The sequence below is a fragment of the Capricornis sumatraensis genome, chromosome 3 (assembly GCF_032405125.1).
Source record: "Capricornis sumatraensis isolate serow.1 chromosome 3, serow.2, whole genome shotgun sequence".
Taxonomy (NCBI): domain Eukaryota; kingdom Metazoa; phylum Chordata; class Mammalia; order Artiodactyla; family Bovidae; genus Capricornis; species Capricornis sumatraensis.
In genome coordinates, this window is record NC_091071.1 from 179861741 (window position 1) to 179977139 (window position 115399).

At 58.9% G+C, this 115399-nt stretch overlaps 5 protein-coding genes across 12 annotated transcripts; 2 read left to right on the plus strand and 3 right to left on the minus strand.

The window, feature by feature from the left end:
- Positions 1–7781: 7781 nt before the first annotated feature.
- On the plus strand, positions 7782–28368 carry ATP13A2 (ATPase cation transporting 13A2). Of its 4 annotated transcripts, none has more exons than XM_068967445.1 (29): positions 7782–7868; positions 13218–13312; positions 13636–13818; positions 14128–14186; positions 14342–14456; positions 15007–15083; positions 16867–16944; positions 17124–17193; positions 17967–18101; positions 18183–18249; positions 18374–18502; positions 19025–19180; positions 19582–19692; positions 19771–19817; positions 19902–20090; positions 21767–21973; positions 22434–22529; positions 22609–22765; positions 22863–22983; positions 23087–23211; positions 24813–24973; positions 25094–25210; positions 25306–25385; positions 25835–25987; positions 26068–26164; positions 27032–27255; positions 27338–27489; positions 27712–27881; positions 27966–28168. In XM_068967445.1, the coding sequence occupies exons 1-29, from the start codon at positions 7859–7861 to the stop codon at positions 28098–28100; spliced, it is 3516 nt and encodes a 1171-aa protein (XP_068823546.1). In that variant the 5' UTR covers positions 7782–7858; the 3' UTR covers positions 28101–28168. The 4 variants fall into 4 exon arrangements, with proteins under 4 accessions (XP_068823546.1, XP_068823547.1, XP_068823548.1 ...); XM_068967446.1 differs by having other exon boundaries at positions 17994–18101; XM_068967447.1 differs by lacking the exon at positions 27032–27255 and having other exon boundaries at positions 27966–28368.
- A 3334-nt stretch (positions 28369–31702) lies between these two features.
- Positions 31703–33188, minus strand: LOC138076389 (uncharacterized). The gene is made up of 2 exons (XM_068968524.1): positions 33113–33188; positions 31703–32259 (listed from the first exon to the last, which is right to left on the minus strand). The coding sequence occupies exons 1-2, from the start codon at positions 33186–33188 to the stop codon at positions 31703–31705; spliced, it is 633 nt and encodes a 210-aa protein (XP_068824625.1).
- MFAP2 (microfibril associated protein 2) lies at positions 31764–37268 on the plus strand. Of its 4 annotated transcripts, none has more exons than XM_068968826.1 (9): positions 31764–31825; positions 33649–33805; positions 35124–35213; positions 35383–35409; positions 35503–35589; positions 35707–35751; positions 36430–36517; positions 36651–36724; positions 36911–37268. In XM_068968826.1, exons 2-9 carry the CDS (start codon positions 33769–33771, stop codon positions 37012–37014), a joined length of 552 nt encoding a protein of 183 aa, XP_068824927.1. In that variant the 5' UTR covers positions 31764–31825; positions 33649–33768; the 3' UTR covers positions 37015–37268. The 4 variants fall into 4 exon arrangements, with proteins under 4 accessions (XP_068824927.1, XP_068824924.1, XP_068824928.1 ...); XM_068968823.1 differs by having other exon boundaries at positions 36679–36724; XM_068968827.1 differs by having other exon boundaries at positions 35127–35213.
- A 1356-nt stretch (positions 37269–38624) lies between these two features.
- CROCC (ciliary rootlet coiled-coil, rootletin) lies at positions 38625–91244 on the minus strand. Its single transcript, XM_068968525.1, has 37 exons — positions 91239–91244; positions 85704–85818; positions 84964–85112; positions 80067–80252; positions 79899–79982; positions 79756–79817; positions 79514–79679; positions 78872–78978; positions 72328–72552; positions 71569–71665; positions 70827–70910; positions 70215–70445; positions 69367–69566; positions 67820–68002; positions 66237–66381; positions 65488–65634; positions 64909–65139; positions 64026–64219; positions 63710–63837; positions 62608–62777; positions 60598–60777; positions 59750–59884; positions 59197–59340; positions 58133–58371; positions 57467–57626; positions 55423–55590; positions 53843–54194; positions 46472–46641; positions 46230–46350; positions 45893–46056; positions 43696–43911; positions 42691–42915; positions 42176–42325; positions 41706–41906; positions 41175–41306; positions 39653–39817; positions 38625–39006 (listed from the first exon to the last, which is right to left on the minus strand). The coding sequence occupies exons 1-37, from the start codon at positions 91242–91244 to the stop codon at positions 38920–38922; spliced, it is 5919 nt and encodes a 1972-aa protein (XP_068824626.1). The 3' UTR covers positions 38625–38919.
- Positions 91245–99452: 8208 nt separating this feature from the next.
- Positions 99453–112051, minus strand: NECAP2 (NECAP endocytosis associated 2). 2 transcript variants are annotated; one of them, XM_068967597.1, is made up of 8 exons: positions 111954–112051; positions 109694–109794; positions 107174–107278; positions 107007–107088; positions 105950–106058; positions 103303–103480; positions 100445–100529; positions 99453–99638 (listed from the first exon to the last, which is right to left on the minus strand). In XM_068967597.1, exons 1-8 carry the CDS (start codon positions 112043–112045, stop codon positions 99590–99592), a joined length of 801 nt encoding a protein of 266 aa, XP_068823698.1. In that variant the 5' UTR covers positions 112046–112051; the 3' UTR covers positions 99453–99589. The 2 variants fall into 2 exon arrangements, with proteins under 2 accessions (XP_068823698.1, XP_068823699.1); XM_068967598.1 differs by having other exon boundaries at positions 112032–112045.
- Between the last annotated feature and the right edge of the window lie 3348 nt (positions 112052–115399).

Consider the following 115399-nt stretch of genomic DNA (forward strand, 5'->3'; position numbering starts at 1 on the left):
GTGGCAGCTTGTCGAGTGAAGAGTGGAAGCCCCTCCAGCCCCCCAGCTTTCACACCCCTGCTGCCCGTCCACGTCGTTCCTCCAGAGCTTTGTCCTCTCAGGTGTGTGGAGTTCTTCATTCCCTTCAAAAATGAGGTGCAGAACATTAGCACGTTTCCATTGTTTTTCCTCCTTGTGGTAACACGCACATAACAAACCGACCACCTCGGCCGTTTCTCAGCGGGCGGCTCAGTGGTATTAAGAGCATCCGCATTACTGCACAGCCTCTGTCTCCAGAACTACTTTCCCCTTGAAAAACTCAGACTCTGCCTGTTGAACACTTAAAAGTTCTCCGTCCATAGCGCCTAGCCACCGTCATTCGACTTTGTATTTCTGTGACTCCGACTACTCTACCTTACAGAAGTGGCATTAGACGGGGTTTGTCTTTTTTGTAACACCTTTCAGTTAGCAAACAGTTCTGCAGGCTGACTCCTGTGAACACTCCAGCGAGCGTCAGAATCCCTTCCTAAGACTGAAGAATCCCATTGTATGTACACAGCACATTTTGTTTAGCCAATCTGTTAATGTGCCTTTTAGCTACTGTGAGCAGCAGCTTTCTACTTTCACCCTTAGGATATATAAGGTCCATGGTGCTACTAAAGAGCTGGGTGTGTGTGTGTGTGTGTGTGAAATTTACCTTCAGCTTCAGCTTATTTACCTGCTGGTTCTCTGCTCTTTGGCAAGGATGTAACTTACTTACATTTCCACCATTTCCAACACACTTTGCGGTGGTTCACTGTGAGGAATACTCCAAGGCTGCTTTTCAAGTTGTAGCACTGAGATCCTGGAAACAAAGGCTTCTTGTATCAAGAGGCTAAGAAAAATGTCCGAGTCACTGAGAATGAACCTTAATGGGCATTTCTGGCTTTAATAGACAGTTTGGACTCCGCTGGTGGTCCGCTGGTTAATAGTCGGCCAGCCGTGGGACGTCCCTGGGGTCTAGTGGTTAAGACTCTGCACTTGCAATACAGGGGCACGGGTTTGATCCCTGGTGGGGAACTAAGACCCCACATGTCATGCAGGAAATAAAAAGACCGCCTGCAGGTGCAGGGAACACAATTTCAATCCCAGATCCAGGAAGATCCCACAGACCGAGGGGGAGTCACTCCCAGACACCACAGCTACTGAGCCTGTGCTCGAGAGCCCACTCCCCGAGAGCCTGCGCCCCCAACCAGGAACGTCACCGCAGGGAGGCCCCAGGCTCCTGCAGCCAGAGGAAGCCCGCTCCCTGGGAGCCTGCGCCCCCAATGGGGGATGTCACCGCAGGGAGACCTCAGGCTCCTGCAACTAGAGGAAACCCATGTGCAGCACGAAGGCCAAGCCCATAAATAAAGCGCAGGCCATAAATAAAAGGGACACTTCAAAGACACTCGTCTGGTACTGCAAGAGGTGAGGGGCAAGGCTTGTCCCCTCCTGCCTGGGAGCCAAGGTCACCAAGAGAAAAGGAGCAAACCCTAACTATCTAGAGATTCAGGAAGCGCCGTCTTCGCCCTCCACTTGCTGCTGTTACTCACTCGCTTGTGCCCGTATCTGCTCCCCTGGGGACAGCAGCACGCCGGAGAAGGTTGGGATCTTGCCGACCCAGGGGTCGAACCGCGGTCTGCTGCACTGCAGGCAGATTCTTTATCGTCTAAGCTACCAGGGAAGCCCCAACATCAGCATCTCAGAATTGCTGACCACCTCAGTGAGAACACGCAGTACAGAGTCTTCAGATGTTCAAGCTCCAGGTTTGGAAGTGAGAATTGGGAAAACCTTAGACAGCCCTCCGTATCCCGGGCTGGGCGGCAGTAAGGCAAAAACTGCCTTCCAGGTCTGTTGACACTTAACTGATTTCTGACAGCCTCCGGGGGGAGGTCACATTCCTGGATAATTTTATTTTGCTTCTAATCTCTAGACCTGTAGGGAAAGATGGGTTTTCTTGGGACTAATTTAATGGCTTTAAAGATGAGTTCTGCACCAGCCAGCTACTGACAAGAAGCAGGGGAGTTGCAACTTCAAATCGGCTTTGTCGGACGTCAAGTTTACAAGCATAGATCATTCTCTCACCCCATTTAAACTTGAGCTAAATTAGAATACGTTATCAACCGATTGTTTAATTTACTGCTTATCTAATCTTCAATTGGACTGCAGGCGAATGTTCTATTTTAAGTCACAAAGACTTTTCTAGTAAAGCTGCAGACGTGAACAGGGACAGTGTTTTGTCCTTCACGCTACTTCTGTGCCCTAGTTGTGTCCAGACGATGTGCTTTCATGCTCAGAAAGGCATCCTGTGGAATGCTTTGAGTTTCCCTAAGGGCTGAAGCCAGCCACCTCTTCTTACCCCATCTTTGGGCAAGTTGTTGAACCTCTGAGCCTCTATTTTCCTATCTGTAAAATGGGAATTAAGAGCATTCGCCTCTCAGAATTGTGGGTAAAGTCTCCATAAGAATAAATGGGGGGCTTCCCTAGTGGTCCAGTGGTTAAGAATCTGCCTTGCAATGCAAAGGAGGCTGGTTCAGTCCCTGGTCCAGGAAGAGCCCGCACGCCGCAGGTCCCCGGGCACCACGACCGCTGAGCCTGCGCTCTCAAGCCTGTGAGCTGCAGTCACTGAAGCCTCCTGCCCTGAGCCAGTGCTCCACGGCCAGAGACCCCACTGCAGGGGAGCCTGTGTGCCTTCGAGAGCGGCCGCTGCTCGCCACAGCAGAGAAATCCTGGCCCAGCAACAAGACCCAGTACAGCCAAAACCAGATAAATAAGCATCTTTTAAAAAAAGAATAAATATGAGTCCTTACCATCCCCCCAAAAACGTTTGTGAGGTATGAATGTGTTCATTGAATTGATGAGGGAAAAACCCCTTCACAATGTATATCAAATCATCACATCATACACTTTAAATATTTCACACTGTTTTCAGTTACACTTCAGTTACGCTGAAAAAAACTTCAAAAATAAATACCTAACACATATGAGTTTAAAAACTAATAATGTAAAAAAAGCTTCTAGCTTGCAGTTGAGCAAATGCTCTGTAAACTCAAGCAACTGGTTTGTCTCAAACACCTACTGTGTGGAAGACTGAATCACATTTGCAAGGTGATTAACTCCCAGGGAATTCAGTGGTTTGGACGCCACTTTCACTGCAGAGGGCCCAGGTTAGATCCCTGGATTCGGAAACTGAGATCCTGCAAGATTTGGGCACCAGCCCCTCAGGACTGCCACAGCTGGTGTATTTCCAACGTGGCCAGAGTGGGAGACCCCCTGTGCAGAGGGCGGGCTGTCTGTGCAAGGCTAACAACGCTCCCTTCTCATCGCCTACGTTGCCCTGACGGCTGGGTGCCAGGAGAGTGTGCCACTGACACCCGCCTCCTCCCTGCCCAGGAAACTACCAGACTGACTGCTGAAACTCCACCTGATCTGTCTAGACAGCCATCATCTTGTCACGGGGTTTGAGAAAATCCCTTTTATTGCAAAGATGTAGTGAAACCAGGGGAACTGAGAAGTTTGGCAATGCTCTAGAATAAACCAGTCCCGACAACTGGGTTTGCCTCTTGGGGATTGTCAGATCAAAACATCAGGATTAGGAAAGATTCATTCCTTGCAGAGAAAAGAGAACACCAGGGATCTATATCCCCCAAAGCAGCATCTCCCCAAACAGCAACACTAGGGAAGTTTTAAGCTAAGGGTTCACGCATATTCATGAAGGGGCTTGGACAGTCAACAGAGTCCAAGCTTTAGTTGACTGAACTCACAGGAGTTGGCAAGGGTCGACATCAGGTTCCAGTTGGTCTGGTGGTTGAGCATTTCGGGCTAATCGTCACCACTGACACAGAAGTTGACATTTACAACCGATGTATTATCTTTGCTAGTGGTACTTCTCTTGCCTGATAACAATCCTTTATTCTTTTGTTCCCTTAAGATCACTAGTTGCTGAGACCTGGTCTAGGGCAAGCATCGTGGGCAGGCTTAGATCACAGAACGGCTGGGGCCAAAATGGCTTCTCTTATGTCAAGAAAGCCATGCCTGACGTTCTTTCCCCAGGGCTCCCTTACCCTATCTGGTTACAGAACCAGGTATAGCATGTCCTTCCTGTGGGTCCCCGAGGAAGCAGCAGCCGCAGAAGGGAACCTCCTCCCTGGGTCCCAGCCCGCAGACCACCCGGTGACCACAGGGAGAGCCGCTTCCCCAAAGGTGACCCTGGGCAGATGCAGGGCCTCACAGATCCTCTGTGGTTTGGAAGGAAGCCTCCTTTGGCCTCCTCCCATAAAGGCCGTGGACCACCTGGTGGCTGTGGCTCCTTCCCAGAGGGCTCAGAGGTTGGAGTGTCTTAAATGCCAAGTGAAAATGAACGAGTTAGTGCCTCAGTCGTGTACGGCTCTTTGTGACTCCGTGGACTGTAGCTCGCCAGGCTCCTCTGTCATGGATTTCTCCAGACAAGAATACTGGAGGGGGTGGCCTTTCCTTTCTTCAAGGGCTCTTCCCGACCCAGGGATCACACCTGGGTCTCCTGCATTGCAGATGGATTCTTTACCATCTGAGCCACCAGGGACGCCCCAAAGAGCAATACAAAAAATAAGGGACAGATCTTGACACGCAGTCCCCAAGCCCCTGCTTTTCGGAAGCTTTTAGCCCAGCACCAGGACCTCACGAAAGCAGCTGGCTCCTGCCACCTCGTTTGCAGAGCGTTCATTTCACAGAGGAGGAGAGAGGCTCGGAGAGGGAGGGTGGCTTTTGAAAGCTCTCACAGTAGACGCAGCTGACGTGCACCAAACCCAGGCCTCCCCAGGGCCAGGCCCAGCCCCGGCCACGGCACCACTCAGCCTCCTGGCAGGGGCATCTGAAGAAGCCATTTGTGCAAGACTGTTGCAGGAAGGCGGACCCCTCCAGGGCTCGAAACTGGGCTCATGTCTAACACTCGGAGATGAATTGTCCGAGGAGACACATGTGCTGACCAAGCAAGAGATTTTATTGGAAAGGGCGCCCAGGTGGAGAGGAGGAGGGTGAGGGAACCCAGGAGAACTGCTCTGCTGCGTGGCTCACAGTCTCGGGTTTTATGGTGATGGGATTAGTTTCCGGGTGGTCTCTGGCCAATCATTCTAATTCAGAGTCTTTCCATCATTGCTCAGCCAAGATGGATGCTAGTGAGAGGGATTCAGGGAAGTGGACGGACACGCGGCATCTCCTTTCGACTTTTCCTGAACTCTTCTTGTTGGTGGTGGCTTATTAGTGTATTCCTTATCAGGATCTCCTGTCATAAAACAACTCATGCAAATGGTTACCATGGTGCCGGGCCAGGGTGGGCGGTTGGTTTCAATCAGTGTGCTTCCCCTAACAAAACCAGCCGTCCAGCCTGCCACCAAAATCAGGGTTCCATGGTTAAGTGGTCTGCACTGGCACCGAGCTAAGTTCTGCAGGAGGAAATGGGGACTCAGAGGAGTAGGCTGCCCTCCCTGGGGCGTCAGCAGAAGAAATGGGTCGCCCCATGTCCCGGTGTCAGCCTGCTCCCCCAGCCGCAGCTGAGCAAATGGCTCCCCTGCCCCCCACCTGCTCAGAGCAAAACTCGGAGAGGCACCTTTGATTCCATTCCTGCACCTGCACCTCCCATTCATCAGCAAGTGCTGCCAACACCCACCCCTTTGTCAAGCGTATGGATGGAGTCCCTGGTTTGTGTCAGACACTGCCACAGCCTCCCCTGCCCTCCCCTGCCCTCCGCTGGAGTCTCTCCCCTGCCCTCCCCTGCCCTCCGCTGGAGTCTCTCCCCTGCCCTCCGCTGGAGTCTCTCCCCTGCCCTCCCCTGCCCTCCCCTGCCCTCCGCTGGAGTCTCTCCCCTGCCCTCCCCTGCCCTCCCCTGCCCTCCCCTGCCCTCCCCTGGAGTCTCTCCCTGCACCAGTACTCCTCATCACGGCTCTGCCTCCTTGCAGCCCTCTCCACTTTAGGTTACTTTGGAGTTTTCCTCTGCTTGCCCGTGGCTGCTGCCTATGTCTGTTTTTTCACCCTTCTATTCCCAGCTCCGAGAGCAGCTCCCGGCTTTGCAGAAATGCGTAATGATGCCCTGGGCCCAGCTCTAGTCTCTATGTGATCCTTCCTGGTTTGCCCTGGAGCCCGGGGTCTCTAATCCTTTGGAGATCCTTAGTCCAGAAGCCACCAAGCCCCAGGTCAGGGGACACCATGTCTGTGCCTGTCACTATGGGACAACGTGCTAATGCCGCGTACAAGCCCAGGGTCCCGTGCCTTTCCGGGGCTCCCTGTTCCCACCTGTGCAGGCTTGCCTGCCATCGTGCTGTGAGGCTTCTGAGACCCAGGTTATGCCCCTGCTGTTTCTTTATCTTTAAATTCTTATTTATCTCTGGCTGTGCTGGGTCTCTGCTGCTGTGCCCAGGCTTTCTCTGGCCGCCTCTCTAATTGCGGGGCGCAGTCCTTTCACTGCGGCGGCTTCTATTGTTGCAGAGCACGGGATCTAGGCACATGGCTTTCAGTAGTTGTAACATGTAGGCTGAGTGGTTGTGTTACGTGGGTTTAGTTGCTCCAAGACATATAGGATCTTCCTGGACCAGGATCAACCAGTGTCCCCTGCACTGCAAGGCAGATTCTTAACCACTGGCCCGCCAGGGAAGCCCCATCTCTGCCATTTCTCTGGCATTTTAGAAGCATTCTGTACATCACTGCAGACCCTGCCCGTGGGCATACACACCTCTGTAGGGGTGTTTCTGAGACTGTGAGCCTCTGGGCAGGTGTGGCTTCTTCCTTTGCCATTTCTCCAGTGGTGCCAGATACTGTCCCGAGTGCTTTTCCTCTTGTGAGCCTCACAACAGCATCAAGCAGGTATTGCTCATGTCGTCATCCTCCTAAAGGTCAATACATGATGCCCAGGGGGACCTCCCTGGTGGTCCAGCGGTTAAGACTTCGCCTTTCAACTTGGAGGGGGAGCAGCTGCGGGTGTTCCACCCCTGGTCGGAAGCTAGGCAACACAAAACACAAGCAACATTGTAGCAAATTCAATAAAGACTTTAAAAATAGTCCTCATCAAAAATAAATAAATTAAAAAATTAAATGTAACTATGCTTTAAAAAGAAAAGAAACGAGACCCAGGCTCAGTGGCTTGCTCGAGGTCACAGAGCCTAGAAGAGGGGGCGCAGCTTGAACCAGCGTGCCTAGTACCTAATGCGGGGCGGGCCGGCCTGGTCTTACCTGTGTGTCTCCTAAGGGCCAGGCTCCCGGGTGTGAGTGCCTGGTGTCTCAGCATCACCTCTGTGTGTGACTCTGAGCTGTGTCTGGGTCCTGGGAGTCTCGCCTGTGTGTGCGAACCCACGTGTGTGTCTGAGGTGGTTGTGTAACACGGCCGTGCTGCTTTCCCGGGCGCCCTTGTGTAGCTGCGTCGCAATCCTGTGCGCGACTCCGGGCGGGAGGGCAGGGGGCGCACCCGCGCTCGCATCTGAGGACTAGACCTCGGAGCGCGCCTGTGCGCCTGCGTCTGCGGGTCGTCCTGCCGCGTCTCCGTCTCCCCCTCTCTGTGCGCCTCTGCCCCAGGGCTCTCGCTTCGGCCTCCGGCAGCCCAGGCCCGGCGTGGCGGGGCCGGCTCGGACTACAAGTCCCGGCGGCCCGCGGGGCGCGCGGACGCAGGGGGCGGGGCTTGGCGGGCGCGGGGCGGGGCTTGGCGGGCGCGGGGCGGGGCGCGGGGGGCGCAGACCCGACTGCGGCACCGTGGCCGCCGCCGCTCCCTCCTCCCGGTCCTGCAGGTGCTGCGGGCGGCCCGGCTCCGCCGCGCCCCGCGCCCCCGGCCTTCCGCCTCGGCCCCTGCCGCGGGGCCTCGCGACGCCCGTGCCGGCGATGAGCGCGAGGAGCCGCCATGAGCGCAGGTGAGCGCGCCGCCGGGGCAGACGGGACCCGGGCGCGGTCCACTTGCCTTTGGGAGACCCCACCGCGGGAGCGGCCCCCGGACACCGCCCCCCCCACCGAAAACCCCGCGCCGGGCACCCCCCCGACTCCAGATCCCAGAGAGGCCGGGAGCCCGGGGTGGCTCCTTCCTAAAGCCCTGGAGGCTCAGCGCCCGGCGCCGCCGTGCAGAGGGTTAACCGGGGCGCGGGCCTCCCGGTGCGGAGACCGGCGTCCAGGTGGGAGAGGCGTGGAGGTCGCTGCGTCCGGGCCTCTGAGCGGGTGTTCCTTTGGGCTGAATGAATGAATGGAGCTGGAGGAGCCAAGGGTTCCTGAATCTCTGGACTGGAGTGTCCTGGGGTACAAATGTCACTCCAGGCCTCCAGGGGAAGGCTCAGTGCCCTGGTCCAGGGACCACACCGTCCCTGTCACCTGTCCCAAGCCGTGTGTCTGGAGGCCACCTAATTTAAATCCCGTCTGCTGCGAAGGGCACCAGTAGACCTCCGGTGTTTAGAGAGGGCTCATCTCTCAGCCACGGGCCACCTCCCTCCTGTCTCCCACCTCACCACCACCACCCCCCCCCCCCAGCCCCGACTCTAGAGTGCAGGCCTGCTGAGGGGCTGTGGCTCTCGGACCCAGATCCTCAGATCAGGGAGCTCCTGGCAGCTTGTGCCTGACTCAGCCTGGCCCCGGAGAAGCACGGCAAGGGAGGAGGCTGCCCTAGGCCTCCGCGATCATCAGCAGGAAACCGGCGCTTCCGCAGGAAACAAGAGGTTCCCAAACGGCTTTGACTCCAGTCCCTCGGCTCTGCAGTGCTCGTGGCATTGCCCCGGGGCTGTGGAGTCAGACTAGTTTCAAGTCTAGTCTTGACCACTTGGAGCTATGTGACTTTGGACATGTTGATCAACCTCTCTGAGCCTCATGGAAATAGGGATCCTAATCCTTACTTTCTGAGAGGTGGTTGTGAGGGTGAATGGAAGGAATGTGTTCATTCAGACCCACTCATTTCCAGCTTCTCCCCTTTCAAGCTCTATGAGCCTGCGCAAGGGACCCTGAAGCTGTGTTCCTCAGCTTCCCCAACTGTAAAATGGGATGATAATAGTCCCTTCGTCAGAGGGCTACCTGTGAAGATCGGTTGCTGTTATCGAGAAGAGCAATGCCGTCATTTGTGAAAGTATTCTCATCTCAAGCAGCCAGCGGTCCTGAAAGAGATCAGACACTGCCCTGACCTTCCTGTGCCATCCCTGGGGAGCCTCAGATGCGAGTAGATATAAACAAAGCCTTCTGAGTATGTTGACAGGTGTTCTGCAAAAGCAGGCTCTGGGCTTGACCTTGCTGGAATCTAGAGTGTTCCACAGATGTGACTTCCTCCTTCAAGCTGCCTTCCTCCTTCCCCAGGTTGACTGGGAGAAGTGATGTGTGTGTGACAGACACAGGAAGAACTTCCAGAGGGAACACTGTTTAGATCCTGGGGGAAGCGAGATGCTGAGGGCAGCTCCAGGTGGGCTCTAGCGGGGCCCATCAAGAAGAGGCTGGTCGCTCTGCACCTGCCAGCTGGCCCAGGGCGGGAGAGGGACTCAGCGACCCTTGCCCCGCTGCCTCCGGGCCCTGTTACGTCAGTGAGGTGTGCAGCCCTCACTCACGTGTTGGTCCATTCAGTAGGTTCCAGACACTGCGAGCAGAAGCAGGTGATGCCTGTGCAGGCCTGACACGCTGCTCTCAGCGGAGGCGGGAAGTGGGCAGAGAGGACTTTGGAATAATGCCCTTTCCAGTTGTGAGACAAGTTGGTGGGCACCACGCTTCAGCCCGGTCCCCAGCACAGCCGCTGGCCTGGGGGCGTGGAGGCCAGGGAGCGGCTGCTGAGCGCACAGCTGTGGGTTTTCAGACGGGGCAGTGGGAGCGTGGAAGGGAGCCCGAGAAATGGGTCAGGGCGGAAGCCACACCTCCTTGGCAGAGGAGCCGGTGACGCCCTCCTGCACAGGCCACGCTTCAGGAACTTGCAGGCCACGCTTCAGGAACTTCAAACACCCCCTGGGCCAGCTGCCTCAGGGTTACAATCCTGGAGAGGCGTAAGCCAGAGAGGCTGAGGCCCTTGTGAAAGAACCAGGACCACAGTTACCGAGGGGGACGGCAGCGACGGCAGGCATGGAGCTGCGGTTAAGAGCGGGGACCCTACGATCACACCCCCTGGATCACATCCCACCACACACTGTCTGTGTGCCTTTGGGCGACTTACTCCACCTCTCCGGGCCTCAGTTTCTTAGTCTGTAAAATAGGAATAAAAGCAGTCCCCACTTGACAGTGGTGAGAAATGAGTGAATCAAAGTGTGTCAAGCCCTTGAGTGGTGCCTGGCCTGTGTCAGCCCCCTTTGTGGTGGTGGTTTGGGGTTTTTTTTTTGACCTTGCAGCTTGCAGGGGATCTTAGTTCCCCAACCAGGGATCAAACCAGTGCCCTCTGCTGAGGAAGCACAGAGTTCTAACCCCTGGACCTCCAGGGAATTCCCCTGCAAGGTGCTCTTCCCCTTACACCCGCGGTCAGCCCTAAAGGGGAGAGACCACCGACTCTGACCCCTCAGGAGGCAGGTCTGCAGAGCTGGTGGGGGCTCTGGTGGGAAGGCCAGCAGGGACCGTGGTCTTTGAAGCGGGAACAGGAAAAGGGCTGGGCCTGTCAGGGGCCCAGGCCGAATGGGTCCTGAACGCCTGGTGTCCTGCCCCAGGGCGGGCCGCCTGCTCCCACCTGCAGCCACAGACATACACAGACCCACAGCAGAGAGGAGGGCCGCACACATGCAGAGAGCAGGGGGCTCAGCCCTTTGTCATCTATGCGCTGCCATCAGGATGGGCAGGAAATGACACCCCGGCAAGCGTCCCTCAAAAGCGGGGCTGGGCTGGGGCCAGAACGCAAAGGGACCAACCACCCCCAGGGGTCTCTGTGGGCCCAGGGGGAAGGCTGACCAGGCGCAGGTGATTGAGAGCTGCAGGCTTCGTGTGTGTGTGTGTGTGTGTGTGTGTGGGTGTGGGTGTGGGTGTGGGTGTGGGTGTGGGTGGGTGTGATGATTGAGAGCCGCAGGCTTCATATCTCTGTGTATCTGTGTCTGTGTGTGTCTGTGTCTGTGTGTGTCTGTGTCTGTGTGTGTCTGTGTGTGTGTGTCTGTATCTGTGTGTGTCTGTGTCTGTCTGTCTGTGTGTGTCTGTCTGTCTGTCTGTCTCTTTCTCTCTCTGTGTGTGTCTGTGTCTATCTGTTTGTGTGTGTGTGTCTGTCTGTCTCTCTGTCTCTCTCTGTGTCTGTGTCTATCTGTCTGTATGTGTCTGTGTGTGTGTGTGTCTGTCTGTCTGTCTCTCTCTCTCTCTGTGTCTGTGTGTGTGTGTGTGTGTGTGTGTCTGTCTGTCTTTCTCTCTCTCTGTGTCTGTGTCTATCTGTCTGTGTCTGTCTGTCTGTCTCTCTCTGTCTGTGTCTGTCTGTCTGTCTGTCTCTGTGTGTGTGTGTCTGTCTGTCTAGCTGTCTCTCTCTCTCTCTCTCTGTGTCTGTCTGTCTCTCTGTGTCTGTGTCTATCTGTCTGTGTGTGTCTGTGTGTGTCTGTCTCTCTGTCTCTCTCTCTCTTTCTCTCTCTGTGTATTCCCCAGAGACTAGGCCCTTCCTGGAGCTGGTGGCGGCTCCATGGCTTTCTGAGCTGCCCAGTAGCCAGGTGGCTTGGCCGTGGTGGAGCCTGGCTCCGTGTAGGTTTGGGTCCTCTTGTTGAGAGAGGCTTCAGGCGGTGCGGGCGTGTGCCCTGCTCTGGGATGGTGCCCACTGGCCCCCAGAGCACAGGGTCTGGGCCGTGACCTCCTGGCTCCACCGTTCGCTTGGGGACCTTTGTGGCTCAGCCTCAGCTCCCCCGTTCGTACGAAGCAGCTCCTCCTCGTGTTGCTGGGGAATGAAAGCAGCCCCTTCCTGTGGCAGGTTCGAGCCACTCTTGCCACCCAGGAGATGCTTAATGGACGTCGGCAGTTCTGACTCTGATCATTACCATAGTAATTATTACCACCATCCTTAGGTGGAGGCGTGGGGGCTGGAGAGGAGAGAACAGACTGTCTGGTCTGGTCTGATGGGCTTTAAAATCCTACCTAACCTCTCTGAGCCTAACTTTCTTCTGTAAAAAGGGGGTAGTTACTGTGCTCACGTGGCAGGGTCACTGTGTTACCCACATAAGAAGGACCGGGAGTGGAGCCCGCTCGTTGTGGGTCCTTGGGAAACACTGACCCTCCTGGCTGCCTCGGGGGTTGGAGCAGCTGCAGGAACCCAAGTGTTTGGGGGCAGAGCCCCTGAGGGGCTGGGGTATTGTGACAGAATCAGCTGCCTGGGAAACCTTGGGTTTGTTGGGTAGGACCTTTAGCTCAGGCCTCTGCAGGGTTCTGTCTGGGGAGGCAGGGAAGGGAGCCCAGAAACTCAGCAGGCTGCTCCCCACCTGCCCGGCTTCCCACCCCCCGCAGCGAGCTCTTCCTGGGAAACTTGCGGCTGCCCAGCACCACCGCCTTCGTGCCTGCGGGTCTGGGAGGGCCTCAGGCATCGTCATGTCTTAACAGCTTCTCTGAGAGGTCTGGGGACCGCAGTGGGAGAAACCTTGGCAGAGGCTGGGAGCCCTGAGTCCTACCCCCTGCAGGGCCCCAGATCGCCCCCTGTCTGCCTGCTCTGCTAGGAATGTAGCTCTACAGTAGGGGAAGCAGGAGAAAAAGAATGATTTCTGCAGTAGAAATGCCCACCGCGTTTCTCTGAACCTCAGTTTACCCATCTTTAAAATGGGCCCCTTCCTCACAGAAGGAAGCTGCCCGCTGTTCCTCTGGGCCCTGGCACGTGGTAGCGTCTCTCCTCCAGCCCTGGGGGCTTGCTCAGCTCATGCCCCCCTCCAGCCCACCCCCAGTGACAGGGTTCTTCCTTCCTCCTCCCTCATTTCACCTCCACAGTGAGGCTGCCTTTACGTTTTATTGGTCCAGATTCTCAGCGTCTCCTTAGGGGCCAGGGCTGTGCTGGGCAGGAAGGTTAATGAAGGGTGAAGAGCCCTGTCCCTGCCCTTGGGGTGGAGACCAGGTGGAAAGTGGGGCACAGAGCTCCCAGGAAGGCAGCAGCTGGGTGTATGGGTGCTGGCGAAGCCGGGTGGGCCCCGGCCCCGACTCTGGGGCCACAGCCCGTCAGAATTCACCAGGGGCTCAAGGAAACAAGGCGCTGTGCGCGAGAGCCAGCAGGACGCGGGGAACAGGGCCAGAAAGGCCCGAGTTGCTGGGTGTGTCAGCTTCAGTCCTGTTTAAGGAAGGAGGCCAAGCCCCCCGACCAAGGATGTTTCCCCTTCTCCCCACAGACAGCAGCCCGCTCGTGGGCAGCACGCCCGCCAGCTATGGGACCCTGACGATCGAGACATCTACAGATCCCCTCAGCTCCTCAGTTTCATCCGAGGTATGTGGAGGCGGGGTGCGGGCGGGGGGAGGGTCCTGGGCCTCAGTGGTTAAGAACCCGCCTGCAGAGGTGGGAGACGCGGGAGGCGCGGGTTCGATCCCTGGGTTGGGAAGATCCCGGAAAGGAACCGGCAGCCCGCTCCAGTGTTCTTGCCTGGGAAGTCCCGCGGACAGAGGAGCCTGGCGGGCTGCAGCCGTGACCTGGGGGTCTCAGAGAGTCGGATGTGACTGAACACGCGTGCACGTGGACGAGGAGGGGCAGGCGAGCTCCGAGTGGGGGTGGACCCACCCGCCCAGCTGCCCTGGCCTTGTCCCGCGGTGCAGAGGCTCAGCGGCTACTGTGGCAGTCCGTGGAGAGCCGTCGGCTACCACGCCGTGGTCTGGACGCTGGCGGGGCTCCCTTTGCTCCTGTTCCGGTGGAAGCCCCTGTGGGCGGTGCGCCTGCGGCTCCGGCCCTGCACCCTGGCCCGCGCCGAAACACTCGTCATCGAAACAAGAGACAGAGAGGTGAGCGGGCGGGGGCAGGGCGACCCTGGAGGGAGGGGTGGCAGTGCCTCGGGCTCGGGGGTGCAGGACGCCTGGGTTCCCGGCCCAGCCTGGCTGCTGACATTCTGTGGGGCCTGACACGGGCGCGTCTCCTCCCTAGACCTCAGCCTTCCCATCTGAGCAGCGGGCAGACGTGGCAGGGCGGGTGGTTCCCAGGAGGTCCCCCACATCCTTGATCCCTGCCTCCTCCAGCGGGGACCACCTGGCCGTGGGGTGGGGCTGGGGAGGGGAAGGATCGCTTCGGACCGGGTCCGTGCCTCCGTATTCCAGGATAGCTCATGGCAGCTCTGTACGGTCCAAGTGCAGACAGAGGCCGTCGGCGCGGACAGGTGAGGCAGCCGTGTCCCCCTTCCCAGGAGCCCCGCTCCCGCTCTCCTCCCGCGAAGGCGCCGACCCGGGCCTCCCATCCCAGGGAGCGCAGTGACTGGGGACAGGCGGGTGCTGGGCCGGCCCGGGGTCCACAGTAACCCCAGCCCCTCCACAGCCTGCAGCCGCCCCCACAGACACGGGCAGAGGATGGCCGGAGCCGGGCAGCTGTGGGGGCAGAGCCGGAGGACGCCTGGAAGGACACCGCGCGGCTCCACAGGCCTGAAGAGCAGGTACGTGGACGGCTGGGCTCCGGATACGCCCTGCCCGTCCCGGGGCCCACTTTCGCACCCTCTGCGATTAGAGCTGGCCTCCACTGTGCTCCGGGCACCTCTGGTTCTCCTAAGAGGCCAGGATACTGGCTGATCACCTTTTCTATTTTGAATTAATCAGATTATTTTTTATTCATTTTTAAAAATTAATTATTGGCTGTGCTGGCCCTTGGTTGCAGCACGCAGGCTCTGTTTGTGGTTGCCTGACCGGGGGGTGGGATCCCAGCTCCTGCACCGAGAGCGAGGGCCTGACCAGGGGTGGGATCCCAGCTCCTGCGCCGAGAGCGACCAGGGGGGGAAATCCCAGCTCCTGCGCTGAGAGCGAGGGCCTGACCAGGGGTGGGATCCCAGCTCCTGCGCTGAGAGCGAGGGGTCTCAAGCCGTTGGAGCCCCAGGGAGTCCCACCCCTCTCCCGGGGCCCCTGCCTGCCGCCCGCCCCCCAGGCACAGGCCTCAGGCGGGCCCCTGTCCACCGCCCCACACGCGCACACCCCTCTCTGTCCCCCCTCCAGCGGAGGCTGCGCTACTACGTCTTCCGAGGCCAGCGCTACATCTGGATAGAGACCCAGCAGGCCTTCCGCCAAGTCAGGTGGGCACCGGGGCAGCGCTGGGCCAGGCAGAGGGCTGGCGGGGGGCAGCCCGGCGTGGACTCCGCTCTCAGCTCCGGGCCTCGACCCCTTGCGACCCCGGGCAGGTCACGGAGCCTGTTAGGGCCTCAAGGTTTCTGTTTGTAAATAAGTCGTGAAGGGGATCATGGCCTCGAGTTCCAGAGTTTTTCTGAGGTTGTGTATTTCGGGCTGTGCTGCGTCTTCGCCGCTGGGGGCGCTGTTTTCTAGTTGGGGCGCATGGGCTCCTTAGGGCGGTGCCTTCTCTTGTTGGGGAACAGGGGCCTGGTTGCCCCGGGGCACGTGGGGTCTTCCCTGACCAGGGCTCGAACCTGTGTCCTCTGCGTCGACAGGAGGGCTCTCAACCGCTGGGCCACAAAGGAAGCCCCATCCTAGCTCTGTTTGGAATGTAAAGCACACGCTTGGGGTGCAAGGCTTGGCCCAGTGCCCGGCCCGTGGTGGCTGCACCACTGTGAGCAGACTGCCCGCCCTGGACGTGGACCTCCTGGCACAGAGCCGGGTCTTGTGGCTGCTCTGCCCCCTACTAAGGGCTTGAGAAACATGAGCTCACTTTATGTCTTAGTTTGAGCCCCAAGAAGCAGACCCCAAGACAGGATTCAGGTGCAGGGAGGCTGGAAGGAGACACCAGGGTCGGGAGGCAGGGAGAAGGCAGTGAAGGGGCTCGTTGTGGGCGCCCGGGACGCAGGCCTCGGGCCAGTGATGCACACAACGCCTGGGGGTGCCCTCACCCAAGGAGCAAGCCAGGGGCCATACCCGTACTCTCGGCCGTTCCTGGTCACGGAGTCCGCTAACTCGGGCGTGATTCCGGCCTTCCTGGGTCCTGGGCAGAGCGTGCTCACGCAGCCGGGAGGAGCCCTGACGCCCCCAGCTGGTTGGTAAAAGGCAGCACAGCCCAGAGGCGCGCGCCCAGCAGGCGTGCAGACGCCCCAGGAGCCTCCGCTGCGAGAGCAGAACGGGAGTCACCGCGGTGGCCGTGGCTCCATCGCTGCCAGGAGCCGTCTGAACGCTGTGCAGAACTTATCCCCCTGACCCCACCCGCAGCCCCGGAGGTGGTGCTGTCCCCGGCTCCAACCTGCACGTGAACATCTGAGGCCAGAGAGCCAGAGTGCCCTGCCTAAGGCGGCATCTTTTTTCAATATAGTTGCTTTAGCAAAATTTATGCCAGCTTTATCTATATACATATGTATTTCAAAATCAGAGTGCCAGACACACAAACTGTTAACGCAGGGCCGGTAACAATGCCTAAAACGTTATGCAGCGTGTCGCCTCCCACTCATTCTGGCATTGATGTCAGCAAATAGTCGCGGCACTAAATGTCACTGAACAACAGCAGCTGTTGTCCCTGCTAAGTATTTTCATCATCTCTAATTGTTTTTCTTGGGTGACAGGGTTTGAGGCCCAATCAGAGGGACAAAAGGGGAAAGTGAGGGCTTCCCTGGTGCTCAGACAGTAAAGAATCTGCCTGCAATGCAGGACACCTGGGTTCGATCCCTGGGTTGGGAAGATCCCCTGGAGGAGGGCATGGCAACCCACTCCAGTATTCTTGGACAGAGGAGCCTGGCGGACTGCCGTCCACGGGGTGGCAAAGAGTTGGACACAACTGAGCGACTGACACGTTCACTTCTTTCAGGCCCAGAGTTAGTGCAGGACGCGTTCTCCCCGGGCTGGGGTGGCAGAGGTGGGCCAGGAGGAGGGGAACAGAACTCAGTCCCTGCTGCCCGCTCAAGCCCCTCTCCGCTCCCGCAGCCTGCTGGACCACAGCCGCAGCTGTGACGACCTCCGCCGCGCCAGCGCTGGCCTCAGCCTGCAGGACCACACTGTGAGGTGGGGGCTGCCTGGGGGCCGGCCCTCTGTCTTGCGCCCCGGGGCATGGCCTGCTGGCAGTCTCCTGCCTTCCCTGGCCTCGGTCTCCCCGGCCGTGAAGTGGGGCGCTCCGTCCCTGCCGGAGGGTCCAGCTACCACTGCCCACCCCCCATCTGACAGCTCTGTCACTCGTCTTACAGGAAGGCCGTCTACGGCCCCAACGTGATCAGCATCCCGGTCAAGTCCTATCCCCAGCTGCTGGTGGATGAGGTAGGGCTGTCCCGGCCTCGCCCCCGCTCTGGCCCTGTGTGACCTGGACCAGGGGCCTGCCCTCTCTGGGCCCCTTAGCTGAGGCGGGTCCTGCCTGCCGTCCTCTTCTCCACACTGGAGATGACTCAGATCCCTCCCCGGTCAGCTCAGGGAGAGGGATCGGCAGTTCTGGTCCGGGCTGGGCTCGGAGGCCGAGACACCCCACACAGCCGGGGCTCCCGCTTTGCTGAGAGCTGGGCTCCAGCGCCTGGGTCCTTGCGTGCATTGCCCACCTTCCTGTTCCAGCAGCCTCGAGGCAGGGACGCGTTTCACACGCGAGGAGCCGGAGCTTCAGAGGAGGGAAGACACGGCCAGGGTCACACAGGGTCAAAGGGAAGCCAGTGCCGGACACACCGAGAATACGGGCTGACATGGCCCTTGAGCCGGGGCGGAAGCCGGCGAGACAGAGGGGAGGCCCGGAGCCCGGCGCCGCGTGGGGCGTGGGGCATCAGGCAGAGACTCAGCCTCCGTGCCCCGGCACCCCCGGGGCACAGTGGAGCTGGCGGCAGCAGCCTGCGGAGCTGCCCTCACCCTCGTGTGACAGGCGGACGGTGTGCATGGCGGGGGCCTGGCCTGCAGACCTGTGTCCCCTTAGAGCAGGGAGCGTGGCCAAGGGAGTCGGGCGGGACCGACCAGGAGGTGGGCCTGGCTTCCATCCCTGGAGCCGTCGGTCGCGGAGCGGGTCCCCCGCGGGGGCCCTGGGCCCTGACGCTGCCTCCCCGCCACTCCCCCAGGCACTGAACCCGTACTATGGGTTCCAGGCCTTCAGCATCGCGCTGTGGCTGGCCGACCACTACTACTGGTACGCGCTGTGCATCCTGCTCGTCTCCGCAGTCTCTATCTGCCTGTCCGCCTACAGGACCAGAAAGGTGGGTGCGCGGGGCGGCGGCGACGGGGCGGGCGTCCTGGGACCTCCACCCACCCACGCCCTGCTGTCCGCCTGCCCACAGCAAAGCCAGACCCTGAGGGACATGGTCCAGCTGTCTGTACGGGTGTGTGTCTGCAGGCCCGGCGGAGGTAAGAAGAGGGGGAGGGAGGAGACTGGGGGAGGGGGAGGCTGAGGGGGGAGGAGCCGGCGGAGGGGAGGAGCCAGTGGCCCCCGGCCCCGCCCCGGCCCCTGCTGACCCCGGCTTGCCCGCAGAGGAGTGGGTGGACTCCAGCGAGCTGGTGCCCGGAGACTGCCTGGTGCTGCCCCAGGAGGGCGGCCTGATGCCCTGTGACGCGGCCCTAGTGGCCGGCGAGTGCGTGGTCAACGAGAGCTCCCTGACAGGTCAGCCCCTGCCCCTGGCGCTGCCCCCCCCACCCCCGCCGCCAAGCTCCTCTGCCTTTCAGAACCGTCTTTGCTGGAGCTCTCGTTCCCCTTTGCTCTCAGGTAGCCATCCTGACCTCACCCCTTCCCGCCCCACAGACCCCGGGGGAGGCCCTGCTGCTCTTCACCAGCAGCTGGCTTGGGGCTGGAGTCAATCCCTTTGGTAGTTTGTTGTGAAAGTAACACGGCTGGTTACAGAGTAATCCCAGTGGACAGACAGCAGTGCCTTCCCCTGACCCTGGGCCCCCCAGCTGTTCCCGGCTCCCTGGAGAGACAGCTCCTGAACCGAGAGTGCCTCGCTGGGCCTGTGTCTTCTGCGCGCTCTGGGCCTCAGTGTACCTCTGTGTAAAATGGGGACAGTGACTCCTTCACACGCAGTTAGAAAAGCTAAATGAGGCCCAGGGCTTCCATAACAGTTCTCTGCTTAGGGCTTGGTCTGGTCAGCAGAGGGGCTGCCTGGGCCTCACGCCACGTATCCCCCAGGGGAGAGCATCCCAGTGCTGAAGACGGCCCTGCCCGAGGGCCCAGCGCCCTACCTCCCAGAGGCCCACCGGCGGCACACACTCTTCTGCGGGACCCTCATCTTGCAGGCCCGGGCCTTTGTGGGACCCCACGTCCTGGCAGTGGTGACGCAGACAGGTGTGAGGTGGAGGGCCAAACAGAGACACTGGGGTCAGCAGCCAGAGGAGAGGGGACACAGAGCTGGGGAGGCTGGCTGGGTGCAGCGGGCGGGACCTTGGTGAGAAGGAAGGAGCCCCCCCGAGGGAGAGAGCAGCCCTGTGCTCCCCAGGAGGCCCCTGCCTCATGGGAAGGGGACCCAGTGTCACCAGATTGGACTTCTTTTCAGCCAAAGCTGCAATCTGGATTTGAAGTAAACCACCCAGCTTGTAGCTGGTGTTACTTACTGATTCTGTGTTGAGTAAACCTGTGAAGTCTGGGCAGGAGCTGTGGGTCCCCAGCTGGGCGATCACTGACCCCGGAGCTGTGGGCGGTGTGGGGCAGGCCGGGTGACCCCTCCTGACCCCTGCTTCCCTTCCCAGGGTTCTGCACGGCCAAGGGGGGCCTGGTGAGCTCCATCCTGCACCCCCGGCCGCTCAGCTTCAAGTTCTACAAGCACAGCATGAAGTTTGTGGCCGCCCTCTCGGTTGTGGGTGAGTGGCCCCTGCTCCCTGCCCTTTGGGGGCCCTGAGCCCCAGCCCAGCCCCGCTGAGCCCCTCCTGTCTCCCCAGCCCTGCTTGGCACCGTCTACAGCATCGTTACCCTCCTCCGCAACCGGGTAAGCCTGGGGGCTGGGGGGGAGTTCTGGGGGGCCCAGGGCCCACACAGGCTGGCCCTGGGCCCTGACAGCGCCTCCCGCCAGGTGCCCCTGGGCGAGATCGTGATCCGGGCGCTGGACGTGGTGACGGTGGCCGTGCCGCCCGCCTTGCCGGCCGCCATGACCATGTGCGTGCTCTACGCCCAGAGCCGGCTGGAGAGCCAGGGCGTCTTCTGTATCCACCCGCAGCGCATCAACCTGGGAGGCAAGCTCCGGCTGGTGTGTTTCGACAAGGTAGGGGCTGCGGGGACGCCGACGTCACGGCCAGGCGCACGCACACACACACACCCCTACCCCTCACCCCGCAGTGCTGACCGAGCACCTGCTGGACCCAGGTCCCTACTGCCGGCCCATGGGCCCTTCTCTGAGCACCGGCAACCGCCTTGGGTCCTGGGATGGAGACACTCAGAGGCGCCCTCCACCCTCAGCTCCACCTTTGTCCTGCTCACTGTCTGAAATGCAAAATGTCCGAAATCACCTAATTTGTTTGAAGACCACTGAGAGCCTGCTGGGTGCCCAGTGTGCGTGCTGAGTCACTTCAGTCGTGTGCGACTGTGCGACCCCCATGGACCATGGCCCACCAGGCTCCTCTGTCCGTGGGATTTTCCAGGCAAGAATACTGGAGTGGGTTACCATGCCCTCCTCCAGGGGATCTTCCCGACCCAGGGATTGAACCTGTGTCTCCTCCGTCTCCTGCACTGGCAGGCGGGTTCTTTACCACTAGCGCCACCTGGGAAGCCCCTGGGTACCACAGGGGATCTGGCAGTCAGCCCCTCAGAGATGTGCCCGCCACCAGGATGAGCAAACCAAGGACCATGGAGAGCTGCAGATGGCGATGGGCTCTAGGGAGGGAAGAGATGGGGTACATGGGAGGAGGCATCAGGGGACGCCCTTAGAGAGAGGGCAGTCGAGGCTCCGTGAGTCCCGCGGTGATCTTTGAGGGGTGGCCCACACCGCGATGAGAGTGGGGCTGGCCGGGCGGAGGGGATAAGCCGTGTGGCTCCTGGCTCCTTGGAGGAACAGGCTGTGGGAAACAGTGAAGAGACGAGACCCGCAGAGCCCTGACTGATCGAAGGCTGGCGGGCCCTGGTGAGCAGGCTGGACATTATCTGCGCAGCGGTTTTTTGGCTGCGATGAGTCCTTGTGGCTGCGCGCTCTCTCTCGTTCCAGCGAGCGGGCTGCTCTCTCGCTGCGGTGCGCAGGCTTCTCATTGTGGGGTGTCTCCCGCCGCACAGCACGCTCGTGGCGGCGTCCCCCGCCGTGCCGCATGCTCGTGGTGGCGTCCCCTGCCACACAGCACGCTCCTGGGCATGCCAGCTTCAGTACTTGCACTGCACAACCTTAGCGGCCCACGCCATGTAGGACCTTCCCAAACTCGGGATCCCCGCGCTGGCAGGCAGGTTCTTATCGCTGCACCGCCAGGGAAGCCCCGGGTGTTATTTTAACTGAAAGAATGGAGCGTGGTCAGGTTGCAGAGCTCCCAGGCTCATGAAAGGGCCAGTGTGGAACTGAGCCGCTGAAACACGGTGCAGAAAATGCAGGAATCCTTTCACCCTTCATCCATTCCTTCATTCCTTCATCCCTGGGAGCCGGGCACAGCCAGGTCCTCTCGGTGCCACAGTGGACAAGTGGTGGGGTAGTAAAGAGGCCGTGCGTGGGAGCCCCGAGCAAGCAGACTCCCTGGAGGGAATGATGCCAGACAGAGAAGCCCCGGGGCTTGTGGGGGGGTGGGGCATCCTGGCCGAGGGGCCTGCTTGACCAAAGGTCTGGAAGCACGGAGACCTCTTCTGGCTCCAGCCCTGCCTCCTGGGGCTCCCAGGAGCCCCCCTAACCCGGGACACAGGCGCCCACCGCCGCAGGACCAAGCTCACCTAGAACTCGCCACTGACCTGCCCGCTTGCCCCCTGCAGACGGGTACCCTCACTGAAGACGGCTTGGATGTGATGGGGGTGGTGCCCCTGGAGGGGCAGGAGTTCCTGCCGCTGGTCTCGGAGCCCCGCCGCCTGCCCGTGGGGCCCCTGCTCCGGGCTCTGGCCACCTGCCACACCCTCAGCCGGCTGCGGGACACCCCAGTGGGCGACCCCATGGACCTCAAGATGGTGGAGTCGACTGGCTGGGTGAGGAGCCCAAGCAGGTTGGCCCCCTGCCTCTGGGCACCCGGGCCAGAGGGTGAGCCCACCAGGGCTGAGCCCCTCTGATCTCCACTTTTGGGGCTCCCAGGGGGTCTCTCTCTTACCCACCACCAAGAACAACAGTGGCCCCGGGCTGTGCCAACCCTATGCCAGCGCTCTGGTGCAGGGGTCTCATCTCGGGGGGTGAGCTTAAAAACTGCCTCACCGGGAGGAAACAGGGAGATTTGGAATAATGTGTCCAAGGTCACCAACCAGCTTGTAAATGGCAAAGCCAGAGTTTGAACTCGGGTCCTTCCAGAGCCCACATTTGTGACGTCTCTTCCATCCAGCCTCCCATTAAGGAAGACCTCCACGCTTCTAACTCGGTCTCCCTTACTGCCTCTTCCCTGGGGCCAAGGGTTGGCTGCCCCAGGCCAAGCCAGCACCCCGCCCCTTGATCCCCCAGGTCCTGGAGGAGGGGCCAATTACAGACTCGACATTTGGGACCCAGGTTTTGGCGGTGATGAAACCCCCGCTCCAGGAGCCCCACCTGCAGGGCATGGTGAGTCGCGGGGGTGCCCGTGGGGCACGGGGTGTGGGGGGCCCACCGGTCAGCCCTCAGCGGCCCTCCGGTCCCGCAGGAGCCCCTGGCGCCAGTCAGCATCCTCGGCCGCTTCCCCTTCCTGTCGGCGCTGCAGCGCATGAGCGTGGTGGTGGCCTGGCCGGGTGCCGCCCAGCCCGAGGCCTGCGTCAAGGGCTCTCCCGAGCTGGTGGCCAGCCTCTGCGACCCCGCGACAGGTGAAGGGGGCCCCCGGGGTTCAGGTCTGCAGGCGCCCCGCCCCCGCCCCCCGACCCGCCCCTTCCCCCGCCCCCTGACCCGCCCCTCCCCCGGCAGTGCCCGCAGACTTCGCCTTGAGGCTGCAGAGCTACACGGCCGCGGGCTACCGCGTGGTGGCCCTCGCTGGTAAGCCGCTGCCCGTCACAGCCAGCCTGGAAGCCGCTCAGCAGCTGCGCAGGTGGGGACCGAGTGCCTGCCTCGTGCGCGGAGCCAGGCCCAGCGCCCTGCGGGGGCTGGGGAGGCGCGTGGCCCGCGGCCTCTGACCCGGGCCTGCCCCTCAGGGACGCTGTGGAGCAGGAGCTGAGTCTCCTGGGGCTGCTGGTCATGCGGAACCTGCTGAAGCCGCAGACGCCGAGCGTCATCCAGGCTCTGCGCAAGACTCGCATCCGCACCGTCATGGTGACGGGTAGGTACTGCCGGCGGGGTGGCCCCCAGAGGGCAGCGTGCCAGGTGTCCCCTCTGCGGCGTCTCTGCTGGGCTCCTGCTCCCGGTCTGGTCCTCTTCGGACATTTCAAGTATCATCACGGTTCCCTCCGAGCGGTAGTTGTCACCCCAGCTGACAGAGAAGGGAGGCGAGGCTGGGCAGGATGACAGCCTGGGGCCCACCCGCTGGGTGAGCGCCCCTGAGGGCGGAGGGGCAGGTCAGTCCCGAAGGCCCATTTCATGGAGGAAGGAAGAAAGACTCCAGCCAGGGTGACCGGAAGGGCTCAGTGGGTTTGTGTCCTCCCCTGGTCCTCCCGCCCTGCACACGCGCACGTATACACACCCACACACAGAGACACACATACGTACACACATACACAGACAGAAACACACAGATACATGCAGGTACACACACACACACACAGATACATATGCACACACACACATGTGCACAGACACACAGAGACACGTACACACACACACACGTACACACACACATGGTAGGGCTCAATAGGTTTGAGTCCTTTCTTTGCCTCCCGCCCCTCCACACACACACACATACACACACGTAAACGCACAGACACACAGGTACACAGACACACACACACACTCTTCCTGGCAGAGCCCCACAGTGTCACACAGTGCGTGTGGGACTGACCCCAGGCCCGCTTCTCCTCAGCGTACTTCTAAGCGTGAGCTGGCCCCCTCCTGGCTGCATGTTGTCTCCGGGTCTGTCGCAGGCTCTCACTGCTGCAGCGAGCAGGGCTGCCTCTCACTGGCTGCAGCGAGCAGGGCTGCCTCTAGCTGCTGCAGCGAGCAGGGCTGCCTCTCGCTGGCTGCAGCGAGCAGGGCTGCCTCTCCGGGTCTGTCGCAGGCTCTCGCTGCTGCAGCGAGCAGGGCTGCCTCTCGCTGGCTGCAGCGAGCAGGGCTGCCTCTCGCTGCTGCAGCGAGCAGGGCTGCCTCTCCGGGTCTGTCGCAGGCTCTCGCTGGCTGCAGCGAGCAGGGCTGCCTCTCGCTGGCTGCAGCGAGCAGGGCTGCCTCTCGCTGCTGCAGCGAGCAGGGCTGCCTCTAGCTGCTGCAGCGAGCAGGGCTGCCTCTCCGGGTCTGTCGCAGGCTCTCGCTGCTGCAGCGAGCAGGGCTGCGCTCGCTGAGGTGTGCGGGCTCCCGTGGCTTCTCTGCAGAGCACACGCTCTGGGCGCCTGAGCGTCAGCGGTGGCAGTGCTGGGCTCAGTGGTCGCCGCTGGCTGGGCCCAGAGCCCGGGCTTCTGTGGCTGGGCACGTGGGTGTAGTTGCCCCGTGGCATGTGTAGCCTTCCTGGACAAAGGATCAAACCCGTGACCCTGCGCTGGGAGGCAGATTCTCATCCACTGGACCACTGGGGAAGCCCTCTCCTAGGACCTTTGACCCACAGTTTTATAGGCGAGGAGACCCAGGTTCAGATGCCTTGGTGCCCTGCCTGAGCTCGCTCAGCCGATCGTGGTGGACGGAGTCCGTTCAGTCTCAGTGCTCCCAGCTGTACACGCGTCAGGGTTAGGATGGCCCCCCCAACGGCGGCCGGATTCTGACCCTGCCCCGCACCCCCAGGGGACAACCTGCAGACGGCGGTCACTGTGGCCCAGGGCTGCGGCATGGTGGGCCCTCGGGAGCGCCTGGTTATTGTCCACGCCGCGCCCCCTGAGCGGGGCCAGCCTGCCTCCCTTCAGCTCCAGCCAGTGGAGTCCTTCGCAGTCACGAATGGGGCCCAGGTGAGGCTGACCCTGAGTTCCAGCCACAGCCCCCCACGCCACCACCCCCGTGTTCCCTGCCCCAGGCCCTAGCTCTCAAGGGAAGCAGGGGGCACTGAGCTGACCTTCCTGGGCCCCCAGGATCCTGACCTGGCTGCCAGCTACACCGTGGAGCCAGACCCCTGGTGCAGCCACCTGGCCCTCAGCGGGTCCAGCTTCGGCGTCCTTGTGAAGCACTTCCCCAAGCTGCTGCCCAAGGTAGGCCCCCCAGGGTTCCCCGGTCACCCCACCCCCGCCGTGCTCGGCTGCCTCCTTGGGCCACCTCAGCCCCTCCCTCCTCCCTGTGCCCCCAGGTGTTGGTCCAGGGCACTGTCTTTGCCCGCATGGCGCCCGAGCAGAAGACAGAGCTGGTGTGTGAACTGCAGAAGCTGCAGTGAGTGCCTGCGGGTGGGCCGAAGGGGGCGACTGGCCTGTGTGTCCCTGCTCCCCACCCTGGGCGTTAGGGAGCCCTCGGCTTGGAGAACCCCACGGGCACCCCTGGGTCTGTCCTGCTAACAGGCACCCCAGCCCTTGGCATCTGCGGGGGACTGATTCTAAGAGTCCCTGCAGATGCCGAAAGCCACAGGTGCTCGTATGTAAAGTGGCCAATCCCTCTGCGTGCGTGGATTCAGACCCCGCAGCTGTGACTGCACCTGTTCACTGAGCGCTCACAGCGCGCCGTTTCCTGAGCATTTCCCAGGCACCCCGCAGGCAGGGGGTGCAGCCAGCCCCCTGCTCTGCCTGCAAGCCCTCGGGGCGGGGGGTCGTGTCCCAGCCGCAGAGGCCCCTGCGGGCCCAGAGCCGGCGGGTGAGTTGGGCCGCCCACCCTCCCGTCCCCACCAGGTACTGTGTGGGCATGTGTGGGGACGGCGCCAACGACTGCGGGGCCCTGAAGGCGGCGGATGTGGGCATCTCACTCTCCCAGGCCGAGGCCTCGGTGGTCTCCCCCTTCACCTCCAGCGTGGCCAGCATTGAGTGTGTGCCCATGGTCATCAGGTAAGGCAGGCCAGGCACCGGCGGGCGCTGAGAGGGGCTGGGCAGGGCCTGGGCCCCACGCACCCATGCTTGCTCCCCAGGGAAGGCCGCTGTTCCCTGGACACGTCGTTCAGCGTCTTCAAGTACATGGCCCTGTACAGCCTGACCCAGTTCATCTCTGTGCTGATCCTCTACACGGTGAGCGCCTCCTGGGCCCTCGGCCGGGGGGCGAGGAGCCAGCAGGTTCTGCAATAGTCAGCGTGGCTGCAGATCCTGCTCCAGCCAGGTGGCGTGGGCACTGTGGGTCTCAGCGGCGGGGACTGTCTGAGATGGTGAAAGCGCTGAGCCCCTGGTGCACAGTAGGTCCTCAGAAACCAGAGCGGCTGTCCTGGGCTCGTGTTTCCTGGCCCCCCATCCCCTGGGAGCTTCCACCTGCTGGGAGACCGAGGCAGAGCTCAGGCTGGGGTGAAGGAGGTGGTGGCCTCTCTCCCATGGAGCGACCTTTCCCCACGTGCCCTGAGCCAGACCTCAGCTGTGCCCCCTGCATCCCGCCAGCGGGCACTGCCCCCTCCCTGCCGGGAGCACGTGCTGAGCACCCCCCGGAAGCAGGTGATGCCGCGGGCAGTGGAGGCCTTGTGCTGGCTTCTGCCCCATGTCCACGGGCAGCCTGGGGAGGGCGGGAGCTGTGAGTCCTCTGGGACCACCTTCAGGCTGGGTGCTCCCATCAGAATGAGGCCACCCAGGTCAGCGGGCATGCCTTCCCCAGACCCGTGAGGGGCTCCGGAAAGGCAGGGCAGTGTGCGCTCCACCAGACTAGCAGTTCCCAGCTGCGAGGGGCTGCGGAGAGGCAGGGGGGTGTCCCCGCTGTCAGACCAGCAGTTCCCAGACCCGCGAGGGGCTGCGGAGAGGCAGGGGGGTGTCCCCGCTGTCAGACCAGCAGTTCCCAGACCTGCGAGGGGTTCCAGAGAGGCAGGGCACAAGGACACCTCCCGCAGCAGGGCTTTTCAGGGCAGGGCGGGTCCTCCCAGCAGACTGGGAGCTGTCCTGCCCCCTCCCCACTGGCAGGTCAACACCAACCTGGGCGACCTGCAGTTCCTGGCCGTGGACCTGGTCATCACTGCCACGGTGGCCGTGCTCATGAGCCGCACGGGGCCGGCCCGGGCGCTGGGGCGGGTGCGGCCGCCCGGGTCCCTGCTGAGCGGGCCGGTGCTCGGCAGCCTGCTGCTGCAAGTGGCCCTGGTGGCCGGCGTGCAGCTGGGGGGCTACTTCCTGACGGTGGCCCAGCCCTGGTGAGTAGCGGGAGCCGGCCCACGTCCCCCCGCGCCCCGGCCTCCTCCCCTGGATCCCTGACCCTGGGCCCTGTGCCCCTAGGTTCGTGCCTCTCAACGGGACCGTGCCTGCACCGGACAACCTCCCCAACTACGAGAACACGGTGGTCTTCTCCCTGTCCAGCTTCCAGTACCTCATCCTGGCTGCTGCTGTGTCCAAGGGGGCGCCCTTCCGCCGGCCTCTGTACACCAATGGTGCTGCTGCGCTGGGGGGATGTGCTGGGCGGGGACGCGCTGGATGAAGGGCGGAGGGGCGACGGGCTGGACGGTGGGGAGGGGGGACGCGCTGGGAGGAGGGGGGACGCGCGGGGGGGGACACACTGGATGAAGTGGGAGGGGCGACGCGCTGGACGACGGGCTGGGGGGCTGGTGCCTGCGGGGCCCCCTGACCTGACGGGCTCCTTCCCCCCTGCCCAGTGCCCTTCCTGGTGGCCCTGGTGGTCTTGGGCTCCGTCCTGGTGGGCCTTGTCCTGGCCCCCGGGCCTCTGCAGGGGCCGCTGACGCTGAAGAGCATCACCAGCACCCCCTTCAAGCTGCTGCTGCTGGGCCTGGTCGCCTTCAACGTCGTGGCAGCCTTCATGCTGGAGGTGGGGCCTGCCCCGGGCTGGGGTTGGGGGGGCCCTGGCGGGGGACTCGGCCTCAGCCGCCCCCGCACCGCCCTGTCCCCGCAGAGCCTGCTGGACCAGTACCTCCCGGGCTGCCTGCGGCAGCTCCGGCCCAAACGGGCCTCCAAGAAGCGCTTCAAGCAGCTGGAGCGGGAGCTGGCGGAGCGGCCGTGGCCGCCGCCCGCCGGGCTCGTGAGGTAGCGCCCCCTGCCGGCCCCATGAGGCAGCCCCCCCTGCCTGCCACGCGAGGTAGCGCCGCCAGCCGGGCCCGTGAGGTGGCGGCCCCGTGAGGCAGCGCCCCCTGCTGGCCCCATCAGGTAGCGCCGCCCGGCGGCCCGCGCCCTGCACACTGGACCTGCTGCCTCTGAGCCTCCACTGGACCCCAGACCCCCTCCGCCATTCCCCCCGCAGCCCCGAGGCTGCAGCTTCCCACCTACCCCTAGGGAGATGCTAGCTATCCACATCCCCCACTCCGGACATTCCATGTAGACGACAGCCACCGCTCCAGGCAGAGCCGCTGTCAATGTAGCAAATAAAGTCCTATTTTCCTGGCCGTGCCTGTCTCCTGCCTGACACCACAGACCTGGGTCCCCCGCGTGTGTCTGCTCCTGGCATCCCCTGAATTTTTCAGATCGCGGTGGACCGTGCCCCTTTCTGAGCTTCCGTGTCCTCGTCTGACAGTAATGTTTCCAGGTCACAGCCGTGCCCAGAGCTCTGTTCAGCATTTTTATGTATCGTCATTTAATCCTTACGTCTGTGGAGTACCGTTCCTCCCTTTCTTTCAGGTTTTATTTTTGGTCATGCCACGCAGTCTGCAGGATTTTAGCTTCCCAACCAGGGATCAAACCCTGCACCCACGGCAGTGAAAACACCAAGTCTTAATCCCTGGACCACCAGGGAGTTCCCAGTCCCCCTTTTACAGATACGAAATCTGAGGCTTAGAGGCCATGCAGCAGGTAGTCAGAGCTGGGACCAGGTCGCTTTGACTCCAGAGTTCACGCCCTTAACCTTCCTACTCTCCTGTGGAGGCAAGAGAGAACAGGATGTCTCAGACGTGTGCCAGCACCTACAAGGCCTTGACTGGGGCAGCTCCCAGCTTTCCCAGCCGCAACACCCTGGGCTGTGTTTGCAGTCCAGTCCCTCCCTCAGATGAAGACTCAGGCTCAGCCAGAACCATACGCACCGTTCCCCGGGAGAGGGTGGGTGCTCCTGACGTCATCCCAGTGGGTGGGGGGGCTGCCCTGGCCGAGCCCCGCCCTAGAGATGCAGCTGGTCATCTGTGCTGGGCAGGGGCGACAGGAAAGAAAAGCCCCTCCCCAGCCTTATTACCGGAAGCCGTGGTGTCCACCCCCTCCCCCCCCCCACCCCAGCTTGCCCTCGCGGGAGCTCAGTAAATGTTGACTCAAACCGAGAACCAGGGCGTGGGGTGTGGAGAGGCAACTTGTGCCACCAGGGGCACCCATAGACCCTCCACTGCACTCTGAGTCTCAGCGGCTTTCAAGTGGCAAATGCTGCTCGGGGGCCAGAGGACACCGCCAGGCCTGGGTGTGAGTCCCTTCTGCCCCTAACTGGTTACTCCTGCCTGTGCCGGGCAGTCATGTGTCAGGCACAGCGCTAGTGGAGAACAAAGCCATGGCCTCTGCCTGGGTGCAGTTTATAAGACGTGGTGTGAGAGGCGGGCAGGGAAGGGGCAGCTCTCCAAGGAAACGGGGGCAAGAGTGCCCTACCTGCTACCCCACCCCGAATGAGCTGCCACCTGTGCTTGCGTCCTTAAGACAGAGGAGCGCGGACACAGCGGAGGGTCTGGGAGGTGAGGTCCAGAGGCAGTAGCTTGGGGCTCAGTGCCCCCCTTTGTCAAGCGTGGCCGTGATTTAGTCACTCAGTCGTGTCCGACTCTTGGGACCCCCACGGGTAGCCCGCCAGGCTCCTCTGTCCATGGGCTTCTCCAGGCAAGAACACTGCAGTGGGTTGCCATTTCCTTCTCCAGGGGATCTTCCCGACCCAGGGATCGAACTCGGGGCTCCTGCACTGCAGCAGGATTCTTCACCCGCTGAGCCACCAGCCAGGGGGTTCCTTCTACCCTAGTGGGATTGCACCTGGCAGCAGAGAGGGGCCTAGGGAGGGCAGGGAGGGGCCTAGGGAGGGCAGGGAGGGGCCTAGGGAGGGCAGGGAGGGGCCTAGGGAGGGCAGGGAGGGGCCTAGGGAGGGCAGGGAGGGCTGGGCTGGCCCCTGGACCCAAGCACTCCCAGTGACAAAAATCCCCACTGTTCTGCCATCGGTGGGTGGGGGGCGGATAGTTATTCATCCATCCATTCATTTGACAAACCAGCATTGTGGAACAAAACCCCAGGAACGGGTCCACTCCCTGCCTGATAGGACTCAGTGTCTAAAGGACAAGTGGCCTAAGGCAAGGCAAGGGGGCCTGAGGGCGCCTCGGTCCCCCTCCCAGCCAGGCCTAGACCCCTGTGACCAGGCAGGACACCTCAACCCCCACACCTGGCTCGTCTCCCAGGAGAATCCACTGTGCATTCATTCATTCATTCCACAGATGTTTACTGAACAGCTGCTCTGAGCCTGGCGCTGTGCCAAGTGAGCAAACGGAGGATGAGCTGAAACTGAGCTTGTCCTGGTCTCCATACAGTGGACAGGCTCGGGCGGAGAGAGGCCACCAGGGCCACGGCTGGGAACAGGGAGGGGGGTTCCTCCGCTGAGGGATGGGGGGGGTTTGACCTGTCATCTGAAGGGGGAGGGACTCATCGGTGTTGCAGCGGGGAGACACCGCTTGAGCAAACGCCCTGTGGCAGGTAGAGGAAGGGGTTTGATGAGAAACAGCTAAAAAGCCATTGAGGCTGTTGGGAGACCAGGCAGAGGGAACGAGAAGGCAGAGCCGGGCTGCGGTGAAGGTCGGGTCCTTGGGGTCTCCAGGGGAGTTCAGCCTTGTTCCCAGGTACCTCGGGACTCCAGTGAAAGGCTTCAGGTAGAAGCCTCCCCTAGCCCACCCTGAGTGGGTGAGTGGGTGAGGGCGGGCCTGTTTGGGAAGGCCTGCTGCCGCTGGTTGGTCACTCAGCCGTGTCCGACTCTCTGCGACCCCGTGGATTGCAGCCCGCCAGGCTCCTCTGTCCCTGGGATTCTCCAGGCAAGAATGCGGGAGTGGGTTGCCATTTCTTCCTCCAGGGGATCTCGCAGACCCAGGGATGGAACCAGCATCTCTTACGTCTCCTGCTTTAGCAGGCGGGTTCTTCACCACTAGTGCCACGTGGGCAGGCCTAGCGGGCAGGTATCAGGGACTCAGGATTAGAGGTGGAGCTTGGCGGGCTGCGGGTGGGGAGTCAGCTGTGTGAGGGAAGAGTGGTGGGCTCACTCCCTGAAGGAACACCTGCCGGGGCCGGGGCCGGGGAGGGTCAGGAGGCTGTGATTCTGGACTTGAATCCTCGCTGAGTTTGGGGCCCTGCGGACATGGTGCGGCCAGGCCCGGTAGCCTGTGGCCGGTGGGTCCGGAGAAACGCTGGTTATGGAAGCCCGCTGCGGCCGCGAGTTGCCTGGGGAGACGCAGGAGGCCCGGGAGGGCGTCCTGGAAGCCGGGAGAAGCCGGAGCGGAGGGCAGGGCGCGCGGTCCCGTTCGGGAGGCTGGCTCCGTCCTGTGTCCGGCGGAGGCGGTACGCCCGCCTCACCGCGTTGACAGCGGACCAGGCGGGATGGGGACAGGACGGCGGCGCGTCCTGCACGGTGCGAGCTTCCGAGAGGGCGTGAGGCCGGCCCCGCGCCCCCGCCCCCCGCGACACGGCGGCCCGGCGGCGCTCGCGTTAGGACCCAGCGGATCCGGGCGGGAGGGCGGCGCCCGCCCCGTCGGGGGCCCGGAGCGGGGCGCGGGGCGGAGGGGCGGCTCGGCGGCGCGCGGACTCGGAGCGGCGCGCAGGGACCCGCAGGTAGGCGCGGGCCGGGCGGGGCGCGCGGGCGCGGGCCTGGCGGGGGCCGGGGATCCGACGTCGGCGGGCCCCCGGGGGCAGTGGGGCCCGGGCCCGGGGGCCGTCTAAGCAGATGGAAGAGGGCGCCGGGAAGCCTGGGTCCTCTGGAGGGGCGGCTTTTTTCTCCCCGGAGGAGGGAGGTGGCGGCCGGCGGGGTGTCCGCGGGGCGGCGGGGACGGAGACAAAGGGCAGGGCAGGCCGGGCCCCCGGGGTGCGTCCCCGGCCCGCTGGGCCTTCCCCTCGGCCCCGCAGGTTCGGCCCCCTCCCCGCCCGATCGCCCGCCGTCTGGACGCGCTTGCAGACGCGTCTTCTGGAGGGGCCCCTTCTCCGCGCGGACTCTCCTCGGGATGGCCTGGCCCGGGGCCCCTTCCCCCAGCGAGCCTGGGCGCCCCGTGCTGGGGGTTTCGAGGCTTAGGAGGGGCTCTGGGGACAGACAGAACCGCCACCCACCCCACAAACCACCTCCCCAGCTGCGGCCTTCGAGTGGTGACAGCGCCAACCAGCCTGGGAGCCAGATGGGGGGCAGGGAGGACTTGGGGGGGCTCCAGGCATTGGCGCCCCCCGCGAGGAGGAGGCCGAGAGTTTTCAGAGTGGACGCCTGGCCTGTGGGGCAGCTGGGCCAAAGGCCTCAGCTTCCCCACCCCTTCCTCTCCCCTTCCCTCAGTAAGGCTTGCGGGGGAGGGAGACGGGAATGTGTGCAGTGACCGGGGTCACAGAAGGAGAGGTTCGTGGTGTGGGGGTGGGGGTGGGGCTCACAGAAGGAGAGGGACCAGGTCTCTGCCCCTGGCCCCCCTCTCCCTGGATTCCCTGTGGCCTGGAGGGGGCAGGGGTAGGCAGGCAGGTTTCCAGTTACTCGTCTGGAAGAACTCATGCTGTGGGAGGGCGGGCCCCCGTGGGTGAGCCCAGGACTCCCTCCCAGCCCCCTGGCTGAAGGCGGGCCGTCTGGAGGCTGCCCCCCGCTGCGCTGGGGCTGGCCGTGAGGACTTGTCGAGTCTGCCAAGTCCACCGTGGGCCAGACTGGGGACGGGACTCACCCAGCGCTTCTCAAGCTTCAAGAACCTGCCCTCTCCCCCCAAACTACGCTTGTGACGCTCGTCACAGTCGTACCGTCTCAGGCAGTCCAGAGCCCCTGGGCTAGGGGACCGCGGTCCTCTTGAGCGCTGCCCTCCAGGCTCGGGAGAGACGCTTTTCAGGCCCCACCCTGAGTGCTTCCTGCCCAGCAGACAAATAGCCCTCAGTCTCGTGAGCGTGTGATGGAGTCAGCCAGGTCCTGGGCGGCCTGGCAGGAGGAGTCTTCGAGGGGCGGGAGCCGGCCTGGGCTCATGTGGTTTCCTGCTGGATGCCTGGGCCCCCAGGCTAATTGGGAGCAGGTGTTGGTCTGGGTCTGGCCGACTGCTGAGTCGGGGCTGTGATGTTAATTGGGCAGGACTGGGGTCCCAAGGATGGGCCTGGGGTCGTGGTTTGGGCACTAGATTCCTGGAGAAGTGCTGAGCAGAGGGTGGGCATCGGTGTGGCGGGGAGAGCAGGGGCAGGGATTAGGAATGTCTGTGGAGTGTGGGCGAGCAGGGTAGGGTCCATTGTCATGATCGGCTCTGGAAGAAAGCGAGTCTAAGCAGATGGGGGTGCCGTGCCCCCCGCCCGGCCTGGGGGGAGGCGAGTTCCTCAGGTCCTGAAGGCCCAGTGGGGTCTCAGGGACAGATCCCTCCAAAGTGGTCGCTGCCCCCAAGGCCTGCCTCCGTGACCCTCCATCTGCCTGGCCTCTGTTCCGGGCCCCCCTTCTCCAGGCTGAATTCTGGGAGCAGAAGCGGCCCTGCAGCCCTGGGGTGTTGGCTTGGGGAGCAGCTCGCCCCTCCACTTTCTCCAGCTGTCCCCAGACACTGGCCCAGCGCGCTCCCTGAGCAGTCATGAGAGGTGCCTCCCTCCTCCTGCTCTTCCTGCCTGGTAAGTGGCACTGGGCTGGGGGGCTCGCGCGTGGGTGCGGGCAGGGAGCTGGCCACCAGCTCTTGTCCTGCGGCTGGAACTGTTTCCCGAACCCCAGGGCCTGCTACCTCTTGGAGCACAGACTGGACTGGCCAACCCCCCAAAGTCTGGAGGCATCTCCTGGGCGCCTCCCCACCTCTCCGCAGCACCAGGCTTGGCCCAGGCACCAGGAGCCAGGCTTTCCCGCTCACTGCCTGGTCCTCCCTGGAGCCGATGTGCAGGAATGGAGGCCCCTAAAAGGGGGTCTGAAGGCCTGGGATTTGCACTCCTTTGGGGCCAGCTCAGCTACAGTCCTGACCTTGGAGAGGTCCCTGGTTGTCTCATGAAAGAGTTGTCAGTGGGGATCACAAACGGCCTGCCAGGTCTAACGTTCGTTCATTTAACAGACACCTGTGGAGCACCTACTCTGTGCCAGGCACTGGGATAGGCCCTGGTGATGCAGTGATCTAGTGGGCAAATGCCTGCCTTGTGTGGTGTTGCCCTGCCAGTCTAGAGAAGGGCGAGGTGATAAACACCAGGTTGTGTTGAGTGCTGTGATGGAAATAAACCGGAAGATGCGATGGTGTGGGTGGGTAGGCCAGCAAAGGCCTCTCATTTTTTAATATTAATTTCTTTGTCTGTGCCGGGTCTTACAGCACACGGGAACCTCAGGCTTCATTGTGGGATCTTTCACAGCGGCCTTAGTCGAGGCACGTGGGCTCCAGTTCCCTGACCAGGGATTGAACCCAGGCCCCGTGCTGGGAGCACAGAATCTCAGCTGCTGTACCGCCGGGGCAGTCCCAGGCGCTCAGTCACTGTCCCGTCCCACTCTTGGTGACCCCGTGGACCATAGCGCACCAGGTTCCTCTGTCCATGGAATTTTCCAGTGCAAAACACTGGCGTGGGTGTTGTTCGTTTCCCACTCCAAGGGATCTTCCCGACCCAGGGATTGAACCCCACTCCCCAGCATCAGCAGGTGGATTCTTCACCACTGAGCCACCCGGGAAGCCCCTGAGTGGAGCAGAAGCTTCAGGAGAAACCTGGAGGAGGAGAAGCTAAGCAGGCTCTCAGGCCCAGGAAGAGTCAAGTGCAGAGGCCCTGGGGCAGACAGGAGCGGCCAAGAGCCAGCATGGGGGTGCTGGTCAGGGAGGCGGCCCGGGACCAGGGCGTGTAAGGGCCTTTGTGGACAAGGAGGCCGTATGCATCCTGTGAGTCTGAGTCTGCTGGGGGTCTTACGGGCCCACCCGAGGGCCCATCCGCAGGGCCCCTGCTGGCGCCCCTCAGCTCTGTCTCCCCACAGCAGGCCTGCTGGCTCAGGGCCAGTATGATCTGGACCCATTGCCTCCGTACCCAGACCACGTGCAGTATGCCCACTACAGCGACCAGACCGGTAAGCCCGCCGCCCACCTCCAGGCCCCCCAGCCCTCTCCCCAGACCGGCGCGGCTCGGCCGCGGCTCAGGCAGGGCGGTGGGAGATTGGCTTTCAGGGCTGTGGGCCCTGGCTGCACTGTGCCTGGGGGCTAGCCTGACCCCCACCAACTCTACCTCTTTATTTCCAGACAATCCAGACTACTATGACTACCCAGGTAAAGGGCTGAGTAGGGTAGCACGCGCAGGCAGCAGGGTGGGGAGTCGTGGAGGCCTGCGGGAGCAGACCCCTTTACCACCTCTCCTGGCAGAGATGACCCCTCGGCCGCCCGAGGAGCAGTTCCAGTTCCAGTCCCAGCAACAAGTCCAGCAGGAAGTCATCCCAGCCCCCACCTTAGGTAGGCCACCAGCTCCAGCCAACCCTGGGGGTACGGAGGGCTGCCCAGGGCCGGAGGAGGTGACCCCACCCTGCCCTGGACCGTCCCAATGGTCTCTGCCTGCCTCTCCAACTCTAGAACCGGGGACTGTGGAGACGGAGCCCACGGAGCCAGGGCCTCTGGGTAAGAGAGACGGGGGCCCCGGGAGTTAGGGGGCGGTGGGGGGCCCGGGAGGTCAGACGCAGGCAGGCCTCTTGCTCTTGCTGGGGTGGGTGGCGGGCTGGGACCCTTGCAGAGGCGCCCCTGCTTGAGGTCAGCAGGGCCCCTGGCAGCTCCGGAGACCCCTCTGCCCTGTGCTGGTCAGGGCTGGACTGCCCATGGCCTCGGGAGGAGCCTCTAGTCCCAGACATGAGGGAGCGGGGAGCGGCTGGCAGGAAGCCCCGCGGCAAGTGGTGCTCGGGGGCTTCCTGGGCTCAGCGGGACTGTCCCGGCCAAGAGTCCGCGGGCCTGTGTGTGGGAGACCCTGTTCCGTGTGAGGGGCCTCCTGTGAGGCTGCCGTGTGTTTCTGGGCCTGTGTGTGGCTGTAGGTTTGTTTGAACGTGTCTGTTCGGATATAGGCCTCTCGGTGCGGTTGTGAGTTTGCATGTGTATAAATGTACTGGTTAAAGTCGGGCAGCCTGGGGAGGTCCGGCAGTGCTGTGTGCGTGCGTTGGTATGTGTGTCTTTGTGTGTGTGTGCGTGTCTAGCCTTAGGGTGCAGGGGTTCCTGGCCCCGAGAGCCAGTCCCTCTGGGGGTGCGGCTGGAGGCGGCCCCCGGCTCTGAGCCACAAGCTGCAGCGCGCTGACCCCACCTGTCGCCCAGACTGCCGTGAGGAGCAGTACCCGTGCACCCGCCTCTACTCCATACACAGGCCCTGCAAACAGTGTCTCAACGAGGCCTGCTTCTACAGGTGAGGGCGGGGCTCCAGGCGGCCCCGCGGGGCGGGGACAGTCAGGGACCCTGAGGCTGAGCCCGGCTCCGGGGCCAGGGGTGGGCTTGGGGTCCTCTCCCCGGGGCTGAGCCCTCCCGGCCCATCCCCTCAGCCTCCGCCGCGTATATGTCGTCAATAAGGAGATCTGCGTCCGGACGGTCTGCGCCCACGAGGAGCTCCTGCGGGGTAGGAAGCCCCTACCCCGCCCCTCCTGCGTCCCCGGGCCCGCCTACCACTTATCAAACCTGGGTCCGAGCCGGCTCCCCTCCGGCCCATCTCATCCTCAGACAACCCATCACCAGGGCTGGGGCGTGTGGCAGTTCCCTCACCCGGCCGCGCGCTGACCCCAGCTCCTCCCCACCCTCCCAACAGCTGACCTGTGCCGTGACAAGTTCTCCAAGTGCGGCGTGCTGGCCAGCAGCGGCCTGTGCCACTCTGTGGCGGCTGCTTGTGCCAGGAGCTGTGGGGGCTGCTAGGGGGAGCTGGTCCCCTGCCAGCCTGGGGCCCCCAGGCCCTGCCTGACCTGGTGCTTTCCTCCCATCTAACTCGTCTTGTTAGAAGGCTTTGGGCCTGGGGCTTCCGCGGCCCCTCCCCTAGCCTGGGGCCACCCCCGGGGCCGCAAGGGGGCTCCCGAAGGGCCAGTCTCTCCCCCCGGGTGGGGGACAACCCGGGTGCTCTGTGGGACCTGGGCCCCTGACATGCCTTCCTCGTCCCCCACCCCCAAGGTAGGCTGTGAGCCCCCCACCCCAGCTGGTCTGCTCAAATCTCCTACAGCTCCTGGGCGTAGACCACTTTTGTTTTATACAAAATTAAAAACAGGTTTTTACGAAAGACGTGGAGTCCCTTTTTTGGTGGGGACTGCAGAGGAGATGGCCGGGGCCGCCAACCCTGAGCATCCTCCCCGAGGCTGCCCGGCCCCCCTGGGGAAGGGTCAGTTCTGGCGACCGTGGCCTCCGCAGTGCCAGCTCAGCTCTGCCCAGAAAGGTGGGCCCTGACAACCACCCCCGCCCCCGGGCTGTGTGTGTGTTGCAGGAGACTATATCAGAAACAGAAGGTTCAGGAACACGGCCTTCTCACCGTCAGGGCTGTGGGGGGGGTCACTGGGGACGGGCTCCGGCAGGATGGAGGCCGCCTGTGCAGGGACCTGAGAGGGCTACAGGGTCGGGTCGGTGGGCTCTGGCGTCAAGGGCGTTTGTGGGGAGGGAGGCCCGGTGCATTTCAGAGGGCAGAAGCAGGCTGGCCGTTTGAACAGCGCCCTCTGACGAGCACGGGGACACCAGGCTCCATCAGAGGGTTAGCACACAGCGGACTTTAAGCCTCTAACCAAGCCTGTGCGGCAGGCATGGGTAACGTTCCCATCTTACAGACAGGAAATCAAGCCTAGAGTCAGTACGGAACTCCCCACCCACCGGGTCCACAGCGGTCGGTCGGTGGCAGGCAGACCCTGACGCCGTGGGGCTCCGTGGGCTGAGAGGCAGTTCTCCCTGGAAACACGACTAAGCACCTGCTGAGTGCTCCCGCACCGCTGGCCTGGGAGGCAGGGTCCCACCATACCGATGAGCACAGAGGCTGGCAGCTGAAGCAGCTGTGCCCAGGACCACCCAGTGGGGCCTGGCCGGACGCCAGGTCCACCCCCAGGCCTGCCCTCCTTCACCGTGCCGCCTGGAAGGCCTGCTGGTGCTCAGGGGGTACACCTGTCCTGAGCAGGAGCCAGAGGAAAGGGCAGAAAGCTTCAGCCGGGAAGAGCAGAGCTGGGCCCAGCCCCAAGCCTCAGTGGCTCCGTCTGTTAAACAGGTGGATGGCCCAGGACCTGGAGGCCTCCCCAGCCCACCGTCCTGTGAGGTTGTTCCTTACCTTTCCGCAGGGGCCCTTCTAAAGTCTACCCCATGTCCCTGCGCACCCCTCACTAGGGGACCCCAGCCCCAGGGCCCTCCAGGCTCCCCATCTCCCAGGAGGCACATCAAGAGCAAAAGGACACATCCGTACAAAGCGTTCTTTAAAAAGTGCAGCTGTTACAAAAACAGCGCTTCCGAATGGCTAACACTGTAAAAAGGTATAAAAATACAGCGGCTCTGAACTCTGAGGGACTCGCTGACAAACACTGAACTAAGACGGACAGACCTCTGAGCAGCCACAGGGCCTGCCCCAGGCCCGACCTTCAGGGCCAGCGCGCCTGCGCCCAGGGTCAGCTGGGGACGGGCCTCGCCAGCCCAGCCCTCAGGGGGTCCCCAAGGGGGCAGCTCTGACAGGCTGGAGCCCCGTCCGTGCCCCGGCACCCCACCCCTCGCCCCCGTGAGCTCCGGCCCAGGCGCCCTGGACCATGCTGAGGGCGCCCCTCCCATCTGGCCCAGCCCGGGGCCCCGATGCCAGCGGAGAGGTGCTCACTTCTCCGGGGGCCCGGAGGGCGGGGAGAAGGAGGCTGAGTGCCTTCGAAGCTCCTGCTGCAGCTGCCCCTTCAGCGTGGACACCTGGAAAAGGAGGAAGCAGGGCCCACCCAGGCCCAGCCTGGGCTCAGAACCAGGGAGAGCGGGGAAGCCAGGTGTCCTAACGGCCAGGGAACTCCCTCCCCTTCTCGTTCGGCTCCACGGAGTGGCTGGGCCTCTCCAGATTGCCCAGCCTCTCCTTGGGGGCCCCATCCCCTCTCACCACTGGGACAGGCCTGGCACTAGCTGGACTCCAGGGCGGACCTGGGCCCCGGCCTGACCCACAGGGCAGCCTTGCCCTGCAGACGCGATGGGGATGATGGTCACGGGGAGCCTGTGAGCTCAGCTCGCCCAGGAGGAGCGCCCTTCGGACTCCGACTGCTGCTCTCAGGGAAAACGGCCCCTTGAGCCTCCGGGACTGTGAGTTGCTAGGTTATCCTGAGGCCAACTGTGCCACCGCAAGACAGCCCGCCCAGGCACGGAGCTATGGAGAGGGGGCCGGGCTTCAGTGACCTCACTCGCGCCCCCGTGTCCAGCCATGGCTGACACCAGCCCGGGTCCACCCCGACCGTCTCAGTTAACGGGCACCCCCGAGCACCTAAGCCCGAAAGGGGCAAGTAGCAGTGAGACTCGCCCTCTCCCGCTCCCGCCCTGCTCCTGGCTGAGCTTCCTGACAGAGTGCCCCGCATACCTGCTCCTCCAGCCCCCGCACCCTCTGCCGGTGGGCGCGCTCCCGCGCCTCCAGCGCGCGCTCCGTCCGCACCTGGGCACCGCGCAGGCGCTCCACCTCCTGCTGCAGCTCCGCTGCCTCCAGCCCGGCTGGGCTGTGGTTCTGCTCCAGCGCTGCCACCTGGGCCTGCGGGAGGGGCCGCCGGTCAGGCCTGAGGCCGCAGTGTGCACACGCACATGTGTGTGAGTGTGAAGGGCCAGGCCCTCTCTGGGTGGAAGCCCAAGGGTCCCTATGGGCAAAGCGGGGCTTGCAGGACCAGAGCCTTGTCTTCCCGCACCCAGCCCTCCTGGCCTGCGAATCCTGGGTCAGGCTGCTGAGTGATCCACTGAGTAGCGCGCGCGTACACACACACACACACACAGACACACACACACAGACACACACACACACAGATACACACAGACACACACACACACAGACACACACACAGACACACACAGACACACACACAGACACACAGACACAGACACACACACACACACACACACAGACACACACACACACACACACACACGGTCAAATGCAGAGACAAGCCCGTATATATATATAGTCATACAAGCAAGCATGTAACAACCTGTGTTCACATGGATGCGCAGGCGTTCAAAGCCCAAGACTCTCATATACGCACTACACACACACACATCCAGGAAGACAGCCAGGGCTCCCCCGGGGGCTCAGCGATGTAGGCTCCACCCGCCAGTGAGGAGCCACGGGTTCGATCCCTGGTCCTGGGGAATCCCACACGCCGCAGACCAGCTGAGGGAGCCCTGCGCCACAACTGCTGAGCCTGGGCTCCAGAGCCCGCGCGCGCAACTGCTGAGCCCACACGCCCCAGAGCCTGTGCCACGCCCAGAGAGGCCGCTGCGGGGAGAGGCCGCTGCGGGGAGAGGCCGGGCGTCACAGCTAGAGGGGGCTCTGCACCCAGAGGAAGCCTTCAGCTCGGAAGGCCTGGCACGGCCACAGGTGGAAGTGTTCACAACAGAAGACATCTGTACAGAAAGACACACCACACACAGAACACCCTACACCGAGACACTCCACACACACGCACAAGGCCCACACCACACGCACAGGAGTCCTCTCGCGTACACTCATAGCTCTCTTTGGCCACAAGCGTGAGCACACACCCACAATTGTGATCACACACAAGCATGAGCACACACCCACAAGGGTGAGCACACCCCCACAAGCATGACCACACAAACATGACCACACACGTGTGAGCACACCCAAGCGTGAGCACACACCCACAAGTGTGAGCACACATGCATGTGCGCTGACAGGCCCTTAGCATCTCCGTCTCTCTCCACTTTGGAGAGGACTCCTCCCTCTGAAGCCTGGCTCTGGGCCGCCCCCTCAGGACTGTCTGGGCTTGCAGGTTGTAGGGGTGAACAACCCATACAGCCTGCACGGGTTGTAGGGTCCAGGGCCACAGAGGGGCAGAGGGGTGGGGTGTCCGGGGCGGGGTGGGCAGCGCCGAGACCTCCAGCAGCTGGATCTGCCTCTGGGCCTCAACCAGCTCCAGCTCTGCCCCCGTGAGCGTGCGGTCCAAGCGGCCCTTCTCCATGTTCAGACGCACCGAGTCCTCGTGACTGCGGAGCTTCTCCCTTTCCACCTAGGAGGGGAGGGCGGGGGTGTCAGGGTGCTGGGGAGGAGGGAGTCCTGGGCGGGGGGCATCAGTGTGCCCGGGGAAGGAGGGAGGTCCTGGGGGGGCTTCAGGGTGCCAGGGAGGAGGGAGGTCCCGGGGGAGGGGCTTCAGAGTGCCGGGGAGGAGGGAGGTCCTGGGGGGGCATCAGGGTGCCCAGGGAAGGAGGGAGATCCCGGGGGGGGAGGGCATCAGGGAACCTGGGGAAGGAGGGAGGTCCTGGGGGCATCAGGGTGCCCGGGGAAGGAGGGAGGTCCCGGGGGGGCTCGGGGAGGGGTGCTGAGTTAGAGGGAGTGGGGCCAGCAGGCACACACAAGCAGGGCTGGGACCCAGGGGCAGCCTAGGGAGGGCCCAAGGGGCATGGCCCACCTTGTCCAGCGTGCTCTTAAGGGCCGCCCGCTCCTTCTCCAGCCGCAGGGCTGAGCGCTCTGCATCCCGCTTCTCGGCCTCCAGCTGGGCCAGGGCACGCCGCAGACTCCCCAGGTGCTCCTGCAGCTGCCGCCGCTCATCCTGCACCTTCTGGGCCGCGTACAGGGCCGCAGCCTCAGCCTCCTGCCGCTGCCGCAGCGCCTACAGCAAAAGCCAGCAAGCCTCTGACCCCTGGGGCCTCAGGGTGGGCATCCGGAGCCCCATCACGCTGGGGGTGATGAGGCCAGCTGCCCGGCCAACCGGCGAGACGAGGCTGTTATTAGGAGGCCCACAGTGGGGCACGATCCCTGGGACCTCAGTCTCTGCACCTGAGTAATGGGGACACGGACGAAGGAGCTGCACGGCCTCCTGGAGGCAGGGCCCAGCCTTGAGAGGAGGTGGAAGTGAGTGGGAAGGGCCCTGGCCCTCACCTCCTGCAGCTGCTGCCGCTGCCCTTCAGCCTCCGCCCGTCGCAGCTCCAGGTCGGCCAGCTCGCCCCGCAAGGTCTGCAGCTGCTCGCCCAGGGAGCTGCTCTGCTTCCGCGCCTCGGATGACGCCTGCCGCGCGGCCTCCAGCCGCTCCTGAGGGAAAGGGGGCAGTGCCAGGCTGGATGGGGGCCCTGGGCAAAGGGCTCCACACTGCCTGGTGCCTCCAGGCCAGGCTCACAGCCCGTAGCGTGGGTAGTGCCCTCATCTGCGTGGTAAGCCAGAGCGCAGGCCTGGCCACGGGCCCCCATGAGGCGGGGAGCCCCCAGACCCCAGCCCTGCTCCCGCGGGCCTGCCCCAGGGCCCTGCACCCCATTCTGGCCGTTGTGACACCCCCAGCCTCCTCTCATTGGCCAATCCGCGTACTGGGCCAGTACCCCCCAAAGGGTGCACCCACAGATGGCTCCCAGGGGCCAGCTCTCCACCGTGCCCCCCACAGCTGGGCCCTGGGGCCTCCATACTTGGAGCACTTGGCGGTCATGTTCACAGGCAGTCAGGGCCTTCTGCAGCTGAATGTTCTTATCCTGGGTGCTGGCCAGGCTGGCGCTGCTCTGGGTCAGGTCCTCCGTCAGGCTCTGCACCTTGTCCCGCAGGAGGCCCTCACTCTCCTCCACCTTGGCCAGGGCCCCACTCAGCCGCTCCACCGTCAGCTGCAGAGTGCTCGCCTTCACCTCGCCATCCACCACCTGGGGGAGGACGGCCCGGACGGTCCAGGTGTGCCCAAGCCAAGCCCTGCCACCTCTCTCCAGGCCTTTGTCACAGACACTCCTGGTTCCCAGGCACTCCCACAGGCTCCAAAAGCTGCCTGGCCCAAGACGCACTGCCAGTTAAGTGCCCTCTTGCAGGGCGCCATCAACCCAGCTGTGCCAGACCCCGTGGTAGTCTCCCACTGCTATGGAGGAGAAAGGGTAACCACCGCCACCCTGACAGTTTTTGTGTTCTTGGCTTAGGTGGGTGATGGTGTAGGGCTAGAAGAGCTACTGAACATTCCAGTTAGAGCTGAGCTTCCTGGCAGCCAAGGCAAAAAAAGAAAGCACTTCCCTGCTGGTCCTAAGGCTGACTCCACACTCCCAATGCAGGACACGTGGGTTTGATCCCTGGTCAAGGAACTAGATCCCGCCTGCTATGACTAAGACTCTGCGTGCCACAACTAAACATCCTGCATGCCTCAACTAAGACAGTGCAGCCAAAATAAATAAATATTTAAAGAAAGAAAAGAAAACGAGTGAAGTCTCTGTCTTTCCATAGACCTCCTTTCAGTGCAGACTCCATCACCAACAGTCCAGTCTAGTTTTCACCCTGCCCCTGCTTAGCTCCGTGATCTCGGGCAGAGAACTCAGGTCTGTGAGCCTCCATGTGTCCATCTGTGCAATGGGGTGATGACGATACACACGCTGCCTTGCAGGGCTGCTGGGAAGGCAGGGCCCCATGACGCCCCCAGCGCGGGGCGGGCCGGGGGGACCCACCTGCCTCTGCAGCAGGTCCGCCCGCTCCTGGAGGGCCTGCACCTGCGCCTCTCGGTCACTCAGGCCCAGGCGGCTGCGGTGCAGCTCCCCCTCGAGCGCGCGCCGCTGCAGCTCCAGCTTGACACCGCGGCCCTCGGACGCATCCAGCACCTCCTTCAGACGCCGCTTGTCGCTCTCCAGCTTCGCCTCGTCGGCCTTCATCCTGCTGAGCTTCTCCTGGGGGTGGGGCAGGGTGAGGGCAGACTACCTGTGACCCCCACATCCCTCAGGGCCCATGGAGAAAGTGGGGGGCGGCCCGGAAGGGGCCGGTCCAACCACTCACCATGGGATCAGGGGTCAGCCCCCGACTCTCCTGGGGCCTCAGTGCCCCTTCTGTTCGCAGGGTGACTCAGGGACCCCAGGGCACTTTCCAGCTCTGCCCGAGCCTCACGGGCCGTGTGGTCCAGGCTCAGCCTCCCTCCCTGCTCCCTACTGCACATCCAGGGAGCCCACACCCTGGGTGCTCACAAAGTGCAGACTCCAGGGCCTCCCTGCTCCGCCCCACGGCTCTCTGGAGGGCGGCCCAGAGCTGCCCGGTGGGCAGGGGCCCGGGGCCCCCCTGGGTTGTAGGGGATGATGGTCCTTCCCACCCCAAGCAAGGCGAGCCGGTGAAGGGGCCTGGGGATTGGGGACAGGGCAGGAAGACAGACCAGAGTCCCTTTCTTCTGTCGCCATTCCAGAGCTGGGCAGGTCACAGAGCTGCTCTGACCGCAGCCCCCCAGGCCTGGCCCCCCGTCCATGGGCTTGAGCCCCAGCCCTGCCGTGTCTGGGCCCCGCCGCCCCACATGGGCTCCGGCCCAGCTTTGTTCCTGGCTGCCTCCCACACCCCTGCGGCTGGGCCCACGGCCAGAGCTGGAGCTGCAGACACAACAAGCCAGCTCAAGCTCGGCCCGGAGCCAGAGGCGGGGGGCGGGGGGCGGGCTGCAGGGGCAGGCAGGAGGGCCGGGGGAGAGGGGGGGTCTGTGCCTGGAAGAAGGGCTCAAGGCTCCAGCAGCCTAACCATCAGCACCAGGGCCCGTGCGTCCTGCCCTAGACACACACACAGGGATATACGGGCATCCCCCCAATACACATAACCCCCCAGAGCAGCCCTGGTGTGACTATACAGAGACGGAGGAAGCAGGCCCTGTGAGCACCGTCTACGCGCTCACCCTGTGTGTGTATGGCCTCCAGGAGAGAACTACTCGTCTCCCCCTTCCATCGATGAGAAGAACGAAAACCACAGGGCAAGGCAAAAGCTCAACCCCTGTCTGGCAGCTGTAAATGCCCAGACTCTCTTCTATAGCTTCATGACCTCAGCATGAAACCAGACAACAAAACCCGAACGTACTTTTGGAGAAAGTCACAAGCTAATCACTTCAACGGGTGCTGAGAAAGCCACGCAAACAGAACACAGACATGCATGGGAACGCTCACAGGCATCCACGCACGGGAGCACTCACAGACATACACGGGAGCACTCAGACACTCACGCATGGATACCCATGTGTGCACTCACAGGCACCCACGCATGCACTCACGGGAGCACTCAGGCATCCAGGCATGGGAACACTCTCAGGCATCCACACACGGGAGCACTCATACACACACACACGGGAGCACTCAGACACTCACGCATGGATACCCATGTGCGGGAGCACTCACTGACACAGGCAGGGAGCACTCACAGGCACCCACGCATGCACTCACAGGAGCACTCAGGCATCCAGGCATGGGAACACTCTCAGGCATCCACACACGGGAGCACTCATACACACACACACGGGAGCACTCAGACACTCACGCATGGATACCCACGTGCGGGAGCACTCACTGACACATAGGCAGGGAGCACTCACAGGCACCCATGCACGGGAGCACTCACGGGAGCACTAATAGGCATCCACACATGGGAACACTCTCAGGCATCCACACACGGGAACACTCACAGACACGCATGGGAGCACTCACAGACACCCATGCATGGGAGCGCTCACAGATACCCACGCATGGGAGCACTCATATCCACGCACGGAAGCACTCACAGACACCCACTCATGGACAGGAGCACTACAGACACCCATACACGGGAGCACTCACAGGCATCCACGCACGGGAGCACTCACAGACACCCCCGCAGGCACATCCAGCCCCTGCCCGCCGCCCTCCGACTGCCTACCTGGCTGGCCTGGAGCTCGCTCTCAGTGGCCTGCAGGCTTCTCTCCAACGTGGCCACGCGGTCCAGCACCGCCCGGCGCTCCCGCTCAGCACGCCGTACGTTCTCCTCCTGCTGCGCCAGCTCGGCCTGTGCCCCGCTCAGACGCCCGTCCATGCTGCGCCGGGCTGCGGCCCCCACCTGGCCCGTCAGGCTTGGCCAAGACCTGAGCCCTCAGAGCCCTGGGGGTTGGGGGTCTCGATGTGGGGTCCCCCCCAAAAAAGGGTTCCCTGGAGACCACCACCTCCCGCCTCCGTGGGAAGAGCCCAAGAGCGAGGCGAGGACGCCGGGGTAGACCCACCTTCCTCACTCTCAACCACAGCCTTCTCCAGCTGCCTGGCCCGCAAGGCCGCGCTGTCCCGTGAGGCCTCTATCTCAGCCAGCTGCTGTCTCAGGGCGCTCATCTGGACGCGAAGCTCATCCTGCAGCCCGGGGGTCGGGTGGGGAGGAGATCCGGCTCTGACTGCGGCTCCCTCCGCAGCCCCTCGCCCCTCACCCGCTCTCGCTGGGCCGTGGCTCCCTCCGCAGCCCCTCACCCCTCACCCGCTCTCGCTGGGCGCCCCGCAGCTCCTGCACGAACTCTTGCAGGGCCCCCCGCACCGCTTCCGGGTCCAGGTCTGCAGGTGCCGGGGAGATGGCCGGTCCTGGGGAGGGCGGCTGGGACCCGGGGCTGCGCTCCATGGGGTCGGGGCTATTGAGCCCTTCCACGCTTCCTAGGGAAGGAGACACGCTGGGGGACACAGGAGCCACTGGCCTCTGCTGTCTGCGGGGTGTCTGCACCGTCCCAGGGCATCGTGCCTAGTGCGCCCCGCCGCCCCCGTGAGCTCCCCACGGCACGGGCTGGGTCCGCTCAGCCTCTCGCTTCACCTTCAATCAGCACTCACAACCCTCAAAATCATGCCGCTGTCCTGGCCGTCCCCTGCTGCTCGCCCTAGCATCAGTCTCCCTCCTTGTAAGCTGGCCGGCTGGCACCACCCACAGCTCCTACGCTCTACAACATTCCTCCCTGCAAAGGCTCGAGGGTCTCTGTGCGGGCTATTCCCTTCTTCCCCCAGGTATCTCTGGCCCATTCCTTTAGGCCTAAATGTAAAGAACACTTCTCAGAGGCCTCCCTGACCCCAGCCTTGGGTGGGGGTGAGCTCCTCCCCACCTCCTGGGGGTCCAGTGTCTGCCCCCACCCCCAGACCACAAGCACCATGAGGCTGCGTCCCCAGGGCCCAGTCTGTGGGTAGACTCTCCCTCGCTTCATTGCCTCCCTGGACTAATGCTAAGGCCTCCCTGGTGGCTCAGACGGTGAAGCATCTGCCTGCAGTGCAGGAGACCCAGGTTGAGTCCCTGGGTCGGGAAGACCCCCTGGGGACGGCAATGGCAACCCACTCCAGTATTCGTGCCTGCAGAGAGCCTGGAGGGCTCCTACCCATGGGGTCGCAGTCGGACACAACTGAGCGACTCACACACACACTTTGAGAGCTTACAATATGCCAGGTACTGGACCAAAGCTTTCCCTACATCACTTCATTCCATTCTCACAGTAATTCCCTGAGAGGTAAGGACCAATCTTTCCCCTTCACAGGCTACACAGGCTCAGAGGAGATTCAGTCAGTTCAGTCGCTCAGTCGTGTCTGACTCTGCCATCCCATGGACTGCAGCATGCCAGGCCTTCCTGTCCATCACCAACTCCTGGAGCTTGCTCAAACTCATGTCCATCGAGTCGGTGATGCCATCCATCTCATCCTCTGTCATCCTCTTCTCCTCCTGCCTTCAAATCTTTCCCAGCATCAGGGTCTTTTCCAATGAGTCAGTTCTTCACATCAGGTGGCCAGAGTATTGCAGTTTCAGCTCCAACATCAGTCCTTCCAATGAAAACCCAGGACTGATCTCCTTTAGGATGGACTAGTTGGATCTCCTTACAGTCCAAGGGACTCTCAAGAGTCTTCTCCAACACCACAGTTCACAAGCGTCAATTCTTCGGCGCTCAGCTTTCTTTGTGGTCCAACTCTCACATCCATACATGACCACAGGAAAAACCACAGCCTTGACTAGACAGGCCGTTGTCGGCAAAACGTCTCTGCTTTTTCATATGCTGTCTAGATTGGTCATAGCTTTTCTTCCAAGGAGCAAGCGTCTTTTAATTTCGTGGCTGCAGTTGCCATCTGCAGTGATTTGGAGCCCAAGAAAAGAGTCTGCCACTGCTTCCATTACTTCCCCATCTATTTCCCATGAAGTGATGGGACTGGATGCCATGATCTTAGTTTTCTGAATGTTGGGCTTTAAGCCAACTTTTTCACTCTCCTCTTTCACTTTCATCAAGAGGCTCTTTAGCTCCTCTTCACTTTCTGCCATAAGGGTGGTGTCATCCGCACATCTGAGGTTATTGATATTTCTCACCTCAATCTTGATTCCAGCTTGTGCTTCATCCAGCCTGGCATTTTGCATGATGTACTCTGAATATAAGTTAAATAAATAGGGTGACAATATACAGCCTTGACATACTCCTCTCCCAATATGGAACCAGTCCACTGTTCCATGTCCGGTTCTAACTGTTGTTTCTTGACCTGAATGCAGGTTTCTCAAGAGGCAGGTCAGGTGGTCTGGTATTCCCATCTCTTTCAGAATTTTCCAGTTTGTTGTGATCCACACAGTCAAAGGCTTTGGCATAGTCAATAAAGCAGAAGTAGATGTTTTCTGGAACTCTCTTGCTTTTTCTGATCCAACAGATGTTGGCAATTTGATCTCTGGTTCCTCTGCCTTTTCTAAAAGCAGCTTGAACATCTGGAAGTTCACAGTTCATGTACTGGCTTGGAGAATTTTGAGCATTACTTTGCTAGCGTGTGTGATGAGTGCAATTGTGCGGTAGTTTGAGCATTCTTTGGCATTGCCTTTCTTTGGGATTGGAATGAAAACTGACCTTTTCCAGTCCTGTGGCCACTGATGCATTTTCCAAATTTGCTGGCATACTGAGTGCAGCACTTTCACAGCATCATCTTTTAGGATTTGAAAGAGCTGAACTGGAACTCCATCACCTCCACTAGCTTTGTTCGTAGTGATGCTTCCTAAAGCCCGCTTGACTTTGCATTCCAGGATGTCTGGCTCTAGGTGAATGATCACACCATCATGGTTATCTGGGTCATGAAGATCTTTTTTGTATAGTTCTTCTGCGTATCCTTGTCACCTTTTCTTAAGTGATTTGCTTGGCCTCAAAGCTTGAAAGATCCAGGGCTGAGATTGGAATGCAGGTGCCCCTATTTCCCTGCAGAAAAACAAACTCTGCTTGGGAGAAGATGGGCAGTGAAGAGAGGGGAGGGGGCAGGGCAGACGGAAGCAGGACGGCACCTAGAGGTCAACAGGGGCACTGCAAGAAGAGGAGTCGGCCTGCCCTTAGCATCCTGTGCCCAGTGACACCCTAACGGCCTCGTAGTCCGTCAGCACCCAAAGGACTCCGAGCAGGACATCAACTCACTGCCTCACCCTTCACCGTGAAGCCAGCCACCTTGTGGTGGCCTGCAAGGGCTGCCTGAGCAGGTCCCGCGGCCGTCACCCCACCCCTTTCCACCTTGCTCGCCGCACCCTGGCTGCCCGGTGGCCTCTGCGGGTCGCAGGGCGGGGGACCGCCACCCGGGACCCACCCGCTTGCCCGCAGTCTCTTCTCCTTCCTTGCCTACCGACCACGTCCTCAGTGAGGCTCTCCCTGCCCTCCCACACAAACCCCAAGCCCCCACCGCTGCCTTATCTTTAACAACAAGCATCTTCTTCTATCTTTTGCCACCCTGCACAGTTTGCAGGATGTCCCCCGGCCAGAGATCACACCCCTGCCCCTAGAAGCACAGAGCACTAACCAGTGGGCAGCCAGGGAATTCCCCCAAACTCTTTTATTGTGATAAGATACATATACCAAAACAGGGCTCTCTGACCACCTTTAGAGGTATTAGTTACACTCACACTGTTTATGTGAACGTCTCCATTATCTGTTTCTAAATCCTTTCCATCACCACTGTTATGAACTGCGTCCCCTCAAAATCCACACGTTGGAGTCCTAACCGCCATACCTTAGAATGGGACCTTATCTGTCATGAGTTAAGATGAGGAGTCATGGCTGACTCTCTGCGACCTCATGGACTGTAGCCCACCAGGCTCCTCTGTCCATGGAATTCTCCAGGGAAGAGTACTGGAGTGGGTTGCTACTCCCTTCTCTAGAGAATCTTCCAGACCCAGGGATGGAACCCGCATCTCCCACACAGCAGGCAGATTCTTAACTGCCTGAGCTACCAGGGCAGCCCCACACTGGAGGAGGATGGACCCTGATCCAATACGATCGGTGTCCTAATAAAAGGGGACATTTGGGGGACTTCACCGGGAGTCCAGTGGCTAAGACTCCATGCTCCCAATGCAGGGGGCCTGGGTTAAGATCCCTGGTCAGGGAACTAGATCCCACACGCTGTGACTGAGACCTGGCCCAGCCACAAAGGGGGGCCTGGACACACCCGCAAGGAGAGCTCCACGCGAAGACGGGGCATGCTCCACCACCAAGAAACTCCCACAGGCTCGGAGCCTGGAGCCAATCCTTCCCTCACTCTGCAGAGGAAGGGCGGCCCTGTCGGCACTCGGGCTTCGGGCCTTTAGACCCACGAGACACAGCTTCCTCTTGCTTAAGCCACGTGGTTTGTGCTGCTGTCTTACAGCAGAGCCCCAGCAGACAAACACAACCGCAAACTCCACAGCCAGTGAGCAGTGACCCTCCCTTCCCCACACCTCTGGCAGCCTCTGCATTCCCTCTCCATGAATGTCGATGCTAACGTTTTCTATAATTATACTATGTCTGTCCTTTTTTTTTTTTCTTTTGCCCATGTCAAATGGCTTACAGGATCTTAGGTCCCTCACCAGGGATCGAACCCATGCCCACCCCCCGCCCCCGTGCAGTGGAAATGCTGAGTCTTAACAACCGGATCCTCAGGGAAGTCCTTATATTTGTCCTTTGGTGACCAGCTTATTTCACCTAATGTAATGCTATTAAAGTTCATCCATGTTGCAGCGCAGATCAAGATGGCCCTCTTTCTTAAGGCTGAATAAACTCCACTGTATTCAAATATTACACTATCAATTCACCTGTTCATGCACACTTTGAAATGGTGTATAATATACAATATCTGTTCAAGTGCCTCTTTTCAGTTCTCTTGGGTATATACCCAGGAGTGCAATTGCTGAGTCATATGGTAATTGGGCTCCAAAATCACTGCAGACAGTGACTGCAGCCACGAAATTAAAAAGATGCTCGCTTCTTGGAAGGAAAACTATGACAAGCCTAGACACCATTAAAACGCAGAGACATCACTTTGCCAACAAAGGTCCGCATAGTCAAAGCTATGTTTTTTCCCAGTAGCCATAAACAGATGTGAGACTTGGACCATAAAGAAGGCTGAGCACTGAAAAATTAATGCTTTCGAATTGTGGTGTTGGAGAAGACTCTTGAGACTGAAAGAAGATCAAACCAGTCAATGCTAAAGGAAATCACCCCTGAATATTCATTGGAAGGACTGATGCTGAAGCTCCAATACTTTGGCCACCTGATGCAAAGAGCCGACTCACTGGAAAAGACTCTCATGCTGGGAAGGACTGAAGGCAAAAGGAGAAGGGGACAGCAGAGGATGAGACAGATAGCATCACGAGCTCAATGGACATGAATTTGAGCAAACCCTGGGAGGTAACGGAGGACACAGTCTGGCGTGCTGAAGTCCCTGGGGTCACCAAGAGTCGGACATGCCTCAGCAACTGAGCAACAACAACAACAAATAGTCATTCTAAATTTCAGTTGCCTGAGGAACTGCCCAACCACTTTTCCACAGTGGTTGCATTATTTTACATTCCAACCAACAATATCCCTTGACTTTCCCTTACCTATTTTCTAGCCCTAGGAGTCAAGGTGAGACTGGGCTTAGGCTGAGACAAGATGAGGGTTCCCTGAGAGGCTGCCTGCACCCTTGAAGCACAGTGATGCCTTCCCCAGTGTCACCCCCTGGGCCTTGGGAGCAGACGGCAGGTGCGGGATCTCTTCTGAAGTTCCTGGAGGGCAGGCGGCTGAGTGCGCATCTTTCTAGGGTAGACGTAGTGGCCTTAGGCCGGAACAGAGGAGTGGGCGACCGTGATGGGAGATGGGAGAGGATGAGGAGCTGATGGAGAGAGGGCAGGAGTCAATCAGAGGACAGACAGACCCAGAGGAGGTGAGGGCGTCAAGATACAGCCCTCTCAGCCACTGTGGAAAATAGTACGGAAGGTCTTCAAAAAATTAAAAACAGAGTTGCCATATGATCCAGCAATCCCACTCCTGGGCATATACCCAGACAAAAACATAATTCAAAAGGACACATGCAGTCTATGTTCTCAGCGGCACTGTCCATATTAAGACAGGGAAGCAGCCTATATCTCCATCAGCAGAGGAGCGGATAAAGACGACGCAGTACATATGCACAGCGAACTGCTACTCGGCCATAAAAGAGAGTGAAACGATGCCACTGGGAGCAACATGGATGTACTTAGAGATTATCACATTAAGTGAAGTCAGTCAGAAAGAGGAAGACAAACGCCACTCGATCTCACTTATATGTGGAATCTAAGGTACGGCACCGGGGCCTTCTTGACGGCCCAGTGGCTAAGACTGCACTCCCAGTGCAGGGAGCCAGGGTTCGATTCCTGCTCAGGGAACTTGCCCAGTTAACTTGAAATCCAGCAGGCAGAACATGAAGATGAAGAGCCTGCGTGCCACAACTAAGCCAAGTACAGCCAAGTGAATAAATGTTTTTTTAAATATATGGCACAAATAAACTCTTATGAAACAGAAACAGGGCCACAAACATGGATAACAAACCTGTGGATGCCAAGGGGGAGATGGTTGGCAGAGTGATGACCTGGGAGTTTGGCATTGTCAGATATGAGCTATTTTCTATAGAACGGATAAAGAACAAGAACTATATTCAATACTCTGTAATAAACCGTAACAAAAGGATATTTTAAAATATACATACATACATAAAGTGAAGTGGAAGTCTCTCAGCTGTGTCTCTTTGCGACCTCATGGATTATACAGTCCACAGAGTTCTCCAGGCCAGAATACTGGAGTGGGTAGCCTTTCCCTTCTCCAGGGCATCTTCCCAACCCGGGAATGGAACCCAGGTCTCCCGCACTACAGATGGATTCTTTACCAGGGGAGGCACTAGGGAAGCCCAGGAATACTGGAGTGGGTAGCCTTTCCCTTCTCCAGCAGACCTTCCCGACCCAAGAATCGAACTGGTATCTCTGGCATTGCAGGCGGATTCTTTACCCACTGAGCCACCAGGGAAGCCACTTCCATACATGTAACTGTATCCCATCACTCTACATCAGAAGTGACACCGCAAATCAACCATGGTTCAATTTTTAAAAAAAGAAAGCACCTCCCGCTTCCTCTGAAGTGAAGTCGCTTAGTCGTGTCCGACTCTTTGCAACCCCATGGACTGTAGCCCACTAGGCTCCTTGGTCCATGGGATTTTCCAGGCATGAATACTGGAGCGGGTTGCCATTTCCTTCTCCAGGGGATCTTCCTGACCCAGGGATCAAACCCAGGTCTCCCCCATTGTAGGCAGACGCTTTACCCTCTGAGCTACTAGGAAAGTCCTTTAAAAAGAAGCAATCAATCCACATGTGCCCCTTTGCCTCCGTGAGGGGGTGGGGCTGAGATGAGCTCAGGGGGCATGGCCCCGGCTAAGGGGCCGAAAGTGATTTGGGCCCCAGGTGGGCGAGCTCTGAGAAGTCACCAGAACCAGCCGCAGGGCGGGGTCATCAGAGGAGGGGCGGCCAGGCCCAGGGCGCCTGGTGGCGGTAGAGCTAGGCCTAGGGGCGGAGGCCCCGCAAGGCCCGCCCGCCGACCGCTGCTTCTGTTCTCACCTCCCGCAGGCGCGCCCCGGGCGGGGGAGCCGGCCACTGGCCCCCCGAGCCCCAGGCCCCGGCGCAGGGCCGAGCGCAGGCCGGCGAGCTGGGCCTCTGCCGCGCGCCGCTGAGCCTCCACGCGGGCCCGCTCAGCCTCCAGGCCCTGAGCCCGGCCCTCGGCTGCGCTGAGTCGCAGTCCCAGGTCCGCGGCCTCGGCCCGGGCGGCCTCCAGCTTGAGTCCCAGGCTGCGGGCATGGTCCAGCTGCTGGCTCCGAGCACCGCGCGCCTCCTCCAGGGAGCCCAACAGGTCTCGCTCCCGGGCCCGGAACTCGCCTTCTTGCTCCTGCAGCTTCCGCTGGGCCCCCTGCAGCTGGAGTGGGGACAAGGCCCAGGAGTAGGGGTCAGCAAAGCCACCCCTCAACCGACACCTAGCCTCCCGGCCCACGGGCCCAAAAGCACGGCACGCAGCACCTGTGGTCTCCACCTGCGCAGGAGATGCGCGAACGTCGTGAGTATGGGAGGGAACGGCTAGCGTTTGTTTTCTCTCTGCCTTCTCTGTATGTGCCCTGCAGTGTACACCGTTCATTAGTAATAAACTAACAGCTAAGGCCTGCACAGATAGGACTTATTAGTGCCAGGCCAGGCACTAAGCACTTCCCCCACCCAGAAAATCAAATCTAATCACCACTATGAATCATCTCCGTTTACAGATGAGGAAACTGAGACACAGGGCAGTTCCGTACCTTGCCCAAGGCCACAATGCTAGAAAACTGAGAGCTAGGGTTCAAAGCTAGGCGGCCCTGGACCCAGACCTTTTCTCTTAACCACCAGACCAGGGTGCCTCTCAGTGCACATAATTTATCAGTGACTCACACAATGACAGGAGGCACTAAACACTCCTTACCAGCGACGCGCAGGACAGCACACACCACACACGCCTCTGGCTCCGAGAATGAGCCAACCTCCCACACACTGCCCATAGTCTCACTGAGCGCCATCCACTGAACACCTGGATGCCGAGACCTGCGCCAGGGCCTGGTATACCCCCCTCCTATAATTGCTCTGAAGCACAGAGAGGTCGAGTAACTCAGTCAAGGTCACACAGTAGATTCGGTGCCAGCAAGTGTCGGCTTTGTAGTCAGACAGACCTGGGTGGCTGTGTGACCTTGGGTAAGTACCCTTGACCTCTGAGCCTCAGTATCTGGTTCTCTCTCTAAACTGGGGCTAATTATACCTACCTCATGAGGCTGCTGGGAGAATCAAACAAGTTTCTGTCTACAAAGCTCTCCTACCCCACGTACACAGTTCTTATCGGTATCAATGTCACTGTTATACTTGGGGAAGAATCCCCAGGAGTGGGGGTCAGGGGCCAGTCCTAAGGTGAGACCTCTCAGAATGCCTAGAACACGACTTCCCTGGAGGCCCAGCGTTAAGCCTGCTTCCACTGCAGGGGCACGGTTCAATCCCTGGTCAGAGAACTAAGATCCCACATGCCAAGCAGCGTGGCCAAAAGAGAAGACTCCATTACTGGAGTCCCCAGCCCCTCCTAACTGCCCGAGGACCCTCCCGTCCAGGCCACCTGCCCACCATCTGGTTACCTCCTGCCGCAGGGCCTCCAGGCTGGCCTCGCCCTGCAGCAGCTTCTGTCGCAGGCCCAGGGCCTCCCGTCTGCCCTCCTTCTCTGCCCGCTCACCCAGCGCCAGGCGGCCCTGCAGCTCCAGCAGCTCTCGGCCCAGCCTGGCGTTCTCGCTGTCCAGCATCTTCATCTGGGAGAGAGTGGGCACAGGCAGAACCGAGGACCCTTCTCAGCACCATGCTCCCTTCGAGTCCAGGGTGCCCGTGAGTGCCACAAGCTCCAACAGCAGTCCTTCAGCTCTGCCCCGGAACCTGCCTGGTCCAAACCTGGCACAGAGGGAACTCGGGACCCGCAGCTCTAGAGACCACGACCACGTGTGCGTGCTTACTGTCCGACTCTTTGCAGCCCCGTGGACTGTAGTCCACCAGGTTTCTCTGTCCGTGGAATTATCTGGGCAAGAACACTGGAGTGGGCTGCCATTTTCTCCTCCACGGGATCTTCCCAACCCAGGGATGGAACCCACATCTCTTGCATTGGCAGGCGGATTCTTTACCACCGAGCCACCTAGGAATCTCTAGGGATACACAACATTGAACACAACCCTAATCCACTGGAAGTCCGTGCCAGATAACTCCAGCCAGGACAGGCACCTGGGTACCAGTGACCTCAGTGTACCACCTAATCACAGCTACCTACCACAGAGAGTTGGGGTAGGGAGTGCTGACCCCCAGGAGTTCTGCAGGGCAGGGACTCTGGGTCATCTTTCAACTCCACAATGATGCCTAATTTTTATGGAGTGTCTACCACATGTCCAGCCCTGTTCTAAGTACTTTGGCCATGTGAACTCGTTAATATAGGATAGGTATTGACATTATCCCTCTTTAACAGACAAGAAAACGAAAACTCAGAGAGGTGAAGTGACTTGCCCAAAGTCACACAGCCCACAAGCAGCACACTGGGATCTGATCTCAGACAAGTAGAATCAAAGCGATGTTTCTAGCCCCCTATTTCCCAGAGAGGCAGGTGGGGGTGAGGCCCACCTACCCTGCAGCACTGTAGCAAAGGGAACTTGAAAACGTGCTATCTCACACAAAACCCCAGCAAGAGCCTGGTACACAGGCTCCCATCAGAGATTCTCATGGTTTCCCAGGACTTCAGCCTAGCAGAAGGGGGCCTGGGTAGAGGGTTAGGGGCACACTGGTGGAAGGTGGGGGGGTCCGTTATTCAGGCTGCAGTATTCAGAGCCTGGGTGCCAAAGAGGGCTGGTTCCTGTCCTGCTGGTCTTCTGGAGTGGGGAAGCCTGAGTGCTCAGTGACCAGGGCAGTGCCCAGTATACAGCAGGTGCTTAAGTGCTTGCTGCTGTTGACGGCCTTGGAGGTCATCTAGTTCAGAGCTCTGCAAACAGCAGGCCAAGATTCCAGAGGCCAAATTCCACTAGTACCTGTTTCTGTAAGAGTTTGAGCTAAGGATGGTTTGTATGTTTTAAGTAGTTAAAAATGCCTCATTTTTACATGGTTGAAAGAAAAGCAAAAAAAGAATATTTCTGACACATGAAAAGCATATAAAATTCAAATTTCAATGTCCACAGGCGAAGTTTTAATGGAACACACTCCACTCACGTTAGGTACCACCCAGGCCAGCTTTCTCCCGATGATGGCAGAGAAGAGTAGTTGCGACAGAGACCGTAAGGCCCAGAAAGCTGGAAATATTTACTATTGGACACTTTTCAAAACAAGGGTTTGGCAGCTCCTGACCTAGTTCATGGGATCTGCACCTCCGGTTCTTCACAGATTCCTTTGAGAACTGGCTAAGAGCCCCGGACCCAATCTGTGGAGCTATGTGAATAAATGTGTACACAAAAGTACACACACACACACACACACAGTTTCATGGTTTGAGGACTCCTCTCGAAGACCATCCATTAATACCAAAGACAGGTAACAGGCCTTGCTGCAGTTCAAGCCCGTGGTTTTAAATACACGAGGGGCCTCGGCTCCAGGAAGGGGGTGCGGTAGACTTGGGGCGCACAGCGAGTGCCCAGCGGGGGGATGGGGGTGGGGGTGTACCTGCCGCCGGAGCTCCTGCAGCTCCCGCCGCGCCTCCAGCCGCGAGTGCTCCACCTCCTGCAGCCTGGCCCGCAGCTCCCCAGCGTCCTTGCCCACAGCCACCCGGGCCTCCTCCAAGAGCACCAGCTTCTGCTCCTTGTCCTCGTTGGCAAGCTTCAGGCTGGAGGGATCAGAGGGCAGAGGTGGTCCCCAGTCCTGGGGAGGGTACCCTGAGTGACCCTATACAGCTGCCTTTGCCCCTGGTTTCTGGAGTGGCTCTGGCTGCCTCCTGCCCGCAGGTGCCCAGTGCCACCTGCCAAGCAGTCCTCCCCTGGGCCAGGCCCTCCAGGGACGGGGAGCAGACCCTCGGGGGGGAGAGGTGGACCAGAAGGCACACTGGTCTCCAGGGCGATGCTGGCAGGTGGGGCCAGGGTCTGGCCCCCCCACCCCCACCCCCACCCCCACCCCCCGCCGCCGCCCACCGGCCACCACCACTCCCCTTCCTGCAGGGAAGGAAAATCACCTCAAACGGGTAGAGTCTGAGCTTGGTCTGAGGGTAGGGAAACCCCACCTGTGAGATTCCCCCAGAACCGTGGGGATGGAGATAGTCCCAGGGAGGCTCAAGGAAGTGAGGGGCGGGGCTTGGCAAAGGGGCGGGGCTCGGTGAAGGGCCGGCACATCCCCCACCTGACCCGCTCGCTCTCTGCCGTCTTCAGGGCCGCACGCAGCTCCTCGTTGGAGCGCCGCAGGGCCTCGCGCTCCCTGGTGCCCTCGCTCAGGCTGCGCCGAAGCTCGGCCACCTCCTGGCGCTGGGCCTCGTGGCCGTCCTGGCCCTCCCGCACCTTGCGCTGGGCCTCCAGCAGCTCCCGCCGCAGCCCGCCGCGTGCCTCCTCCAGCAGGCACAGCTGGGTCCGAAGCTCTTCTGCCTGTGAGGACAGCGGGTGTCCACAGCCGAGGGCCAGGCCCCCTTGGGCTGTGTGCGAGCCCGCCCATTCCCGTCTCCGGGGCCATAGGCGCCTGCCCCATCCCTCTGCCGCGACTGGGCCTGCAGGTGAGCAGGTTATGATTTAGGGCAAAGCATGCTGGAGTCAGCGGTGCTCTGGCCTGAAAGAACCATCAATCAGGGCCTCCCCGGTGGCTCAGACGGTGAAGAGTCCACCTGCAATGCGGGAGACCCGGTTCGATCCCTGCGTCAGGAAGAGCCCCTGGAGAGCAGAACGGCTACCCACTCCAGGATTCCTGCCTGGAGAATTCTGAGCGACTAACACTACTACCACCTAATCATCAGTCAAGAGCACCCTGCAGGGACTTTGTGGTGGTCCGGTGGTTAGGACTCCACACTTCCCCTGCAGAGGGCACGGGTGTGATCCCTGGCTGGAGAAGTTGCCACATGCTGTGCAACGGAGCCCCCTGAAAAGATCGATCATCCTAAGGATCAACCTTAACACGTTTTTGACCAGAGATGTATTAATACAACCTGTTAACTGAATATGTTGACCAAAAACGTTTCAATATTCACTTACAAATTGCTGGGCACAGGCATTAATTTTTGCAAAAATCCCTGGTCAATAATGAGTTAAGAAGGCAGGGACCCCACCAACCTTTCAAGTACACAGAAGGCCCTTAATAAATGTTTGCTTCCCTTCCTTCCTTCCTTCTTTCCCTTATTCTCAAGGGCACCTTCTGGGCCCCCAGCGGCCTCAGCTGTGCTGCGGCAGAGGGGCGAGCAGCCAGGCGGGCGGGCGGCTCACCTCGCGCAGGCAGGACTCCCGCTGGCGGCCCAGGTCCCAAGCCTGCTCCCGCAGCCTCTTCACCTCCTGGGCATGGGCCGCGGCGGCCTCCTCCAGCTGGGCCCGCAGGTCCCGCAGCTCGGACGTCAGGGCGTTCACGGTGCTCTAGGATCGATGGCTCCTCAGACTTGGGTCTGTAGTGTCCACCCTGGCCCTGCCCCCGCCAGCCCGCCCCTGACTGCAGCTGGGCTAGCGGGGCACTGCCCACTGTCGGCTCCCAGCGCGGCCGCGCACGCCGGCCCGTCAGGCCCTCTGTGATCTCGACACCCGGAAGCACTCTGCAGACGCAGCTTGTCTCCCCCAGGCTAGGGATTTACAGGGCCCAGCTGTACCCTCTGCCTCCAGTGGCGAGCCCCAAGAAAGGGCGAAGCCTCCAGCACAGCCTGGAAGCTGCGCAGGGCACAGCCAAGCCTTCGTCCCGGGCCCCGCCCCTGCCCGGGCCACGCCCACCCGGGGCCACACCTCCGCCCCAGCCTCGGCCTACGCCCCCACCCCCCAGCCCCGCCCACCCTACCCTGTCCTGCTCCTGGCGGCTCTGGGCGTCCCGCTTCTGTCGCTCCATCTCCAGGGAGACGGCGGCCAGGCTGTGCCGCGTCCCCATCAGCTTTTCGGACAACGCCGTCTTCTCGGACTCCTTCAGTGACAGGGCCTGGGGAGAGGCGGGAGCAAAGGGCTCAGGGTCCTGGGAGGTCCTGGGGGGATGCTTGGGCCTTTCCCCACCCTGCCCTGGGAACGGTGCCCCCGGGGGCTTGGGGCCCTGACCGGCCACCGCAGGTGGAGCCAGGGCCAAGTCACAGCCCCAGAAAAGTGCCGGGGCACTGTTGTCACAACAGTGGTAACCACCTGGACACAGACACAAGAGATCGCACATCCTGAAGGGCCTTTCATTATTCCCATTTTACAGATGAGGCTACTGAGGCTCAAAGAGGTAAAGTGACCTGCCCTGGGTTACGTGGCGGGTAAGGAGATGGATGCAGCCTGCCCTGTCTCCATTACATTACAGGAAGGTCAGGAGTTAGTTCTTTCTGAGGAGGGTCAGCTGCTGCACGCAGGCTCCGTGGGGACTGCTCAGAGGCAGTCACGGGGACGCCACGCCCTGCCTGGGGTGGAGGAAGGGTGAGTGGAGGGAGTCAGCTCTTCGGGAACAACACTCATGGTGTCAGGATTGTGGTGGCTACGCGTTAAGCTCCCGCCATGTGCCAGGCCCACCCACTGGACATGGGGGTCTCGGTGATGCCTCACAAACACCCCTTGAGTTCCCACTGTGCGGTGAGGAGACTAAGGCCCAGAAAGGACTCCTGGCCGCAAGCCTGCGCGGCGAGCAGGGACTGGCCCCTCAGGCGGCCGCCGCAGCTCACGCACCTGCTGCTTCTCAGCCTCGGCCAGGAGCAGGCCCTCGTCGCGCTCCTGCTGCAGGGCGGCCATCTCCTCACTCAGCTCTTCCTTCTCGGCCTCCAGCCGGGCCAGCAGCTCCTCCCGCTCCCGCTGGAGCTGACCCTGCAGGCGGGCCCGCTCTGTGCCCAGCTCCCGCCACGCCGCCTCCTGAGGGCCAGGCCGAGGTGTGCGTGACCCATGCAGCTGGGTGGGCAGCTGCTCTCCACCCTCAGGGCGGCTGGGCCTCAGGGCAGGTGAGGTGGGTGAGAGGAAGGGCTATGACAGGGACATGTTGGGGCTGTGCAAACCCCAAGGAGCAGCGGCTAGCAGGCTGGGAGGATGGGGGCTGAGTGGAGCGGGGGCAGAAAATGCTTCCTGGAGGAAATGAGCAGCAGTTAGTCAGGTAGAGAAAAAAGAAAAAGGACCCTGGGCCCGAGTCCAGCCCCAGAGACAGCTGAGAGGAAAGAGGAAGACGAACTGGGAAACCATGATGTTTACGGTCCCTGGAGCTCGAATTACAAGGCAGACAGGGTGAAGGCCAGGGCCAGAGCCACACGGAGCAGTCAGACCAGACCACGCCAGACCAGTGCGCGTCGGGGGGAGTGATCTGATTCCTAGGGACAGCAGAGGTCTCAAGCCAGGGTGATAAGGGGTGATCTGAATTTTAGAACAGTGGGCTGTGGTGGGCTTCCCTGGTGGCGCTAGGAGTAAAGAACCCAACGTGCCAATGCAGGAGACGTAAGAGACTGGGGTTCGATCCCTGGGTCGGGAAGAGCCCCTGGAGGGCACGGCAACCCACACTGGTCTCCTTGCCTGCAGAATCCCACGGACAGAGGAGCCTGGTACAGTCCATGGGATCGCAAAGAGTCGGGACACGTCTGAGCAACTTAACACGCGCACACACAGAATGCAGAAGGCGGCCTGGGATTCGGGGTCTGGGCAGAGCAGGGCTAGGTCGGCTGTGAGGACTGAGGCGGCCTGGGTCTGGGAGCCACAGATCTGCTGACATTAAGAGGCTGAGTCTGGGGCTGCAGGGAGAGGGGGGGCGGGCACGGACTCTGGCCCCCAGGACTGGGTGGGTGAGACCCACAGGCAGCACAGGCAGAGCCCGCCCGGGGCCTAAGGGGGTCGCCTGGCCCTGCACATGTCCTAGCAGCTGTGAGGACACCCTGCGTAAAAGGCGGTGCTGCCCCTGCTGAGGGAGGGGGCCTCCATCCACCCAAATCCAAGAAGGCGGGGTGCGTGGGCCCCTGGCGGAGAGGGCCACAGCCCGAACCCTCTCTGTCAGAGGCAGCCCAGTCCAAGACGGGTGAAGCAAAGCCCTGCCCAGAGGCCCGCCCGGGAAGTGTTTCAGTGCAGTAATAACCACCAGCATCCAGAAAGCGCCTGCTCTGTGGGAAGCCCTTCGTGTGGTTGGGCTGGTCTGCCATTCCATCCTGAACAAGCTTTCTGGCCAGCCTCAAACTGTCACCGTTCCCCACGGTTACGATGAGCAAGTGAAGGCACAGCGGCCTTTGGTAGCAAAACCAGCAGGCGGCCGAGACCAGGTCTGAGCCGGGCAACACAGCTCGAGAGCCGGTGTGCTCAGACACTGCTGCTCTTCTCCTCCAGTGACCTGCCCCTTACTTTCCTACGTGCTCTGGTCTCCAGAATTTACTTTCATATGCAAATAGCATTTCTCACAAATTAAAGTGCTTTCCTGCTGTACAATAGACCAGCATTTTCCAAACATGTCTGTGGACCTCCTGCCTCGGATCACCAGGGCTGGAAGTTTGGGGCCTGGGAATCTGCATGGTTGATAAGAAGGGGCCCCTGATGGATCCTCCCAGCTGCCCCTAGAGCCTCTGAAACACAGATGAAGTTCCATTTCACAGATTTGGAGACTGGGACAGAGTGAGAAGGCTGACTTGCCTGAGGTCACAGAGGAGCAAAAGCCAATGGTTCAGAGCCACCCCCCACCCAGCCCTCCCCAGTCTGCCCCAAGGCAGCAGCCCAAACCTTCTCTCGCTGGAGGCGCTGCAGATCCTCCTCGTGGGCTGCCCGCTGTTCCCGCAGAGAGGCCTGGGCCTCCCGCTCAGTCTGCAGCAGCTTCTGGGCCGTCAGCTCCTTGTCCAGAGCAGCCTTCTGCTCTGCAGCTGCCATCTGCTGTCGCAGGCCCGCCAGCTCCCCTGTACAGGGCAGGCAGGTCTGTGGGCGAACTCCCCAGTGGGAAAGCAGACTCGGGCCAGGGGAACCAGGGGGTCAAAGTCCCAGAGGGGAAAGCGTCCCTCTGGTGTCGAGGCTGAGTTCCCCTGGAGAGCCTCCTTGCCCTCTCTGGGCCGCAGTTCCCTATCGGGTGCATGGCCCAGTGGCCCTACCCACTTGGAACGGCATCTAAAGGATGAAATGACTGAAGAAGGGGCCCCAAAACGGGGAGGACACAAACATACGGCAGCCCCCGTCACTGAGCGCGTACTCTGGCGGGCACCTGGCGGGCATGTCACAGCTTCACATCATGCCTAGGAGGCTTACCCCCAACTCCCATATGAGGACAGGGAGGCTCAGGGAAGACAGGGGTCCTCCCAAGGCCACGCAGCTTTCCGCAAGACGCCGCCTTTAGTGACTGACTGCCACGGTATGCTTGGGGGACTGTCAGCACTAATGGAAACGGCCATGACGAAGGTGCGCCCGACTGCAGGAGGAATCCAGACACCATCCTGGGGGCTGGAGGCCACCGGACACTGTCGGCATTCCCCTTCTTAAGGTGCTCAGTAAATGTGGAGCGAGAAAAAACCCCGAGTTCTGAGACTGCGGGCAGTGAAAGCCACCATAAAGGCAGCTGATGGCTCCAGAGAGTTCGGGGCTCTCTCAGGGTCCTGCTGACGATAAGCAGCAGGCATCCTGCCAAGGCCATGCTTCCCTCACCTCATCTTGGTGAAGCCTCGGGAGGTGGGGCTCCTCATCTCTGTCCGATGAGGAGCCTGCAGCCCAGGAAGAGGAGGGGCTAGGGGCCAGGTCAGCCAGAGCCAAGGACCCCAACTTCAGGGAGAGCCCAGAACTCCACGGGGTGCAGCCTGGGTGGAGCCCAGTGCTCCCTGCCCCTCGCCTCAGGCCTGCCTACCGGTCAGGGCCTCCTTGGCCAGCAGCAGGGCCCGCCCATCTGCCTCCAGCTGCTCCCGCCGGGACTCAAGCTGCGCCAGCTGCCTCTGCACCTCAAACAGGCTGCTCTCCAGGGCTTCCTTCTCCGAGCTGCAGCACACGACATACCTGAGGCCTGGGACCCAGCGCCCGGGGCCCCAGAGGATTCCGGGGTGTGGCCAGGAAGGGCCAGGTGCCACCCTACCTGCCCAGCCGGGTCCAATGCGTGGGCGGGGCTGGTCACCGGGCGACCCTGGCCAATCCCCCCCAGGGGGGCCAGGCAGAGCCCAAGCCCTTACCGCAAGCGTGCAGCCTCCTCCGACAGGGCCCGGGCTTCACGCTCGGCGGCCACCAGCTGCACTGCCAGGCCAGCCCTCTCCTTGGCCAGAGCCTCCTTCTCCCGCGTTGCCCGCTCCAGCGCCTCCGTCTGCCGCTGCGTCTCCTGTCGGGCCTGCTCCAGCTGCTGCTCCCGCTCGCTGACCTGCCTGGAGAGCTGGCCCCCACTAGGCACTGTGAGCGCCACCCCTGGGGTCTCCCCTGCTTATCCTGAAGCATCCCAGCCCTGGGCCTGACCCAGCCCTGGCCTGGCCTGGCAGGCAGGAGACCAGGCCCAAGCCCAGGGTCTACCCTGACGTGCTGTCTGGACAAATCACAGCCTTCTCTGGACCTGCCGTGCACAGGGTCCTCACTCAGTCTGGGCAGTAACCGAACCCTTGCTGTTCCCCCAGCATGTCCAGGGAAGGTGGGTATATAGCACAGACCACAGGGGAACTGCCCCACAGGCTGCAGGGAGGGGCCTGGAGCCCGGCTCCCGCGCCACACGGGCTGCTCGCTAGCCACCTCCCCCAGGAAGCCAGGCCCTCCAGGACAGACACCCTGAGGTCCCTTCCAGCTATGGTTTCCCAGCACGTGTGATTCCAGTTCTGAACTTCTCTGCCGCGTATCTACTAGGTGGTGACTCATTTTTCCAAGTGTTTACACGGTGCACTCGTCAGAACAACCCTCTGGGACGAGAGCTATCATCCCAGTGTTGCAGATGGGGCCACCGGGACATGGGGGCGTTGGGGAGCTTGCTCCAGGTCCCAGCTTGCAGAGGCGGGGCTGGATTTCAGCGGGGAATCAGGCTCCAGAGCCTGTGACTTCCAGCGTCTAGAAGCCCTCCAGTGTTGCCCCCCCACCCACCTGGGCGAGCTGCTCCTGCAGCCGGCAGCGCTCGCGGTGCAGCTCGGGGAGCTGGCGCTCCAGCACCTCCCGGGCCCGCTCCGCTGCCCGCAGGGAGCCCTCCAGGCCCTGCCGCTCCACCTCCTGCTGCAGCCGCTCCTGCTGCAGCCGCTCCTGCTCCTCCTGAGACGTGGCGGCCGCCTGCTCCACCTGCCGCTGCCGGCCCAGCAAGGCCGCCTTCTCCTCCTCCAGCTGTGGGTCAGGCGGGGCTGAGAGTGGGGGCAAACCCAGCCCTTATGCTGGAAGGGGGCCCACCCATCACCCACACTGGGCTAGAGGACAGGGGAGGTTCCCGAGGGCCAAGCGCGGGGCCGGAGGCCATCAGGCCATTGGGGAGGAGACGCAGGGCCTGCGGAGCTTCTTTTCCATCAGACCACAAGGGAGAAGACAGACGGAGTCAGAGACAGAACAAGACAGAGGGACAGAGGCGTCCAGGGAGGGGTGGGCTGGGCCTGAGCTGGGCCTGGGGACGCCTCTGGGGGGGTCTCTGAGGAGCAGGGGCGGGAGTAAGGCAGGAGGGTCCACGGGCCCACCACGTGCCTGGGCGACAACGCGGTTCAGGGCCAGCTTGTCCTGTGCCAGACCCTCATTCAGGGCGCTCAGCTTGGACAAGGCGTCCCGCAGAGAGGCCTCCTCCGCCCTCAGCTTGGTCGTGGAGAGCTCGAGCGCCACGCGGCCAGCCTCCGCCTGCAGGGTTGGAACCAGCGGCCAGACGGTCAGGCGGAGAGAGCAGCGAAGAGACGCGAGGGACGCGGAGACGCAGAAGGACGAGAAGAAAGTCAGAGAGATGGGCAGAGGGGGAGGCATGGGGAGACAAGCCCCTCAGACAGGGCAGGGCCATGAGAAGGAGATGCAGCGTGAGACAGAATCCCTGCAGACGGCCTGCTGCCCACGCAGAGCTGGACAAGGGCCGACAAGGCCGGCTCCCGCCACAGGGCACGGCCAGAGGTCAGAGGGTACCAGCGTGGGGTCGGGGGCGGGCCTGCTCAGGGCCTAGACACAGGGAGTGGGACCGGCACCAACCAAGAACTGTGCCCCCAACACTCACAGACCCCAGGACCTATGCCCAGAGATGGGGCCGGACGACCTGAGTCACAGGCCCTGCCCCAGAAGCACCTGGAAAAGCAGAGGTATGACCAGGCCTAGAGGGCAGTTCACGTATGGCTGGGATCAGAGGTCTGTTTGCGGTCCAGGACAGAGGTCAGCCTGAGTCTAGGAGGAGGGGGTCAGCCTGTGGCCAGAGGGAGAAGGCCTGGGACCCAGGGCAGAGGTGGCAAACGGGAACCCACCTTGGCCAGTGCCTCGGCCACCTCAGCCTTCTCGGCCTGCAGCATGTCCCGCTGCAGCGTGGCACTGCTCAGCGCCTCCCGCACCTCCACCAGCTCCTTCGCCAGCCCTGAGCGCTTCCCTTCCAGCTGCTCCAGTTGTCTGTGGCTGTGGGGCAGAGGGCAGGGGTTGCCCCAGTCACTCCCCTGAGTCTCCCACAGCCAGACATGCTGGAGTGGCAAGAGGCCAGGCACGAGGCAGGAGCCTCACCCACAGGGACAGCCAAGCCCACGGTGACTCTGAACCTCAGTTTTCACATCTCCAAAATGGGGTAACACCCACCTTGTGAAGTTGTTAAAAGGACATGTGTCTTTATTGTAACCTGACATACCTCCCCAAGGGCCTTCAGAAACAAGGATAACATCCACTGGTACAACGTGCTAAACATCACTGTTACTTCTGCCTCAGAGAAATAAATGAACAGTACAGTGATTAAGACGTTAACTCTGAAGCCCCAGTGATTGGGTTCAAATCCTGGGTCTTCTACTACCTAGCTGTGTGACTTTGGGCAACTTAAATGACCTTTCTGTGCTTCAGTTTCGCTGTTGATAAGATGGAGCTAATAGCCCCTACATCACACAGTTATTATGAAGCTGAAATAAGAGAATCTAAGTGCTTAAAATGGTGTCTGGTACTTAGTAATGTTAGTATTAGTCTTATTATTATAACTTTAAATTTAAAAATAATATTAACATTATTAATTAAAATAATTTTACATATGTTACGTTTTAATTAAATAATATGGATGACACAGGATGAGATGGTTAGATGACATCACTGACATTTCAATGGACATGAGTTTTGGGTAAACTCTGGGAGTTGGTGATGGATAGGGAAGCCTGGCGTGCAGTGGTTCATGGGGTCGCAAAGAGTCGGACACGACTGAGCGACTGAACTGAACTGAATGTTATATGTAACATTATATTATATATGAAGTTACATATAACTATTACTTAATGTTATCTTCCCTGGTGGCTCAGATGGTAAAGCCTCTGCCTACCATGGGGGAGACCTGGGTTCTGTTCCTGGGTCAGGAAGATCTCCTGGAGAAGGAAATGGCAACCCACTCCAGTATTCTTGCCTGGAAAATCCTATGGACGGAGGAGAGTGGTAGGCTACAGTCCGTGGGGTCACGAAGAGTTGGATACGAAGGAGCGACTTTGCTTGCTTTCATATAAATGTTATATACATGATTACAGGAAGTTATTATATCTTGTAACTACAGGGAAGCCTGCCATGCTTCCATGCTGCCATGCCTCCATGGGGTCGCAAAGAGTCGGACACGACCTGGCGACCGAACGACAAAGTAACTCCTGTCGTATTAGCTGTTATCGTCATCCACACTCTACCTCCGACCAGCTCTGATCTCTGGGAAACGACTCCACCTGCCCGAGCCCCAGTTTCCTGCAGGTCTGGCTAGGAGACCCTGTAGCAGGGGCTGCGGCGAGGACTCCGAGCGTGTGGGAGGCCCGCGCACAGTCAGTGCTCCCGAGCCCCCAGGGACAGCCAGGGCCCCGGGCCCAGCTCAGCGCCAGAAGCCACTCGCCTGCGCTCGAGCTCCCGGCGCGCCCGCATGCAGTCCTGAGCCGCGTCCTCCCGCTCTTCCTCCAGCTGGTCCCGCTGGCGCCGCAGCTCCTCCTGGGCCACCTGCAGCTTCTCCCGCTCCTGTCGCAGCTCCTCGGCCTGCTGCTTGGCCGCATGCAGGCTGTGGGCCAGGCTGTCCTTCTCCCTGCAGGACGAGAGGAGGGGCCGCTGAAGGGGCTGCCAGGGCCCCTTCCTGATGGAGGATGGCCACGCTACTGTGCTAGCCAGGAACCACAGACTGCCGTCTTCCGAGGCCCGTGCCTCCAGGAAGCCTTCCTGCCCCTGCATGTGGCCCACTCATCTCCTCCACGTCTCCCTGGAGCCGACTCTTTCCAGCAAAGAGAATCCAGACATCCTTCTTCCCCATCCAGCCCACTTGGAGGCCCAGAGAAATGGGTGGAAGCCTCGCCACCGGGTGAAGAGGCCAGGCCAGGCTTGAGACATGTGGGCACTGTTGCTGCCAGGTCTGCTGGCCCACCTAGCCCGGGAAGGTCCCCTTATAGCACCCCATGCCCTTCAGTTCTGGGAGGTCCAATAGACTGGGTGTGTCCAGATTCCAAGGTCTGCTGCCCAGGCCAGCAGCACGTGGCAACCAGGGCAAGGGCAAGGGAGGGAAGAGCCTCCTTCCAAGACTGGAGTTTCTGGTTTAGGGCTGACGGCTGTCATATCCTCCACTGCCAACTCCCCTTCGCTCAAAATGGCAACCCGTGAATACACTAGGTACGAAGGCTGGCAGTAGGCAGAGGAAAACATAACAACGTGAAATTAAGAAAAACAATACAATGCAAAATGAGGCATTCACTAAGAATACTACTACAAAAAAGCACTCCTCCTTCCAAGGCGGGAAGCACTGGTTTTGCCATCAGATGGACCAGAATCCCATCTCCTACCCCAGCAACACTGCTGTGTGACCCTGGGCAAGGCTCTCAACCTCAAGACAGTAACAGCAGTGGGGTGCATGGGGTTGACAGGAAGGCTGACTGAGACTGTACATGTGAAGGACTTGGCAATGAGCCTGGCACATAGGAGGTGTACGGGGGACGCTTGCAAACTGTCAGGAAACATGATGGAAAGCAAAGCCAGGGCATTAACAAGGTCAGGATGGGTGGGGGAGGGAGGGCTGTGAAGAGATTTCACCGTTTTATTTCCCTCCATTTTCAACCTTTTTATTATGTAGTTACATTAAAAAAGAAAAACAATAACAAGGACAAAAAATCAAAACCATCAGGCAGCCAAGAATGGATAATTTCTTGTCTCTGAAATCCCCAAGAAACAGAGTCTAGAATAACACTGCCAATATGACTCTCGGGGCTGATGGAAATGTTTCCTAGTCATCCGTGCACTTGATACGAAGCTAATGCAACTGCGGGATTGAATTTTTACTTTTGTAAACGTTGCCTTATATTTGAACAGACACACGTGGCCAGTTACGACCATATTAGTGCAAATCCAGCATGTGCAGGCTGACTCATCCCTGGGGCTGGGCGCCCCACCTCTGGCCTCTGGCACCTGTTCAGGAGGTCGACGGTGCTGCGCAGGCGCTGGGCTTCCCGCTGTGCGTCCTCCTGGGCCCGGGCGGCCACGTCGGCGTCGTCCCGCAGACGCTGCAGCTGCTCTTCCAGGGCACGGCGCTCACCCTCACTGTCACTAAGCTGCTTCCGCAGGGTACCCAGCAAGTCCTGGCTGGCCTCATAGCGCCCCCGCATGTCCTGTGGCAGAATCACTGAGTCCAGGGAAGCCCTTGCTCTCCGCAGGATGTACACCAGCCTGCTCTGGGACCCAGACCTGCGTCCATCCCTGGGCGGCAAAGTGGAGCGAAGCCCATAGGCTCAGTTTCCACTCCCCTGCACGGTGCCCTCCCACCCTTCTGACACCTCTGCCAGGGCTCTGAACCTCCAGCTCCTGGGGCCCCAGACAACTCCTACCCAAGTCTCCCAAACACCAAGCACACTCCTTTCCGCACCCCGCGTCTGACGCCCTCACCCAAGGCTGTCTTGGTAGATGTGGGCGCCTCGTCTTCCGCTCTACACCAGGACTCTAGCTCCACCCAGGCTCCGCCCCCAGCGGCTCAAGCCCCTCCCACACCAGGACTCTAGCTCCACCCAGGCTCCGCCCCCAGCAGCTCAGGCCCCTCCCACACCAGGACTCTAGCTCCACCCAGGCTCCGCCCCCAGCAGCTCAGGCCCCTCCCACTCCAGACGCTGCGCGCTCGGCCACCTCCGGTCCCGACTCTCTACCCTCTCCCAGGGCTCTGGCTGCCCCTAGGGTTTCCTAGGGTGCTCAGGCCCCACCCACGGAGGCGCCCGGCCCGGCCCTGGGCTGGATCCCCAGCACAGGGTGCTCAAGCCCTGTCCCACCTGGACCTGTAGCTGGCGCTTGTGCAGAGCCGAGTGGATGAGGGCCAGCGTGGAGTCCGAGCATGCGGGGGACGGGCCTCGGCGCGGGGAGCGGCCGCGGCCGGGTGAGGGCCGCCTCGGCGGGGACGGGGTCCGGGCCCCCGAGAGCCCCCGCAGGCTGCCGTCCAAAGTGTCCGCTGTGCGCTCGGAGCCACTTAACTGGACGCCGCTGTCCGTGTCCGACAGGACAGCCTGGGGGTGGGTCAGAGAGAAGGGGAGGGGAGCTGCGCGGTTAGTGGGGCACAGCGCGGCCACTGGAGTCCTGGCATCCAGCTTCACCACAGACTCCGCAACACACCCTAGGGCCCTCCCAAAAGCAGGCTTCCTGATCACAGCCCTCAGCCCACCGGGACGCCTTCCGTTTACTGAGAAGACACCATAGAGCCTTTCTCAGACGGGCAGGGAACAGGCAGTGCCTCCTCTCGGGACAGAGTTTGAGCTGAGAACAGCAGGGAGGGCGCCAGGGCCCTCAACCGCTTGCAGTTCAGCTCAAAGCCACCAGGGGACGCAGTGGTCCAGGCCCGTCTGCCCTGGCCCTGCCCAGGCCCCCGCCAGTGCTGGCCTGCCTCCAACCTGGGCCATGTCCCTCAGGGTCTGCTGCAGCCCCTCTCCTTCCTCTGCCTCCAGGGCCGCCTGCTCCTGGAGCCGCAGGGATTCCTAGAGTGGCGTTGGGAAGACAAAGAAAGAGTGGTCAGGGTCTCTGCCCTAGTCAGAAACCACAGTCTCCCTACCTGGACCACCGCCCATCAGGGCGCCTGGAAGGCCATGCCCAGAGGCCAATGGCTTGGGAGGCCCCACAGCAGCACCAGTGCCCTCACTGAACAGACCAGGCCCCAAGAGGTACAGTGTGTGCCCCAGGGCACACAGCCTGTTGGAAGAGAGCTGGGCACGGAATCCAGGCCAGACCACACACAGGATGACCAACCCAGGCAGCACCCATGAGGGGTGTCCCTCTGGTGGGGAGGCATTTGAGTTCCAACAGGAAGAGCCCTGGGCTAGCAGGGCATAGGCATGAGTTCCAGTCCTGACGCGCCAGCAACATGGCTCTAGAACTCTGGACAAGTATTTTCTCTTGGGCCTCAGCTTCCTCATCTGTATAATGGGGATCACGCTACAGAACAGCTGAGAGGATGAAATGGGAAAAAGGAAGTGAATGTGCTAACCACTACGGTTGACACATACTAGGTGCTCACATTAAAGCTGGCACACACTAGGTGCTCAGTTAATGAGGGGTGACGCTGATTCTGAGTGGGCTGCCCAAGCAACCCAGCCCTCAGCCTATGTCTGTTCCCTCCCATCCCACCCTGCATCTCACCAGGGCCTCAAGCTTCTCGCTGAGGGCTTTGTTGAGCTGGTCTTTCTCCAGATTCTGGTCCTGAAGGCGCTCCACTGTCAGGGCCAGCTCGGTCACTCTGGAGGTGGGGGAGCTACACAGGTGAATGGGAGACCCACCCAGCTTCTCCTCAAACCCCCAGCTTCCCCAAACCTGAGGCAGGGACGCTAGTTTGCCGCCCTTGCTGTGTGACCTGGAGCAAGTCCATCTCCTCTCTGGGCTGCAGACTTCTCATCTCTGAATGAGAATGAGGTGCCAGGCACTTTATCTCATGGAGAATCACTCTGGGACCTGCCTAGATCTCAGGAGCAGAGTGCTGCTGGGCGCCAAGCCACCCAGTCGTGTCTGACTCTTTGCGATCCCGTGGACTGTAGCCCGCCAGGCTCCTCTGTCCATGGGATTCTCCAGGCAAGAAGACTGGAGTGGGTCGCATGCCCTCCTCCAGGAGGAGGAGGGATCTTCGTGGTCAGGGGATCTTCCTGACCCAGCAATCGAACCCGCCTCTCTTAATCTCCTGCACTGGCAGATGGGTTCTTTACCACTGGGAGCAGAGGCTGAACTGTAAACCTGGGCAAGAGACCTCTGAACCTGTCTTCCCCTCTGCCAAACAGAGGACCTGAGGAGACTGGCCAAGCACACGCAGGGGAAGGGACCATCGTTGGTGAACAGATACCCCTCTGCCCCAGACCCCCGGCTGTATGCTCCAGCGAGGCCTGCCTCACTGCGCCTTCGAGAACCCACCTGTCACTGAGGTTGGCCTTGTCCAGGTTGCTCTGTAGCTGCAGCCGGGCCAGCTCCTGCTCCTGCAGCTCCTTGCTCCGCAGCTGCTCCTCCAGCAGGGCCTGCTTCTCCCGGGAGGCCTCGGCCCGGCTCTCGGCCAGCTGCAGGCCCACACTCAGCCCCAGGCCCGCCTCCTGGATGGCTCGCGAGGTGCGGGCTAGCTCCCCTCCCAGCTGCAGCAGGTCCCTGGTGGAGAAGACAGAACGGGGGTCGGATAGGGGGGCAGGCTTCCAAGTGTAAATGATAACGACAACGGGGGCCTCCCTGGCGGCTCAGTGGTAAAGAATCTGCCTGCCAATGCAGGAGACACGGGTTTGATCCCTGATCCAGGAAGATCCCACACGCCATGGAACAACTAAGCCCAGGAGCCACAACTGCTGAGCCCACGAGCGGCAGCTGCGGAAGCCTGAGAGCCCGTGCTCTGCAACCAGAAAAGTCACCACATGGGAAGCCACGTGCCAGGACCAGGGAGCCACCCCGCCCGCTGCAGGCAGAGAAAAGCCCGTGGCGGCAGCGACCCGGCACAGCGGAAGAGCAGTGGAGGGACCAGGTGAGCAGGGACACGGACAGTCTGCTCTATTTGCTTTTATCAAATGTGCCTGAGTGTCTGGGTCAAAGGCAGGAGGGACTCTTCATAGTACACCCTGTAAAATTTGAATCTTGTACTTACGTGAATTATTCAAAAGCAAGATGCTAAAATGTTAAATGCTAATTTAAAATAATACATACTTTAAATATATCAAATAGGCTAAATTCTTCCCTTTCCTGAATGGACTGTACCACTGGGTATCAAATGGTAAGAAGAGGAAGTGTCTTATTGTAGAAAAGCTCCGGCTAACACATGGCACAGTGACAGAGTGAGACCGTCACGATTTTGCAATCTCTGATGAATGCGGTAAGGAGATACCCCTCGTCCAAGGTAAGGAGCAGTGCCTGTGATTTGCTGGAGCAGCCGTGAAGAGATGCCCCACGCCCAAGGTAAGAGAAACCCAAGTAAGATGGTAGGTGTTACAAGAGGGCATCAGAGAGCAGACACACTGAAACCATACTCACAGAAAACTAGTCAATCTAATCACACTAGGACCACAGCCTTGTCTAACTCAATGAAACCAAGCCAGGCCCGCGGGGCAACCCAAGACGGGCAGGTCATGGTGGAGAGGTCTGACAGAATGTGGTCCACTGGAGAAGGGAATGGCAAACCACTTCAGTATTCTTGCCTGGAGAACCCCATGAACAGTATGAAAAGGCAAAATGATAGGATACCTAAAAAGGAATTCCCCAGGTCAGTACGTGCCCAATATGCTACTGGAGATCAGTGGAGAAATAACTCCAGAAAGAATGAAGGGATGAAGCCAAAGCAAAAACAATACCCAGCTGTGTGTGTGACTGGTGATAGAAGCAAGGTCCGATGCTGTAAAGAGCAATATTGCATAGGAACCTGGAATGTCAGGTCCATGAATCAAGGCAAATTGGAAGTGGTCAAACAGGAGATGGCAAGAGTGAATGTCAACATTCTAGGAATCAGCGAACTAAAATGGACTGGAATGGGTGAATTTAACTCAGATGACCATTATATCTACTACTACGGGCAGGAATCCCTCAGAAGAAATGGAGTAGCCATCATGGTCAACAAAAGAGTCCGAAATGCAGTACTTGGATGCAGTCTCAAAAACGACAGAATGATCTCTGTTCGTCTCCAAGGCAAACCATTCAATATCACAGTTATCCAAGTCTATGCCCCAACCAGTAATGCTGAAGAAGCCGAAGTTGAATGGTTCTATGAAGACCTACAAGACCTTTTATAACTAACACCCAAAATAGATGTCCTTTTCATTATAGGGGACTGGAATGCAAAAGTAGGAAGTCAAGAAACACCTGGAGTAACAGGCAAATTTGGCCCTGGAATACGGAATGAAGCAGGGCAAAGACTAATAGAGTTTTGCCAAGAAAATGCACTGGTCATAGCAAACACCCTCTTCCAACAACACAAGAGAAGACTCTACACATGGACATCACCAGATGGTCAACACCGAAATCAGATTGATTATATTCTTTGCAGCCAAAGATGGAGAAGCTCTATACAGTCAACAAAAACAAGACCAGGAGCTGACTGTGGCTCAGATCATGAACTCCTTATTGCCAGATTCAGACTTAAATTGAAGAAAGTAGGGAAAACCGCTAGACCATTCAGGTATGACCTAAATCAAATCCCTTATGATTATACAGTGGAAGTGAGAAATAGATTTAAGGGCCTAGATCTGATAAATAAGAGTGCCTGATGAACTATGGAACGAGGCTTGTGACATTGTACAGGAGACAGGGATCAAGACCATCCCCATGGAAAAGAAATGCAAAAAAGCAAAATGGCTGTCTGGGGAGGCCTTACAAATAGCTGTGAAAAGAAGAGAGGCGAAAAGCAAAGGAGAAAAGGAAAGATATAAGCATCTGAATGAAGAGTTCCAGAGAATAGCAAGAAGAGATAAGAAAGAATTCTTCAGCGATCAATGCAAAGAAATAGAGGAAAAGAACAGAATGGGAAAGACTAGAGATCTCTTCAAGAAAATTAGAGATACCAAGGGAACATTTCATGCAAAGATGGGCTCGATAAAGGACAGAAATGGTATGGACCTAACAGAAGCAGAAGATATTAAGGAGAGGTGGCAAGAATACACGGAAGAACTATACAAAAAAGATCTTCACGGCCCAGATAATCATGATGGCGTGATCACTCATCTAGAGCCAGACATCCTGGAATGTGGAGTCAAGTGGGCCTTGGAAAGCACTGCTACGAACAAAGCTAGTGGAGGTGATGGAATTCCATTTGAACTATTTCAAATCCTGAAAGATGATGCTGTGAAAGTGCTGCACTCAATATGCCAGCAAATTTGGAAAACTCAGCAATGGCCACAGGACTGGAAAAGGTCAGTTTTCATTCCAATCCCAAAGAAAGGCAATGCCAAAGAATGCTCAAACTACCGCACAATTGCACTCATCTCACATGCTAGTAAAGTAATGCTCAAAATTATCCAAGCCAGGCTTCAGCAATACATGAACCATGAACTCCCTGATGTTCAAGCTGGTTTTAGAAAAGGCAGAGGAACCAGAGATCAAATTGCCAATATCTGCTGGATCATCGAAAAAGCAAGAGAGTTCCAGAAAAAACATCTATTTCTGCTTTATTGACTATGCCAAAGCCTTTGACTGTGTGGATCACAAGAAACTGTGGAAAATTCTGAAAGAGATAGGAATATCAGACCACCTGACCTGCCTCCTGAGAAATCTGTATGCAGGTCAGGAAGCAACAGTTAGAACTGGACATGGAACAACAGACTGGTTCCAAATGGGAAAAGGAGTATGTCAAGGCTGTATATTGTCACCCTGCTTATTTAACTTCTATGCAGAGTACATCATGAGAAACGCTAGACTGGAAGAAACACAAGCTGGAATCAAGATTGCCGGGAGAGATATCAATAACCTCAGATATGCAGATGACACCACCCTTATGGCAGAAACTGAAGAGGAACTAAAAAGCCTCTTGATGAAAGTGAAAGACGAGAGTGAAAAAGTTGGCCTAAAGCCCAACATTCAGAAAACTAAGATCATGGCATCCGGTCCCATCACTTCATGGGAAATAGATGGGGAAACAGTGGAAACAGTGTCAGACTTTATTTTTGTGGGCTCCAAAATCACTGCAGATGGTGACTGCAGCCATGAAATTAAAAGACGCTTACTCCTTGGAAGAAAAGTTATGACCAACCTAGATAATATATTCAAAAGCAGTGACGTGACTTTGCCGACTAAGGTCCGTCTAGTCACGGCTTTGGTTTTTCCAGTGGTCATGTATGGATGTGAGAGTTGGACTGTGAAGGAGGTTGAGCGCTGAAGAATTGATGCTTTGAACTGTGGTGTTGGAGAAGACTCTTGAGGGTCCCTGGGACTGCAAGGAGATCCAACCAGTCCATTCTGAAGGAGATCTGCCCCGGGATTTCTTTGGAAGGAATGATGCTAAAGCTGAAACTCCAGTACTTTGGCCATGTCATGCGAAGAGTTGACTCATTGGACAAGACTCTGATGCTGGGAGGGATTGGGGGCAGGAGGAGAAGGGGACGGCCGAGGATGAGATGGCTGGATGGCATCACTGACTCGATGGACGTGAGTCTGAGTGAACTCGGGAGTTGGTGATGGACAGGGAGGCCTGGCGTGCTGCAATTCATGGGGTCACAAAGAGTCGGACACGACTGAGCGACTGAACTGAACTGAACTGAACTGAGGAGTGTCTGGGCCTTGGCGTGGAGGGTCAAGGGCTGCTGACACACAGAGAGAGGCTCCTGATGGCAGGGCACACGGCATTATGAAGAGGTTGTGTCAAAACACAACAGCCCCAAACCTGAGTCTGATGAAGCCTTACCGCCAACATCCAATTTACAAGAAATGCAGGAGACAAGGGTGTTAAATGACACCACAGAATCCAGACTGGGAATCTCTGAGGGCAACTGTCCCAGTTTTTGGAACAAATGAAATATTTGACTTAAAAGACAAATCAATGAATCACACCTTGTGAACATCTGTGGACCCTGATTCAAACAATTTTAAATGCAAAAACCAAAGCAAAATCATCTGTGATACTGATGAATCAACTGATACTGTGGATACTGAGCGAGTATGAGATATCTCACCAAAAGGTCATTACTTAATGCTTAAAGCACGAAAGGAGACAGACTGGTCTGCCTGCCTCTGGGCTCTCCCCACAGCCCCACGTGCTCGAAGAGCAAGTAGGAAGGGACTTTCCCAGCAGTCCAGCTCTTAGGGCTCCATGCTTCCAGTGCAGGGGCATAGGTTTGATCCCCGGTCGGGGAACTAAGATCCCACAAGCTGTGCGTGGCGGAGGTGGGCGGGGGCAGACACCAAGTCCCCTGCGGCAAGGGACCTGTGAGGCTCTTTTCCAACCTGACCTCCCGCTCACTTGCCTTCTGCTTCAGCCCCACTGGCTGCCACTCTCTCCCACCCCCAAGCCTTTGCTCCTGCTGTTCCCTCTCCCTGGAGGGCCCTCAGCTCCTCCAGTTGAAACCCTACCTATCCTTTGGGGTCAGTGCAAATTCTGTCTTCCCTATGAAGCATTTTTCCGGCCTCCCAACCCCTTCCCTTGGGGGCTTCCCTCCTAGCTCAGCTGGTAAAGAATCCGCCTGCAATGGAGAAGACCCCAGTTCAATTCCTGGGGTCGGGAAGATCCCCTGGAGAAGGGATAGGCTACACACTCCAGTATTCTTGGGCTTCCCTGGTGGCTCAGCTGGTAAAGAATCCACCTGCAATGTGGGAGACCTGGGTTCAAGCCCTGGGTTGGGAAGACCCCTGGAGAAGAGAAAGGCTAACCACTCCAGTATTCTGGCCTGGAGAATTCCATGGACTGTACAGTCCACGGGGTGGCAAAGAGTCGGACACGACTGAGCGACTGTTCCTTTCACAGCCCCTTGCGTCCTCTGAGCATCTGGGACGTCCTTTCTGTTCTACTTCCGTGTCACTGACCTCTCGCTTCCTCAGTCCAGAGACCGCAAGGTCCTTTGCTCTTATTCTAAAACTTTTTGGCCGCACACAGCTTGCGGGATCTTGGTTCCCTGACCAGGGACTGAACCTGGACCCTCAGCAGTGAAAACAGAGAGTCCTAGCCAGGGAATTCCCTGCAGGTCGCCCGGCCCTTGGCAGGAGACAGCGAACAGTCTAGGTCAAGCTGAGTCACTTCAGTCGTGTCCGACTCTGTGTGACCCCATAGATAGCAGCCCACCAGGCTCACCAAACAGTCCAGTAGGTTAAAAACAGGGGTGATAAATCCTGACTCAGCCTCCTTCCTACCGCTCTGTGATCTAACTCTCTGAGCCTCAATGTCCTCCCCTGAAAAGTGAGGACTATTACAGTTCCTACCTCACAGGAACACTGGGGACATGAAATGAAATAAAAGGTTCAAGGAGCCTAACTAGTAGCAAATACCTAGCGAATGTTTACTAGTTACTAGTAATGACTGTGCTGTGCTTAGTCGCTCTGTCGTGTCTGACTCTCGCGACCCCACGGACTGCAGCCCGCCAGGCTCCTCTGTCCTTGGGGATTCTCCAGGCAAGAATACTGGAGTGGGTTGCCATGGCCGCCTCCAGGGTACTAGCCGTAACTAGGAAACAGTAAATTTAGAAAACAATAAAATAGTTTTTAGTTTAGTAGAATATGCTTACTAAACTTTAAAAAAATGTTTTACTAAAAATTATTAAAACTACAAAAAAGTTTTTTTACTAAAAATATGTTTTTAGTTTAGTAAAATATGACTATTTAGTCACAGTCAGTTTAGTAAATACATTAAGCAAATACGACATGACTGCCCTGATCTGGTAAGAGTTAATTATCACTAGGTGCCTCTGGGTCTCCCAAGGCCTGCATACAGCAGGCGGGTCAGTTTGGACTGAAGCCCAGCTGGGCGGAGCTGAACTCGTGAAGAGCAGGGCCGCGCCTCCGCCAGCCTCACCTCTCAGTGGCTGTCTTCACCTCGCTGATCAGCCGTCGGGCCCCCACGACCTGCCTCCAGACGAGGAGCAGGCGACTGTGCTCGTGGCTGAAGTAGGCGTTGAAAGACTGGGGGACGGAGTGGCGGAGTGAGGTCCCAAGGGCCGTCCCCAGCGCCGGCTTGCAAGGCTGGGTCCGAGCTGCCTCGCTCACCAGCCCCCGCCTCCCCCTGGCCCAGGGAGCTGGGTGTCAAAGCCTACACGGGGAAGGGCAGAAGATGCCGGGGACCTCGGTCGGCATCCCAGCTGCCTGCAGCACGACCAGGCAGCAGCTCAACCTCTCTTCAGGAGGACTAGAACACCATCCATGTACGTGAAGAGGATCAGAGGAGAAAACGCCCACCTCTCACACAATAGGCACTAATCAAGGCTATTGTTATGACAACCGTTTTCCTCCCTAACGGGGCTTCCCTGGCGGCTCAGATCGGAAAGAATCTGCCTGCAGTGCAGGAGACCCGGGTTCCATCCTAGGGTTGGGAAGATGCCCTGGAGAAGGCCATGATGCCCCACGCCGGTGTTCTTGCTGCAGAATCAAAGGGCTCAGCTGGCGCGGGGCCCCTCCCCTGCCAGCCCAGCGGGCCCCGCGGCCCCGGCCCCTCGCCCACCTCGCCCTCGCGCCTCCAGGCAGCCTCCCGCTGCTCCAGCTCCTGCCGGCTGCGCGCCCAGTCGCTGGTCACCTTGCGGATATCGTCCCGCAGGGCCTGGTTGGCCGAGCTCGCCTGGTCCAGCTGTTCCCGGAGCAGCGCGTTCACCTGGGCCAGGCTTGCGCTCCTGGGCGAGGCAGAGGAGAGCAGGTGGGCGCCTGGGCGGAGGGCGGCCGGCCCCCGCGCGCCCCCCGCGGGCCCACCTCTGCTGCTCCTCCTCCAGGCGGACGAGGGCGCTCTCCAGGTCCTGGCTGTGCCCTGCGTTCTGAGGGGTCAGGAAGCGGGGGGCGTCAGACTGGGCAGGGCAGGAAGGGTCAGCCCTGCCCCCCAGCCCCCCGGCGCCCACCCGCAGCCGCAGCTGCTCCAGCTCTGTGCATCTCTCCAGCAGCTGCTGCTCCGTCTCCGAGCTCTTCTTCTTGCACTGGAGAATCTGGGGGTGGGCAGAGAGCGGGTCAGCCGCGGGGGTTGGGGTTGGGGGGGGAAAGGTGCGCGGAGGGCGGGGCGCTGGCCCGACCTTGGCCTGCAGCCGCTGCACCAGCTGCGCCTGCCGCTGCTGGCCCTCCTGGTAGGCCTGCAGCTTGCGCCGGTAGGAGGCCTGCTCCTCCTGCAGCTGCCGCCGAAGCTCCACGCTCTGCAGGGCCAGCCCCCTGGACTCCTGGGCTTCCGGCTCCCCAGACTCCCGACGCACAGCCTGCTGCAGCTGCGGGGAAGGGCCCCGGGTGAGAGTCCTGCGCCTCCCCAGAAGGCAGGCTCAGGCCTCTGTAGGGGGCGCCAGGCTGGACCCCGACCCACGATGCCTTGCAGGCAAGCCCAGGACGGAGAGCACGTGTGCACGGCCAAGCATAAACACATACGAGGCAAGCAGGGACACACAGACAGGGTGTGCAGGGACACACAGACAGGGTGTGCAGGGACACACAGGGTGTGCAGGGACGCGTGCAGGTGGGCCCACACACGTGTGCACACAAACACAAAGATGCCCCTGGGGCAAACCTTGAGGCCCAGGCATGCTCCAAAGCACCCAGCGCCCTGTGTGGCCAACTATGAGATCCGTGCCATGCCACCCGAACCCAGGAAACCTGGAGTTTGCTCCCCACTGTATTTTAGGACCGTGAGCATGCTATCTTAGAATAGCATGCTCATGAATTAACAGCACGAGCACATGTAACACACTCAGAGGCATCAATACACGTGCACTGGTGTGAGCTCAGAGACGCGCACACGCACAGCGCACACAGGTCGTCTCAGACACCCCAGACGGGCACCGGCGGACTCACCTGGCTCCCACTCCCCACACACACAGTGCTCAAGCTTCTGAGAGGCGAGCACAAGTGTTTTGACACATGGCGTGGCTGTTCACAAGCCCAGCCCAGCCTGGCCCCCAGCTCTCCGCTCCCCCTCACTGGGGGGACCTCCACCCCACCCCGTCCCCCACGCCCAGGCAGCCTGTAGCCCCTTCATCACCCTACCACAGCCTGCTCCAGCTGCGGGGAAGGGCCCCAGGTGAGAGTCCTGCGCCTCCCCAGAAGGCAGGCTCAGGCCTCTGTAGGGGGCGCCAGGCTGGACCCCGACCCATGATGCCTTGCAGGCCCAGGTGGTCCCAGGCTCTGACAGCCTCCACTAGCCCAAACCCCCTCACTCCTCCAGGCACCTGCTGGTCCCAGGGGGCCCCTAGCCTCCCCCAGAAGTGTAGAAAGGAGGGAGGAGGCAGCCGAGGATGTCAGGGCTCAGAGGAGGATGGTGCCCAGAGTGGACCGACAGCAGGGCTGAGCCCAGAGCCTGGCCTGTGAGAGGCGGGGCAGGGCATCCGTTCACACACACACCCACGTCCGGTCCCGGGGAGGCCAACGGCAAGGATGACAACCGTCACCCACGCGGACCAGGGGCCCAGGCCAGGCTGGCCCTCCAGGCCGGGGTTAAGCGGTGCACCAGGAAAGGCTCAGGGAGCCACCAAGCTGAGAACCACCTCATCTCCATCCCCACCCCGGGGACAGCGCTGGGACAGGGTGACTGTGCCCAGAGAGGCTGCGTGGCAGCTGCAGCTCATGTTGGGGGAACCTGGTCTGAGGGTGCGGGAGCAGGCGATACGCGCGGGGTCCCTCTTCCTGGAGGGCGGGCAGCAAGCCCGTGGCCAGTATCTGCGTGGAGTCCACCCCAGGTAGGCGAAGGGCAGAGAGTCTGTGCTGGCCGCGGCACCGGGATGCTGCGTGTGTGTCAACCGTCCAGCAGGTGCTTCCTGGATGTCGGGGGGTGTGTTTTGTCATTTGTCTCCATGTGTGACCCTGTGTGTCTGTGTCTGGGCCTTCATGGGGACCTGGGTGAGCTGGCATCTGTGGTCCAAGGCATACATTGTGGTGAAGCAGATGGGTATGTCTGCGTGTGTGCCTACATGTCCATGCATTTGTACCCCTGTGTGCACAGCTGTACGAGGGGGGTCTGCGTGCATCTGTGCACACCTGTGTCTGGCTGTAGGTATCCAGCCAGCATTGGGCTGTGTGCAATGTGGGCACACACGCCATGGTGTGTGGCTATGCGTGCAGATGGGACGGTGTGGTGTCTGGTGCAGCTTCTGTGGATCTGAGTGCATCCTCTTGGTGGGCCGTTGGTGTGTGTATATAGAAGGGCACCCACCTATCAATGCAGGAGACATAAGAGACCTGGGTTTGATCCCTGGGTTGGAAAGATCCCCTGGAGGAGGGCATGGTAACCCCCTCCAGTATTCTTGCCTGGAGAATCCATGGACAGAGGAGCCTGGTGGCCTAGGGTCCACAGGGTCACCAAGTGTCAGACACGACTGAAGTGACTTGCACACATGCACTCGTGGACATACAAAGGGTCTGGCGGTGGCCGTGGTGTGTGTCTCACACAGCTGCGTGAACCAGGCGCTGTCTGTCTCTCGGGTTTACGGGGGTCCCTGCCGCTGCGGGAACCAGGCGCTGTCCGTCTCTCGGGTTTACGGGGGTCCCTGCCGCTGCGGGAACCAGGCGCTGTCCGTCTCTCGGGTTTACGGGGGTCCCTGCCGCTGCGGGAACCAGGCGCTGTCCGTCTCTCGGGTTTACGGGGGTCCCTGCCGCTGCGGGAACCAGGCGCTGTCCGTCTCTCGGGTTTACGGGGGTCCCTGCCGCTGTGGGAACCAGGCGTTGTCCGTCTCTCGGGTTTACGGGGGTCCCTGCAGTTGCCAGCGCTCCGCTGCTTCCCAGGGCTCACAGCCAGACCCCTGCCCCTCTGGCCACAGCCCAGCCCTTTCCACAAACTCTTTCAAATTCACTCATAAGTCAAAAAGGAAGCAGGCTGCTCCCAAGCCAAGGATGAAAGAAGTTTACTGTCTCCCCTAGCAACCCCCGCCCCACTGCACGCGGCTCACCCGGTCCAGGTTACCATGCACACTGCGGGAGCGGGGCTGGCCCAACAACTGCTCCTCAGGGATGGGAGAGTGGGGGCCTCACAGGGACCTGAGGTCCCCTCTCTGACCCAGGGGGGTCACCGCCTCAGCCTCCCCACACGCAGCCTCTGGACACAGATCATGACCTCAGCTCCACCCAGCTGGAGGTGATAGGAGCTTAAGAGTCCGAACGACCTCAAGCCAGGCCACATGCACCACTGTGGCTGCAGGCCCCACTGCCCGCGGCCCAGGGCCACATGCGCAGCCGAGAGGGACGATGCCCCAGGGCTGCGGCGCCCAGGCCAGGGGCTCAGCCCAGCTCTACCAGCGGCCTTGGCCCCGCGATGCCCTCCCTGGGCCTGTCTCCCCACCTCTCATGAGGCGATCTCCAGGCTCTGATGTTACCTGGGGACCCACCCCCAGGACAGGCCTCAAGGTCACCCTCAACTAACCAGGGGGCCCCATGCACACCATCACACACAGGGGACAGCCTCACGCCAGGCTCCCTCTGCACGCTATCCCAGCCTCCCCAGCCACTGGAGGGAACTTCCTAGACTAACGCAGCCCCCCAGCAGCGTCCTCGCAGGAAAGGGAGCGGCCCCCTCCACCTCTTCTTCCCTTCCCTTCCCAGCCAGGGGGCTATACTGGCCCCACTGTTGGTTAGAAGCTGGCATTTAAGAGGCAGCCCCCCCCGCCCGGGGCCTGACACTGTGCCAGGGGCCCCAAGATGACTGGCCTCAGTGGGACGGGCTGGCTCAGGCACCACAAACAATGCACATTAGCCCAGCCTGCCCCCCATACTCCCTGCAAACCCTGGGAAAACGAGCCCTGCGCTGTGCCCAGTGCTGGGGTCCGCTTTAGACCCCCCGCTCTGCTTCTCTGCAAGTCCCAACAAGGTGAGGGCTTATCCCAGCGGGCGGATGCCAGGACACAGGCACAGCCCACACCAACAGGGAGACACAGATAGCTCCTCCCACCGCCGGGTAACAAGTCCTCGTGTAGACGGGCCCAGCTCAGTGAGTCCTGGGCAACCCTGGCTCTGCCAGTCCTGCTCAGGGGACCCTGGGCCAGCGTCAATCTGCAGGCTTCAGCTTGCCGCTTGCAGTATTAGGGGGTCGTATCTGAGGTCCTTCCAATTTTCCCAGGACCAGCTGCCCCATGGGACTCCCAGCCCAGTGGCCTCTTCCCATCCCCAGGAAACAAAGCCACAACGCAGAGCCCTGGGCTTCGCGACTCCGAACACAGCGCTTTCCCGCTCTGAGCCTCAGTGAGCGCCTCCATTACACGAGCATCGCAACGGTCCCAACCTCTGTGTCTCAAATGTCAAGCTCCCAGCACACGCTTGGCACACAGCAGGGGCTCAAGAACCCACAGACACTATTACGTGTTACTCCATTACCCGCCCCCCACAGGCACACACACTTCCTCCCGCATGCAGCTCTCTCACCAACTTGCAGCCACCATCACCTCCCCAGGGTCGCCTGCCTGGAGCCTGGCGACCTAAAGGAGACAACGCACTGAGAACGACCCGCGCCCAGCACACAGACCTCCTGCCCCGCCCCGCGGCACAGGCCCCCGGACACAAACCCTGTCTGGACTTGGACGCAGGCCCGGCTACCCTGTCCTTCCTTGGCGGGGCCTCATCTGGGAGAGCGGGCCAGGTCTGTGCACACCCCGGCCCAGGTACACAGGGGTACAAGAGATGCCCAGAGACTGCGGCGGGGGGCTCTCGGGGGTCTTGTTCTGCATGCCCCACCCCCAGGACAGCTGGGGATGAAACACCCAGGCTCCCGGCACTTCATCCCCTCGTCCCATCGGTTCCGCAGCTCTGTGTCATCACTGTCCCCACTGTAGACAGCAGACGTGTAGAGTGGAGAGACGTGTTCAAGGCCACTCGAGTGGGCAGAGTCGCAACCTGAACACAGGCCGCCTGGCTCCGGGGCCCACCTCTCCTCCCGGGCGCGCTGCCCAGGGTGCCTCCCACCCCCAAGGCTGGGGAGCCCCGTGCCCTGCGCCCCGCAGCACCCACCCTCTCGGTGGCCGCGCTGTACTTGATGGCTAGCTCATCGCGCTCCGCCCGGCTCTGGGCCAGCAGGTCCTCCACGCGGGACAGCTCCTGCTGCAGCAGCTGGTTCTCCTCCTGCAGCGACAGCATGGAAGCCATCTCGGGGGCCGGGCCTGCAGGACAGCGGGCACACGACTGGCCTCCACCTGTGTCCAGAGGGACCGCCTCCCCAAACGGGTGCCCCACCCATCCCTGGAGGCAGGAAGACAGACCGTGTCCCTGAAGGGAGCTGCAGCTGAGGGGCCCTTTCCCAGACTGTCAAAGCACATAGGAGGTTGTGGGGGCCGCCCTCCAGGGGCCTGGGGGCCCATGAGCCTTCCTGCCCAGGTGGAGAACAGGCACTGCCAACCCCAGGCTGTCTACAGAGCCCTGAGCTAAGCTGAGTTGCCTTCTCCCTGTTGTCTTGGGTTCACCCAGGCCACCCCTTCCCTGGGAGAGAACGCGGTGTTTTGGGGTTTAGTCTTCCAAGCAGGCTTCCTGCAAGCAAGGAGGGGATGCCCCGCCTTCACACAGCAGCACGTGGAGCCAAGTCTAGGCAAATGACATCTCCAAGCCTCCATTTTCTCATCTGTAAAATAGGACCCTCCATCATGGATCTGTGCCTGCCTCACAGCGAAGATTCAAGAAATGGAAGCTGCCATCGTTACCGACGTCACGACTGTGGAGAGGAGTGTCTGGGGCGTGGCGGGGGCAGGGGGCAGTACCTGCGCTCTCAGGCTGGGAGAGGCTGCGGGTGACGATCTCCCTGATGCGGGCAGACAGGCGGGCTGGCCTCGAGTCCTGGACCAGGCCCGACCCCAGGAGGCTCCTCTCCAGAGTCTGCGGGGAAAGCGGGAGGGTCTGCGAGGGGCCTGAGACCCAGGGCTCCCTGGCGCAGGTGGCAAAGAAACAGGGCTGCCACCCGAGACGTGGGTGCCCAGGAGGCGCTCAGGAAACCCCACCTGGAAGGACGCTTGGGAGTCAGACTCGCACGAAGCCCAACAGGACGCTACGCTCCGTGCGCCCCTGCCCTGGGAAGGAGGCCCCCGGGGGCCCGAGAAGCGAGCCAAAGGCACGGCCCACTCACAGACCCCGCCCCAGGCAGGCGGGGTGCCGGGGGCTCCCGCCCAGGACGGGTGAGGACCCCACAGTGCTAGCAGGGGTCACCCCAACCCTAAAACCTGGAGGTGGGGACTCCCCTTCACTCGAGGGGCACTGGACAGAGCCCCAGACCCCTCCGCCCCCACCCTGGCCGAGAGCCGGCTCACCCACGCCTGCACCCCGAGACGCGCCGCCCCTCACCCTCTCCTGCGAGGCTCTGCGCCCCTGCCCTGCACGGGGCACAGACCCGGGCCCACCTGGATAACCACCTCCAACGACTGTTCCAGCCCCAAGCTCATGGGGGGCGGCCGTGGGCACCTTCTGCAGGCCTCTGCCAGGGCCCGGGAGACCCACCCAGACTCCCCCACAGCCAGACCGCCGGCTGAGCGCCGTGCAGATTAGGCTTAAATCCGGCGGGCCCCACGTGATCACGGGGTGGGCGGGGCCGGGGAGGGGAAAAGGAGGGTGGGGGAGGGGAGCCTGGTGGAGGAGGACAGAGGAGGAGGAGGCGGCGTGAAGGGGCGCGAGGAGGAGGGAGGGGAAGGGGAGGAGCGGGAAACGAAGGGAAGGGTGGGGAGGGGGAGGGCGTGGAGGTGAAGACCCTCCCCAACACACACACCCACACACCCACACACCCACACACACCCACACACACACACACACACACACACACACCCAGGCTGCGGGAAAGGTCAGTCTTCAGGATCATCCTTGCTGACCCAGAAAAGGGGTCACACGCTTTGCTGAAAATGTGTTTACAAGGCGCTCGGATGACTTCACACATCTGGAGCGGGCTGCGGAACTGCCCAGTGCAGGCACGGAACCGAATCCCCCTTCCCCAACTCCCGCCACGCCTCCCTCCCAGGCCGCGTCCCAGGGGAAGCAGTTCTGCCTCTCTGAGCCTGTGTCCGTGCACAAGGTGCGAACATTGGCACCCGGCTCAGGGCGTCATCTGGGGGCAAAGGGCGTGTGACTGAGCGCCGGGCTTGGAGGGAACGTGTGAGCCATACTGGTTTCGTTCCTCTGAACATCCAGCCCGCCCGGTCGCTGCACCCGGGCCTGGGGCTCCGAGCTCCACCCCCAGCCTCCACTGCTCCCGCCCTGAGTAGTGCTCCGGAGTCGGGGCCACAGCGGAGTCCCGCTCTGCCACCTGTCGGCAGTGTGACCCATGAGTTACCGCGGCTCAGTATTCCCGTGAAACGGACAGAGTCACCGTGAGGATTAAAGGGGTTGAACCGAGTCGCGAGCAGTCAGAGCAAGGCGGCTGCTGTTCCCGCGGTCCCTGGCATCGCCCGTCTGGGCTCCTGCTACCTCTTGACCCCCGGCCTCCGGGTGCTCTCTGCTCTAACACTGTCACATTCGTGCGACCACTTTGAATCCTCACCTCAGGCACAGAGAGCTGGGGGCTCTCACCTATTCCAAACTGCAGCTGCTGCAGGGAAGGGGAAGCAGCCCTAAACTCTTTCCACTTAAGCTAGGCAGCCTCCCAGAGGGCCTGAGGGCAAGGCAGGGGCATTTGCACTCCAAGGCTCTACCAACCTTGTCTAGGTCAGACCCAGGAATGCAGCAGGTGCGTATAAACGTACAACAGTCCAAGCTGAGCCTGAAACCCTTGCCCCCAACTAGGGAATCTGCTCTGGAAATGGAAAATCAGGAATGGAAAACCAGGAGCCAGCACACAGGCCAAAAAAATAAGTTCCTCGATGTTGCCACGACAACCAAGGCCGGATTCAGGCAAAATTAAACTCAGGCAGGGAGCTCTCACCACAGCACCTGGGGCTCCATCCTCCCGCCCCCAGACACTGCCTCCAGGAACCACCCCACACACACAGGCTGCACCTGGGGCTCCACCCTCCCGCCTCCAGTCACCGCCTCCAGGAACCACCCCCTACACACAGGCTGCACACCCACAGCCAGAGCAGAGGGGGGCCACAAACACCCCCGGCCAAGCTCTGCAGCCCTGCTTGCCCAGATGGGCAGAGAGTGGGCCCAGATGCCCTTGGCAAACTGAACTAAATTATTCCCCACCCGGGGCCTAGGGGATGGCAGAAGGGAGTCAGATGCCAGAACCCTTGGGTCTGCCCACAGGGTTCTCCCCGGCAGCCCTTCTGGCTTCTATCACAGAGCCCAAGAACCCATATCTAAACCCTGTGTGTAAGTGCACTTTCTAACATTCATAGCTTCCATCCGGCTCTCAAAATAACACCTGAATTCCTCATGGAAAGCTCTGGATCTTATAGCTTTAGCATCTGACTGCCAGGATTTGGCTGTGCCTCCCCATAGCTGTGTGACCCCGGGCCAATGACTTTGCCTCAGTTTCTTTATCTGTAAAATGGGATAATAACAGTGCCTGCTTTTACCATGAGGTTTAAATAAGATGATCCATGCTTAGCTGTGTACCGGGATATGGTGGGACAGGAACTGCTATATGTTCACCAAAAAACATTTCCAGTTCTTCTATGGGAAATGGCTAGAAGTTATTTCCCAGACTCCTTTGCAGTCAGATATGGCCATGTGATCTAGTTCTCACTAGCAGAATTATTGATGCTTTTGAGCTGTGGTGTTGGAGAAGACTCTTGAGAGTCCCTTGGACTGCAAGGAGATCCAACCAGTCCATTCTGAAGGAGATCATTCCTGGGTATTCATTGGAAAGACTGATGCTGAAGCTGAAACTCCAATCCTTTGGCCACCTGATGCGAAGAAATGACTCATTGGAAAAGACCCTGAGGGTGAGAAAGATTGAAGGCAGGAGGAGAAGGGGACAACAGAGGATGAGATGGTTGGATGGCATCACCGACTCGAACATGAGTCTGAGCAAGCTCCGGGAGACAGTGAAGGCAGGGGAGCTTGGCGTGCTGCAGCCCCTGGGGTCGCGAAGAGTCGGACGCGACTGAGCGCCTGCACAACAACAGCAGAATTAAGACAGAACTAAAGCATGCCACTCAGACCTGCCCCATAAAAACCTCCCACGAGGACTTCTCGCCTTCCCTGTCCCCCAGCTGGAAGGAAATAACGCGGAGCTCCTAGAGAATGCTAGAGCCACAAGCTGGAAGGGCTCTGGGTCTGTGGGTCACCATGTAGAAAGCCACCTAACAGGACTTCTCATGAATGAGAAATGAACTTCTTTTGTGCTAAGTCACTGAGATTTCAGGATTTCACTGTCACATCAGCTGTGCTGTGGTTAGTTGCTTAGTCGTGTCCGACTCTGTGAACCCATGGACTGTGGCCAGCCAGGCTCCTCTGTCCATGGGATTCTCCAGGCAAGAACACTGGAGCGGGTTGCCATGCCCTCCTCCAGGGAGTCCTTCCCAGGGATCGAACCGGGGTCTCCCACATTGCAGGTGGATTCTTTACTGTCTGATCCATCAGGGAAGCCCAGGAATACTGGAGTGGGTAGCCTATTTCTTCTCCACAGGATCTTCCCGACCCAGGAATTGAACCAGGGTCTCCTGCATTGTAGGTGGATTCTCTACCAGCTGAGCTACCAGGAAAGCCCATCGCATCAGCCAGAATTACGTTAATGACTCCCCACTGTTATGTAGTTAATACCACTGGTCTTAGTTTTGGTTGTTTGTTCTGTGGTTGCGAGCATGACGGATCTCAGTTCACCCACCAGGGATGGAACGCCTGCCCCCAGCAGTGGAAATGCAGAGTCCCAACCACTGGACCGTCAGGGAAGTCCTTCGGGTTGGCTATTGTTAGCGCTATCATCACCAGTACAGCGCCCAGTCTAGAACCCTGCCTGGTGCACTGTAGCCCCTCCGCCACTGTTGGGTGAATAAACACAGAAAAGACACCCTTTGCACTCATTCCCTCCCCACTCTTGCTTAGTCCTCTGCCCACCCTGCAAAGCTGCCGTTTGCCATGTCCAGCTGCAGGCACTAGCCAAAAAGTCCCCCAAAGGCTACTCATGAATCTCAAATATACCAGCTGCTCTTACCCATTATCCTTTCTTTATTCTCCAGTTGCTGACTAGAAATTATAATAAAAATACTGAAGCTACCATGAGCCACATGCTGTGCCCCAAATTCTGCACCTCTACCTTATCTGTTTAAACCTTTTTGACAGCCCCGGATGCTGCTACTGTTGTACCCATTTTACAGATGATAACAATAAGCCTGGGTGGGGTTAAATGATTTGCTCAGAAACACTACTTTAGGAACAATCCCAGGTGTTCTCCTTATTTATTGCAAGTAATAACACTTTCCTTTCCTCTCCCCCCACCCAAAAAAATTATTTGCTAAGTCATCCAGTCATGGATGAGTTACAAGCTGGAATCAAGATTGTTGACAGAAATATCAACAACCTCAGATATGCAGATGATACCATTCCAATGGCAGAGAGCGAAGAGGAACTAAAGAGCCTCTAGATGAGGGTGAAAGAGGAGAGTGAAAAAACAAGCTTAAAACTCACTATTAAAAAAACTAAGATCATGGCATCCAGTCCTATCACTTCATGGCAAATAGATGGGGAAAAGGTGGAAGTGGTGACAGATTTCCTCTTCTTGGCTCTAAAATCATTGCAGACGGTGACTGCGGCCGTGAAGTTAGAAGACGACTGCTTCTTGGAAGGAAAGCTATGACCAACCTAGACAGCATATTAAGAAGCAGAGACATTACTTTGCTGACCAAGGTCTGTCTAGTCAGGTCTTTCCAGCAGTCATGCACAGATGTGAGAGCTGAACCATAAAGAAGGCTGAGCACCAAAGAATTGATGCTTCCGAACCGTGGTGCTGGAGAAGATGCCTGAGATTCCTTTGGATGGCAAGGAGATCAAACCCGTCCATCCTAAAGAAAACCAATGCTGAATATTCATTGGAAAGACGAATGCTGAAGCTCCAATACTTTGGCCACCTGATGAGAACAGTCAACTCACTGGAAAAAGACCCTGATGCTGGGAAAGACTGAGGGCAGAAGGAGGTGACAGAGGATGAGATGGTTGGATGACATCACCAATTCAATGGACATGAGTTTCAGCAAACTCCAGGAGAGGGTGAGGGACAGGGAGGCCTAGCGTGCTGCAGCCCATGGGGCTGCAAAGAGCTGGACACGACTGAGCGCCTGAGCAACAGCAACAAATCCAGCCATGAAGAGCTGAAGCCACGGGAGAGGCCCACGTGTGCCTGGCTCCATAGTTTGAAACCATCACGCGACGGCTACCGTCATGTAGCGCTTGCTGTATGCCAGTCACCACGCTAGGTTTCCGATGTGTATCCAGTGAGCCACTGCCACCTCTTGCCCCGCCTGCTGAGATGGCTCCTCATGGGCGTCCCTACTTCCTCTCTGTCCCCTACCCGTTCGTCCCCACACATCCCTCTTCTATGCACTCTTCCCCCACTCTGGCTACCATCATGCTCAGAATAAAATTCAAAGTCCTGCCATGCCCACAAGGCCTGCTCAATGCAGCCCCGGTCCACCTCTCCACCTCATCTCTCCTCTCCCAAAGCGCACTCCTCCCCAGCATGCTGGCCTTCCTGATTCTCACACTCACCAAGCACGCTGCACCTCAGGGCCTTTGCACCTGTCACCCTCTCTGCCTGGAATGCTGTTCCCCTTCCTTTCACGGCTGACTCCTGCTTCTCAACCAGACCTCGGCCAAAAATGTCACCTTCTGAGAGTGTGAACCCTGATCTTCCAGCCAAAAAAATTTTTTTTACTACAGGTATGCTGTTGGTCTGCTCCAAGGGCAGGAACCAAGTTGGCCTTGCTTACTGGTGTCTCTGTAGAGCTTAAGGCCCCAAATACCATTAACAGTTGTTGAGTGAGTGAAGGAATGCCAGGAGACAAATGTAATATAGGAAACTAAACGAAAAAGAAAAAATAGAAAGGAAAAGAAAACTTCCCTGGGTTTGTCGGGGGTCACACAGGGCAAGTCTTGGCCTGTGTATTCTCCACAGAATGGGATCCCACAAGGACCCCGGGAACACATATCCAACACCCGCCACACCTCAGGAGCCCAAGGTTAAAAACCAGGCCATGTCCCCGACAGCAGACTCTCGGGTGGGAGGGGTATCTAGTCTCCAAGGGCTGACCCAGGGCTTGAGAGAAACATGGGAGAGGAGTAACTAAGTCAAACAAATCTCCAAGATCCAAGGTTTCTGACTCCTGAGGTCTTTCCTGACTGAGGAGCCTGCCCTGCCTGGCCTTAGCCTCTGCTCTGATCAGGCCACAGGATTTGGTTGGTAAGCACCTGCTGAGAGCTTAGCTAAGGAAAACAGGGAATCTCAGATGAGAACAGATGGTACCCGAGTGTCGCTTCTCTCCAACCGTCTCCCACTCCCCAAGACAAGTGGAGGTCCCAGAGGGAGCTGGGATGACTGGTCCCAAGGCAGGCACCGGCTCAGAGCGCTGTCCTCTTGTGTTTGCATAAAAATCACAAGGGAGCCGGCTCACAAGGGCAACCCCAGAGATCGGGGTCTCAGGCCCCATGGTGAGAGGCCCCAGGAGGGCCCAAATCCCTGCAGGGTGTGCCATCTTTGGGAACTCAGTGGACCGCGCTGGGCCTCAGTCTCCTCATGGGCAAAAGGGAGCTTCTTGCGACTTCGTAGGCTGCACTGAAACAAAATCCCAAGCTTGGGGGGCAGGGCCGGCGCCTGGCCCACAGGAAGCGCAGGAAGGGATGCCTCATGGTGGCGGAGATGGGACAAGTCCGTCCAGCCGCGCGCGAGGCGACGCCCCGACAGAGAGGCGTCCGTCTAGAAGCCCGGGCGAGCCCCCGCCTCCCGCCCACCCTAGGCCGCGGGAATCGGGCGGGATTTGGAGCCGGACGGCGGGCAGGCCGTCTGCAGAGGCCGCGGGCGCTCTCCGCCAGCGGCGGGCCGGGCAGCGCGAGGGGCGGCGCGCGCCCTGAGGCCCCCGGGCCCCGGGCCCGCGGCTCCGGCCCGCCTCCGCGCGCGCCCGCCTCCCCGCCTCCGCGCGCGCCCGCGACCCGCCCCACCCGCGGCCGCCGCCCGCCGCGCGCGCCCGAGCCCCTGGCCCACGGCAGGGCGCGCCGCCGGCTTCCTACCTTCGCGCGCCAACGCCGCTGCCGCGCAGGCCGAGCGGGCCGGGCCGGAGGGCGGGGCCAGGGCGGGGCCAGAGGTGGGCGGGGCAATGGCAGGGCGGGGCGGGGCCAGGGGCGGGGTCGAGAGGGGCTGGCGCCCGACCCGCCCGCGTCCTCGCGTCGTCCCGCGTCTTCGCGTCGTCCCGCGTCGGGGGCGCGCCCTGGGCCCGGGGCGGGGCTGGTCGCAGGAAGCGTGAGGCGGGCTCTGGCCCGGGAGCCACACTGGACAGAGGGCTTTTCCCACAGGATTGCATTTACTGCTCCGGACAGTAATAATCCTCAAACAGGGATTATTAGCTCCTTCTGCCAAAACGGGAAATTGAAGACTAAGCCAGTTGCTCAGGGCCTGGAAGCTGCAAGGTGGTACAGTCGACTTGGAACCGAGACCCAGCGGCAGTCTGGGGTTCTGTGTCCTCTGCTGTTTGGTCACTAAGCCGTGTCTGACCCTTTGCGACCCCATGACTGTAGCCCACCAGGCTCCTCTGTCCTTGGGATTCTCCAGGCAAGACTACAGGAGTGAGTTGCCATACCTTCGTCCAGGGGATCTTCCCGACCCTGGGATCAAACCCTCACCTCCTGCATTGGCTGGAAGATTCTTTACCTCTGTGCCACTGGGAAGCCCTTGTGCCCCCTGACCCTGCCTGCAAGGCCTTAAACTCCTGGAGTCTGGCCTTGACCCATCGCCCAGCCAGACTGAGGAGGCATCAGTCCCTTGACCTGCGGGGAGAATGTCTGTCTTTCTGATTGCCCTGCAGTCTGGGATGAAGCACTGTGGCCTCAGCTTGTTCACGGGTAAAATGGCAGAAGCCCACGAACTGCCCTTCCGTCTCAGAAGCTCTGGTGCCTTCTCCACACGGAATGGGGATGAGACCACAGAGGAAAGCAGGCTTTTGAAACTAAACAGCGATGTGTCCTGTCTGTTCTAAAGTAGGTTAGATGTCCATCCTCTCAGTGGGCCTCAACTTCCCTGCATTCTTGAGGGCACTGGATCCATTTCAAAAGGGGGAGGCAGGCAGGTCTGAATCTCTAGGGTGGAGGAAGGACTGTTTTGTCTGAAAAACCATGTTTGATTTTGTGATTTTACATTTGGAAAAAGTAAATCCCCACAAAGAAGAGCAGCAGGCCTACAGCTGGCGGTCTGTTTCTCCACCGGCAAGAGGGGATGGATGGTGGTGGTGCTCAGTCATGCCCAGCTCTCTGCGACCCCGTGGACTGTAGCCCCCAGGCTCCTCTGTCCATGGGATTTCCCAGGCAAGAACACTACAGTGGGTAGCCATTTCCTCCTCTAGGGGATTTTCCTGACCCAGGGATCAAACCCTCATCTCCTGCTCAGCAGGTGGATTCTTTACCACCGTGCTGCCTGGGAAGCTCCCTGAACAGTAGTTTTGTCTTTGCCAGAGCCTGGGTTTTACACCTGAGAAACTACACTAGGGGCTGCCAGTGTGTCCTTCGGGCTCTGATACCTGGGGATGATACAGGCAAGGCTGCGACCTGGGCCAGGCCTGAGAGCTGTGGTCCAAGATTTGGGTCAATCCCTGGGGTCTGGGATGAGGAGGGCTGTGAGGTTTGCAGAAGGGCACAGATTCCCTGTGGTGTCCCTGGCCCAGCCTGAGGAGGGCTGACCAACCTCTGCCAGAAAGCAGATGGGCCCCCAGCTTCCCCAGCGTGGCTCAGGTCTGTGTCAACCTGTCCAGAATCTCCAGATTTGCTGAATCCCTACCCAGGCCTGGCTCCTTCATGGATCACAGCCTTGTCGTGACAAACCTAGACATCAGAGATACACTTTAATGACAAAGGTCCATATAGTCCATAGACTGTGGTTTTTCCAGTAGTTGTGTACAGATGTGAGAGCTGGACCATAAAGAAGGCTGGGTATTGAAGGATTGATGCTTTTGAACTGTGGTGTTGGAGAAGACTCTTGAGAGTCCTTTGGACTGCAAGGAGAACAAACCAGTCAACCCTAAAGGAAATCAACCCTGAATATTCATTGGAAGGTCTGATGCTGAAGCTGAATCTCCAAAACTTTGGCTACCTGGTGTGAATAGCCGACTCACTGGAAAAGATCCTGATGATGGGAAGGATTGAAGGCAAAAGGAGAAGGGTGTGGCAGAGATTGAGATGGTTGGATGGCATCACTGACTCAATGGACAGGAATTTGAGCAAGCTCTTGGAGACAATGAAGGACAGGGGAGCCCGACGTGCTGCAGTCCATGGGGTCGCAAAGAGCCAGACATGACTGAGCGACTGAACCCAGGTGCTGACGGGCTCGTGGCCTTCCCAGCCCACTTCTGGTCCTGCCTGTCCCTACAGAGCCCTCACTTCCAGAATGTTGCTCACAGCGTTGAGGTCTACGCTCCGAGCCTGCTCTGAGCTCCAGGGTCTGTGCTCCCCCCTTCTTGCCCGTCTCCCCAGTGGACCTGTCCAGGCCCATCTGCACCAGGTCTCCCTTAGGGCTGCCAGTGCCCACACCTCACAGGCAGCCCACACTGGCGTCCTTCCACACTGCTGGCTGTTAACCTCTCATTTTCTCGTTCCATCCTCCGTCCCCTTTGAATTCTTCTGTGAAGGGGAATTGTAGGCTACAGGTTCTAGGGTTATGTCAGCTTTACAGGTAAGGAGACCGAGAGGTCGCAAAGGTGCAGTGGCTTGCCCGAGGGCACACAGCGCGAAGTCCAGTGGGTCTCACCCCATGTTCTTTCCTCTCCAGCACGGCACTGCCTCCGGAGGTTTTGGGAGGGACAGCAAACACAGCTCCTCTGCTGGGCCTTCTTATGCCGGGGCTCCCAGGAGCCCACTGCAGGGAAGCACACACTGGCATCAGCCCTCCCCCGCAGGCTGCAGGCCCGCTGCCGTGCTGACCTGGGGCTCTGTTCAGCTCAGCCTGACCTGTGGGCATTTGAAAGCGCAGGGCTGCGACCCTGGTCACTGCCCCATAACCAGGTGGCACCCAGCCCTGCGCCCCGGGTCTGGCCACCAGAAGGGAGTTATGCCTGCTCCACTGTGGAGGGGTCTAAGTCTGCGGCTCCGGTAATGGAAACACGTGACTGGGACTTAGTACTCACATGCTGCTAGGGACAAGTGCTTGCCAAACCCAGGTGCTAGGCTGGGTTGGACTCTGCACCCCATCGGCAAACCACATTAAGCAGCAGGCTTAGAGGACATGTGTTCCGGTTAACTGGACCTGCTGGATACCTTACGCTTAACTGACAGGGTCTTATAATGCCTGACTTTTTTAAAGACCCTTTTTAAGCCTTACTTACGGCTGTGCTGGCCCTGTGCCTCTGTGCCCGCTCTCTCTGGCCGCTAGGGGCGGTAGCGTCTTTGTTCTGGTGCGCAGGCCTCCCACTGCAGCGGCTTCTCCTGCTGTGGAGCAGGGGCCTTGTTGCCCCGCAGCACGTGGACTCCTCCCGGACCAGATACCCAACCCGTGCCCTGCAGTGGCAGCATGGGCCTCCCCGCTGGACTGCTGGGGCAGTTCCTGAGGCACATTTTACATTAAGGGCACAGACCAGTGCCTTGCAGACGTAAGCAATAGCTGTTGTCACTGAAAGGGAAAGTGAGGCCCCAAGGGGCAGGTTAAGTGACCTACCAAGGCCATCCTGCCATCAAGTGTGTCCAGACCCTTCTTTTCCTCTGACTCCCATTCGATGCCCTTCAGTCACCTTTTGTATTAGTTATCTATTGCTGCCCAATGATACCACTGCAAACTTGGCAGCTTCAGACACATTTACTCACTCGGTTTCAGGGTTCGGGGGTCTGGGCACAGCGTGGCTGGGTCTCTGCAAGGCTGCTAAGGCTGGGGCTCATCTGAGGATCAACTGGGGAAGGGTCTGCTCCCCGGCTCAGGTGACTCTGGCAGCGTCCAGGTCCTTGTAGACTGCTGACCTGAGCGCTTCAGCTTCTTGTTGGCTGTCGGAGAGGCTGATTTTCCCACCTTGACGCTGCAGCCCTGGGACTAGGGCAAGTCACGCGACGTGGCAGTCGGCTTCTTTAAAGCCAGTGAGACAGAAGTTGCAATGTTATAGAATCATGAAGATATCTTGTAGTCTCAAAACCCTCAAACCCAATACCTACCTCCTATCCCCACCCCAGCGTTTAGAAGCTCCAGTCAGGGATCCAAGTGAGGCAATGCATGGCTCAGTACTGGGGGCTGTCCTGGGGACCCCGGTCCCACAGCTGGGATTTGAGCTGGTGATGCACCAGACTGTCCCCTGCCCTACAGATCCCTCCAGGTGCTTTCCAGGTTTTTTTTTTTGACTGCGGTTTCTTCAGCAGCACCATTGTAACAGTTCTGGATGCACTACCTGAGTCACAGGATGGGTACCTGCTAGTGGTTTAGATGCCTCGTCCAAGTGACACCTGGCTTAAGGAGACCGTGGCACATATTTTTACCATGAAGACAGTCTAGATCAAACCCCAGGTCTGTCTCCAAGACCCAAGGGCTCACCTTCAATGGCACATGGTTCCTGCCAAGGGCCTCCTCTAACGCTAAGCTGCTTCTTTCCTAGCCTCGGAGCAGCAGCAGCAGCAGCAGCAAGGCACTTAGAGAAGACGGGGAGTAACAGCGAACAGACAAGAGTCGGCTGCTCCTGAGAATCCCTTGATGCAATTTCCTTTTCCTTACTTAAAGGGCAAGAGGATGCTCAATTCCAGTTTTCTTTGTTCTTTGCTGTTGTCCAGTTGCTCAGTTGTGTCAGCCTCTTTGTGACCCACGGACGGCAGCACACCTGGCTTCCCTGTCCTCCACCGTCTCCTGGAGTTCGTGCAAACTCACGTTCACCATCCAACTAACTTCTCCTCTGTCATCCCTCATGCTGCTTACCAGTCAGAGGGGCCGTTTCTATAAGCAACGGTGGAAGCACATCTGTTACAGAGCCCACAGGCATGTAAACGCCATGGCCTTTATCTTGCTTTTAGGTCTCTGCCTGGACACCCTTACTGTTTAGGGACCTGCTTCCATGCGGAGGTCTTGGCAGGAGGCAGGGCTCGCCCCCCACATTAGAGGGCAAGAAGCCCAGAACGTCCCAGAAGGGCAGAAAGGCTGGACTCTGTAACCAGAGGCATTACTGGTTGCCTTAGGGCCACAGGGCCAAATCCCCCTATTCTGGCCAACCTGTTGCTGTGGCCCCAGTCTTAAGTCTGGACGTGGGTTCAGTGGTAAAAGGCGGTGTGTGTCCTGCAGAGGCATCCTGGGGGAGTCAGCAGCCATGGCGCAAAACACTTCCATCTCTGGCATACACCGACAGAGTAGAAACATTTATTTCTTATCTTAAAAATCTGGTCCCACCAAAAGGCCAACACTTTTTCTCAGTTCATCATCTAGACCTTTCAAAAAAGAACGCTTTCAATTAAAGAGGTAATGGATGTCAACGAAAGCGATTTCAGAGGTGTGCTCAGATAAAATTATTTCCTATAAACCAGGAACACAGGCAGACCTAGACTTCCAGCGGCTTCAGACTCCTTCTGTCTGTCACGTGCAGTCCCCAACGGAGAGAAGGAAGGAAGGAACTGTCTGCAGACAAGGCACTTCAGGAAGCACCCGGGAGAGCCCAAGTCCGCCAGGAACCACGCAGTGAGCCTGGGAGCCCACACAGCTGCCCGCGGGGGCTGCCCGCGGCGGCTGCCCGCGGCGGCAGGGCCAAAGCCCTCCCCTCCGTGAGAACAGCAGCCACTCTGGTCCAGATGCAGGCCTAGCTGCTGCCAGCGCCTGCCTCAGCCCTGCCCTGCCCGCCGGGCCTTGCACACACGGAAACCAGGCCACAAGGTTGAGATGAACACTGCTCCTGAAGCTCAGAGCCGCTCCCGCAGCGGACAGTGAGGAATGCTTTCAGAGGCTCCTGCGGGGGCAGGCTGCCACGGCATGCCTTTACAAAGACCGTGAGTTAGTGCAGATCAACACGTCAGCAAAGCAAACACTAAAAGAATTTTAAAAAGCTGGTTAATGCTCTTGGTTTCCCTCCTGATCGTCTGTTCAGGCTGCAGCCTAAAAGCCTTTCAGAAATCAGGAAGGAACCCCTCCTCCTGACGGGAATGGCTACAGCTGGCGCGTGTGCAGAAAGGCCCCCTCCAGACAGCGATCATGAGACACCCACGGCCTCCCCAGACGGGCTGGTCTGAACCCAGGCAGCACACTCAAGCCCTTCTTTTGCTTTGGGGGCTTGTGTTTAATAAGAGTCATCACGATGGAAGAGTCTCAGTCTCTCTCATGTCAAGAGGACAGACGGGGATAGGCATCCAGGAACTCTTCTTCCAAGTTCTGGTTGCAAATTCGAATCCCAGGCAACAGTGTGACACGGGGCCAATGTACCACCCAACGTGCCCAGTCTGTCGAGAGAGCCAGGTAAGGAGGAGGAGAGGAGACTCATGTTCCCAACAGAGGCTGGCCAGGGAGCACCGCATTCTCCTTCCTTCAGCCCTGACGAGGCGGCTCCTCTCCAGAAGTCGTATGAGGAAGAGAGTCACATCCAGGTCAGAACTGGACCCAGCCTGCGCCTGGCTGAGTCTGGCTGGAGGTCGACCTAGAAAGATAGGGACGGGGTTAGATTTCAAATGTTTGGAAATACAGAGCACAAGAGATGTAACTTCTCTCTAGGCAGAAAGGACTCCAAGAAGCCAGTCCCCGAATGCTCTAGGGCAGGGGTCAGCAGACTACAGCCAAGGACTAGACCAAGTCTAGTTTTCTGCCTGTTTATGTAGAGAAAGTTTCACTGGCACACAGGCACACTCACTCACTCACAGACTGTGGCTGTTCTGGGCTGCAAGAGTGGTCACGAGGAGCTGGGGTAGAGACCAGCTAGCCTGCAGTTTAAGCTCTGGCTTCCCGGTCCTTGAGAAAGCGTGTGCTGACTCCCGGCCTACAGCCCGTCCACATAACGATGCTGTGTGGTTAGCATCTTTTCACCCTGACCCCTAGGAAAGGCTCAAAATTTTAAGGAGGCAGAAAAGGCAGAGGTCCCATGAGGACGGGCCAATGCCAGAACCCTGGTGAACTCGTGGCCCAGTGTCCTAGGGTAGCTAGTGGGGAGGAGGAGATCAGAGGTACTGGTGACAAGCCAGAGTACCTGGTGAGGTGGTTGAAAGACCAGAAGGAGCTGCAGAGGGCGGCTCCAGGCCATTCAGCAGTGGAAGGCAGCAAAAAGCCTTCCCAAAAAGAAACGTGCCACCTGGAGTGGGCACACTGGGTCTCCATCCCCTCACTGGCCTCAAAGTGTCTGAACCGGTGCTCTTGCTCCCGACGTCAGAAGGCAGGCGCTGGGGCGATCCCAGGTTTGAAGAGTAACAGCCCTGGCCCCAGTTCCAGCACAGAGAACCTGACCCTCCTCACCCTGTGGATTTGGCGAAGTCTCCCCAGATGTCGGCGGTGGCAGTGGTGGCAGGCTTGGGCTGTGGCCAGGACACAGTGGCACCTCCTACAGACGTCCCCAAGTCCGACGGGAAGGAAGAAGAGAGGAGATAGAGGTGTCAGAGACCTCCCCTCTGGCTGCCTCAGTAACCTGGAAATCAGACTCATGATTCCAAGGTGCTGAGAAAGATATGCAGAGATGTGCTTTTCGGCAACAAAACACCTACAGACATTCACATTTCTGCTATCTTCTGACGAGCCCGAGGGGCTCCTGCAGACAGCGCAGAAGGCCACATACCAGGTGGAGGGGAGGGTACCAGCGGGGGCGGGTCACATGCCATCACTCTATCTGAAGGAGACCTCGCTCCAACCATTTATGCTGGAAATGTTTAAAATGTGCTACCTTCTGACTTCTTGGCTGAAGAACGCTCATCAAAACTGCAACACTGTCTTTATATAAAGTCCTCAGGCCAGTGTCTGGCTCAACTAGCTGAGAAAGTTATGTGCCAGACATGTAGCAAGTCCTAGGAGCCAAACTGTTATGGGGCTGGGGAGTCTTCCAGAAGTACCAAGTGGGCGTCTGTGTGGGTGTTGTCACTGGGTGGAGGGCACGACGGGGCGGCAGGGCCTGCTTTTCCAGCCCCTCCCCCAGTGGTGCCAGCACCCCTTCCTAAGGCCCTGTGCCAGCCACCTGCCTTCCCACCAGCTACGTCTAATGTCTAATGGGCCAGAAAAGCACATAAAGCGAGGGCCCTCCACAGTTCAGCAGTTCACCAAGTTAAACCCTCAGTGAGCCATAAAACTTGCGCTTCCCCGGTGGCTCAGATGGGAAAGAATCTGAGGTCAAGAATCTGCAAGTAAAATCCGCCTGCAATGTAGGAGACCTGGGTTCTACCCTGGGTGGGGAAGATCCCCTGAAGGAGGGCATGGCAACCCACTCCAGTATTCCTGCCTGGAGAATCCCATAGACAGAGGAGCCTGGTGGGCTACAGTCCATGGGGTCACAGAATCGGACACGACTCAGCGAATAAGCACCTAAGTATTTAATAGACATTATCTCGTCTGAACCTCACCACAGCCCCTGGGGGAAGACAGGCTAGTCTGTTTGACTTTATGCAGGTTACTTCAGCCTCAATCTCCGTATCTCTAAAATGGAGACGGTAGTGACGAATACTCTTCATAAGACTGACCGGTCTGAGGATCAAATATGTTAAGCAAGTGGAAGGCTTCCAACAGGCCCAGCCAACAGTGATGCCGACGGCAATGGTGCAGTGCCACTCAGGCGAGAGCCGCCGCGCAGGGAGCGCGGACACTGCTCCAGGTGCCACTCTGCGCGCGCGGTGTGGGCCAGCGCATTTGATCCTCATAAGAAAGCGGTGCTGCAGGCATCATCACTACTCCTTTCCTACAGATAGAAACTGAGGCACGAAGGAGCAGGCAACCTTCTGAACGTCACACAGCGGTAGCTGGACTGTGACCTCACTCAGTCTGGCCTGGGAGCATTTGGCAAGTGGTCATGAATGCTGGCTAGTCACGACCCGCAGCTGCCCGTCTGGCACATCACATCACGCAGCCCTGGAAGCAGAGGCCTGGGGCTGCGCCTGCAGTGCCCTCAAACACTACCTGGCGTGACGCAGGGACTCCACGTTGGCACTGGACGTGCATTGGCCACAGACAGAACGCCCGAGACTGTGGCCCTCAGACCTCAGTGAGCCCCCAGCAGTGTGATGTGTGCAGGTCCCCGCCCCCGTCCCCAGGATGCCAAGCCCAGCGGTCCTGCGACCTCACTGAGAGTGACTCCAGGGGCTGGGCAGGTGCACTCCCTGACGGCTGTTCCTGCCGTTCTCTTGGGGTGAGGGATTCCCCACAGGGCTGAGGTTTGAAGCCTGACCTCCAGGTAAGCCCGACCCTTAAAAGGGAAAGAAAGCAGGCTTCTTGTTGGGATCCTCCCCCAGCCCAATATCCTGGTCAGAGAAAGGGGTCTGGCGACAGTCAGCCAGCCCAGTGAAGACGAAGAGCATCACACCGGCCGCGCAGGTGGGGTGGGGACACTGAGGGGCCAGGCTGGCCTCCCAGCACTTCCACGCCTGGCACAAGGCACTCATGTCCAGAACCCCGGGTCTCCAGAGGCGCTACTCACGGCCTGGAGCGAGCGCCAGCGCAGCCGCTGGGGGAGCTGCCTCCCGGCATCCAGTGCCCAACAGCCTCGCTGAGGAGCCCGCTTCAAACTCAATCTCCAGGTATACTTCCCACCACCTGCCGTGGAACACTCGTGTGGCCTCCATCTCCCTAACACACCAATGTTTAAAAGTCGAAGTCCTGTTCCTGCTCTTCTTCTGTCTGGAGCGCCGGCACCCCTGCCCGGGTCTCTGTCCCTCAAGGCCTGGTTCAGTGTCACCTCTTCCACGACGGCAGCTCTGCAGACCACACGGCTGGTAGTGAGTCTGGTCCCTGCACACTTGCTCTCTGCGCTCAGGATCCCTCTCTTCTGCTACGAGCAGACTGAGCGTCCTGTGACCACAGGCCACATCGCCATCACTCACTCACTCAGCGAGCAGCCTCTGAGAGCCAGGAGCCCACGCGCTGATGGTTTCACAGCCACGAGTGAGCTGTAGTCCCTGCCCATCAGGGCAGGACAGACACCCTGAAGCAGAAGTTGTGGGAAGAGAGAGGAGGCCCTTACCCAGTGTGGGCAGGACCAGCTTTGTGGCCCCCACCCTCCAGCTCCTCACAACGGGCACTAAGTGTGACCCATGTGGGCGAAGGAGGGAAAGCTGCGGGGCCTGCTGCCAGGGGAAAGAGGAGCCCAAGCTGTGGGGCCATCACCCTCGCACACTGACCTGAGCTGGGAGAAACTGCTGGCTGGACGACAGAGCCCCCCACAGACAAATGCTCCCCGGAGAGAGGGGCCAGGGCAGCGGTCTTTGCCCCTGGGGGTGGGGGAAGCAGGCTCAGTCCTCCCGTGCTGGTGGGCCGGGCGCGGGGCGTCCCGGCTGCGCCTTCCTTCTTCTTCATGCTCTAAAGAGAGGGGAGGAATGAGCATCGGTCAGCTCTGCTGGACCCCACTGCCACCAGAAAACTTCACAAGGTGACCCCGGGGCCCCAAAAGTATGCATCACCAGGACGCTCAGCAGCCATCCACGCAGCACTTTCACCTTGAAAAGCTATTTGTAAGAATCTTTAAAGCTGAACATATGACCTGATGCCCCTGCCATTCCACTCCTACATGGACCCAACAGAAATACGTACACGTGGGCACCAAAGACACCATCTGCACACTGACAGCAGCACTCCTGTAACAGCCCCAAACTGGAGACCACCCCGACGCCCACCACCAGGCCACTGGAGTCCTTGCCATAATGCAGCCCGCTGCCACCGCGAGGATAAACCGACTACACTCAGCAACATGGATGCCCTCACACATGCCAGGCTGAGGAAACAGAAGGAGTCACACACAAAGGAGTATGAAGGGTGTGAGTCAATCAATAAAACGTTAAAACAACATCAGGATAGTGCTCACTCTGTCCTGCGGAAGAGAGCAGGGGAGGGGCTTCCAGAGTGCTGAGAGCCATCCTTCATCTGGGGGCTAGCTTGTGGGAGCAAACTTGTCTTTTCAACATGTATTTCCTCATCTTCAGCTGCACTGGGTCCTCACGGCTGTGCGTGGGCTTTCTCTCAGTGCTACGGCTTCTCCTCTTGCGGAGCACGGGCTCTGCAGCACAGGCTCAGCTGCTCCACAGAATCCGGGATCTTCCCGGACCAGTGATAGAACCCATATCCCCTGCACTGGCAGGCAGATTCTGAACCACTAGACCACCAGGGAAGCCTGCATATTTGTTTTTTAAAATCCACCGTGTTCTGCATTTATAATGTGTGTACTTTTCTGTATGTATATTATACCTCAACAAAACATTTAATAAAGAAAAACAGAAACATCAACACCGAGGTAAACCAGAAGCCAGAGCATCTCAAATATGAAGATGGCATGGTTCCCACCTTGCCAGGAGAGCAATCAAATGCTGAGATCACAGACCAGAGTCAAGTGAACTGAAGTGAAAGTCACTCAGCCGTGTCTGACTCTTTTCAACCCCATGGACTGTATAGTCCATGGAATTCTCCAGGCCAAAATACTGGAGTGGGTAGCCTTTCCCCTCTCCAGGGAATCTTCCCAACCCAGGGATCGAATCCATGTCTCCCACATTGCAGGTGGATTCTTTTGACCAGCTGAGCCACCAGGGACGCCGGAGAATACTGGGGTGGGTAGCCTAAGCCTTCCAAGTCCTGGGTATGCGTACAGCTGTGCTGATTATTTCTAGCTTGATGACCCTGCACAAGACCCTCCAGCTCTCTAAACCTCCATTTCCTCTCCTGTAAAAGGGGAGAATGTTTAATCCGCATGAGAAGTGCCCTAAAAACACTACCTGGCAAACAGGTGATGCTCATTAAATGTTAGTTTCCTCCCAGCAAGACAGAGATTCACATCCCAACCAGTCCACTGGACATGACCTGGATTTTCTCTTAAGAGACAGTTGGCCAACTTCAAGGGTCCCAAACCGTCACCAGCAGGAAGCGGAAGAGAGGAGAAAGAGACAGTAAGTGAAGTGGGAGACTGTTATTTCAGGGTTACAGACTGTCTTCAGAAACAAATCCACTAGGTCCTCAGGTCCCCCAAATCATTCAGCTCCACCCCTACACCCAGGCAGAGGCCACATCTTGCAGTCCAGCCCAGCTCAACTTCTCCTGAGATGTAGGGCCCGTCAGGACCATGACAAGGGAGCCCGGACACCACCGCCAGCAGAGCTGCCCGTGACCCCCAGTGCCCACCCGACGCTTCCCTGCCAGCAGAGTGCTGCCGATCTTTTTTTTTTTTTTTTTAATTTGGCTGTGCCAGGTCTTAGCTGTGGTGCGAGGAATCTTTTAGTTGCAGCATGTGGGATCCAGTTCCCTGACCGGGGACTGGACTCGTGTCCCCTACCTCGGGAACGTGGAGTCTTAACTAAAGGGCTACCAGGGACGTCCCCAAAACATAACCTGGGATGAGTACATGGTCCCCCCTGCCAACAGCCAACACAGAAACATCAGCTATGTCAGCAAGCGACTGACGTTTCTCAACTCAAGAGGTTTTGCACACACCAAGCCCTCTGAACCGCCCTCTGACCTCTCTTCCCTTGCTTATAGGTCGCTTCTTCCAGGAAGGCGTCTCTGGTTCCCCCTAACTCTAGGCTGCAGGACTCCCCACCCTAGGAGTTCACAGCACTGAAGACATCCCGAGGTCACAGAACCTTCCCGCCACATAATCACATCTTGACTCCCTCACCTCAGCTCCACTCTGAGTTCTGTGATAGCAGAACCCTCTTTCTCACCCCCAGCGCAATACCTGGCATTGGGCTGCTGCTCAGTACCCACATGTTGGACTGTGAGAAGAGCAGCGGCTCTGGGCTGGGCTTGGTGTGGTGGCCAAGGCTGCCGAGCAGGGGCAGCACTCACCGCAATGTTGAGCTTGATGGTCTGGCCCTCCTTGAAACTTAGGTCCAATTTGGGACCTTGATCTGGGTTCTGGGCTTGTTTTGCAAATTCACACTGCTGTTTCACCCACCTGAGGAGAGAAGAGGAAGGAAGAGGTGAGGAAGGGGCGAGCTGCCCTGTGTTCATGCCCTTGCTTCAGTCCCACCTGCCATCAGTCCAGGACGAGGCTCTGACTGCAGCCTTGCGGGAGGAACTGAGAGCAGCTTGAGAATTAGGCCTGAACTCAAGTCCTGGCTTTGACACGTAAGCAGCTTGCATGTCTGTCAGTTTCCTCATCAGCAAAATGGGATGACGATTCCCTATGCCTTAAAGACTATGAAAATTTCACAAGGTCATTTATATAGAGGGGCCTAACACTGGTCTTCAGGAAATCTGAGAACCTGGTCCTTTCCTCCTCAGCATGTGGCGTGAAGACTGAAACACCGTCCAGGGGCTTAAAAAGTAGATGGTGAGAGGACAGATGCCCAGCCAAGTGGAAAGCAACAAAAAGGTCCCCACCCTCCAGAGAGCGGCGCTCCAGCAGCCATGCAGAGCAGAGGCGCTAGAAGCACTTGCGTGAGCAGCTGCACACCCCCCACAGCCAGAGGTGGAGGCCTCAGATGGCAGGGAAGCAGGCTTTCCTCCCCTTCTAACTTCAAAAGGACCAGCAGGGTGTGTGCTGAGTGGCCTGGGAAACCGAGCACTGCTTATCACAGCATGGAGGAACAGGTCTGGAAAGGCCAAGGGAGCTGGGAAAAGACTCCGGCTGCTCAAGGGACTGACAGGGGCAGAGATGTGACACCTCCAAGGCTGGGGCAGCTGACTGGGGATCAGAGATGGGCCTCAGGAAAAGGAGACCTCAGGGTGGAGATGAGGACTTGCAGAGTGCAGAGGGGACCTGTCTTAAGGAGAAGTGAGTTCCCCTGAGGCTCTGCCAACAGACAGATCACACACAGCCACCTGGGTATCCTAACCTGGCAGATCATGCTGTCCCAGGAAAGAGGGAGGAGGCATGAGTGTGTCTCCTGGAACCACTCACTTGAAATGGTCCTGCAAGGCAACATTGAAGTCAAAGGCGTCACCTCGGTCCCCGAAGCCAATTCCAATAAACGCCCGTCGCCCTGGGGGACAACACACAATCAATTCTACTTTCCAAAGGCAGAGAAAACCCTTCTTGGAAGAGGGAGCCCCAAGTCCTGAGCTTACCGTTTCCATCTTCGATGCGGATAACGAAGTACCTGCTGGAATCCGTCACGCTCTCCACAGCTGTGCCGGGAAACTGATCCACTGGGGCCTGAGCAAAGAGCTCCCCTGAAAGCGGAAGTGAGGATGAGCCTTGAGTTCCTCACAGCCTATTTCTATCCCATGACTGGGGCCCTTGCCCTACGAGGAAGATCGGCAAACCTGACTCTGGAATTCAAGTCAAATGCATTCTGGGTAATGGAATGTAACAGGAATATAACCGATGAAAGATTTAAGTCAGAGGTGGCTTACAGGTCAGATTGTTCTCAGTTTAGTATTTTCAATTTAACTACCGAACACTTCAAAATCAAATTACATGTAAAATAACCCAGATTTCTGGCTTCTCTTAAAATCAAAAGCTCTAGCAACACTGGGCTTCCACTTCCACGTGAGAATGATGGGCTGGAGCTGGTCACCGTTCTGTGTCTCACCCATTCACACCCACTGCCTGTACCGAGGGCCCTGGTTCACGGAGATCACACCTTCCGCATCAGTCTAGTACATGAGGCAGGACTCGAGGGACAGGTGAACCCAGTGAAGAGGGGAGGTTTCTGCACTCTCAGAAGGACCTGAAGCAGGCTGATTTAATCTAATCGCAGGCCAAAAGAGTGACTGCTTTTAAAAACAGCTCTTCCTTGGAGGAGGAAATGGCAACCCACTCGTCTTCTTGCCTGGAAAATTCCACGGACAGAAGAGCCTGCAAGCTACAGTCCATGGGGTGGCATGACGGAGGGAGTTAGAGGGAGATGGATTGGTAGCAATAAACAGGCAGAACTAAAAATACAACAAAAAACAGCTCCTGTAAAACGCATCCCCTTATCAACTATGGCTCTCTAGGGTGTAGTGCAACACAAACCTGTGCTCATTTACAACTGGGGTTGTTTTTGAGTGTGCCGATCTCTGTTGATGAGTCAGGTATTGACCAGTTTCTACTAAATCCTATGGTTCAGAGGTGACTGTGCGATCAAGGCTGAACTGAAGCCAAATCTGTGGACCAAGTTTGTAGCTTCTTGTTAACTCCTCTGCCCTCTCTAGTTTGGTACCTGGGGATCTGGGATTCACCTGGATGTCTTCAGCCTAGAGCAGCGGTTCTCCATCACGGGTGATTTGGACCTCCCTTCTGCCAAGGGACACCTGACAATGTCTGGAGACACTTGTGACTGTCACAACTCGGGGGTGCTACTGGCATCTAGTAGGTATATGTCAGAGATGTTGCTAAGTATCTTAAATACGACTTAGACCACAAAACTCAGCTGGCCCCAAATGTCACTACTGCCGAAGCTGAGACACCCTGGCCTAGAGTGACTGGGAAGTGAGGGACAAACATGACCCAGAGGGTGGGACCCCAAGCTAAGGGTGTCCTGGGGTGGCTCCTGCAGGTGAGGCTCAGCTCTGAGCAGTGGCTGGTATACCAGGTGTCCCTTAAATGTAGTTCCCAGGGTCCCCAGAGAACAGGTGTTGCCATTCCCGTGTGCCGCCACCTGGGACGTCCCAGCTAATCTCGAAGCCAGCGTTCTCTGGGCAGCCCAGGCAGCCGTCCCTTCAAACTCCTCTGCCATCAATGCTCAGTCATGCTTGAAGCAAATCGGCACTTTGGGTCACCTTGCAGTTCACAAAGCATTTGGATATCTATGTGCTCATTTTGTATTCCAACAACCCCATGAAGCAGGAGCTAATGTGATCCCCACTTCACTAAAAAGGAGGCCAAGGTGTCAAAGGTCATGTGGCTTGTCTAAGGCCCCACAGCTCAGACACAAGTGGTGCAGATCTGAGAAGAGGCAGCCAGTTTTGCTCACGAATCCTTGCATTTTATTGCTCCACAAAGGAAAACCTCTATGGTAGAAAAAGAAGACATTACAGAATGCTGGGGCATCTGACTGAGAAGCCCTGCGTCTGATTCCAGCCCCGGGGGGTGGCCTGGGACTGCTCCAGGCCATGTTGCCCTCCACAGCTCACCCAGAGGCGCTGGTGGCACAGGACTGCCAGAGATTCTGCCAAGGGTGACAACTGTCAGCTGACTCCAACACAGCCCAGCTTGGCTTGTCCTCTCACCACAGAAAGAGCTGAGAAGGACAATTTCCAGTTCTTTCAGTTAGTGGGTGTGGTCAGTCTGGGAAGTTACCATTTAGCCGATAAGCAGAATTCCTGATTAAGAAACCGAGCTCACAGCAGAAGTCAACGTGTGGCTTATCTTCCAGACAAGCTCCAGGGCTTCCTACTTGGGACCAACCTGTAGGCCTTTTCTCTCTGGGCTCCCAAATTAGTATTTCCTTAAAGACGCCCAAAAGAACACGTGCTTGACAGGAAACACTTTCTTTTAAACTAAAGGTTGGGGAATGGAGTCAGTGTACAAGTATACCCGGGCTCTGATCTCCAGGACAGAGCCCCTGATTCCGAGTGGCTTGGCCAGGCCGTGGCCGCCCCTCCATTCACAAAGTGGGCGGCGCGGTCCCTCAGCCCCACGCAGGCCTCCCTGGCCTTTACCTGAGGTCCTGTCCTCCAGCTTGATGTAGGCCGTCTGGCCTTTTGCAGTGATCCGCAGCCGGCCACTCCAGGATGGCTGGTCCAGCTGCCACTCCGCAGCCCTAAAGGGACAAAAACCGTTGTGTCGCTGCCAGAGGCTCCGCTCCCCTGCTCCAGTGTTGGGGGTGGGGACAGGGGTGGGAAGGGCACGTGAGCTGCTTGCTCTAGACCGGGGGTTGGCAGACGCCTCAGGAAAAGGACCACACGATCTCTGTCTGCACTCCTCACGCTGCAGCTGCAGGGGGAGAGCAGTCATACTGCATCACGTGTTGGCGCTTCAGGCGTTCTAACTACATATTTTCTACTGAGCAGGGCTGTATGTATTTCAGTGAAACTTTATGGACAATCTGATTTCCATATAATTTTCACATTCTGAAAAATTCTTCTTTAAAATGTTCCCCAACCATTTAAAAACGTAGAAACCATTCTTAGCTTATGAGCCAAACAAAAACACGTGGGTCATAGCTGGCCAACCCCAGTTCCAGATTATAGAGACCTTCTCTGAAGTAGAATTCTAGGTTTCTTTCTGTAGAGAAAACCAACTACTAGGGCCCACGGTTTGCTGAGGACACTGCTAGGCTGTGGCCATCACAGCAATCATCTGGGACCACTGAGACCATCTTGGAGGAAAAGGAGAAGGGGAGCAAGCTTTAGCAGACGAGCAAAGGAGAGCAGCAGGACATGTGGGAAAAGTGACTGAGTATTCAAGAAAGCTGTTCTCAAAGGTAGCCTGAGAAGAAATAAACCCAGGAAACCACAGACCTATCGCAACGGCCTCTTTCAGCTCTTTTAAAGCATTAACTTTACATTTTAGTTCCATCTCAGTAAACCCCCCAAAAGCAAAAACCTTGGGTGTTTCCCAGAGGCTTTTCTTAGAAGTCCCTAAGCACATGCCAGGTCTTGGAGAGACATCATAACTGTGGACGCAGGTTGTTTTGAAGGCCACATAAATGCAGACTTTCAATTCACAAGTCAGCTGACTCTTCACAAGTTTCAGTTCCTCTTATTGGGACAAGGGGGCCTTTAACTCAAGTTAAGCAGAGCTCTGAGGCTGAAGTGCAGGGGCTGGCAGTTTCCTTTTTGCCAACCTAGTCAGCCTTAACGCTTGGTAACCTCGATCTCTGGGGGACCAGACTCATCCTACTGAAGGGATGGAGGTAGATGACCATCCCTGGTTTGGTGGCCCATCCCGTCTGACCGCAGAAAGCAAATGAGCTTTTGTTCTATTGTTGCTTTCATATCATTTTTAAACTATGTCATGGATGCACTAGGTGTTCGATAAAGTATTTGTTCACTAGAAAATCAGCTACGAGACCATGTTAACCCAACTGAAAAGTAACAAGAGGCCAGAGACGTTGACACTCCGTCATTCTTGTGGTGCAGGCCAACCCTGTATCTCCAAATAACTTGGACAAATATTGCTTTCAAGATCTTGCCCACCCCCACCCCCAACCCCGTGTGGCACAAAATAGCCATACGCTAGGTTATCCATATGAGGCATTATCTTCTTTTAATATTTTTCCTCGTTGACAATGAAGACAAAATGCAATGGTGACAAAATGCAAACTGTACAAAGACATACGGTGAAAGGAAGCATCCTCCCAACCCCCCCCTTTCGTCTGGCGGGGCAGTTTCCTGTGTTCACTTCCACATAACCTACATTAACAAACACGCCTATTTGTTCGTCTCAGGTGAACATTTCACCAGGCAAGTGCGGATGGATGCCTCTCAATAGCCAGAGGAGGTGATCAGGGCCCAGGTTCGTGCCAAGAAAGCTGGGCAAGGAAGGGCCCCTGGGCTTTCAACATTAGCTTAGAACTTCCCAGGACGGGTCCTTTGGACCGGTTCTGGGCTCCCCTTCCTTCCTTCGGGAATTTCTGCCAGTGACAGGGCTCAAGTCTTTCCAAGGATCCCTTCAAGGCCGTCAGCTAGCGCTGAAAAAAAGGTCTGTGACACCACCACTCCCGACCATGTTTAGGTTCCCTAAATGCTATATACCGCCTTCAATCTTCCCCGCCGCCGGGACCCCATTCGTCGGACTGAGACAAGAGAAAGTCTGGGTACCCCTCGCGGCTCCGGCCTCGACCTGAGAGACCCGGCATGACCTGCGTCCGCCCCTCGCCCGTCAACTGGCCGGGCCGTCCTCTCCCACAGTGGGCGTGTGGGGATGGCCGGGGAGGGGTGAGGTCGTGCCTAGCCTAGCCTGGCGGCAGGTGGTCACCTGTAACCACGGTTGGTGGCCCGCGGCGGGATGCGGTAGACGTGGACATCTGGCTTCACACAGAGAACCGACTCGTACTCCGCTTCCTCCATCTCGACGCCCGGAGCCCGCCGGACTTCCGGCTCCTTCCCCGCCCGACGGAAGTCGCGACTCTATGACTCACGTCAGGCTAGAGCGGCAGGTCGCGGGCGTCAGCCGCTCGTCCCCGCGCCCTTTATTGGAGATCTCGCCTTACGACCTGTGGCGGAAGGAACCAGGAGCCACCCAACAAAACTGGGAAATTCTTAAAGAGATGGGAATCCCAGACCACCTGACCTGCCTCCTGAGAAATCTGTGTGCAGGTCAAGAAGTAACAGAACTGGACATGGAACAATGGACTGACTGCAAATCGGGAGAGGAATAGTCAAAGCTGTATGTATATTGTCACCCTGCTTATTTGACTTATATGCAGAGTACCTCATGCGAAATGCCGGGCTGGATGAAGCACAAGCTGGAATCAGGATTGCCGGGAGAAATATCAATAACCTCAGATATGCAGATGACACCACCCTTATGGCAGAAAGCGAAGAGGAACTAAAGAGCCTCTTGATGAAAGTGAAAGAGGAGAGTGAAAAAGTTGGCTTAAAACTCAACATTCAGAAAACAAAGCTCATGGCATCCGGTCCCATCATTTCATGGCAAATAGATGGGGAAACAATGGAAACAGTGAGCTTTATTTTCTTGGGCTCCGAAATCACTGCAGGTAGTGACCACAGCCATGAAATTAAAAGATGCTTGCTCCTTGGAAGAAAAGCTATGACAAACCTAGACAGCATGTTAGAAAACAGAGACATTACTCTGCCAACAAAGGTCAGTCTAGTCAAAGCTATGTTTTTTCCAGTAGTCATGTATTGATGTGAGAGCTGGACCATAAAGAAAGCTGAGCACTGAAGAATTGATGCTTTTGAAATGTGGTGTTGGAGAAGATGTTTGAGGGTCCCTTGGACTGCACAGAGATCAAATCAATCAATCCTAAAGGAACTCAATCCTGAATATTCATAGAAAGGACTGATGCTGAAGCTGAAGCCCCAGTACTTTGGCCACCTGATTTGAAGAACTGACTCATTAGAAAAGACCTTGATTCTGGGAAAGATTGAAGGTGGGAGGAGAAGGGGACAGCAGAGGATGAGAGAGATAGTTGGATGGCATGACCAACTCGATGGACACGAGTCTGAGCAAGCTCCGGGAGTTGTAATGGACAAGGAAGCCTGGTGTGCTGCAGTCCATGGGGTCTCAAAGAGCTGGACACGACTCAGCAACTGGACTGACTGACTGACTGAGGGTTGTCTGAAGGGCTTCTCAGGTGTCACTAGTGGTAAAGAACCTGCCGGCCAATTCAGGAGACATAAGAGACATGGGTTCTATCCCTATATGGGGAAGATCCCCTGGAGGAGGAAATGGCAACCCATTCTTGTTAGGAGAATCCCGTGGATAGAGGAGCCCGGTGGAGTACAGCCCATTGGGTCGGAAAGAACTGGAGATGACTGAAGTGGCTTTAACATACACTCAGGTCATCTGATGTCTGAAGCTCCAGTACTCTGGCCACCTGATGTGAAGAGCCCACTTATTGGAAAAAGACCCTGATGCTGGGAAAGATAGAAGGCAAAGGGAGAAGAGGGCGGCAGAGGATGAGACGGTTAGTTAGCATCATTGATTCAATGGACCTGAATCTGAGCAAACTCCAGGAGATAGTGAAGGACAGGGAAGACTGGCGTGCTGCAATCCATGTGGTCACAGAGTCAGACATGACTTAGTGACAACAACAACAACAAGGATTGTCTGGGCACTTCCCCTTCCACAACATCTCAGGAGCCGCAGAGAAAACTGTAATACACATCACACTGCAATCCATTGTCTGGTTTGTCGTCATCCCTGTTGCCTCGACACTTACACCTGATGTCCAGTTGGCTGAGATTCAAAGCTGTTGCTACCTAGACAGCTCTCTCTGATGCCTCTGTCTCTTCCAGCTTTTGCTTCCTTCTGCTCTTCCTGAAGGTCCTGCCATCAGCCAACTCTAAGATGCAACCGAGCCTTTTCCTTCTAGAGAAAGCTTTACCTTTCCCACCAGCTAAATGAGATTTCCCTACTGTGCCACCCTTATCCTAACTCCACCGTGTGCCCAGGCCCCTGTAGTCTAGATTCAACAAAAGGATGTATTAAAAGGATCCAAGTTCAATAATATAAGTACTTTTTAAAGTATCCCAGTCTTAACTTGGATTTCTCAGAATGTTATGGAAGTTACAATGTTTGCGTGTACGCTCAGTTGTGTCCAACTCTTTGTGACCCCATGGACTGTAGCCAGGTTCCTCTGTCCGTGGGATTTTCCAGGCAAGAATACTGGAGTGGGTTGCCATTTCCTCCTCCAGGGGATCTTCCTGACCCAGGGATCAAACTCGAGTCACCCAAGTCTCCTGCACTGCAGGCAGATTCTTTACCACTGTGCCACCTTGAGTCAAATTGTCAGAATCCCTTTTCCTTCTCTACCACTCTCTCTATTTCTTTTAAAAAAATATTAATTTATTTTTGACTGTTCTGAGTCTCCATTGCTGCACGGGCTTTTATCTAGTCGCAGTGAGCAGGGGCTACTGTCTAGTTGCCATGTGTACCTCCTCATTGCTGTGGCTTCTCTTGTTACAGAGCACAAGGAGCCAGTTCCAGAGCTTGGGCTCTACATCTCAGGCTCAACAGTGGTGGCCCGGGGGCTTAGAAGCCCCAAGGCATGAGGGATCTTCCCCGAACCCATGTCTCCTGCATTGGCAGGTGAATTCTTTACCACTGAGCCTCCAGGGAAGCCCTGCTGCTGCTGCTGCTGCCGCTAAGTCGCGTCAGTCGTGTCCGACTCTGTGCAACCCCATAGACAGAAGCCCACCAGGCTCCCCCGTCCCTGGGATTCTCCAGGCAAGAACACTGGAGTGGGTTGCCATTTCCTTCTCCAATGCATGAAAGTGAAAAGTGAAAGTGAAGTCGCTCAGTCGTGTCTGACTCTTAGTGACCTCATGGACTGCAGCCTATGAGGCTCCTCCGTCCATGGGATTTCCCAGGCAAGGGTACTGGAGTGGGGTGGCATTGCCTTCTCTGCCAGGGAAGCCCTACCATTCTCTCATTCATTATAGAAACATTTCAGTGCTTATGATGAGCCAGGTCCTCTGTGTGCCACGGCTGATCCCAAACCTTCGACTCACTGAGCGCATCTAAACTTTCTCCCCCTCCTTCTTCCCTCTCATCTCTCTCTCCTTTTACTCACTCTGTATAAACGCTTTATTACAGGATTGATCTGCCTTCTTAAATTAAAATATATACAATGTGGTAAAGTATACATAACATAAACTTACATTTTAACCATTTTAGGTGTACAGTTCAGTGAAATTAAGTACATTCACCAGTGTCTATTTCTAGACATTTTCATC

Coding starts and splice junctions, on each gene's coding strand:
- LOC138076389 (XM_068968524.1), bottom strand. CDS start 33,188: ATGAGCCCAGGCCGGCTCCCGCCCCTCGAAGACTCCTCCTGCCAGGCC. Junction 32,260..33,112: donor CCTGGCTGACTCCATCACAC/GCTCACGAGACT, acceptor CGAAACCCCCAG/CACGGGGCGCCCAGGCTCGC.
- MFAP2 (XM_068968823.1), top strand. CDS start 33,769: ATGAGAGGTGCCTCCCTCCTCCTGCTCTTCCTGCCTG. Junction 33,806..35,123: donor CCTCCTGCTCTTCCTGCCTG/GTAAGTGGCACT, acceptor GTCTCCCCACAG/CAGGCCTGCTGGCTCAGGGC. Junction 36,725..36,910: donor CCACGAGGAGCTCCTGCGGG/GTAGGAAGCCCC, acceptor CCCTCCCAACAG/CTGACCTGTGCCGTGACAAG.
- CROCC (XM_068968525.1), bottom strand. Junction 78,979..79,513: donor CCTGGAGGCGCGAGGGCGAG/GTGGGCGAGGGG, acceptor TCCGTCCCCCAG/TCTTTCAACGCCTACTTCAG. Junction 59,341..59,749: donor GCCGCCAGGAGCAGGACAGG/GTAGGGTGGGCG, acceptor CATCGATCCTAG/AGCACCGTGAACGCCCTGAC.
- ATP13A2 (XM_068967445.1), top strand. Junction 18,503..19,024: donor CAACGAGAGCTCCCTGACAG/GTCAGCCCCTGC, acceptor CGTATCCCCCAG/GGGAGAGCATCCCAGTGCTG. Junction 27,882..27,965: donor TGGCAGCCTTCATGCTGGAG/GTGGGGCCTGCC, acceptor CTGTCCCCGCAG/AGCCTGCTGGACCAGTACCT.
- NECAP2 (XM_068967597.1), bottom strand. CDS start 112,045: ATGGAGGAAGCGGAGTACGAGTCGGTTCTCTGTGTGAAGCCAGATGTC. Junction 109,795..111,953: donor GCCACCAACCGTGGTTACAG/GTGACCACCTGC, acceptor TTGTCCCTTTAG/GGCTGCGGAGTGGCAGCTGG. Junction 99,639..100,444: donor GACTTCGCCAAATCCACAGG/GTGAGGAGGGTC, acceptor CTATCTTTCTAG/GTCGACCTCCAGCCAGACTC.